The sequence below is a fragment of the Watersipora subatra genome, chromosome 2 (genome assembly GCF_963576615.1).
Source record: "Watersipora subatra chromosome 2, tzWatSuba1.1, whole genome shotgun sequence".
NCBI lineage: Eukaryota > Metazoa > Bryozoa > Gymnolaemata > Cheilostomatida > Watersiporidae > Watersipora > Watersipora subatra.
In genome coordinates, this window is record NC_088709.1 from 57,458,303 (window position 1) to 57,602,481 (window position 144,179).

The following is a 144,179-nucleotide window of genomic DNA, read 5'->3' on the forward strand; positions in this document are numbered from 1 at the left end:
TCACTTACTGTTGGTTTCAGTAGTGATTTGTTTAGTATTGTAAAATATTGTGAAGTATTGTATTGCTAGGTTTTTGATTTTCAAATGTAAACAAGTAATGGTCTCCGATAAGTTTAGAAAAATAATTTCTAAACCTTTGTTTGAAAACCCAAAAACGGCGTTTAAATACTTTCAAGACAAACTTTTTATAAGATAAAAATCACTATGACATCATGCATCAAGGTTGACATTACTAAAATCACTTACTCCTGTTTAACTTTCATGTTAGCAGATGTCTGATGTGCAACAATAACTGCTATTGCTACAGCGAGCGTTACACAACCAGTCAAGAACAGAGCAACTCCCAATATGATGATCACAGAAGAGGTTGTACCTACCTACAAAAATGCTTAGATATTACACATTCAAGTTTCAATTTCTTGCATAAATTACAAATGCAATAAATGCAATAATTCAAAATGCAATAAATGCAAATGCAATAAATGCATTAATTCAAAATGCAAACGCAATAATTCAAAATGCAATAAATGCAAATGCTATAAATGCAATAAATTCAATAAATTCAAATGCAATAAATGTGATAATTCAAATTACTATAAATAAAAAGGCAATAAAAGCAATAATTCAAAATGCAATAGAGGCGAATGCAATAAATGCAATAATTCAAAATGTAATAAATGCAAATGCGTTGTGGAACCTTATTACTATAGTAGATCTATGTCATACAATTCTATTTCATTTTAATGTTGGCATCGTGAGGAACTTTTTGGCATAGAATGGTGTAAAACCCTATAGCAAATATCTAATGCAAACAAGCCCTGATAAAAATCATCAAAATTTGATATACGTACTGTACATATTAAAAATTAGTAGCAAAATATTAGGTTAACCTTAGTAAGTATAGTTACCTACAGTAACATTAGTATGTTTCAGAATTATGAGCTTCAGTGAAGTATAGCATCATAGTGTAATATGCACAGTACGAATCATGGAGAGTTCTTATTTTAAAGCAGATGTGTAACATAGGTGTCAAATGTAATTTGAATGAATTTTGCTTACTGAACACATACATGTACTTCAAGCTAAGTTTTGTATGTAACAGGCAAACTTGGAAAACTCAAACTTCACGGACCGAGCTAAGGTGTTCGAGTTATCAGAGTGTTCAAGTTATCATAGCACCGTCACAAGTCCAGGTATTTATTAGTAGATAAATGCACATATACAAACTATATATAAATCAAAAAGCATAGATTGCTTGCTGCAAATTAAATGGTTTCTAATGTAAAGTTTTAAAAAACTTTGTCAGAAAGTATAGAGATTTTTATATTTCTTGAGATGTGTTTGTCGTTTTAGGTAATATGACTACCAGGATGTTTTCAAATTAAAATTGGTGAAACTCGGTCGCTGTTGAAATGCTAAGTAGAAAAGACATTTTTTTCTTTTCAGCATTTTAACCAAGATCAATTTTGCTGATTTTACTTCAAGTTTATCCGAAGGTTACCTCGATTTCATTTGCTTTTGAAAGGCCATCGCTAAGCGGATGCTGGGTAAAATTTAATTTTTTGTAAACTTTTAAAAAATTCCTTTATGAAAATTTTTTGCTGATGATAGTAGTAACGAGGCCTAAGGACTACTAAAAGTTGAGGTTTATCTCTATGGATTGGAATAAAGTGATATTCTAAAGTGATAACTACCATCTCGGTAGCCGTTTGGCACAAAAATGTTCGAGGTAACGAAGTTGAAGTCGAGTTATTTAAACCAATTTATGATTGCGTGGGAATGGACCAAACAAATCTGTTTGAGTTAACCATGTGTTTGAGCTATTTGATGGTGAGTTATCCGAGTTTTACTGTATTTCATAAAACTTCAACTTTGTCATTGGTAGAATGTTATCACTTATCTATTTCTGGTTTTATTGTCAAAATAATTAGTAACGAATAATGTCGACCTAAGTGAGATCTACCACAGTATGTCTTTCATTTGCCATTAGAGAGATTTTGGCAAATAGCATATCAGCATATTTGTTATTCCGATTTGCAATCAGCACACTGACGGCTAAATTCAAACATTGCGAGGAATTTTTAGTGGATTTCGTATGGCGAAAAACGTTTTATATAGATGGGGCAAAAATCAGCATCTGTTCTACATTGCAAGAGACATAATCGTTCAACAGGGTCATCATAATTTGAAGGCGCACTGTATTTTTATTGTTGCTAAAAATGGTAATAAAATATATCACGCATTCTGAGTTTTGAAGCTCGCTGATAGTTGTCTAGTTACAACTGAAGTCTGAATAAAAATAATCTAGTCATTAGTGAAAAAATAAAAGCTTCAAAATAAAAATTTTATAATCTTTTTATATACTTCGTAGAAATTCACCAATTCCTCACATCTCTGATTTATTGAAAGATTCTTGGGACCTGTTTTTTAAATTGTGGAAATCTTATATTTTTATGTTAAAACTGACAAGTCATTGGACATATTTTTTTACTCGGTTCCATTATCTGAACGCAAACAATGATTGTTCGTAACAACATCAATCAATTAACAAACTAATTTAGAAATAAATTTGGTGAGATTACATAAAAAGCCAGTTTGTAAGGCTTTTCATCTTTATTAATAACACAAAATTAACACTTTAAATAAGAATCACAGCTATAGAAATTGAGTAACAACCCCTTTGATTAATTTCTATCATTTTTTTGTAATTTACATTTGCAGTCAATTGAATGTCAATTTCAATTTTTCTACTTCATAACCAGGAGAAACAACATATTTTGCCAAACAATCTTCTCTTTACCAAAATAAGCCAAACATTTGTAGTATTTGTATTGATTCCTACATTAAAATTTGAGCAAATGAAAAACTATTATCACTTTTGAGTTTATTTTTGTATTCATCATGTAATTAGTTCTACTGTGTGTTGAACACAGACTTTGAATTAAGAAACAACTAAATTTATACTCAAAAGGTAAAGATTTGCCATCATTCACTCACTTCGACAACTTCTAGGGTGACACTTTCATTCCCTTTCATTTGTGAAGGCTGGCTGGTTGTTGTTGTGCCCTACAGCATTAAAATATGAGGCATTATCATAAACGTACATGTACATTAAGGAATGAATAATAAATTTCGATATTTATTTAATACAAATAACTCTTTGGTCAAGTTTAATTTCATTTACTTTAAATAACACTAAAATTAAATTAATATTAAAATACTTAGGATCTAAAGGTTCATTTCTAATTATGGTTTAAATTTTTACCAAGACTAAGAAAGGAATAAAAAACACATCCTTGTGTTTTTTTAATTATATATGACTGACCACTTTTGGTCAACTTTAGAAGAACTTGCTGTCATCATGCGCTATATTTTTAATAATAACTACATCATGAGATTATAAGCACAAAAAAACATGTATTTGCTTGTACTGTTCAACCTGATTACAGGCACTCTGTTGTTTCAACCATTGGAACTTGATATTGCAATAACTGCGTTTCAACATATAAATAAAGTGGAATGTTTTAATTGTGAATCACTAAATGAGAATCTATCCAAAATATTTTTCATAAAAACTGTCAGGATTAACGTGTTCTTCAAAAATCTTTCAATATTTTTACAGTATCCATGCAACCAATATGTTACTGAAAGAATACTATCACATGAGTATTTAGTATCAAACTCACTAATAGAGCTGTGATTGTGCGGGGGTCCACGAAAGAAGCAGACACTGGGTTAGACCAGTTGGCATAGTTGTTGCTAGAGTCATAGGTCCTGACCCGAAAATAGTAGGTGCTGATGTTAGCTGACTCCGGTAACCCAAAAATGTCTGGAGTCAGGGCATCTGAATAAATAAATATAAAGTCTGGACACAATTTGTTGAGACCTCAAGCATCTAAAATGAAGCATTCAACCATTTGAGCTCTCAAACAGTTTTAAAGGCTCCTGAATATTTTTCAAATTTATTATTAATGTATTATTATTAAGTAGTAACTGTTTGAGCAATCTTTGCTCATTGTTTCAATTACTTTCATCATGAGTTCACCATGCATATCTGCATAAATATATTTTAATAGTGTTTGTGTTTTTTTACATCCTGTGATGTACAGCCTTGGCTTACACCAATTGATATCTTTGAAAATTAAGATTTCAGCTTTCATCAGTAGGCCGCATTTTATTTGCTTGCTAACATTCTATTGATTTAACATAGATTATCCTGATTCCTAACCATATCCTGGTAGTCCAGTTCCTATTACTAGTCCTATACCTTCTACATAACTACTACACACAATACATGATATTGTGAATGTTGCTGCCCCACCCCTTCTCTTCTCTACAATTAACCAAACCACTTGGGTAAACTGGCTTGGTATATAGTTCACAAATATGCATTGTCAATGGTACGCAAACAGTTGAGTGGCTCTTAACAAGACTGCCAGGTGCCCTCTTTCCTTGGCTCATCCAAGCTCCTTCTAAATGATTGTAGCTGTTAAGCTCCACCCCTTCTTCAAGCTCGGCAAATTGTGGGTATGTGAAATGGCTTTAGTCTTGGTGGCCCGACCAACATTAACCATGCCGATGTTAGCTGTGATAATTGTAGTTGTACCCGATTACTTAATCTTGATTGGCTGAGTGTGCTTGCAGCTGGTTAGCAAATTTTTGGTATGCTGACTGATTGTCAGTGAGCTTAGCTTAGCTCTTCCTGGCTTCCGCCACAGTACAGCGTTGATTACTACTTTACAACATTTTGTTCCGTGTGCAAGATTTTAGTAGTTGCATGTATAGAACATTTAGCTATAGCGTTTGCGCCAATGACTATTATAAGGCGGGTAATTGTGATAATTTTCTTAAGATTCATGCTAGTTTATTAGCATTTACAGTTGGTTTGATTGTCGCGATGTTTTAATCTGACTGTCCTATTAACAAAAATACCACAAGAATTCGTTAAAACAATAGAGTATATTCAATTTTTTTGGAAAATTTGATAAAAAGCTGTAGCAAAACTTTTGAATGCAGGTAAAATAGTCTATCTTTTCAATTTTTACATGAATAAATTAAGTTGGGCATTATTTGATTGCTCATAAGAAATCAATGAATCTTTAGGTGCCACAAAAATTTGTGTTCACTTTTGGCTTTAAAAAAACATTGCACGTTATTGGAGCATTCTACACAAGTTTCTTTTTGCAATATATCCTCTTTACCTCTTGTGACTAATGTTTTTGTTTCTAATAAAATTTTAAGTCACATAACTTTATAACCAGCAGCAACAGATCTTATCCACAGTACTGTTAGTCCAAATGTTATACATGCTATCTCTGAGTAAGCAAAATTTTGCACAACATTGTGCATTAGTAGCATTTGAGTATACATAGCAAACTATTCAAGTCAAAAACAGTCTGATTGATACAAATTGGTAAATAAACCAATGAACAAGCACCTCACTTTTAAATCAGTTAACTAATAAGGAAATTAAATTTTTAGAAGGTTATTTTTCCTTGTTAGGATTTAGCATTTTAAATTTCTATCACAAATTTTTCGATCTTTGAAATGGAAAAAATAATGCTATTTGTAACAGAAATAGTCATGATAAACATTAATAGACAAACTTCACAAAATTTGGTTTTTCTTTGCAGTTTTTAAACCCATTTAGTTATTATTTATTTTTATATTCAATGCCGTACTTTCTTTTTGTTTTCTTATTCAAACTTTTGCAACATATTGTGAAATGTGAAACATCAGTTCTTTCCAACAAATTGCGCAAAACAGTGTGAATCTTGCTGACAAACTTACCAGCTCTGATCTGAGTATCAAGATAAGTTCCCGCTTTTACTAAGAATGTAGAAACATCACTTAGAATGGCATCAGACCTCAGGTCAAACATATCAGATATTGAAAAACTGGTTCCAACTTTAAACTCATAGCCAGACACTGCAACATATTAGAGTCTTGTTAGCTCGACAGAAACATAAAACTAAAATATTTGATCCTGGGAGTATCTGTTATAGAGTCATCACATGTTGCAATCCACATGAACTATATTTTACATATTTTGTGACAAATTCTGCTAATGCTGATATCCTGTATTATTCTGAATAGCTAGTCTATTATCCTGTCATTATTCAGTAGAGTTTTTACTATTTGGTGTTAAGTTGTTATTGAGTCAGTCAAACACACACTTACACATCCTGAACTATCACCTTTCCTACATATTACAATGACTAATAGATACTGCAAGAAACTCGAAAGAATTATTTTTACATTTATGATGGTAATACCTCTTCAGAAATTTTTATGCTGCAGCTTGAGCCTTTCAACAAACGAACTTAAATGATTTTTGACTAAAATCAATCAATTTTTCTTTGATGCCAAAACAAGTTTCAGCTTGATGAGTTTTTATAAAAGTTTTTGCTAACAACAAAATGCAGTTATTATATACACTTTGATTGTAGAGAAAAATAAAAATAACAACATAAACAATTTAAGTTCAGAGCTAAAATTTTGTTTATATGATAAAACTTTCTAAAATAGGCTGTAAATTTGAGATCAAACAAATAAATTGCAGTTTCACAAAAACTTCAGGGATAAAGACTTTTTAGATATAATATTTTTAATTTTAAAATGTAATGCATGGTTTGATATGATCTTTTGTAAAAAACTCTCATTTAAAGCTACCTAAAATTAAGATCTAAATTAATATAGAATAAATTTTGATTATTAGGAGGGGAGAAGAGAGTTCAACTGTTGTGACCGTACTCAACATTATTATGACCTAAGTTATTATTTCTGCCAAACAATTTTATAGTTGTTTTCAACAATGTTAAATTTTCCACCTTCTAAAAGCAATGGCAAGCTTATAACAAGCTGTTGAGAAAATTTTGAAAAAGCATGGTCTTCACAAAAAATTAATTTTCAGTTTTGCTTCACCTTACGTTTTAAACTCTATAATACTTTCAACATAGCATCCAACCAATCATTTGACTAAAAATCAGAAGATGTGTTATCTCCTCAGAAGTCAGCATACACTTTTAATGCACAAAGTTTTTTTTTATGTAAATTATTTATTAACCAAGGCAAAAGATTTTCATAATTATACTCAAGTTAAAGTTTCGATTTGGCAAAAAGTTCTTATTAAAACTTAAAGGAAATGAAAAGTATTTCTTTTAAAATTGAGTGTTTCAACATGTCATGCATAGTAAAAAATTGCATTGGTAAAATATGTTTTATTATAATCTTTGATGTCACAGTCTTGATTAAATAGGTTGTTTTAAATTTCCGACCTTGACCAATGTCAAGGTCTTCTCCAGGAGCAGTCCATCCGAGTGTGAACAGACCAAGTTCTTTGGAAGTTTGCAGAACAATAAGGTCAGTGATAGTCTCAGGAGGTGTATGGTCAGGCAATGGTACCCAGCCGTCAATCACAATAACACCACCTAAAACAGATAGGTTTTAAGTATTAACCATAGAGTAAATATTTTTTGTATATTTTATTTAAAACAATAATCACTTAAAATAGATTTTAATTTCTTTTATACTTTTTGACTCACCAAGTATAGTATCATAGTATCAAGCTTTTTAGAAAAAAAGAATTCTAAAAGTGCAGCATAGTTTTGCTTGCTGCACAAAGTGATTTAGGTTGCTCATCGTCTTTAATTTATATTGTTTATCTACAGATGGTTTCAACTTTCTGATATACTGGTAATTTTGTGCAAATTTGTTTATTTTTAAGCAGTAGCAATATTAGTTTTTGCAGCTTAAGGAATTCGATGTTGAGAGCCTACTCTAATGGTATTTAATGTTGCAACTTTTTTGCCATAACGCTTTTGAGTTTTGAATACATCCTTGAGACACACACAAATATTTTTTTCTATTTTTTCTAAGTTTTTGACTATTTGACTATTTTGACTATTCTAAACTTGCAAGGTTTATTGGTTTTATTTCATTTTTTTAATAAATCATTGTATTTGTCGTGGGGAAAATGGAGAAAAACAAAAAATCTAAAATTTTTAAAATGGTTCGAAAATTTTCTAAATTGTTTGTTCAGACTGTAACTAATAATTGTTCTTTTATGTCCAATTCTTTACCAATCATTTTTATAAATTATTTAACCTTGAAAATAATTTACATTCTTGTTTCAAATTTCTCTGAAAGAAAGTTTATAAAATGTAAATGCATTACAATACTTCTTTCTGCAAGTGTTAGTTAAAGTAAAAAGTAGCATAATTAATGATCTTTCTTAAATTCATTACCAAATTTTTTTGTTTTTCACTGCATCAGAAGACCTGTTAGTGCTTCTAAATAAACAGCTATACAGCTGTACTAAAAATCAACAAGACCAAGATAGTCTTTAGACTGTTTTTCAAACAGGCTAAAAATTGCAAGTGTAAAATTAGCCAGCATGCCAGGGTTTGGTGATAGTTCTCTTATTTTAATAGCTTGCTGCTATGATAACCAACTTCCTGCCTTATAACAAATGAGTTTTGTGAATGCTAAATTTTTTCATTTGATAATTTTACATTTAATCAATAGACTAATTGCAAATTTGTGACTTAATAAAAGTTACATATAACCATATGCAATAAGTTTATGGATGAGCCAAAAATTAAATGAAAGCTTATCAAGTTCCCATTATACAAAAGATTTTCTTTTCTAAGATATGTAAAAAGAATTGGGAAGAACTTTGAGTTTTTCTGCTTTACTTTTATTTAACAGTGTTTGTTCTGCATCAAGTTATAGAAGAGCTCTTTGAAAAACATCAAAAAGGTTAAATAATTTAACCGGAGACATATATGCTTGTTGACTTCATTGTCCTCAAAAGAAAACAAAACTAGAAACAAAAATAAGCTTTTGTTTTACCCTAAAGTAATTTATCTTTACATATTTTGTCTATGAGTCAAGTTGATAACAAGTTATGCATTATATCATTTTGGAATTTGGTTAAATTGCCTAAAGGTAATGTTTAACAACAAAATTTTAATTATAACAATTCTAATAGCACCATGTAATTGGTAGTTGTTTAACAAACCTTGTTTTTGACAAACGTATTCATTCCAGTCTGTCATTTGTTGAAGTAGAAGAGAAGTGAGTAATTGATCTTTGAGTCACAAAAGACCTAGTGCTCAATAATGCAATAAAACTACATTTAAAATTTTTCTTGCCCTAAACCTAATAGAAATCTAAAGATTTTATTGCAAAAGAGAATTCTGGCTCTCTAATTTTACATGATACATCAAAAGCCCTATACCTGTTACAGATCTTGTGACATTGCCCAGACTGTCACAATTTGAACATCTTTTTCTTCGCTTTCCTACAACTTCTGGCCTGGGTATGATGCCTTCTCCAGAAATGCTTAGCTGCAAAGGATAATAAGGCCGATACTTGTGATGTTCTATAAAGAACAGTTTCAAAATACAAAAACCAGCAAAACCCATTGTTGTAGAAACCAAAGATGATACATTTTATGACTGTACTGCCTCACAATTTTACCGGGTTTGCAACACCCGGTAACCTAGCTAACTCAGGTACACTAGTTACATGTGAAATGCATTGGCAGATGAGGTGACACAATAAACAATTTTTTGCCAAATAGTTTGAATTCTCTAGGTTACAAAAACGGGATTAAATTCTTACTTTTAATCCATAAAATTTTTCTCCTGGAACTCCGCTAATCTGGTGAGCACCAAGATGTCCAGTATAGAACCCATCATTTGGTATCGAATCCGAACCTAGAATGTGTCATAAAAACTCATCAATTATAGTAAGCTGAAATTCAGTGACTTATGCAATAATCTAAATCTAATCTAATCTAAATTTTAAACTTGTCCTTTTTGCGGCTTCAAGTCAAAAATGTAACACAAACTTGATTTTAAATCTTTTCAAGTCTATTTACTCAGTGCATAAAACATAGCAAATCCAATAAACTAGATAAGCAGCTTGGTTATGCAAACTTTGATTTCTGGCTGGAGCAATAAACTTGAATTATCACTTCAACTTATAATACTTTTTATTAGAAATAGAATTATATAAATTACTCATTTATGATTTTCAGTCAGGTAGGCGATTGTAGACAAATCTAAAGTTTAGGAAATCATTAAACACATTAAGTCAATTTTTCGTTAATACGTAGAATATAAAAACATTATTGTACTCTTTTTAAATTGATCAACAACCTTGGAAGCTAGAAAACAATACCTGTTCCATCATCATTATGAGGTATATAGATCAAGGTGCCATTTGGATCTTCTAAGATTCCCAGTACGGTCAACTGTAAAACTGGAGAAAATTCTTGAAAAAGTCCGGCGTAAGTTACGAGCTAAAATAAAATTAAAATTCGAATAATACAATCAATACAATAATACATTATGTCTCCCCTTTGATGTTTAGCTGAAAATGATTATATGGTAACTTTTTTCAAATTTCAGCAAGCCTGTAACATGTTACGCGCTGGCTAAAACTGTATTGTCATAAAATAAGTTGTATATTCTACATTGCCAACCAAAAACTAGGATAAAAAATCAATCTTTTTGGGAACAACTACATTTGCCTAAAAACCAAAACAGTTCTTACCAAACTCTTGAAGTTGGCTGCCAAAGTTGACCTACCTCAGTTGTTGCACTAAATTGAATGTTTCTACTATTCATTTTGTTGCTGACTTCAATACTTGGAACACCAGGAATGGAGGAAGAAGTCACAGTGACTATTACTGATGCAGGAGCAGTTAGATTAGCTTTAGTGATGATATAGTCTATGAACCCCACCTGAAATTATCAATTTTAGCATATCATTAGCATCTCCAACTAAAAAAAGTAAAATTTTATGTTAAAACTGATAAAGTATTAAATTTTTAGACTTTTTTGAGAACAGGAATAAATGAGCTCTTCAAAATGTTATTTTACTCTGGCTAGTATTTAGCAGTTTATTAAGCTGGTCTGTTTATCAACCTTTTTAGTTGGTTTTCTTTCTGTTATTGTTTTTTATATTATAAAAATACTTTTTACTTATTTATGCGAGCACGTGCGCACATTTAATGCTATTGCAACAGTAAAAAGCTTCATTAAGACAATAAATTTGCTTCAGTTATTTTATAGCCAATCTGATTATTAAAGAACTGTGATACACTGTATGTGAAAATTACTATTTTGGTCACGTTTACATTTGTTAATGCTCCATTTTTCACCGTAAAAATATTTTGAGTATTTTTTGTTTTGATATGAGTGTCACATGCTTTGACAGAAGAAACAAACATCAACACCCAAAACAAATGATGAACTATTTGATTACGTTTATAGATATATTCTTATTTCTGTCAAGTAATTGCTTTTTGAATAATGCCATAATTGTGTGGCTGCTAAAATTTATTGCTTTCAATTTTATTTCTATTTTAGTATTTTTAGTCAAGTTTTACTTATTGGTCTTTATTTTTGATTTGTCAAATTTTTTATTGGCTTATTAAAAAGCTCTTAAAAGGGTTGTATTTATTGTAATCTTAGTTTATACATCTACTGCACAATTATTAAACAAATTACAAACATATACATTACTACAAAGCCAAAAGCAACACATTTCTATTCGTGTACATAATCCGTGCTCATAGACCCTAACCAAAAACTCTCTAAAATACGCTTTTCTCTTTTTACTTTACTTCCCTTCATTTTCTTGGTAATCTTTTTATTAAAATTGCTGAAAGCAAGAAAATTTCATAAAAGCCCTTATATTTTATTAGTAAAAACTGTTTAAGGCTCTTCACCATAACTCCACAGACTTACTGAAATCACAAATCACAAATCAAAATTAACATACATGTACATGGTTTGCATTACTCCAATTGGACTCCATGAACCCCTATTATAGTATTTTATATCTTACTTACAATGTCACTCTCAACTAGGATGGTGATAGTTCTCAGGTTGACATTGTCTGTCACAAATGTTTTTAGATTTCCTAGTAATTCCACACTCACATCCAAGTCATATTGAAATGAAATCTTGCTGTTGCGTCCAATTGTCCGGTCAAAGTATGCTCTGCCTTGATGTGTTGACTTTCCCAATGGTATCACTATTTGCTCATTTGTTATCTGAAGGTATACATCAAAGTGAGTAATTGTTGTTTTGTTATTTTCCAGTTTGAACGTAAAACTTCTATGCAAGAAGTTATAATCTTTAGCGTTTTAAAAAACATGCTTTTCATTGACATTGACTTGCTCAACTTGAAGCCTTATGCTGTTGCCACACAGATTCTTGTTACAATGTTATTAAAATTTTGTTACCTGAAAAAATCACATAGTTTTCGGTAACTTAGGTATGCATTACTGCCAGGCTTTAAGAGCAATGCTGCTGTTGGAGTTGCGCTCTCCTCTTGTTATCAACGCATAACAAGCGCCTAATGGATTGACCAGTAAAATTGCGATGCTTCATGTAATGAAAGAAAACATAATTACTACATAGTTTGTGTGGTATTCTTTTTGAAAACAATAGCCAACTTTTGCAAATTTTTAACAATGTGAAATGTAAAAATGTAAATTTTCACAAAAACTTTGGTATGAGTTTTGCAAACTTAATGACATGACATCACTTTTAATACATATGATGCAATTCTAATGCTCATTAAACTAAAAAAAAAGGTTCATCAATATTATAGTACAACTATGCAAAAGTGAACTGTCCTGCTCCATAATTATACTGAAGCAAACAATGACAAAATGTTTTTTTTGACTTAAACATCAGTTAAATAAGCCTGTCTATTGAGTTCTTACAACTTGATGGCAGCAAATCAATCTCAAGTAAAGATACAACTCTCAAAGCACAAGTATTGGGCAATGAACACAATTTGCTATATTTGGGTTTAGCAGCCATGAAAGTAAAAAAATTTCAAAAAAATTTACGTGAAAATGTCTAAAGAAATTCAAACAAACCAAAAACCGTCAAAACCTTTAACTTTTTACCAAAAAATTATTAATCTGCCAAAATACTGACTGTCTGAAAAATGTAGCCAGTAAGCAAGAGCTTTGAAAAATAATAAATCCAAGAGTGCAACTGAAATTTGGCAACTATGCTAAACATAAGTACCATGAAAAGTACTGTGGTACTACGAAGATACTAAATATAGATAAACTTCTTCAAAACCTTTATAGATTTCCTCAGAAAATACTGTGGTTTTTCTATCATTTTTGATTGTTTTTGATAGTTAAGGTAATATGACTGCAAGGATGTTTTCATATTAAAAATAATAAAAATTGATTATATTGAAGCATTTTGGAAAAAAATAAGTGCAAGATAATGTCATCAAACGTTATCGTTGCGATAGATGACATCAGCTGGGGTGTTCAAGCTATACAATTATGAGTTTTTATTCGGTCACCCTATGTTCTACACTAGAAGTCATAAACGTTTTTTGTTGACTTAAACAGTTTAATTGCTATTGAATTTTATAAATGCTAATATTGACTCATTCTGGCAACCATATCACGTCAAATGTAAAAAAAATGCAAATGATGCCAAATAAGTATAGTTTTCAACAAAATATTACATAACTATTGTGTAAATTCATTTCCAAAGGCATAGCTAACAAAAATATACCAATAACAATGTAGTGCACAATTCTAAAAATCAACAGCTCTTTTATCAGCTACTATATTTGCTATTCTTGTTATTTGTTACTAGCTATTATTATAAACTAAACATTTCCGGACTAAAAATTGATTAATATAGTCACCAGAGTTTCTTTGTGCTCAGAATCACAAGACCTCATTGCAGTTGCCTCATAGAACGCCAAAAGACCTGTTTTTCCTTTACCATCACTAGCCAGGTATTCAAGGCCTCCTGTTAACTCAGTACCGTTAGAAAGAAATCCTCCTTGACTGGAAAGTAACAAGATTTCTTAGCACAATTCTTAAAACTAGTTATTCACAGGTTGGTTAGAAAAAAAGTTGCAAACCAAAACCTTTTAAAAATAAATTCTAAAGCATATATTGTGTTATAGGATTGGAAGGTACGAAGTAAGAGTTGAAAAGTTCATGTGATGCTCATTTGTGTTCAATAAAAGTTAAAATAGCATCAAAAAAATGTTCCAAAATAAAAGCAAACATAATTAATTAAGCAAACACAAATTGGTTTGATTATCAGAAGACTATTTTCAATTTAAAAACATGTAATTCAAAATCCCATAAAACTAAGTGAAGACATTGCAGCATAAAAATTTCCACAATCTAGCAAATGCTTCAAATATTGAAAAAAAATTTAGGATAGGTCTTCATAAACATTCTAAATGCCAAGCTCATTTTTAATTTCATTTTAAAGTCATTACAGCTTTTATCAGTTTTGCTGACTGTGATAAGAAAATCATTGGCCTTTATGTTAGTTAGTTAGTTAGTTAGTAATGTTAAACCAGTACTTTGATCAATAAAGTACACTCACCTTGAAAATATTAAAATTAACTTTGTTAAAAGAAGAGCTCACAACTGCTAGAATTGAATGTGGAATGCAGAGCTTAAACTCACTCAGTGACTGGAAATATGTGAGTAAACTGATTGAATTACTAAATGAGTATTGCAGAAATATAAACCTTAAAGATGGTCGGTTTCTCATCTGCTTTTAGTAGCACTAGTTACGGTAATGTTCTTCAAATCAGGTAAACGGTTTTAACTCATTTGCGACAGACGAAACTTTATGCGATCTACTTAAAATACCACTCATTTCTCTGAAAAATGCTATAATTCAACTTACTACTACAAGAAACTGAATTGAGATAGGTTTTCCATTCTACTTTGAAACTAACTAGCCAAGTCTTCCCTTTCCGATGGTACAAAATTTAGATAAAAATTTTATATTACTTACATGTACACGGGTTTCTCAAAGAAGGTAGTTTTAGAAAATTTCTGAATTTAAAAACCTACACTTGCTGAAACAAAATTAGAATTTCATAATAAAATGTTGAAAATAAAGGTAGTGTAGCTAAAATTATTGTTTGGCTGCATACAATACACTCTTATAAATAAAATGTTTATGAATAAAAGTTAGTCATAAATTTAAAAGTCATGAAACTCTAATTTTGGACTTTTCTTCGCGAGTATCATTCTTCAAACCAAAACATAGCTAATCTGCATGCTAACATAACCCAAATAAACTGTCATAAACAAGTTTCAAATAATAAAAATATGTTCAATAACTCTGTTCTTAGCTTTTCAGACGCCATATACAGCTTTAAGAATTAATATGATCCTATTGAAAGTGAATGATAATTTTAGTCTGACTATGGCTGACTGCCTAAAAAGTACATTTTTATTTGAGCATGACGATTTAATGTGTCAGAATTAAATAAAAAAGAAGACTTTGAAACGCTAAAAATTAAGTTTTAATTTGATTTATGCAGTCTTTCAATGTCTTACCACTTCTGAATCTGCATATTTATGTTTGGAGTGGGAAATAATTGATTACAAACGATGAAAGTTAAAGTCCCAGTGATGATTTCCGGTTTACGAAAACGTCGTTAGCGGTTTAGTATTTTGGTTATAACTTTTGCCAGAGATATTATTGAGGCATATTGGTAGAATTTTCTGATTGGCCAAAACTTGTTTTTCAAACTAATAAAAATTTTCTTCTATAACTTAAAAATAACTCTAGTTGTAATGGGTAAATTTCCAGAGCAAGATAATTCGTGTTGGTAGAGTAGTCACAATATATTTCGCGAGTTCAATCGTTGTTGGTTGCAAATGAATTAAGAAAAAATAGAATTTGTAAAATGGTTTTATGTGTACATTAGGGTCCACATCATTAAACTAACAGCTTTTCAGGTGTTTCAGTAGCTTTATTACTTCTATAGTTTTTGTACGAGCAAAACACATACTGTCATGCACACTTATATATATATATATATATATATATTCATACATATATAAATCTCAAAGTTTTGTCGTTTGCACATGTGAAGTTAGGCATGTCCAGCTATAGCTTTTACAATATTTAAGTTAAAATCTCACCTCAAACTGAATTTAAACTCACAAGGATTGCCACTGCAAGTTTGTAATCTAATTGACTAACCGCGAGTCTACAATGGCTCTCACGATTCATAGCTCTCACTTTATGCTGTATACACCCTTTTTACTAATTTCAAACGCTAAATGACGTTTTAATAGAAACTCTATGAACACTATGAACATGATGCTTTTTCTTGTTTTTTGTGAAATTTTATTACCGGTTTTTTCGTAGAGTTCAATTGTTAAATGGGTCAAGGTTAGTACTTTTCACCTGGACAATTTTATTATCATAAGTAGGAGTAGCCTCTAAATTATCTTTACGTTTGGTCAGACAAAGTCTGGCAATAACTAATTTTTACATTTACACCAGTGTACAAATGTACCAGTGTACCAGTCGAGAGGTACCTTGTTGTATTGTATTATTGTTGTTCTATTGTATCATTATTGTTGTTGTAATTATTGTTGTACTCAAAGTTTTAATGGATAGCTCCTGATGGAACAGTAAATATTTTAATACAAACACACGCACGCACGCTTCTATGCGATATTTGTTATTTTTAGTTCAAAATATTCAGAACCTTGATTTTGTTTTCTCACAGGTATTTATTGTATCATTACCAAACCATCCTTTATTGTAATTGTAGCAAATAAAACCTAATTTAGCTGTTACTTGATAATTGTTTCATGTTCACATTTAAACACTTCAATAGCTGTTTTATTTTATCTACAAAATTTATTATTTGAATTTATTTGACCTGCACAACAAATTTTCCTCATGGTATAGAAGCTGGAAAGTTACAGCTGTTTGACAAAGTTTGAAAACCTTTAAATATGTTTTTTTTTAAATTTATCTCAACTGCACCAAACACCTTTCTCATGATATAAGGTTTGAAAGTTAGAAAGGTAACGATTGTTATACCGTGAATAAAAATAATTTGTTGGGCAAAGATTTTTATTACCCAGACAGCGCTAGGCATTTACCTAGTGCACAAATACATACAAATTATACATTTGTATATACCGAAATATAAATATTTAATAATACATATACATAATAACAAAATGTATTAAGATGAATATGAATATATATATACAAATGAACATAATTATAATTTATATTTTACCTTTAATATATATACATATGTTTAAAATATGTATAAAGTCATACCATATCATAACGTAAGTTATAACATGTATGTATAACATGTGCATAACAAACATTATATCTATATATTATATATAATATATAAATGCAGATATTATTATTATAAAACATATATACTTATGCATAATAAATATACACAAATAATATATATTAAATAACATACATCGATAATATTGATATAAAATATATTATTATTGATTAATGATAATTGTATAATATAATTAGCATATTATTTAGTTATACATTCATAACATATATAATGAACACAATTATATATTGATAATATTTTGTGTAAATTGTATACATTATTGTTAGTATACTTAATTATATTTATTTATAGTATATATAATACATAATATATATGCATATGTATAATATATATATAATTTAAATTATATAATATATGTCACTTTGTTTGCAGTGATTTCATTTCAAAAATAATGGTTTTTAAAATTATGTCATTCAAAATTATTTCACAAAAAACCACCACAAAAAACTTTCACCGGTTGGGCAGTTGAATAACTGTTTCATATACGTTTAGTATTTTGAAATACATTTTTCAGGCAAGAGAGCAAATATTAGTAGGAAGATTGTTAAGGCAGCTATCATTGATGCTTACAAATTAATTGGTAAAATCTGTATACAATTTATTTTGAACGCAAAATTAAAAAGAGTTGAAAACCTGTTAACTGTTCTGCAAAAATGTGGACACAAACTGAGAATAATTCTGCAGTAAGGCTTTAAATTCACTTTAAACTTAGTTAAATTTCTGGTCTAAGACTCATAGGCGCATTGCTATAACATATTTTTGAATTTATATTGAGTAATTGTTTCAGCTGAGCCATATATCAATTGTAGGAGCATCAAAGTTCTTAAAGTTACTAGATTTATGTTCTTGCTTACTCAAACAGAACTGTATCGATAATAATTCCCTCACTGACAGCCCTTTCGACAGAGTCCCCAACCTCTCCTTGTCCATCGCTGTGAAGAAGAATGCGTGTACCTTTGAGGTCACCTCCTGTGTAGTCACTAAGTATCTAAAATATAATCACAGCTTAAAGTGTGAGAGAATATTAGAAAGTGTTGAAGATCTATTAAAAGTTCTTCCACCATCTTTTTATTTTTGAAGTTTTCATGAACAAGCAAGAAAAAGTTGCACAATGAAAACATTCGAATATTAAAATAAGTGGATGTTTGGAAAAGTTTGTTATTGCATCACTCATTGTCATCTAAAAATGAACTTACGCAAAATTTTTAGGTTTCATCCGGAAATTTAGTTATTCTTTAATACTTTGCAATTGCTTTTAAAGTTTGAGATGATCTGACTGCCAAGATGTTTGAATAATAAAATCAACATAACTAAATTGGTATTAAAACGCTCAGAGAAAATATGCAGAAAATTATGTCACTAGCTGCTATAGTAGTTATTATAGTTAACATCAGCAACTGAGTTGATGTTAGCGTGTTATGCGCCATTATTCTGTCAGTCTATTTACAACTACAGGTTTAATAATTTTGGTTTGCTCAATGTGGGCATTTTCACGGTGATCAAATTTCATCGATTTTATTCTTTGAGAGATCCAGGCAATTAAATCGCCACAAGCATCGACAGCAAATGCAAATGATAGAAAATTGTCAACACTTTCTAATAAAATTAACTCCATTTTCTTGCATTATGATCGTCAATATTTTTTAAACTCAGGAGTTAGACAGCTGGAAACAACCAATCGAATAAAATATGCAAGTAGTTAGTTTGAATTATTAGCTATACAAAACTAGCAATCAGTGTTTTAGCAAAAGGTTTTGTTGTGATCAAAATTCCTCGAATTACGCTATAAAAACCCTTTGATATAATAGGTTTTTTGTTTCGACTAGTAAATACCCAAATCTTTTTTTAAAAAGACTACAGCCATTTATGCTGACACGATATAATGCTGTAATTTAATCAACAAATCAACAAGACTTAATTAAGAATATAAGACTAAATTAGAACTTGTTTTAAAATAAAACATAGTTTTACTTTGGTAACTGTGATTAGCTGTTTACATTTAAGTCAGTCGTTCTCAGAAACTAACTGTACATACAATAAAAAAAAACTTGAGAAGACTTATGATATGGTATTTTACATAATTATGAAGTTCTAGCAATGGGCTCTCAAATAACACTCCAGTTTTCCTTATGACAAGTACATACGGTTAATCACCAAGGATGCTTTTGGTACAATTGTAATAATCCTTTAGGGCCAACTATTAGGTGTCTCAATGTCTATTCATAGGATAACGTTTTTAATCAATTGATAGAATGACAGCTGGTGCCTTATAAACTTCTAATGTGATGCTGAAAGTAGTTTATCTATGCTATTAATTTGTAGACAGAGTTTGATATTTTCTACAAAATATACATTCTATTTACATGTGGGTAGGCATTTATGTAGGCATAAACAAGTTTTTATATGAAAATGACTCTTTTTCATGTATTTCATACCAAATTAAAAAAAAAACACTAACAAAACGTTGCAAATAACCTAAAAATAACAGGCAAACTAGTGTTTTAAAAATTCACTCAACAATATTTTTTGCTATTTGTTTGACAGGTTTAAATTTATCAGAAAATAAAGAATCTAATGCTGAAGTTTTGGTTAACAAAAAAACACTGACAAATCTTTCAAAAATAGCTTAATATTTAAATGACCCTCAAAAACTTATTCACATTTAAAACAATTATAGACAGCAAAATAATTGTGAAGATATGTTGCTGAGCATAAAAAACCAATATTATTAAAGATATGAAGATCTCATCATATTCAAACATTTTCTTTGTCTTTTGTTTTATTTTTCATTTTGTTTTAGTTGAAGAAAATTGTTAAATAGCGTCAAGAAAGGTAAATTAGAATGGTGTATTAATGTTTTGAAATGCTGCATCTTAACTTGAAAGCATAAAATCTTTTTATTTTTGTTGATTTGCTAGTTGTTGATTGGCCAAATGTCATCAGCGCTTCACAAGAATAGACAAACAATTTTTTTTTATTAAATAATGCATTTTACAGGTATTAATTATCATACAGTGTATGTGCTGTAAACCAACTAACAAAAACATAACTCTTGACAATAATGATTTTTAAGTTCTATTACTAATCCTTTTGAAAAGATCTTAGAGAGCAACATATATAAAATTAGATAAAGACAAATTTTAATTTGAGAAAGAGTCAATGCATATTAGTTCATCATGATTAGAGAATAATTGCTTACTTGGTGGCATTTAGTCAAACCAGCACCAATGTTAGTTCTGCCTCTGGCTGTTGTAGGAACCTTTGTAATTAAACTTGCCCTCACAGACTCACTGGTAAGTTCTGTTATGTCAGCGTTTAGAATCTCAGTGTTGTTGAAGGACACAATTCCTACTGCTGAGCCATTCCTCATATAACTCATAATGTAGAGCTGGACAGCCTCAGACATCACAACTATCCTGTTGTTATCCTGATCACAAATGGACTCAGATTATGGTTACGATAAAGACATGGGTGAATTTTAGATGTGTTTTTGCGTATATAAGCTGCAGTCATTCTCTTAGATAACTAATTTGTAAGTTTTTAAAAATTACATTATCATTAATTATCACAACAAGATTTTGCCACAAAGAGCCCTCATTAAGCAAAATTACTTATCAGTTGAAAAGGAGTTCACACAGAACTGTCGTAGATTTTACCAGAAAGTCATGGTATTTTTTATCATTTGCAATTGTTTTTGTTTGAGGCTATCTGACTGCCAGGATGTTTCAAGAACAAAATTGACCAAGCTTGGTTGTCGTTGAAATGGTCGAAAGTAAAATATGAGCAAAATGATGTAATTTTTAATCATTGATACAATTAAAATTGGCTTTTGTTTTCGAATTGTAGCATTATACGTGTTTATTCTGTCTGTCTCTTTGCAACTATAGACGTCATAACCACGCTTTTGCTTGATCTGAACATTTCAATCACCATCGAGTTTGATAAAATATTTATTTTTGAACATCCTGACACTCAGATTACCTCAAACATCAAAAAATTGCATATCATAGAAAACAAGCAAGATTTTCTGGTAAAATCTACAAAAATTTTGTGCAAGTTTTTTTGACAGATAAAATTGGACAAGTTTTATGATTAATTATTCTGCCCGTTTTATTATAATAAAGTAGGTACAAAAAATAATGAAGATAGATTGACAGCTGCGTCACCAATCTAAATAACTATCAAAAAATGCTAATCATACGAATAGTAGTGATACAAATGATAATGTTGTAATAAGAGTAATAACACTAACTAAACTACTAATATTTACCTTATTAAGAGCTGTCCCATCTTTTCATTTATCTGTCTAATGTTATGCTAAGAGCCTTAGCAAAAATGATTGTTTTCTCCTATAATTCAACTCAGATACTCAATTTTTCAGGCCAGTGCACTAACTACTATACCACTTGCATTTTAGACTGCAAATTTTTTCATATGATTCTGAATTAACAATCTGCCATAAAATATGTAGAAACTAAAATATGTTGCTTAAATTAGCTTCTACGTACACTATTTCAAACTCAACAATTTACTTCAGATTGAGGCATTCATTTTATTATAGAGAGAACTTATTTACATATTGACAATCGATACTAAGCTAAGTGATAGAGAAAACCGTAAGCAGGTTCCTTCACATGACAGTTGCTTTTGAATTATATCAATTTTACGTTTGAGTCATTTTACAACCCATTTTACCATTCTATTAATAGTTTTATATAAAACTATTATATGCAATTATAAAATAAATTTAGATGAAGTCAAGAATAAAATTAATAATTCCTAAAGCTGCTTTTGAAAAAAAAAACTATTAGAGAACACCAAAAACTTTAACGAGCTTGTACCGCTTAGGGTTTGGACTACCGAATGTCACACTTCTTATATTATTATAGGTTTAAGGTTTTAGATAGCAGAGAATTATGCTGACCAGTATAAAACAAATGTTAGTGTTTTATTATATCTACGGTATAACTGTGTAAAACCACACAGTTCAACTTCAGCTGAAATCTGCTATTTTGTGTGTCAGATTGATACGGCTGGTCGTTCACTGTGTTTTGTATACTGTTGAAGCTAATTTTAAAATACATATTTGATCAATTTAGGTTGTTTACATGAAATGTTAAGTTTCAATAGTTAGCCAGTTCCTATGTTACACATAACGAGAAAGTTTTCTTAAGTAACTAAATTGGACTTTTGATGACATGCTGTCTTATTAATATTAGTAGACTGTACATAACCGATCTGCATTTTACTATTGAAACTCAAAAAAAAAAGAAAATAGTTAAGCAGAAAGTTTGATGTTTTGACTCAAGTAGACAAAGAGCAAAATTTCCATTGTAATTTCTGTAAAGGAAAAATTATTATATTGATAACTGCTTACTATTTGCAAAACAATAAATGATTTTGTTTGCATTTGATCATGATTTAATTGTTTTCCCAATATTTTTATACTAACCACGTAAAATGCACTAAAGTATTTGATCGATCTGTAAAGGCAAATAAGTGAGTCTAAAAGTTGAACTTTGGGAGTTACCTGGAGTTACCTGGAGTTCAACTGGAGTTACCACTCCAGTTGAACACTAAAATTGTTGAAATTTTTTCACTTTTTATGTAATGTTGAAACAAAAGCTGATAAAAAATTGTCGATCTGAAAGAATCATAATCTGAAGTGTTCTGCCAGGATAATTTACAACTATTTGTAGCACCCAAAAATCTCTGTCATAATTTTTAGCAAATTTAAATAGCTAGAGTTATAGATGTAAATTTGAAAAATGTTGAAAAATTAGCTTCGTTTACGTAAAAATCTAGACACCAAGTATACTGTAGCAAAGACTTTTGTGGCTGTTGAGGCCTCTGTAGGCTATGCATACTAATTGTTTTAGAATGCATATGTATGCATACTATACATATGTACGAATACGTACACACATACGCATACATATGCATATGTACGAATACGTACGCATATATAAATTTCAGTGTTTCTTTTTTGATCTTTTGTTAAACCCTGTGTCCAGTCATAGCATTTAAAATCTATCATTGAAAAGTATGCATGGCCCTGATTTTGATCTTGTGTTTCTAGATCTAGATGAGGCTACCCTAACGATAAAGCTACAGAAAGACATGGATTAAATGAATCATTTACTATTTGCCTAATGGATTCATTAGGCAAATAAAAATTACAAATATTTTAAATAATTATGCTTAAAGCTTTTGCTCGGGGTTAATAACTAGCTCTGTTGACCACTACGTACAACAATTGTTAAGCTGGTCCATATGCGATCTTTGTTTTAGTAAGGATTTTAGTGAAGATCTGGCTCTCCAGGCAATTTAATTGATTTCATGAGGCAATTATTTTATTACGCTGGACATTTGGCTAGTATCTGTGCAACGTCGGGCATTTGAATAGTATTTATATATATGTATTTTGTCAGTTTAATATTTTGTTGGCAGTTTATAAAATAACTTAGCCCGGTTAAACTATTGTTTTCGCGCAACTTGCCAGAATCTGTAACAGCTGCTTTATGTTTTTTAACAAACAAACCAACGATATGCCAAGATTTGTTAGTTTAAAAATTGAATAACTTTAATTCTTTCTCTTTCATAGATTTAATAACCGAGGCATTAAAAATGAAACCAATTCAACTTACTCTCATACTTCTTGAGACATCTAAACACAGACATACAACATCTTGCTGACAAGCTCTACTGGCTGACTTCACTTGTGCCACACGAAATGTAGGCTCTGTTGAGAACTCGAGGGATCTGTTTTGTCCATAGTCAGTAACTGTAGTATTCATAATGAACAATGTAACAGCAACATAACATACAGATGTTCTACATGTAACATTTTGTATTAACTGTTCACCGAATATTGTCCATAGCTACAGCTTTGAGAGTTTTTGGTTTAAAATTGATTTGATGTCAGTAACTAAAGCATGTAATAGTTAACGTGACCTATAACCTAGGTCACAGTAACTGCTATAACTTATTACTGTGATCAACAAACTCTAGGATTTTAGTAAGTTGTAACTATGGTTTAACCCCTTCCTGTAAAGCATAATTTTTTAACTTTTTTCTGTTACTTCCACAGACTTACTTTTTTGTTTATCTAACTAGCTGGTTCAAATTAATTAAATATTAATTTTAACTCAATAGAAATGATCTGCAGTAACCTTTGTTCTTCAATTATTTTTGAACTAAATCGAAAAGTTGTAAACTTCAGCACTTTTGCTTGTTGTCCGCCTAAACTTTAATGTAAAGATTTACAGGTAGGTGAAAAATATTTTGTTACCCAAAATAACACTTTTTTCTGTTGAAGCAATAAACAAACATTGTGAAAGTTGTTTACTAATTCAATTATTCAGTAAATTTAAAAGTTCTATCACAGCTCCTTATGCTTACAAATTTGAATAAAGTTTAAATATTCTGTGGTAGACCACCATTTTATAATCAGCACACACTGAGGCTTATGAATAAAAACAACACTAATTATATCTGCTGAGCACTCTTTTGATCATGAAGTGATTAATAAAACTAAATACAATAGAAAGTTTGGTTAATAAGATAATTACCAATTACATGTATTTATGCTGCAGAAGAATAGTTTTTATACCAAATTTGCAATCGAAGCGTAAGATCATTAAATACCGCTGATTTTGCATTTTGCTATCAAAGTGGGAAATTACTGAATACCGCTAAGGATCGCGATGGTGTTTGATAGTGTTTATTGTATTACAAAGATATCTGCATGTGCGTACATATATGAAGTGGTTGATGCAACAAAATGCTGTGACCCTTATGTGTTAAAATAATTTATCTACAAATGGTGAGTACATACTTTGAATCTTTAAAATATGGGTTGACATCCATGAGCTATTTTTGAAAAAATCATGAAGATTAACATACATATCTACATTACAAGTTTTTGCAACAAAACTAGTTTTGCCTGCTACTGTTGGCTTTGTCATAAAATATTCACAAAGTTAGTTATGATCAAGGAAACAAAATTTTCATTATTCAAATACATGTACTTATGATTGAGAACTAAACTTTTGTTTTATTCAAATTTTCAGATGTTACTTTGCCGGAGTCAAATGCCAGCTTTGCTGAAGTTGTGATGGGAGCCAGCAAAGTTCAATTCTGGCTCACTTGAATGTTAAAAGATTTTCCAAACACAGGTAGCTAAAATAGTTTTCAAGTTGTTGTATTTGAATGTAGAATATTTTAAAACCAACATCAACTCAAAAAGAATTTACCAAAGTCATCGAGACTTAGCATCACTTCCCAAGAACTCTTACTCTGACACAGTTTATTCTGTAAGTTTGTAGAGAGAAGGTTGTGGGCAGTTTTACCATCTTTAGAGCAAAATTCGACAGCCTGAAAATAAAAGTACAAGAAAATTGAAACTATTTTTATGATAGAGAAAAAATATTTATTATTCTTAGTTTATAGGCTTGTGTTAGCATAACAAAAAATTGAATGTTTTGCATTTTATAAACTTCTGCAAATACGTGACATCATCTCAAAACACACGGAAATCAGCCTTTGACTAGTGTAAATTATTGATGAAAATATTTTTATATACCGAATATAAACCCTTTTAAATAAGATTTTTTATATACATGTATTCTAAAACTATATACTTTAAGTTTTAACTATATTTAATATATTTACAAACATTTTAATACAGTCAAAGTAGCTTTTAACGTAGTATCATTCTGACATGTAATAGGCACAACGGCTAAAAAAATGAATTATGGGGACAAAAACATAATAAGCTACATATTGGTAGGTAAAATTTCACCTCTTACATAGCCATACATAAACAATTGGAACTCAGACAGCATTACCTGCTGTATAATGAGTCAAATACTAACACAGAGGATAACCATGCTTTATAACACAACGCACAGACAAATCAAGTACACCCATTTGGCCTTTTTCACGATTTTTATATTTAAAGTGTTTCACAAATTTCATATTTTTATAAAAACTCTGTTTTATTTAGGTTTTTTTCTAAGTGCTGTAGCTTCTTTTAATCAACCTAATGGTTAAGTTTGAACAAGCAGAATAAAGCTTGACAGTAAAAGCGATTTTATCAGAATCTGTTGCTCCTTTAGAATGCAACAAAATTCAGAGCTTTCCATGGTTTACCAACATTATTATTACGATTGTACTAGAGACTAACTTTATAGTAAATCTATTTTAAATAATAATTGTTTTTCTAAAACATGAATTATTAGGTATTTGTTGTAGCTATATGTTGGAATTAATTTTACCTACAACTATTGAGTTTTTAAATCGTGCCATCAAAATTATCTTAAAAACAGATCGGATTTGTGAAGAAATCCGGCTACATGTATATCATCAACTTCTCTTGCAATTCATTAGATCCTTTTCATGTGCTACATAAAACTTCAAAGATGCCTTTTTTGTTGTATAGTTACATTATGTATCTGATATTTATTGTCAAAGCTTTGATTTTCGCTTGGCATAAATCTTTATGGGTATGTTCTGCATGTAGACTCACACAATTTAGGGTAGTAGAAGACTACACCAAAATTATCTCTCCTTAAAATTCTAAAATAAACTTTGTTTACAGTAAGTTCTATGTTTTTTTTTTAACAATTTTATAAGTTGTGAACTTAGAGAATATGCATTAGTACATTTAACTTTAATGCTTTTGATATATAACTAAACTTTCTCAAATGTACAAGCAAATTACAAAGATAAGAAAAACTAGCCTTGATCAGTTAGTCAAAACTGATGAGGATAGTAAATTGAGGTAAATGTAGTACCCTTAACCGTTTACTGGTATAAATTTACATCTTAGATACTCAAATTCGTAATATCAATAGAATGGCTTTGAATGTTCTTTCAATAGAAATGGAGAGAATATGACATCGGGAGTACAGCTCACTATATTGTAATAACGCTAGCTGTGAACACAAACAGATGTTTTCATGGCATGTTAACTCGAATGCACTACTTTCTTATCAATTCTGGCAATACTAATGAAACATATCTTATTGATTAGAGTTAAGTCAATGTCTGACAAAGCTGGTTTAATATTAATTTGAGAACAAGCAGGACTATTTTATTAAATTTTCATTGTTGATGTCTTTGCTGTTCAGAACCTTCATAGAAACTTACTTATTGATGAGTTTTTTTGTTACATACATTTAGACAACAGCTAGTTATCCAACTCTACAGCATTAAACAGGAACTCTACAAAAAAGCCTGAGACAACATTGTTATCATGGACGCAGTTTTAAACAAGTCTATTTTAGGTTTAAGTTTTTACAGTTTTTACAATTTTTAAGTTTTACACAAGAATTTCAGATAGTATAGTTTGGTGAGCAAGTGTTTACTGTGAGAATATGGCTACAAACACATTATTATGGCTCCAAATATCATGGACGCAGTTTTAAACAAGTCTATTTTAGGTTTAAGTTTTTACAGTTTTTACAATTTTTAAGTTTTACACAAGAATTTCAGATAGTATAGTTTGGTGAGCAAGTGTTTACTGTGAGAATATGGCTACAAACACATTATTATGGCTCCAAATAGCTCCCTAAAACATGTTTTCTTAAGGTTGAAGTTGAAATGTTCTTTTATTTGTTGAGTAGTATTAGATAACAAGTGGGAATTAGCTCTAAAATAGGCCCATTCAAATCAGCACCTGTCATAGTGAGTATTTACATGAGTTATGGTTTAACTAGGTTTAGCTGCTCAATTAAAGTGCCAATACATTTTATCCTTTATAAGGACGGCCTCACACGTGTCTCTAAGTTTCATTGAGTTATTCAAAAGAACAAAACTTTTTCTTCAACACCTTCAATCCATGCATCTTATAATTTACTACGGCTTGAATAACAGTGCTTAATCACTCCAAAACTTTTTTCTAAAATTAGGTTTTTACTAAGCCAAATAGATTTATTTTTATCTACTTAACAAAATTTTTTTTGCTGCTGCATTTATTTTATTTAAATCAAAAAGCAAAAAACCCAACCTTCACTGCAATATAAGCCATGTCTGTTTAGCTGTTCGGCTGTTCAAAGCCATTGCAAGCGCATTATAAAAATGCATCAGGCTGGACATGAAACTGAGAAAGCAGTTGGACATGTGGCTTTTGAGAATTATTATGTGCATACTTATTATGATTCAAAATCTTTTGAGGCGTATGGGAATGCTAACATACTAGTAACTTTAAAACAGGGAAACTTCCTTACCTCATCAAAGTACTCGTATGCCAAAAGTGAAGCTGCGCCAGGAATTTCAGTGGGCACAGCTTTACATGATTCCTGAGGTGGTGGAATCTTTGTTATGACACAGGCTGAATCAAATTTAAAAGAAGTTCCTTCAATACATCTAAAACATTATAAGCTAAAGTTATAATGATTTAACTGATTTTTCCTCTGTTTGACAAAATCAGATAAAAATTTACATACATGTACCTTAAACACTAATAACCAGGTTCTGGAAGTCTTCTTTACCAAATATGCATGAACTTATCATTTTTCTTATTATTGCAAATTTTCTTGCTCAATTAGTAGATTCACCTTTATGTGGTTATATTCAACTTAATAAAACATCAAATTTCTTGCAAAAAACAAATTATCTAAAAACACTCTTTTAGTTTTCATTAATTAATTAGATCAAGGATGTGTTGCAACTGACTCTAACTTAAGAAGTACCTGAATAATTGAAGGCTCCAACAAAATAACACTTTAAACTAATGTTTAAAGCAAAAAGCTGTATTTGACATTATAGGAAAGAAGTAATAATTTTAATAACAGTGATGAGTAAACAAACTATAAAAGCTACCAAACAAATAGGTTCAGTTTATTAGACTTCAAAATTAATTATTTAGTTTTTAATATGGTAAAACTAACGGAGATTCAAAACAAGAGCAAAATTATAAACAAACTTTACAGGTTTACGCTGAAACCCCTTCTCTGTGTGTTACTGCATGTTTACTATGAAAAACATTTTTGAACTTCCTGAGGGCAACTGGAAACTGGTTCGCCAGCAGAAATTTTATTTCAATATTATTACCCAACAATAATATTTAATCCACTATTAAAAAATTTATAAAGCATCCTTACAACAAAACGAAACATCTTTGATACCAATGAAATGAATATACACATATTATAATTAAACAAATAGCTCTTAAGCCAATTATATTAGAATGATATGATTGTGTATACATTTATTTATATAATATGTTATATGTTACTGCCAACGAAACGTGAAGTTTTGCTTAAGTTTATTTAAAACTGAGATAGTCAACAAGAAAAAAATTTTATGACACAAAAGTTTTATTAGAAAATATTTCAAGTTTAAATACGCAAACAATCAGCATATTACAATACTCTATCTGACAAAACAAACACGTTTGTCATTAAAAAAAGATAACGCTCATTTTTGCTAGTGTGTCATAAGTTGGCTGTAAGCAGAACAAGTTATAAATAGTACAAGTACGTCGGGATTCCCCTACACTGTAATAAAATTTCATGAGTAATCAGTGCGCGCATAATTATTCTATAGGGTAGCATAGAAGCAGAATGGGACAGCGGTTTGTAAAATGAAACATCAGATTTCAATTCTTTTGCGAGGCAATTTTTCTTCCTAGCACTTTTAGTTTTGAACAGATGAAAGAACTAATGAACTGTGCTCCTATCATCACAAAAAATAGTTTAATTGCATTTAAACCATTGTTGCCAAAAAAGTGAAAAGATAGAAATATTTTAGTTAATATCTATTTATAGCATTTTAGTACTTTTTTCCTGTTCATTTTGGTTATGCTAAAAACATAGTAAGAAAACTTGATGTTTCTCACAACTAGAGATTATCAACCAGTCGACAGGCTGGAAGTGAACTAAATTCAACACAATTGAACAAGTTTGATGATTATTTATTTTTGCTTATTTATAACTGTTTGACCTCTTCACTCAATCATCTCACAAATCTCATGAATTTTATACTTATTTTTATTCTCTATAAACTAGATCTAGTTTGGTTAGTGCAAATCTTTTGTGTATCAGACTAAAGTTTGTTGTAAATATAAAATAATAAAATGAGATTGCTCACAAAAATGTTTAAAATCTGAAGTTTACAGGCTCTTCAACAAATCGTTGATTTATTACAAATTTCAACTGAAATAAGATTTGAACTTGTTTAAATGTAGATTTTGCTAATCATAGCCAGGCTTTAAAAGACATATCAGTTCGGCTTCAAATACAATTTTAATAAAAATTCATTTGCAGATAGGTTATAACCAAAGGTGATTTAAAAAAATTCTTGAGTTTGTTTATTGAAAGTTGTGTAACCTTCTAAATAAAAACTATTAAGCATTTGTTAGCAAAAACCTATAAAGTTATAGATTTTGGTTAATTATTTTACGGCTTTTGGGAGTGACCGATTACATGTATAAAAATCCAACAAGCTATATTGTGTTTATTTGCTACTGCATATAAGGGAATAGAATAGTCCAGAAATCAACCGTCGTATACTTTTAGTAGTTTTCATGGTAGGGTTTTTGCTTTTTATGACAGCCTGGAAAACGCGCCATGTTTTATTGTAGCTTTGTAATTAATGACAATAGACCATATAATTATGTTACCTGAAATGTGCTCCAAAATGCAATCAATAAGCAAAAGAGAAGTAACACACTCTCAGTCTTACCCTTGCATCCAGAGATTTCCATCTTGTAGATATAATAAAGGTGTTTGTGTGTCAGTCACAGGAATGTTTTCATCAAACAGACCCCATTTAAGTTTTGCAAACTCTTTGACGATTCTCTTTTCTGAAATAGATGCACGTTAGGTCAATCACTGTTCTTGAACCTTTGACATTTCAGTTTTAATTAAAGGCAAACGCAAACAAGCTATATTCTTGCAAAAACATACCTTCAACAACAGCTGATAGGAAACATACAAGTTAATTTAATTTAAATGTTTCCTATTTGAAATTAACAGCAACTTTGCATTAAATGCTTGGTCATTTCAAAAATTATCAAAATTGTTTAGCATAGTGTAGATAATTGAAATGAACCAGATATGTATGAGTTGTCGTTGTTGCTTGTTCAGTTTCTTAGAAACTTGAATATATTCATAAAAATTAAAAATCATTTTATTTTTCTTTCATCTTTCACCTGGTCTGTGTATCTTCCCATTATCCACATTTAAATTTTGTGTTAGATATTCTGGTGTGAAGTGGATAAAGTCTCCCTCTTGTCCGCAACTTCCAGGCTGCCGAGTGTAAGGCTCATTTCCATAAGCAAGATTCGGTCTTGCTACAACCACTCTGGCTCTAGCCATTGTCTCCTTTTCCTTGGGCTAGTAATCAAGTAACCATTGAATCAAATGTTTAATATAATTGAATGTAATTGTCATTGCACACTGATTTGCTTGAAAAAGGGAGATAAATGTTGTTTATCGTAAGTAGCTGCCTGGGAAAGAGATATAAAAATATATCTGACTTGGAATTTGTTTTTTGTTATTAATCTTTAACAATAATATTCAACTGAAATAAAATATTAAATATAAATCGAGTTTAGTCAAACAGAAGTAGCAAATATTTTTTAAAATTATTATTTAACAAGTTTAAATTTCACTTAAATTTGTAGGCTGTAATGAGCCAAATCTTTTTCAAAAAAAGCTCAAAAATATTCACATGGTTTGAGAGTTTTTTTAATTATTAGCAGAGTTTCTTTTACCATTTTATCTGTTTAGGATTTATCAAAGGCCTATTAAAATATATATATTCCTTTCTCCAAGTGAACTATTTTTCAAGTGCATGGTAAGTTGTTTTATTATAATTATAGGCTAAAACTCAGCAACTAGCTTTTGGGTTTAAAAAAAAAGCTAGATATATTACTTATGAACTTCAGTGCACTGAGAGTTGTCTGCCCAGAAATAGGAAAAATGACAACTCTTATTCACTACTTTCTTCCAGAACTGATACCTATGCTGACTAGTTCTTTTATGAATTTGACATTTTTGTCCACAGTTTATTTGTTTGATGTATATTTTTTGGAAATCAAAACTAGCAAAAATGCACAGTGTCCTTGTAATTGCGATCAGCTTTGCTCGTTGGATAAACTGTTAAATTATAGTGAAAAACTCTAAAAACTTTAAAATTCAATAATTGGATTAGCCATGTATTGAGACCTCATGTTTTTACTCTCAAATAAGTTTTAGCTAGCTTCATTTAATGTTAGAATTTTTTGTTCATGCATATAGAAAATAACAGCGTCTGAATTTAGCTTTAGCTTCAAAAAATGGCACATAATCCAGTTTAAAGCTCTATTGAAAATGCCATGTAAAACAAAATTAATTTATTTAACATATCATTTTGGTGCAAACTAGAGCCATTTTTACAGAGTTGAGAGTTTTTCTCAAGACATAACTAAATGACAACTCAACCATTTTCAAAAGACCAAAGCTTACACTGCATAGCTTTTATGTGCTTGTTCTCTTAATTTTTTTTACTTTTGGGTTTAACCATTTATGGGTTAGTGCGCGCTGATTTTTCAAATTTTATTACTAATCTTCCTACATTTGCATTAGAGTAAGTTATTGTGTTTTGCATGTGTTATTTACAGGTAAAATACTTTTCTTATTTATTGTCATAGAAGCCAATTATTGAAATTATTTTACATTAGTTACTTTACTTACTGGTTAAACTAAAGTATTTACTAAATCAAAAACTTAAAACATCTCCTTACTATTTAAAGTACTACTCAAACCATTGGTAAATGCTTAGAGTTGCATGAATGGTAACTTTTGAACAACTTTTTTGAATCTAGTAAAAAATGACAGAATTAAACAAGTTATCCATCATATTGAACGGACAACACAAAACGCAATTTGAATGAATTAAAAAGAAAGCACCAGCAGACGTATTTAAGATCGGGCCATAAAAAGAATCATTCATGCATTACATAGTTGTTAGAGTTTTGTATTGTTTGTCTTATCTGATCATCACTGTTAAGTATTCTTTTATTAGGCATGTGAGATGTTTATTCTAAAGAACTATTCAAGTAAGCAAGAGATAAAATATTTTTACAAGGTTTAACATCGAGTTAACAGGTGTCAAGTAAATAAGAATGAGTAATACCTTAATTGTTCTTAGTAGTAGTCTTTTTATATATGATTAAACTACTTTCATAATGGTTTCTACAGATTGCGATTTGACACAAATTCATGTGCTAGAATCAATGGTTCTAGATTTACGCTCAACCATTCAACCAAATTTGGCTCCTTACAAAAACATAGTATTTGGACCAGCCTAATTATAAAGTATGATGTTTCATTTACTACTTAACTGAAAACATAAAAACTAAAAAGGCACAAGGCTATTTTCAATAACTTTATTTGCTATTCAATGTAAATATTTTACACAGAATTCTGTTGTAACACTCACTATATATCATAAAACTTATCTGTATGTATAAATCTAAAAGTTTGTGTGTATGTGTGTATCTGTGTGTTTCGGTTCGTCCAGCTAAAGCTATTAAAATTTAGGAATGAAATATCCTGTCATGAAACAGGAAAATATCTTACCAATTAAGAAACGCTAAATGCATTGAATTCTGAGGCGATATTTGTTGATTTGTGGGTGAAAATACGCATACTGCTCCGCGCGGCACAATGCCATTTTATGCTTGCTCTCATGGCTCTTATTGTAAGTACGCAAAGTACTAGCTTACTCACATTAGCTATTGGCAATGTGGCAGACTAATGGCAAGTGGTAGGCAACTACATTACCTTGCAAATGTTTGTAAGCTGATTTTCAATACTCGTGCAATGCCAGCAAATTGGCTAGTTTATATGTAAACTTAACTTACGCAGAAGTTTTCGCACATTTTCTTTTAGAGAAGTGTCGCATTACAGTTGAACTAATGTAGCTTAACCATCGCAATAAATTGACTGGCCATCACTTTTTGAACTTTTTTTTAAACGTTATGAAGAGATAAAAAACAATGACTAAAATTAACAGTGCTTACCTCTGACCACGCGCTGTTAGGTTTCCAGGTCTCTGGAACTAGTATAGTCAAACTTTTGAAGTAGTGTCGGTTGTGGGTGGCTGCGAGCAGGATATTTGAAGCTTCCGTAAAATAGTCCTTTAATCACGTAATAAACGGTAATGTTATATTGTTATATAACTGCAACTATGTCATAATTGCAGTTACATGTATATGTTATCAACTGCAAATTATGTTTGAAGCTCTTGCAAGCATAATTTAAGTTTTATCAGAAGTTTATCACAACTTACAAGCAGCTCATTAAAGTGAAAGAATTCACAACCATTGCAATGGTCAGCTTTTCTAAATATGCAGGACCATCTTTAGTATTCATTTCAATATCATAAACTTTATTTATCTCATAAATCTTTCAATTTTAATATTTTAAATTACACTAAGCCTTAACCAAAAACAAACTTTGTAATGAAAATATAACAAAAATTTGTAACTTATGTTTGTATAGATGCAATCAAAGTTTTACTTTAAACTTAGAATCTATCGATGCTATACTTTCTTGACTTCAATTAATTCAACATGATAGAATTAAAGTGCAAAATATAAATTGTTTCTGATAATATTTATGTCATTCCAATAATAATGCTACAGACCTGCTATAATATTTTTGGTACTTCAAATGCTCCGTAAAAAAAGTGGACAAAAAACCTGCTATATGTAGTTTTTTGAACTGTGTTGGTTGCATGTTTAAAGATGAATTCACACAAATTTTTATAGATTTTGTTAAAAAATCTTCGGTGATTTTTATTATTTAAGATTTTTTTAAAGGTTTGCAGTAATCTTAATGCCAGAATGTTTCAAAATTATTATCGATAAAAAACTTTATCACAGATAAAAAGTTTTGCACAAACCAAATTGCATTTATGATAGGTATAGTAGCAAATAACTAGAAAAATAGATATATGTAACCCGGCAACCTAAATGCAACAGCCAATATGAACTATAGCAACGATTGCAACTAATGACGTCATTCGGCGTGTATTTTTCCTTCTACCATTTCAGTTGCAATGCAATTTGTTAATTATAATCTTAAAATACTTTGACTGCCAGACTAACCCAAACATTAAAAACAATTGCTATTAATGCAAAAATTCTATCGCTTTGTGACAAAACCTGCAGAAAATCTGCCCAAGTTCATCTGTAGAAAAGACAGCAAAGTTATCACACTGACATTAGAGACTACCAGTGCAACTACCTGCAGTTTGTAGATAATATTCATGTTTTCAGGAACATTGTCATCAATAGCAACCAGGATGTCAGTGTAGCCTCCATCAGGGCTCAAGTTGATATTTTGCCTGTCATTGCCAATGTTTGATGAAGCTGTCATAGCAACCATCAAGGAAGCAATGATAAATTTCACCGCTCTCATCAACATTGTATGCTAATGCTGTTACTTCAAGTTGAAAATGGCTCTCTACAAAGCGCAACACCATCATGATTTACAACTAGAAATTGAAAAAAAACCCATTCTTATAGTTTGATTTTTAAACAGTATGCTTTGGCTGTTTTTGCAAAAGGTGGCAGAACCAAAATCCCAGCAGCCCGGTGCGCCATGAGAGATCAACATGTGTAAACAGTATGTGCACAATTATTCCATAATGCTGAAAGGTGGTTGAGGGGCCTAATTGCTAGCATACCTGGCTTCTAAGACAAACATGCAAGTTTCATTCTCGTGCATCACCTTTTTCCCTCTAAACCTCTAAACATGGTTTTGGACCAAAAGATAAAGATATGAACAAATAAATAGACAAGGTTCGTATTACAATAGTAATAATAATAACAACAATAATAATAATAGAGTTTGTATTACAATAAAGGTTATTATTGGTTTTGGTGATCTTTTGAAAATAAAGCAATATTTATATCTGAATTGTTTTTACTTTTAGTTTTTATAGGTAAATGGTTACTTTAATTTTTTTAACATGTTCTGATTTCAAACCAATTTCTTTCACTTTATTATTTGCTCAAGTTTATCATCTAACTTGCGCATAAAATTTTCAATAATTAAAAAAATTTGAATATTTCTCAAGTTTCCCTTTGATTTACAATGATAAACCGGTGGATGCCATTTCATCATAAATAGATTATCAAATCAGTGAATCACATCTCAACTCTTCCTTAGAAAAACTTTTTTCATAAAAAAATTACATGATTTATCGGCATGATTTATCATTAATTTACGACGCTTGTTAGTTTGTCTTTTTGCTTGAGTTTACTAATATGTGAAAGCAAAAATATTTTAGCATGATTTTATGCCTATTATTTGCATAAGATGCAACTCACTGCTGATGCCAAGGCAACTTTCTTACTTTGTTTTTATGGAATTTTACTTTTACCAAACTACCAAAAATTTAAATGCAACTTATTGAAAGCCCTATACTTTAATAATTAATTAATTAATTAATTAATTAATTAATTAATAATTAATTAATAAATGTTAGAGTGCTGATATTTCTAGTTTAAATAATGTTTATGTTTTAACTGTGAGATATAAAATACAACATGCAATGTCTTTTTTAGTATGCCATGTTTTATGTTGACTTTTTCCAGATAATTTATGCAGCTAGTTGATGCTATTTCTCTAAAAGTTCAACTTTTGAAACTTTTCATCGCGACAATGTTGTATTAGATTTTAATTTAGTAAAACACTTCTTAACATTGAAATGCATCACTGAAGATTATAGTTGCTCAGTAACACAATGCAATCGCTGCAGAATGCTATTAATATTAAGCTACTTTATTGGTTAAATTTAACAATGGAGAATAATTTGTTCAAATGATCATTACAACATTTTCTAGAGAGCTAATTGGGTTTGCTTCCGTATTAGAGAAACGGCTAAAGGCGTTAAACGAGTTTCGCTATTCACAAATCTTTATTAAATGTTTCATGCTTGCGAATGATGCACATTAAATATTGTGCAAGCCATTCCATTTTAAATATTTTCTCACTAGAATTATATTTATTTCGATTTGAGCAGTTTCAAAAATGCTAATATTCTGAATGCTGCTAGACTTGACAAGACTGCATTGCTACTTATTGATCTATAGTGTCAATAACTAATGACTGCATTGCTACTTATTGATCTATAGTGTCAATAACTAATGACTGCATTGCTACTTATTGATCTATAGTGTCAATAACTAATGACGCAGTCATATATTTCACTAAAGCACTGGCTTTAAATGTGCATCATGCAAAAGTTTATTGAAAAACTTAATTACACGGTAATATAACCTGTGCACAACTCTGAATACACAACATGCGCGGCATGGAAACACAGTGTAGAAACAATTTTCGTGGTATGTTTCATTTTGGCTCATGCCTCTAATAAATCACACTCATGAAAAAAATAAATATTTTACTTGCTCTCTTAAGGCTGTATATTACATTCTTTTAGCAAAGAGAACTTAGAGTTAGTAGGCTTTTGTCAAAATTCACGGAAAGCCAATTTGATTTTCAAGTTAGAGTTAGAAATAGCTAGTTCTTTTTCAGTAAATGCAAGGTAGTAAAAACAATGTATTTAAAGAGCGATGTTAGTAATAATAATATTCTATTCTTTGTAAGTTACTGCAAACAATGTGCGTAGTAACAATGTCTCAAAAAGCTAATCTGTTGAAAATCATGGTTTATCATATGGCATTTTGAAGCTTCCGTAAATGAGTTATTGACTAGAAAGCTGCAAAATGCTTTTTTCCCTAAGCTCTTTTATCCGTGATCACTTTTTATGAAGTTCATTTGAAATATCATACTGTATTTTTTGAAATAGCGAGTAGATTTACTTAAAAACTGTTTTTGCTATTATCCATGCACTTCTTCAAATAAAAGTTTATAACTTTTTTGTTTGAAAAGCTTATTATCATTGTACCAAGTCTAAAAACTTTGCGATTGGCTATTTTACATTTGGTTTTACAGGCCGGCTTACACTATGTTGCCATATGTTGGCATCATCCTTTTGGCAATTATTAGTAAACCAATGATGTAAACTGACTGTGTAAGCCGATGGCATGTTTTCGGTAACAGATACTTCAAAAAAGCTTACTATTGTCAAATCTTTCTGATAATTTGTCAGACAATCACAACAGCCTGCACAATTTGAACAAATGTGGTAATTGTGAATGACGGAGACTGAGTTTTTGATCTTTATTTTTCAATGACAGCTGCTGCTGAACTGGTATTTAGTAATTTTTATGATGACATTGTGTTATGACAACGCCATGCTGCGAACATGTAGACTATGTAAATGTGAATGAGTTTATGATAGAATGAACATTGGTATCACAAAGTGTCACAGAGTTATGGTCTGATCAATAAGACCATGCAGCAATATAATGTAAACCAGCCTTTAGCACTAAAATCGCTATAGAATGAAGTAGACTCATTTTAAAAGTTTAGAATGACTCCATTGTGCGGTCTTCTTTTATTTGTTTTGTAAACAAATTTTGTATTACAGTAGAGCCTCCTGTAACATAAATTTTCAATAAGGTAAATACTACTTCAAGTGACAAACCCATGCAAAGGTTATGCTTCATATTACATAAGACAATCTAAATAACGTGAAGCGACAAGTCATGCAAGTCTTAAATTTGATTTGAATAACAAAACATTATTAGTTCGTTTGAAAACTTAATTTAAAAACATAAAAAGCATTGAAAAGTTAATTCTTGCCACACTTTGGAGACAAAAACATGTGAAATGGCATATCTATTACATTTCCTGGTACCCCGATATTTTAGAATGCTGCGAGACATTATCAGGTGTACCGATAAAGGAAAGAAAGTAGCTGCGCAATTATTTAAAACTACTTAAAGGTGGTTGATTAGTGCTGAAACGTTGGCTTACTAACCAGAATGTTTTGAATTAGTCTCATTGAAATCAATATTTCATCATAAACTCTCTTACTGAAATTAGAAAAATGAATGAATAGTTAGCCGCCGCCCTTCCAATGGTAAAAATATATATACTTTTTCAATTATTTTAGAAACATTCCTAACTTTTTATATTTTGCCAACTAAAAACTAATGGTTAATCACAGCCGTCACAAAAATGTGGTAGTTTGGAATCCCTTTATTTTGACAAAGTGCCCAACTCCACTTGGTCAGTGTTTTGACACGTGCTGCTATCATGTGAAATAAAAGGCCAATCAAAGGCTTAATATAAAATGTTTCGTACCACTAATTTATGACAAAAACTTTGAGTAGCACCGAAAAGACCTTATCAAATACAGATGCTTGCTACTTTACAGTTTCAATGCAGTTTGGTCTAATCATCTAGTCATAATCTGATCATGTGACCCATACTCTTTGCCAAATCTCGCAGAGGGATTTTGGCAGAGAGTAAGGGTTTCTGCAATTTCTGCAGAACAAGTTTTGCAGCATTTTTTGATTATCACAAAATGCTGTGATAATCAAAAGAATTTGAGGTGATCAACAGGCTCGTCATGTTTATCAGAGGATGATATGCACTCCTTCGAGCTGAGTTAAAAAAATTAAACCCATTTTTACAGTAGATTTGGAGATATCAGTTCTCGTAGTGACAGCATTACAATGATGATGAAGTAGATGTGTAAGGAGAATCGACTTTGTTTTATTGAATGCGTTAAATATATTTGCAAACATATTTCAACAAATGAGCTTGCATGAAAGTGTAAACAGAAGCCATCATGTTTAACTACGTTTCAATTGAGCTGTATTGGAAATGAGTTTCAACCTACGGCCTTTTGTGATAGCTGCGGTTAGCTGTTCGTTTATAAGCTTTTAGGAGCTTGCAATTGCATTTTCTCATAAATTTCAGCTACAAAACAGCAGAGTAATACTTGGTAAATCTTTTGATACCAAACAACTAGAATTTGACTTTTGTTACAAGTAAACCGCTAACATAAAGTTACTGTAATCCTTGACACTAAACCAATGAAGAGGAATAAAAAAGCTGAAAAAAATAGTTTGACAAACCAATAATATTGCAGTTACTTAATACTCACACATTTACTGTGCAGTAATGAGATTAAAAATTTAGGTTTACTCTGTTTTCTATATAGAAAGCAAGATGACAAAATGGAAACAATCATGACATGGATTAGACCGATTACAAGTATTATTTGTTTGCATAACAAAAAATCCCCAAATCACTAACATTTTCGAACTTGAGTATTTTTTTATGGGAGCGCCTACTGTAGTTCAATGCAACTATTTTCCCAGTTGGAATTTTAAATTTTGGACCTACTTTAACAAGGCAATAACCAATAAACGCCTTTAAAGCTCATTAGCGAAATGATGTAAATTGGTTAACAAAGCTGTTTTTTGCTTGCTGTTCTTCAATTAAATAATATACTGAGAGCCTATTCTACCCTTAAGTTGATGGCAAAGCTGCTCTAAGTGGCGTGCTTATGCAAAAGCTTAGAGAAAAGTTTTAGGAAATTATGTCTCTCTATATGCAAAAAGCAGTTAAATACTAATTTAACATACATTTTCTTAATCTAGAGTACACGATTGCAATGTATAAAGCTAAATAGTAAGTCTAATACTGCTTCTGACCTTCAAATAGTTGCGATTAGTTTGGTTAGATTCTCACAGAAAACCTCAAATAAGCAACTGCATTGAATTATTTTGAACTACTTTTATTCTATTGTTTTGACAGTTAAAAATCCAGATGTAGTAGAAGCTGTTTTTCACAATGAGTAGCTTTTACGATGCATGCAACTTGGGCCCTCACTGTTTGCAACAGGCTAATGAGCTATACCCAGGCCAAAATAACTATTACATAGACGCTGATGAATAGGCACACACTCACACCCGTGAACCAGACGCTTTCTTCTACAAATATTATTGAAATACTTTCAAGTAACTTAAAAGGGTATCTGATAAAAGTCTCGCAGCCCCATGAATAGGCTGATTGTGCATTACAAAACTACTAATTCCTCAAACTAGGGCACTACCACCCAAAGACTAATCGGGCATTGAATTGGTCCTTTTGTTATTTAATGTTTATGATCTCAATCCAACCCTTTTCATTCAATGTGCGCGAGTGTTTATGTTGGATAAAAATATGCTGTACACTCGCCTTAAGTTTCCCACACACGACAATTGTAAACACCATGTCCTAAACTTGGTCTGTTAGAAATATAAAACTTTTACTAGTTGCTTTGACATTTCGTGTGCCTATTATCTAGCACATTTGGTTAGAGGTAGTTTTGGTCTATCTGCTATAATACCAGTTTAAATTGAGATATCAATACTGCTTCATGCATTTGCTTATACATGTACTGTGTTTTCACTTATTCAGCCATTATCACTTTTTGGCATTTTTTGAAATAAAAATCAAATTTTGTGATCTATGACCTTATTTTATTTACTGACTATTACTTTATTGCCAATAAAGTAATATGTAGATATGACTTTGTGCAACCAATATTTCTATAGTTTATGAAAAGGTTTTCAAGTTTTAACTAGAATAATAACTATAATTTTTAGTTGTTTACATTTTTGAACTTCCCGTTGAATTCAGATATAAATCTAGCACAGGATAAACCATAATTTCTGCTAAACTCGAAAACATTTAAATGTATAAATATGGTTCACAGAAAGTATAAGCTAACTTTGCTTATTAAAAAATACATGTAGATATGCTATACCATTTTCTAAATTTTTCCCAAAACAATGGTGTATAGCGTCTATGGTCAAAATATTTAGCATACTAGATCACTTCTGTGCTAGTGATGATAACATTTTAGCTATTTACATTATCCTCATTTGAAGCTCCATAATATTTTAAAGCATTTCATTAAACTGGCTTTTAACTTGCAGAATTTAATTTGAAGTTAGAAGAAGAACTTAAAAGCAAGCCTAGAAACAAAACTAAAATACATGTAACACGGAAAAGAGCTCGATGTAAGTTTTTTGAAACATTTTGATATTGTTTGTTAATTTCTGTGTACTAGCTTATGCTTGTGTATTAGCAAAATATAATGACGACTACAACACCAACTACAGTCACTAATTAATGGATAAATATCGGCGATTCCTTTCCAAGTTTTGACACTTTATTGAAGTAAGGTAAAGGCATAATTTGCCTTATTTAGTGCTCTCATGACTTTGTGTACACATGTATACTTGGTGGGCCATGCACCATGAGAGATCATAATGAGCAAGCGGTATATATAATTAATTCAGGAAGTAGCACATAGCTGGGTGGTATAAGAGTAATGCATGGTGCTCATGAATCTGACTCCCTACGTTCAATTCCTGAGTGCGGTAATTGTTTTTCCAATGCTCTTACATGAACTATGACTTCAAAAAGATGAGCTAAAGAGCCTTCCTCTTATTATAGTATAGACTGTTATTTTCTATTTCACTAGTAAACCAACAAGGTCATTGGTAGCTGACTGCAATGTTGCATCTTTTTTTCCAAAGCATACCGTTATCCCTTTTGTTTGCAGTTGATTGAATAGGTGTTAGTGAAGCATTCATGCTTTGCTTTAGGCTTTGGTTGCTCCCATACGTGTGCAACGGTTTGAGTAGAAGTTTAACATGTTTGGGGAACCAAAATAATGTAGGTACTACTCTTTACAATAGAGGTAATACTTATCAATGTTATAAGCAGGTAGTATAACATTACAATAAAGCTGGCTTTGAGTTCATTACACAGCCTAATTATTTATAAAGACTTTGGCCAGAATCTGTAATAGGTCATTATTAACCCTCAGGTTTAACTTGCTGAAGCTTGTTTGAGAAAACTTGCATTTTCTCCTTTCTTTTTAGTTGCAAAACTAGACTAGTTAAAGTATGGCTAATTTCATTTATCACTTCTTCCCAACAAACGATCCTACATTGCACAAACAGCCAGGAGAGATTCAAACAAAGTTTCATGATTGTATGTCTTTATTTTCAACCCTGTTCAATATGGATGCATTGAAACAATGCAACACAAAAGTATTTATTAAAAAACTTAACTGAAAAGTGTATAAATGGTAGAATTTTTGTCAACAAATTAAAATTATACAGTGTGTATTTTAATGCTTTTGCGATGTTGACTAAAGGCCAAATCAAAGCAAAAGCAATATATTAATTGCTAGGCGGCTCAGTCTTGTTTGCGTTCTATAAAAGTTACTTCACTATTCAAAAGATCCTTCTTTTGAACAGCACAGTTGGCTACTACTTTTGTTTCCATATTACCTTCAATTTAAGTTAGCCTTTCTCTTGCTGAATACAGTTCCAAACACTCAAATACCCTTGATAAAGATTAATAGTTATTGACACCTACTGACAAGTTAATAAAGACAGGCTGAATTATGATTGCGGTTTAACCTGTAAACTTATTGGCATTTATAATACAGACGAAGCTTGAGGCAAGCGCTAGTAATCCGTGCTAAGAATATTAGACAAACTTTATATTTATGTTTGCAGATTTCCATAATTATTTAACTGATTGTCAAGAACTCAATTCAAAAGGAAATCTATAAGGTGAACCAAAACAAGCAGTTTGATTCATGATGAATGCCCAGCTATTTAAAATAAATGCACTCTTTTATTATACGAGAATAATAAAAGACTGCAATAATAATAATAATAATAATAATACGAGACTGTCTGCCACAGTTGAAGAAAAAAATAGCTTCTGACAAAATATGAACTGATGACTTTGGCAAGGTAGACAGACCTAAACTCTCACCATCATCATTTGACCATTGATGATTAATTGTGCACTTAATTGTTACATCTGATCATTTTTCATGGTGCACTGAACTGCCTGTTAGGTATAAAGATATACACTAAGAGCTAAGCAAATCCTTTGCTGTTGAATTAGTGTTATTACAACTTCCCCAATACACTTCTTATGTAGCCCACAATAAACAATAGTGTAGGAGAGAAATATACAGTGCCTGGTTTTTATACTTCAAATGTTTATTTGCTGCCAGCTGGCCTCAGTTCTGTAAATTGGGCTTCCAAATCTCCAGTCGCTTTTGTGTTAGAAGATAACAAACCAAGATAACACTGTTTGTTAACTTACAACGAAAGTGCAGAAGATGATGAGTACGGATAATTTTTGAACAGCTATAGATAAAATACTTTGGTAACTATCGACTATACAATACAGTAATGAATGCTAATGAAACCTTGTCTCTCTTTGTATTCACCTAACTATCCTTCAAGGCAATCGTGAACAAGCTCGAATTCCACTTTGCAGGTAAACTTTGTGTTAGTCCTATTCAATATTGCGCTTGAACCGAGACTACCATGTGCAAACAAACACTTGCTTGTGTTTGTTTTATCTATTGCTGATCTATTGCATCGAGTCAATAATTGCATCAATGAGTAACAATGATATGTGTTGGAAATCTAGCAAATGTGTTTCACTTTTTTCCTGCTTCTTATACAACATGGCGCAGATAGATGTGCGCATCCACTACGGTACAGGAAAACTGCATATTTGCGTACAAATGCTGCATAGTACAAAATTTTGTATTTCACGGATATATACATGTATGTAGCATAAGCAGAGCTATCATTCCACTTTTATTCAGAATTTCTCTTAACTTATAAATAAGTGTAAATTTGGTATGGTCACAATTAAATTAAAATTCATTTATTTCAATAATAACTTAGCCAATAACTTCTCATTTCATTTTAATGCAATTCACGTAACAAATATCTTATCCAAGGTTATCCGGACCATGTGCATTTGACTTTACATATAAAGCATTTAAAAATAATATTAAGCTGCTAAGTCTGTTTATATCCTGTTGGCTCTTATGAAACCTCAATCTAATTTGTTGTACAATGAGAATAGACTAATTAATTGATGGTATAGGTTACAAATTCACTAAACTGCTTAAAGATGAAGATCATAAATGAAGGTCATATTACGCTACATTAATTATACATGTTTACGGCATGTCCTAGTTGCATAACCTGAAATACAACACAAGATGCTTGCAATGAATCAAACGTTAAGTGTGGTTTAATATGCATGTATGATAGAAAGAATGCTACTGATTAGGATACCGGCTTTCAATTGAAGAACACCTTATGTTACATATATCACGCTTGCATACTGTTGTCACGGTAGAGCATATAATTTAACAGTGATAGTGCCTTGAGCAATTACTCACATCAACTATGATGCTACATGTAGGAGCGCAAACAATACTGAATGCACTATTTAGCAGTGCTAGGGTTAATCATACGCCCAAAAGACCAGTCTTTCAAAGATTGATCGACACAAAGATGACTTCTGTCTAACAGATGAGGAAGGTTCTAAAAAGAATGTTTGAGCCTACCTTAAACCAGGTGTGGGAAAAGCTTATCAGAAGTATTCGAGCAAACAGCATCTCATCGAACAGCAATAGACGACCTTGTAGTAAGCTCTGCGAATGTTTTTCTTAGGTGCTATTGAGCTCTTTTCATATGCTTCAAATAACTCTGACAATAGACTCGGAGACGGAATTATTTGCCCAATTGTTAATGACCAAAAGGCTATCACCTCAAGCATGTCGATACTGAGTAACATTCATATGCCTTCTGCATGGATTTGTTTTGGTAATTGATGTCTAGGGTAATTTCTAAATGCAGTCTACTAATTCAGTTTACCTCTACATTCATTTTATGTAATCTGTGGTTGCACTTGCATTTGAACTTTTTGCATAGATAAAATTTGGGTGTTTGTTTTTATGCTTCATAGGCTCATATCGATCAACTACTATTACTTTGTTCTGGCAAAAATGACTTTGCAAATAATTGTGGTGATTCCTACATATATTATTCTGTCAGACGTATTTTCTATAGAAATTTGTTACTCAGTCATAAAGAAATAGGTAGAATAAATTGAAGTGTCCATGTTTACTTAAGCCAAACATATGCGAAAGATACTAAGAAATGAACCTTGCGCCATTTCTGACTAACAGCAGTTTTTAAAAAGTTAAGCGGTGAACTCATAAATATGCCCTTCCGACTACATGTATTTGCAGCTCAGACAAGAAGCTAACACAAAAAGATGATTGCAATAAAAACCACAACCCGAACTAAAACATGTTTCAAGTGCAATAAATCATCAAAATAAAACAAAGCATACAGTAAGCATCCAAATCATTTAGATTTATTTAAAAACTGCACCTACTGTTCAGTAATAGTTTTACTGCAAACTTGGTAGAGTGGAAGTAAATTAAGCAACAAAAGCAAAAGACTGACAGCTTGCTTGAATCAATTTCGAATCTGAATTGTTTGACTTTTCAGAAAAAATTAGAAGCAGCTTGTATAGGCGAAAAGTTAATGACTTAATATTTTGCTGTAAAAAATGGCTGGAATTGACTTTACATCTAGTTTTCCAGAGAAGATAACTCTTGATCAGCACAAGGTTCAGTCTGACTGAGCACAAGTGCTCAGTCAAAGTTAGTAGATTATTTAGTATATACAAGTATACACAGGGAATGCACCATTTTGTCAACAATTGTTCTTTCGGTCGCCATATGTGTTTCCATAGTTTTGTTTGATTTTCCGACATTTGTGGTTAAATCACGCTTTATTGTTATTGTATCTATGTGGTCAATGTATCTGGTTTTGAAGTCTATAGAGCAAAGGCCTATATTGCGAAATATTTTCAGTCTATGCAAAACCTTTTTAATTTTTCACTAGACTGACAAGAATAATTTGTCTTAGTTAATAACATATTTAAACTACCTGTTTAAACCAGATATAAATCTTACCCAAACATAAGCCATAATTTCACCGTAAAGTAATGAAGTTGCTGTGGCTTATGTTGTTTAAGATAGTCTTGTAGATTATATTTTTCTAAAATCGGCTCCTGAAGCAAGCAGCTAATTGCTCTTTGCATGGTGATGTTTTTATTGCTTTCATGTCTTCCCATGTTCACACTTTGCATACATGAATAACAATGCTTCAACTTGCTTCTGTTAAGTAAGTCATGAAGTGGTTAGTGAAAAATGTTTTTTTGACTATACAAAACCGCTTTAAAAATAAATTTGTTAAGGAATTCGTGCACAAGGATAGGGAGCGGAGAAAGGAGGAAGAAAGGGAGAGGGCTGTGCGTTGTAATATTTTGCTGTCCATATGGCTTTTAGTTTAGTATTTGTTACAATTGTATAAGAGTTATTAGTTATAATAGTCAGCTATTGTTAGAACTCTGTGGTATGGTATGAGTTGACTTAAACGTTATCAATTAGACTACATTTGAACTTATATTAACATCACACTGAGCTTTTTAATGGTTGGTCTAGTTAAAAATTGAACAATTACCATTATATAGTTTTATAATTAGTTCCCGCTACCAAAGTCTTGTATGTTTGACCAAATGCAGCTCAGAATAGAGTTTTTGGTTAAAAAAAGTAACGGCTTAATTTAGTTTGTTAATGTCCAATCTTATGGTGCAATATAATTCTGACACGCTTGAACCTAACTGTACATAACTGTTATAGTAGATTATTAGGAGAATTATAAAAGGCACGAGTCTTTTTTTTAAACTTGTCAACTTGATTTGAATTATGCAATTAAAAGATTTGTTTAATTTACTTTATTAGTTATCATTTTAAAATTTACTGAATTGATTGTCAACTGATTATTAACTGTTTTTGTCACAGGTTTTACAGTGTGTTACAACCAATAAAGAATACATTGGAAATTCTAACTGTCTCCATTTGTAATTGTCCTCACTCTAATTAGTAAAAAAGATTTCTGCGGTTTTTTAAAACTGCGCTCTCTATTTATAATTGGTGCAAGTATGTGACTTTGATTGAAGGTGTATTTTTGTAATTTTAGTAACATGATTTGTCGATTAGCTGCCAAATAGTTTATTGATTTTTCATTTATTCATAGCCGTTTTGCTCAGTCTTTTTATTTTCTTTCAAAATCTTAGTTCAAAGAAACGTTGTTGATTAAAGTGTTAGCTTCGTGTGATAATATATAGGTGCTGTGTTCCCTGAAATTAAACATATGTTTCTACCAGAAAACTTGTGGCATGCATACTAAAATAAAACAAATGGCGTTTTTGATCTTTAAAAAAGTGCAAGTAAAATAGCAATTAAGTGCTTTAAGCGGAAAACAGTCTAAAAGTATAAAATGATTATTGTACAAATTTAGGTTTAGAAAAATCCTCCTTTTTGGTAGAATCCGATCAAATTTAACTTGTTTGTGACATCTTAATTCAGTTCAATATTCAACAGTTTACCAACAAATGACTGTGTATTAGCAAATTTTTTGCAGGTAGCTGTTTTTCTACTAGTTAGACATTTCTGCTAAAAGAGAATGAATTATGAAATGATATTACTGAAACAATATTAAGAAAAAACTCTGAATGAAACGGAATACCAAATAAAGGATGACACTGGCTGTGGTACTTCTGGTGTTGAAACTGAGAATAACATAAAAAGGTCTTAACTTCTCCATGAGGCAGGGTTTTCACACAAATTTTTACAGAATCAAAGATACAGCTTTGCTTTGTACCACAATTAAAAGCTGGCTAAATGTTTGTCCTTTGTGTAAGCTTTAAAGATAGATACTTTTTTGTAGCAGCAATTTGACTCGCAGAGCTAAATTACGGCATCACAATAATGTTGTGCTAAGTATTTTAAATAGCTATAATATCCATAAAACAAAATTATATTGTTCATGAAAATGTTTAGATTCATTTTAGTGTTATAACTTAATAATAGGTTCAAAATTTTCGCTTTTCACTTTACAATGCAATGAGGGTATTGAAAACTTTTTTAGAGTCGGCAATGACGTTTAAGTAAATTAAATTCATCTTTTTGTTTTACTAAAACATGTGGTCTAGCCCCTTTAACATTTTCCTGTTTTTGGCTTTGAGTAATATTATGTTTGCTTTTCAATTTATTTTCTATTTATTTTGTATTTGGTCCAATTTCGCAGTAGCCAAGGTTTAAATGTTATTGTTAGTTGCGCTTCGACTGCTTTATTTTTAATAGTGAAAGCTGTAATCAATTCTAACGATTGAATTAGTTTGTTTCAGACTACTTGTGTTTGCGTTTCAGCACATGTTAAGTCTTTTGCGTGAATATACGATTCAGAAAACAGTTGTTTGGTATCATTTTTTATTCCAAATGGCATAAAATTTTGCTAGTATCATGAACAACCCTCAAAACTTTAGTAGAGTTTTCTCCACAATCAGGAAAGCATCAAACGCACTTACTACAGATTAGGCCGTATTTAAAATTAGGCCAATTGCAAGCCGGGCATATAAAACAAGAAGCTGGTTTTTTCAGGCTTGAAATATTTTTAAATATTTTAGTATGGAATAACAGAAAAGTATTTGGAGCCATTTTTGCAAACAGCTATGAAGCAGTCATGAAGCAGTCGAGGAGCAGCAGTGAATCTGCCGTAGAGCCACCATGGAGCTGTCGTAGTTCAAGGATTAATACATTGACTTATGGTAATTTTGAGCAACAAAAAGACTGTTGGTAATGCTAAGAATTAGATCAATGCTTCATTAGTTTAAAATCTGTAGAATCTTTTAAAAAATAACCCCATGCTCTCACGGGGATATCAGATGACCATCAATTGGTAAACATTTTAAATATTTTCCAATTTTCAGTCACTACACTCTACTACTACAAAAATCTAATGAGAAGCGTAGTGGATATCATAAGATTATCCAAAAGTTATTTACTAATGTTAAGTAAACTTATTACTAAAAATACCAATTACTTTTAGTAATAAGCTCTCTTATAACTTGTTTATGAAAATAATAGGTTATTACAAAAAAGAACTAACATTCAGCATCTATCACAGTTCGAAATTATCTATAGTCATTTTAGCACATGACCAAATTTGGTTTTAAGTGTTTTTAACTAATAATTTTGCGCGCACCTAAAACCTTCAAATACATGTACATTTTAGTTGATAGCGATATGGGGAAGCAACTGCTTTGGTTCTTCCCAATTGCTACAACTTGAAGATAGTATTATAAATTTTTCAAACTGAATGTCTTAGTTTTTACCGAATTTGAGCTGACAGACTGTTTGCCAGTTCAGTTTATTAATTAGGTTGAATGGTGCTTTGAAACGCGATTTAACATTAATGACCAATTTTAATTCAAACTAATGAATACCCATCTCGTGAGCATTTAAATATACTATAGTTTTATTGCACAAGCTATGCACTGATTGATACTGCAATTCTGGTTTGTGTGGGTCTGGAGACGCCATTCCTGCAAGACCTTTGCAAGACCCCATTATAGCTATGATAATTATTCACATGATAAGTCTCCAATTGATAATTATCCCCATGATAATTATTCACAACTTTAATAAGACTGTGTTGTAGCAATGATAATTAAATCTATAAACAGTTTCAAAAATAGGAAGCTTTCAGCTAAAGCAAGTTTCAAGCAAGCTGGCTACCGTCCCATGTTGCACTTTGTAGTCTGTGCGAGTATATGTAGATATAAATGTATGGGTGAATATATATGTATGTTCGGGAGTACAATTATATGTAAATGTATATGTTGTTGAAACCATTTGGTAGTTCAATAAATTTTAGTCACTCTATAACTTGTTTTAATTTTGCTCCATTTCAAGTAGAGAACTTGAAGTCTTGAAGAGAAGAGAACTTGAAGAGAACATGAAGTCACCACAATCAGACTAACTTTATATGTAAACGTCTATATAAATGTCTATGTAAATATATATGTATACTAGCTGTGCTACCCGGCGTTGCCCCGGGTAATGGAAAAGTCTTTGGACCAAAATTGATATGTATTTGCCATATAACAACATATGCCATTCGGACTGTCAAACTACATATCATGAGAAAAGTGTTTTGTCTTATAAACAATGAGAAGTAGTGAAAGTTGCTCGCTATTAGCCAGTTTAATAATGTGAGTGAACAGATTCTCGTGACTTTATGCTATGACCCGCGTCATACTCAAAGCAGTTAGGTATTGGCTCTCATATAATGACTTATATTGGCAAGCTGGCAATTTGATTTCTGTAGTCTAGTGGTTAAGGTGTCGGACTGGTGATCAGCAGGGTTCGCGATCAAAACCTCTTTGGTTCGGAATATTTATTCCAAGATTTTAAGATCTATAGCCGTACAATCAATCCTACAAACCTACATATGACAAACTTTGATAAATATATATATAGGTGCACATCTAAATTTAAATGTATAAGTAAAGGTAAATTTAGATAAAAATTTATATGTAGATGTAAAAATATAATTATATGTGGTTGTTGTTTGTGGGTCCAGTTATAGCAATAAAGTTTGATAAACAGTGTATCCTCACATTAATACCACTTATAAAGTGGTATGAATAACATGGCTTGTCCAGTGGTATGAGAGTGGTCATTTTAATTCCACCCATGCAGTGGTATTAAGTAGCACCACTCGTGGTGTGATATTAGCTAATACCACAGCATGAGTGGTAGGAAATTACTATTTGCCTTAAGGACAAATATTATATAATTATAATATATAGTTATTTTACATTATAATATATCACTATAATATTATTGGTATTTCTGTTTTGTAAACTTTCTAACACTCACCCTCATTTTGTGTAAAATATGTGTTACCATGAAATGACAAGCCTATTAAGTTGCTATAGCCATTGAATATCCACAGTGACTGCCAAGCCAGTACAGGATTTGGTTTAGGGTTTAATTGCTACCTCACCAGAAGTGGTACTAAATTAATACCACTGCTTGAGCAGTTTTAAACAATGCTATAATAATGTTGCCGCATTCTAGATATTTTGTAGTAAATAATCAAAATAAATACATGTATCTTTGTAAGAGTGGTGCTAATAAAATCACATCATGAGTGATACTAATAATACCTGCAAATAAGTGGTGTTAGTGGTGCCATCTAAACCACTCATTTAGAGATACTAAGATGCGGGATGACCTCTTGATAAAAGAAGAATGTGCTTAGCAGAGTGTTTCAACTCAGGATATCCAAATCTCAGACAAAACTGCTAAACCACTTGGCCATGCGGCTAGATGTACACTGCTATACTCCAGAATAATTGTGCACATCAGCTATTCAAATTTTTATATTGCTTGTATAAGTTAAGCTTCTGAATTTACTGAAGTACCATATATTTTATGCACTACATTAATCTAAAATCAAACTGCTGCATTCATGGAAATTTGATTTATGATTCAAATAACGTGATCGTAAACGATTTATCCAAACATGTACTCAGCATTTTTCAAAACTGTTTTTCTCTAAACGCATGATAAATGGAATAACTGCCATACAGATGGCATTTCTACTCAAGAGTTTTCAGCAATTTGTTTTTACTTCTAATATTCGCTTGCATAGTTCAAATGAAACAAAGAAAATGAATGCTTGGTTGATATACATATTCATATATTATAGCAGAGTCAACACTGATAGTATAGCCAGAGCATATGAGTCAAAGCATTTATGACAGCTATGGTGATAGACATTGTTGTCCGCATTAGTCTCCCTCCAAAGTTATTATCAAACGCTATACTCCATTGTGATACAATGTTATTTTGGTAGCATAGCTGGTTAAAACGCAAATGTCAAGCAAAAATAAAATTTTATAATTATTTATTATGTTGAACCAATTATCTGTTTTTAGTTATTTGTGATAAAATTAAAATAAATGTTCTCCTTCTAAAACCACCATCAGTTTCATGGTGTTCGAAGAGTTTGCCACACTGTAATGGATAGCATCTGTTTACATTTCTTTCTCAGGATCTTTTTGGAGGTACCTTGTTCCTATGACTGTTTCTTTGATGACAAGTTCTCTGGAAAGTTGGAAGATAAATATTCAAACAGCTTGATTATCAGCTAAGAAACAAAAAGTTCTTTGAATGTTCTTTTAGTTAATAATTAACTTGTACAATTTATATATGTAACTTCCAACAACTAAAGCTATTGGTTTGAGCAAGTAAAATATATACAATTTTAGCTGATGGCACTTTTAGAGACAAGTAAACGACATCAAAAAATAAATTAACTTCCTAAATAAAACTTCTTGTTTTAAAAGCTAGACTTTAAATACATGTACTTGGTTATGGCAGACCTTTGATTAGCACATGGTTTTACACTCATGCTGCTACAAAAGCGGTTTGAAGTTTGTAAAAGCCAGAGTGCAGGTTGCATAAAAACTGCATTATTTAGTTGACTTTAGAGTTTTTTGAGGTTTGAAACCTCAAAACTATTGCATAATCATGCACTCAAAACTTTCTTTATCTATTAAAGAAATATTTTAATTGTATACATACAGAATCCTTTACCTAAAATGATTATTGAAGTATTCCTTTCACAGTCTCAACTAAAGAAACAAGAGACTACCGTTTTAATCGATACATGTCTTTTGACAGTTTACATTCTACCTGCACTGCTAAAAGCTTTTAATTAGGTTCATTGGAATTGCTTTTTGAACACTGCATTCTGCGTTTTAATGACTACTTGCCAGAAATAAATAAACTAAGATCATCTAGTTGCAAACTTTTTTAAAACTAAAACTCAGCAAAAAGAGTTTCTGCAGGCAAGCAAAAGCTAGTGAGCCTTGCCTTACTGGCTAATACATTGTAAAGTCAGCTCTTCATGGTCATGAGCAGCCGTTATGGCAATTCAGTTCAAGATGAGCTACAATTTCACTTCTTACGCTTGACTGCAAACACTGCATTTCTATAGGTGCAATCCCATATATGTCATATCTATGCAAAAACAGATTACTTCTATCCCCCAAAATAATTCACGCTAGTTCTGATTAGCAATTAACAGAAAAAAAACTCAAGTATGAATTAATGGAATAGGTGTACCCAACTAGAACAAATGCTTCAACGCCCAAAACTGCATTGAATTGGCAACTAATGCTATGCAGGCAATATTAAAAACTTGGGCACGAATGATTGAATTATAGCAACGCAATAGTGTAAGCTAGGTCATCTTATGCCGAAGGTAGGGACTTACTAAAAGGTGAGTAGGAACTTTCCACTAAATCTCTAATAGTGAGTGGATAAATCAAGCAAAAACTAACCAAAATCATTTGCTTTCTAGTCAATACTTGAGTCATCAAAGTAATCAAACATTTTTATAATTATGCAAATAAAACTTTAAAAAATATTCTTTCCGATTCAACCTTGTTAAGATGCAAGCAATTTGAACTGGTAAACCAAGACTCTTTAATTCGTTCATGGTAAAAATTCTTCAACAAATATCGACATAATTGTCAAAATAATTGCTTCAAATATTAATACATTTTTCTACCTTTGAGTTTGCATTTCATAAAATTTTTCATATCAAATTTTTTGGATTGAATTTTAAAAGACTTATTAGTAATAATTTTTGACATGATTTTTATTGCTCGAACTTAGTACCCTTTCATGATTGAAAAACACTATATCTTTAAATTAACACAGCAGAGTTACATCGTTAAACGGCAAAAAGTTTGATGGCGAAAAATCAAATAACAAATTCATCTTAATGTAAATATCAATGATGAGAATTTCTACAAACTTACTTTTTAGTTGTTTTTATAAGAGCACAATAGTTTTTGTTGGTAGATTTTACTGACTTATGTTGATCAATTACATGCAAATTTGTATGCATTTTTTTACATGAAAAAAGGGCCCGGGTTCTGAGCGCTGGAAAATGACAGTTGCTACATTTTAGAGGCTTCAAGTTAAAAAGCAATTGTGATGAAAACTTATTACTAACAACAATTAAAATTTCCACAGACTCATATAATCTTCGAAAAGAGTAGAAAACTGTATTTTAAGAATATTTTCAACACTTGTCAACGCATTTAATTCTTACCTTCCAATAGATTCCTTTTTACCAGATCTTCGGTGTACAAGAATAATTGCCACAGTGACAGCAGCAATTACCAAACCAGCGATGACAACAGAAACTCCCAAAATTAAAAGCATAATTGGAGAAGTAAAGACCTACAAAAAAATTGACAACTTTCTTCAAAGATAATTTAAAGCACTTCTAGAAAATGGTTATTGTCATTATTATGAGTGATAATTAGAATGTGTAACAATCGGCACATTCTATATATAGCCTTGTGTGACTAAAAAACTATAGTTAATAATCAAAAGAGCAGAACAGTAAAAAACCTTGTAGAAAACGTGGTGTCAAATTAAAGTGAATAAATACAGTGTATAAATAAAGAGATTGAAAATAAAGATAGGACATAAGTAAAATTAGTTAAAATTTTTTTTAGTCACCATAACTCTATTTGGCAAAATACTTATCATAATCTATCATACCCAAAATGAAAACTTGTGAATTTGCTAAATATAAATCTACAAAAATCAAGTGAATGGAATGAAAGTCAGAAAATTCAAAATTGTCTGTTTAGAAAAGCAGCTTTGGTTTGATTCAACTATGTGAATCTCTGAAAAGCATATTCATCCTTCAATTAGCATGTAAACTGAGTAGTCTAATTATTGCCAACAACCTATTAAAATTCATGTAATGTTTTGTTAGTCCTTGATTAATTGTTATTCATTTAATCTAATTTTTTAATAGTTTATATATTACATATAAGTTACTAATTCTATGTATACCTATCTCAAATTTGGTCATTAGTCTATCCAGATATCACTATTGAAATCTAGGGATGAATAATGGCTCTATACTGGATTTGAACTCAGAAAGATTGCAACTGCCAGTTAGTAAACTTGTGCATCTAGCCACAAGGCTACGGAGTTTGTACTACTCTTGTTGCTATTACTATATGGTGAATACCTTTTTTTGCTATTTTAATCACTGAATTATTCATCAATATAGAGCACCCTTATGTTAGGTTGTTGCTGTTATAGGATTTTTTGCTCTACTGCATAGAGTATGTTGATTTTCTGTCTTTTCCGTTTACAAACAAATTAATTTTTTATTTTCTCTCGCCATATGATATCAAGCAAAAATTTTCCCAAACTTAAAATTTGGAAGCTTGTATATTAATCACGATGAAATACTAAAACTACCGCTATGCTATTTACCAAAATCTCTTCCGAAACACATGAAAGAAATATGTGAGGATTGCTATTTCAGTTAATCATTTTTTTAAGTTGCAGTAAAATGAGTTCAAAGCTGATAAGTAATAAAACTTTAGCCAAAAAAAAGTAGAAGTTTAGTTTAGCAGAATACTTACTCAAACCTAGTTTTAGGTATGTTTATAGTAAGCTAAAATTATTTAAGTTAAATTTGACATTCATTTATGTCTTACTTGAAAGTTAGTACTCCCTATGGCATGTAATATGGGTTGTACATCGCAATGTTACAATTTGTTTGCAGATCATAAAAACTAAATACAACAAAGTTACTGGATGTAACTATAGTTACTAAGGTTAATGTATTGCTATATTACTAATTTTTAATATGTACAGTACCAAGATGAAATTTTGATAATTTTTACCAGAGGATGTTTGTATTAGACGATATAAACCATTTTATAAAAACTTGTGCTTTTCGATGCAAACACTGAAATGAATCCAAATTATATAGCTGTACACTAAAAAATCTTTCAGTGTAATCATAGCAAAAAATACTTTATTTAGCTATTATTTGCTAATTATTTCACATTGAATTTTAAACACCTTTTAAAGTTGTGTTATTTTTCTCTTGAGTAATTTCAACAAAAACCATTTCTCATGACATGAAGTTTAAAAGTTAGAATGATAACTGACTTTTTTTATATGTAAAAGAAAAAATAAACTTTTCGTAAAATGACTGTTTTTCATTATCCAAGAATGTCGAACATACAGATAGTATGCATATATGTATGATGTAATATAAAAATTACAAATAAGTTAGTTAATCACTACATATTTGTTTCAAACATCATATCAGGCGTTAACTTCAGAAAGCTTTCTGAAGTAATCCCCAAATGAGGGCAGACCTACATGTATGTTTGTTTAAAGCATATCTGGCGTAATTAAAAACAGATGACCCTTTTTTGTGTTACCTTATACTATAATTAACTCTGAACACGGTATATAGAGTGTTTTAGTATTATCCTTAATGAAACTAACATTATTACCACATGGGTATTTTTTGTTTAAAAAATGGATGTTCTCAGGTTTCAGCTACTGCCAGTCTAAAAAACTAATCTTTCCGCTCAAGCTGCCTGATACAAAGATAGACTGTCTTAACGATAGATAAGAGTTATGTAAAAGGTATTTATCAATTGAAATAATAATTTTTCTTCATAGTTTGTTTACCAAACTAAGAAATTTTAGTAAAATATGCAGGATACATATGTACAAATGTAAACATACAATAAAAATATATGTACATAATATCATTTTTATAGATATTAATGTCATAGACAATAATAACTGAAAACTTCATATTTTATATTACAGAGTATACAGGACCTATGGTATCAAAGCATAATAAAATGTTAATTTGTAATGTTGTTTCTGTATTACTCTAGTTATGCTATCGCAAGCATAAATGAAGCAGGACCAGCTATTTCAAGGGCTTACCTCTGCGACTTCGGTTACATCGGTTTCGTTTCTAGAGCTCGTAGAAGCGTAAAACATTGTGCTGCTGTTTTGATTTGCATAAACAGTAGACAAGCTGCTTTGAAGCCCTTGACCTGTAAACATGCTGGTAGAAGTTTCTTCCTATAATACATATAAATTTTCCTGTGACGCATATTTGAGATTTAATTTGCACTACATACTTTGCAAAATTCAATGAGTAGTGTATTTAGGCCTACAATCTTCAGCAACAAAATAGAATAGTTTAGCTATCCGATGGAAATTATGAATAGAAATTAGAGCAAATAAGTGGTAATTTTAGCGTATGAAAAGTTTTACTTACAATTAAACCAGCAAAGGAGTTAGGAGTTAAAAAAGAAGCAGATACAGGATTTGACCACTTGGCGTAGTTGTCATTGGAATCATATGCTTTTATTCTGAAGTAGTATGTGCTGATGTTTTCTGTTTTAGGAAGTCCAAACATGTCTGGAGTCAGTTTACCTAAAAATATAAATGATCACAATCACATCTTCAGCAGTTAGTTCTGCTTGGTACTTTTTGCTTTTACTAAGCGCAATTGTATTTTAATGAAAGTTGTATTAACTCAAAATGATTCACCGACCGAATAATTGGCGCAATATCTTGCCTGTTTTGATTTCTTAAACTATAAAATCAAAAGTTGGCTACGATCAACAAATGAAATTGTAACAACACATTATTTGAACTCTCGCAAATACAAGAAAACTGCTTTAGCTCAAAACAAAAGGCTACTAGCTATTCAATTATTTTAATTATGGAAAATGAAACTGTTCTATGCCATCAAGTTTTATTTAAATATTCTTGAAACTGAGATCTTTCACTTTAAATATAGATACTAAAAGAGCTGATAGGCCAAATAGCTATTTTTATGCATGTTATTTAGTATAGCTTTTGTGCATTTTTGTAAATTACACCCTCATTGCCTGAGGATAATTAATTATGATGAGCTGATCATTTATGTGTAATGATAAATCAAACATTTTACCTCAACCTCTTCGAATTGCACAAAGTTGTGTTTGAACTGGTCAGATCTAAAAAAGATAATGATTTGTGAGTTTCTAGCCCGCAGTTCCTAACTCGGTTTGAAAACTGTGTAGCTGTGTTGGCGATTACCATATATGTTATCAGTAGTACCATGGACGTAATGGATTTATTTAATAGAACTATAACTGTTTTGTAGCTAGACTAATATTTGCTAAAAAGTCAAGTTCCACCATGTATTTAATAAAAATAATAACTGTTTTGTAGCTAGGCTAATAATTGCTGAAAAGTCAGGTTCAAATTTGTATTGTAATTAGAAGACAAAGTAAAACTGTTTCGTGGGCAAGCCAAAACCTGCTGTAGTCATATAAAATAACCGTTTTGCAATGTAGTACATACGTAATAGTTTGTAATAATACTATCGATGCACAAGCTCTATTCAAAAATATACTAAAAACCATTTACAACAACAGCCTACTACAACTACTCAGTGCAACTAGCATTAGCAGTTTTGTAGTTGCGTAGAAACGGTCTTATTAACGCGCAGTTATATTGTAGGCGCCGAAATCAATTCACGTGTACATTCCGCAACTGATTTAGGAATTGCGGCTAGAAACTTACAAATCGTTATCTTTTTTAGATCTGACCGTTTGAACTAGTGCCTTTCTATCTGACAACTTGTCTGTTTGACTAATTCAGAAAAAACACCAAGCTTTCACTAAGTTGAGAATCAATGAGCTAGCTTGGAAGTTTTGCTAATTCAGATATTTTGTAATGTTGACATGTATAATATGTGCACTCATAACAAAAAAGCACTGCGTGTGATAGCAGTTTTAAAAAAGTATATAACCACCCTGTATGATAATATCAAAGATGAGGCGATTTTTTGCATCTATGTACTGAATGTTATTTAAAGAAATATTTTACAATTGATACTTTTGCACCTAGATATCAATTATACTTTTAGAGCAGCTTGATTTTTGTATGATCCAGATCTAATACCTACAAAAAAAATGGTTTGAGTGTAATTAATAAATTTTTTTATTGATGATGAGGAAAAGGACGATGCTCTTTAAAAAATTGACCTTGCCACTGGCATCATTCTTGTCTAGTAAACATTGCGGAGGTTTTTTTTTCTGCAACAAGTCATTAAAAACACGCGATCTCTACTTAAAGCGAGCAAAAATATATTTTCCTTGATCTGCCAAGAATGGTCAAAACACTTGTTTTTATTCTCAGTCAATTAATAGTATTCTAGGATTTCCTCATTTACGCTCCATAATAGTTTTAGAGTTTTTAAAAAGAGTCAATGTTAATTAATAAGGTACTCAAAGTAACTGTGTAGCTCAACAGCAACACTTGATTACTCACTAGCATTGATCACTAGCTGGAGTTGTCTTCCGCTTTCCACAAGCAAAGTAGAAACAGGGGTTAGAATGACGTCCTCGTCTATGCTAACCAAAGCATTGGCAGACAAATTAGTTCCTACTCCAAAGTTATATCCAGATGCTGAAATAAAAAATAAAACCACAATTCAGAGTTTTAATATATTGCTTTATACCATTTCCTGGCTCTATCAATTAAACTAAATGAAAGTTTGCTATTCAAACAAAAAACATCTCAAATAAAAATACTGCTAACATGCATCGAGGTTCCAAGTAAAATGTTAGCAAATCTTAGCTACTAATTAATGGCTAAATATTCGAAGTAAAACAAAAATAATTCGAACAATTTTATTTCAATATTTCCATTCCTTTATCAACGTTTGAGCTGTTTAATCAAACAATAACTTGCTTGCATGGCATGATAACCTCACTAAAAGAGTATTGAGTAGACTGTGAAGATTATTGCACCAAACCTCATTTTGGTTTGCTTCATTATATCTGCGTAACCGTAAGAGCAAATGTACCAAAATCTGCTTTTATAGAGGAACATACGCTTGTACTGTATTTTACCAAAAAATTTATAGATAAATATATATCCATATTTTTTTCAAGATATCTGTACAGTTAATCTAAGATTAGTATGGTGTCGTAAAGACTTTTTCAGACTTCTTTGTAGAGGATGTTTAATATTTTACAACATATGAAATATCTTATTTTTATAGATAACTTTGGTATTTACGGTAAAATATTAATAAACCGAGTAAAACAAATATTCATCAGAATTTTTTTTTGTCAGCAAAGGCTAATCCACCTGGTTAGTACGCTGTTTCTCTGACACAAGCCTCAATTTTAATAATTTTTGTCATATCATGGTTTACCTTGACCAAGATTAAGGTCTTCTCCTGGAGCCGTCCAACCCAAAACAAATACACCAGTTTCTTCAGAAGCTTCCAGTACTGATAGATCTGTAATTCTATCAGGAGGAGTTGTGTCAGGTACAAGAGACCAGTTTCTTATCACTATAACTCCACCTAAAATCCAACATCTTTTAATAAAAAAACAAAAGAAAAAATAGTCAAACAAGAAAGTGGTCCAACATTTTTAAAGCGTGAAACTGTATTACCTAAAACTTTGATGTGAAAAGTTTTTTGTTTTTCTTGCCATCTATAGAAATACCAGCTAATCTTGAAATATGGTGCTGAAGAACTGAACTGCTTGTTTAAAAAGTAATCTTCGATATTCCTGCAGTGTTTTCATCATTAAGTACCATTTATTACTTTTGTTTTACCACACATCAAGTGTTTACCATTTTTCTAAGCATTTGCCTATTCAAAAGAATTAGCAGATAACAGACATTTAAAATTAACCAAAAACAATGTGGCAGTCTTTTAATGGTTTTTATGTCTTGTGAATAGCAGCCAATTCTAAAAGCGCCTCATTGCTTTACAAATATTTCTAAATTAATTGCTTTAACTTGCGAGTTTACTATTTTGCTACCAGCCCAGCATTAAATACACCGACCTGGCACTGAATAAGTGTTTCTGAAAAATACGTGTGGCCTGCCAGGGCAGACTATATATCAGAAGCCCAACAAGCATAGGTCGATAGAGCACGAATAAACTTTGGTATGTGCAAACATTTGCTTCACACACAGTTTATGCAAATAAATATATATATATATATATATATATATATATGTATATATATATATATACTAGCTGTACTCCCCGGTGTTCCCCAAGTAATAAAAAGTCCTTGAATAAAAAATTAAATGTTTTTTAACATATAACAACATTTGCCATTCAAATTTTCAAACTATGTATCATGATAAAAGTGTTTTGTGTAGGTGAAATAAATTAAGAGAGAAAATAAAAACCTTTCTAAAGTTTTCAAACTTTGTCAAGAAACTGTAACTTTAAAACCTCATATCATGAGGAAAAGGGTTTGTGCGGGTCAAACAAATAAAAGAATAAATAAAACCATTATAAAATGGTTTGAATTTAAATGTGAAATAGTAAGTAATAGCAAAATGAAGGATGTTTTGCTACAATTACATTAAAGAAGACTTGGTTACGATACAATTAGTACAAACTGCAAACACAAAATAAAAGTTCGTAATATGTTGAATTGATATTAACAATTTTTGCATAGAAGCGTGTGTATATAAAAAAGGTTACTGTTCCAACAGAAGCTATTCATCAATACTTTGAGAAAGCTGATACTGGTATCTCTCAATACTGGTACAAATGTAAAAATGAGATATCGTACTGCCTCTGTCTGACCGAATGAAGAGAGAATGTTGAGTCTCTTTTTGCGAAGATAATACAATTTTCCGCTTGCAAATAATTGGCCTTTTCTACAATATAGCAATTGAATCTTACAAAAAGCCGGAAATAAAAGTTAAAAAAAGTTACCACAATGAATAACGTTGAACTCACCATGGCGAGCAACGTACATTTTAATGATGTATATAATCAGTACACAAGTTGCCAATTTTTTGGTTCGAGATAAATTATTTTTAATAACACCGGGCGGAATAAATTAGCTTTAAGAAAAAAATGTAGAAGCATCGTGTTGCATATACTTCGGTCCAAATTAGGCTAACAAAATTAGCCTTTGCATGCGCTATAGTGCATGTGATAATGACCTAGTTTAGTAGACAATAAATTAGTAGAGAACTAAATGTAGGTGTGAAATAAATAGCAAATATGTAAACTACGAAACATATGATTTGATAATGATAAAATTAGTTCAAAATGCAAAAACCAAATAAAAATGGTTATAACCAAATGAAAAGCAGTACAACAGCCGTCAAATATTTAGTTAGGGAGAAATGTTTGTTGAAATAGTTTGGCGGAAAGCATCGTGTTATAGGGGCATAGTAACCTGTAAGCACTATGTATCAATAAATACATCATTTAACTAAAATTTTCTCATTAATTTTATCTGATTGCAAAAATCTTTTTACCCTAATGGATAACGCTGAACTTGCTATGGTGAGCAACGTATATACTTTAATAATGTATATTATCGGTACACAAATCGCCAAATTGTAAGTTCGAGATAAATTATTGTTGATATCCTGGAGCAGAACAAATGAACCCTAACGAAAAAAGACAAAGAAGCATCGTGTTGCATAAAACTAGTCTTAACACATTTCAAAACTGGAGCATTGTAACGCCTGCTCGCAATGCTAAAATAATTAGCCTTTGTGTGTGTTTGGGAGTATATGATAATATCTTCACTCATGACACACTATTTGGCTCAGTGGTAGGTTGCCTGGATTTTATACTTGTGGTACCAATCTCCATGAGTTAAAGTCCATCCAATTGCGGACTTTTAATTCCAAGATTTTAATAGCTATTATAGCTGGGCGTTTGCAACAATGACAAACTTTGAGAAATATGTCTATATTTCTATTTACGGCTATATGTATAAAGATAAATATAGCCATTTATACTTTAAGCGGTTTGATTTATTGTTGAGCCGAAAAAAGTCGCAGCAGGTTTTTTACAAAACTAGGTAATTTTGGAGTATAAAAAAATTAAAAATCTTTAAAGATTAAATTATTACAGTTTTTAGGCGGCTTAAAATTGAACATCAACCACAAAGTTTACGTGTAATAAAAATTGCAAGGGTTGAGGGAGATTAGTTTAGAGCTGTTTGCTTTTTCGATATTTTGTTTTGTTCTCTGATGTTATTGTGGTTATTGTCATGGCTAAAGCCGAGCTAAGCAGGATGGCTGATGCCAAGGCAATCAATGCCCCGTATTGGTTGAGCCTTGCCTCGGCAGATGACACGGTCCTCGGTAGCACTTCCTGTCAACCAACGGTCGGCTACCGAGTCAGCCTTACTACCGATAGGCAAAGCCAAGCCACATTCAAAAGCTAACTAGGATATCACTAAAGCGACGGAGAGAAGACCACATGGAGGTTTCTCACTGTGCAGGTACTTATATGTTTATTGCATATTTGACTTTACTCTTACTGAGCAAGTGAAAGATCTCGGGCAGATTCTTTGCATTGGTATGAGTTAGTTAATAAATAATTTTTAAACTAATGGAGTTGAAATATGCTTAGCAGAAAAGTTCAAGTGGCATGTCCTTTTGTCTAATTAGTCATCAGATATATCAAATGTGCTTTAACATGAGCAGAGTAAACTTGACAAAACATTATTACCAGCAATTAAGAAGGGTTGATCGTTGCATTAATTTAATGAAATTCTGTTAGAACAATGTTCTAGCAGCTTACAATCAATCTGAAATCAATTTACATGATATGTGGTTAAAAGCTTTTCACTAGTTTTCACTCCAGTCAAGTTTGACATAAAAACGACATAAATTCAAAAAACTTTTGCCGCTGCTTTATTGCCTTAATGATGGTTGAATGTGTTTCAGAAATAGAACTATAGCTTGCTGTAATTTATAACTGCGCAAAGGGCCATTCAAAATTTTTTTAAGTCAAGTAAACTTTGCTAAAATAAAGGCTGTCAATTACAAAAGATAAGCAAACAGTCACAGCTGTAAATTAAAAAAGGCATCAATTTACTGAAAAAAAAATTCAACAGTCACACAAATGATATTTTGCCAATTTTTACAAAAATGTTAAAGCGGATATACTATAAAATACAGATTTGTAAAAAAATCTTTGTCACTTTTTCCAAATTATCACTATTTGCTTGACCATTCACAGATCCTGGTATCGTTTTACAATGGTTTTGTTTCGCATACAGTAGCTACTACAGAAAAGAATATATAAAAAATTAGTTAAAATACAAAAGAACTATCAATACTAAGCAATTTAGCAACTTATCAATTTAAAAACTAACTGGAAATTTCATAAATGTTTATTTTTCAGTTCTTTTTAGTTTTAACTTGAAAGCAATTATTTCTCAGCAACGTTTTGATCCAATTTTTAAGGCGTCATACTGTTATCTTAAAAATAAATTTTTAGTGACAAAATAGCTATTCAGATTTATTAGCTTGTGAAAGACTTTTACAAATTTTGCTGCTTTTATTGTTTATTACAAAAACTCCTTACCTGTTAAAAATCTTGTGACGTTGCCAAGACTAGCGCATTGTAAACATCTTTTTTTCCTCCTTACCAAACTATCTTGCCCAGGTAAGATGCCTTCTCCAGATATTTCAATCTACCAATAAGCAGTATATTTTGAAAAAAGTTACTATAAATGAAACCATGATGCAGCAGTCTGAGTCCCTTATCTCTTTGTCTTCACAAATAAATTCAACAATTCGAGGACAATATTTGCTTTAAAATTAATCTAACAATGATTCTAATCTCTATTTAGTGACTCATTTTAAAATGAAACTGGTAATTCAAACAAACACTATAATAAATTGCTTGCATATTCAAGCTTTCTCAAAAAAAACCACTTTAAAGCTACTATTTGTTGATTGCTTTCTCTTTGATAGAGCTACTCTGAGTAGTTATGCGGTTTGATCGAAGCCAAAAGTGTATTAGGTCCATGTGGAGGTACCTGGGAGGTACCTCCACATGGACCTAATACACTTTTGGTAAATTTAAAAATTTACCAAAAGTGTATTAGGTCCATGTAGTAAATTTACACACTAATTGAATCACTTTAATAAAATTTGGTTTTATAACTTTTTATTTTATTCAAAGCAAGTTTGTTAAAAAATGTTCACAAGGATTTTAATTTTAAACAAATTTTAAAGACTCGATTACTGTTAATCCGTAGTATCCTCTGTCTGAACCACTCTGCATCTTGTGGGCGCCAAGGTATCCAGTATAGAGACCGTCATTTCCAATTGAATCCTTTCCTGTCATTATCATAAAGATCTAGTTGTTTAACCCAGACAATAAACATGTGGATATTTGTATATCACATAACGCTAGCTAACACAAATAACAAACAAGGTTGCCCTATTTTAATACACTCTGATATAACTGAGACATTTTAACTTGGTTGTATTTTCACAACATATTTCAATTTCAATTTGTGGCCAAATTTATTTGCAAGGTGTTTAGTTGGTTGATGTAGCCTTTCATTTTGTTGAATGTACATTTTTTGGCATAGGCCTACTTGCATCTTTCTAGAATAAATTTGCAACTTTTCAAAAACCAAAGTAAAGTAGACTTACCAGTTATATCTTTTTATTTAAACATTAAAGTTTGAAATAAAGTTACCAAATAGAATGCACACACTTTCTTATTTTGTCAAGTGAAAGCCTAAAATGTGTGTTTTATAACATATGCAGTGCGTAGATAAAAAAAATTTACCTCTTCCATCATCTGTATGCATTATACTTGTGAGACGACCGGAAGGGTCTTCAAAGAGCATTCTTATGTCAAGCTTTAGAACAGGAGAGAAGCCTTGAAACACACCTATGTAGGATATGAGCTAAAATAGAAAGTCTTTGGTAAGTAACACTTTGGTTACGCATGCGAGAGAATCAGGACAAAATATTCTGAGTTGGCAATCAAACAGATAGTTGTGACGGCAGAGCATCGTGACCAAGGCTAGCAGGATTATCTACACAAGAGACATTACAGCCAAGCCGAGTGTAAGTACTAGGACAGAAACTTTAGGTACATATCAGTCAACTTGATGTGCTGAGTCACAACAAAGAATGATCACAGTGAAAAATAAGCAGAACGTGAAGCCTATTGCACCAACAAGATAATAGTAGGAACACTCAACCAAGGCGCAAGCCAGCCAAGCTTGCACAGTCTCTCTGCAGGAATGTTCACTGTATATTGCCTTGACTTCATGTATACTTAAATACAGAGAGCATATACATGTATGTATTCTTGTGCTTAATACACTTGATGTATTTACATTTGCATTCTTGCAGAGAGTAAAGGGAAACAGCTTATTCCTCTATGTAGTGGCATTTAGAGTTATTTTACTTTGTAGGAAAATTATACAAAAATTAAGCTTTGAGCGTTCGTTCAAATTGGGACTTGAAGAAAATTAATCGACAGCATAGATCAATTAAAATTTAGCTGGTCTATAGTTGAACAAGCAGTAATCTAGTCAATTTCTAGTATTATCTTTTACCATGAATCAGATTTTTCTTATGTTGGTGTTTTATGAGACTGATTCTCATGAATCAGACAGTTTCAATTTATTGACCTGTTAGAGATGAAATGGAGCATTTGCGTGTAAAATTAGATCAAAATCAGATAGAAAAATGAAAATCCTATAGTGTTTACAATGGCTCACAGACAAACAGTTTAACAAAAAATGTGCAAACCATATGGCACATTGACACACAGACACACACAGACGCACACAGATGCGCACAGACACACACAGACACACACAGACACACACCCTCACACATACACGCACACACACACACACACACACACACACACACACACGCACGCACGCACGCGCGCGCGCACGCACGCACACACACACACTCGTCCACAATGCAACACGCTGGACAACGCTGCACCGCTGACCCACTCACATATATAATACCCACGCATTCATTCACCAACAAACCTCTATAGCTCCACGACAACACAAACACACAACTACATTACAAAATATCTAGCCGACCACACACTCACAAACCTAAAACAGTGTGCACACACTTACACACCTACACAAATACACACCTACACACCTACACACTTACATTCCTACACACTTACACACCTACACACCTACACACCTAAACACCTACATACCTACACACCTACACACCTACACACCTACACAACTACACACCTACACACCTAAACAACTACACACCTACACACCTACACACCTACACACCTACACACCTACACACCTACACACCAATACACCTATACACCTACACACCTACACACCTACACACCTACACACTTACACACCTACACACCCACATACATACACACACTTACACACCCACACACAGAAACAAACCCACACACTTATTTGCGCACCAGCTCATTTGGTCACACACTCTTGCGGTCATCCGCACACATAAGCACACATACATACACACCGACAATCACCATCAAACACATCCACATAACTACGCATGCCTGCACAGACTTACACACACTCTCCCACACATGCACACACCCCCACACTAACCCACCAACACACTCACACACATACACAAACACCCACGTACACAAACGCGAGCGCGCACACACACAGACACACACACCCACGCACGCACTCACGCACATGTGTTATAATATATATAATATATATATATATGTACATGTATACATGTATATACACATAAATATATAAATATAATTATAAAAAGTATCTATAAAAGTTTTATATATTATATAGTTATATATATATATATACACAAAGTGAATGCTGCAGAGTTCGTTACAGAGTGTTCAATAATAAATCAGAGCTAAATTATAAATATAAATGTATATATATATGTATATAGACAGATATATATTTATATATTTATATATTTATGTATATATATGTACATGCGCAATGAGCATGGCAACTCAAGTTGTTTGAGCCTGTTTTTAGCAAGGCCTCCTATCAGAGGCTTCCTATTTTCCAGAAGCCTTATATAAAAGATATACCGTATAACCTCTAATTGAACCCCTTCTCTATTTGACCGCCACTATATGAGAAAAGGGTTAAAAAATAAGGCGCTATTCTCTATTTGAACACCACCTCCATTTGACCACCACTTTAACTATAGTTGATCTTTATGAACTTATAACATTAGGTGATCAATAGAAAAGTGTCCATAAAATCATGTTAATAATGAACTGTTTACATTAATAACAATCAATTCTGTCATTTACCAATTATAAAGCTTTTCACTCTTTTTTTAATTTTTAAATCACACCATACAAATAAACAATAATGGTCTCAAGCCAATTATGGTAGTTCTTTGTTTAATGCAATCTTTTTGCTTCGGAGTAGCCTACATATATCAAAAATGGTTTAAATTTTAGATGGTAGATGAAATTTGAAAGCAACGCCATAGAAATAATTACTAACTGTCTCAGGCTAATAGCACTTCTTTGGTTAACGTGGTCGTGATAATTCAAAGTACATGTACTCGTTTAGAAAGTGATTTATATTTTTGATGGTAGATGACCTTTCAAAGCAACGTCATAGAAATAGTTGCTAACTTTCTTCGGCTAATAGTAGTTCCTTGTTTAACCGAGTCCTAATAATTTGATGAGAACACATATAAAAATGGGTTGCAAGTTTTTGCTAAAGGTTAAATTTTGCGAGCTAACTTGTAATTGTGGCATTTATGCTAAATGCGGCGCGTAAAAGTTTTGCTCGGGCAAAAAATTCTTTAGACGCTGAATTCAACTAATTCAGCAATGCAGAAAAATAGTTGAAGCCAGAAAACATTGTGGAAAGTATTTGGCAACTAAAAGATGTTATTTCATCCAAAGCAACAATCAGAATGCAGCTACCCAAGCAAACATTAGAAATTTTTTTGTTTCCAAAACGTTCAATTTTGTTTTCTGCGTGTAGTATATGTATAGTTCATTCATGTCACTTGTTCATGAATACCTATTTGTATCAGTTGAAAGATTATAAAGATATGCTCTATAAATACGCAGCTCTATAGCATGTCATTTAAATGTAATATAATCCTTGGGGCCATTTTACGCGACTTAAAATGGATTGAAGCTCATAACTCCACTTCTAATGCACATAAAAAGTTAGTTTTGGCTGTAACTTGTTGCAAACATACCAATGAGTGCAATGGGCTTTTATGCAACATTGTTAAATGTAGATAAACTGTAAAATAAAAACATGTCTTTAATTTTAGAATAAAATAAAAATTGAAAATACCATTAAATTGCAAAGAAAGACACAGGCTATAATATCACCACAGGTCAACTGCAAGCAATAAATATGAACTGGTAGAGATATTTCTCGGTTCCTCAATACATATTTATAAAAAGATCTTTAGAAAGTTGAAAGTATGTTCGCAGAATTATTGAATCAAAAAGGTTTAATACTGCTCCACTGAAAAAAAATAGCAAAATATAGGCAACATTCACTTTATGTGTGATAGAGATAAATTTATCCTCCAAAAATTCTGACGAACCACTTGAAAAATACACCGCCGGCCTCTATTTGACTGTTGTCTCCAATTGACCGCCATTATTTAGCAAGGGTTAAAAAATAGAGCGCTATGGCGTTAAACTAATGATTTTACGGTCGTTTGTCTACTTCAAACTTAATTGTTCAGAAATTCACACTAACCTCTGTTGATGGGTTAAACTCAAAGCTTCTAGAGTTTACTCTGCTGCTGAACTCAATAGCTTCAATCCCAGGGAAAGGTAATGCACTTATAACAGTGATAATTGATGTGCTAACGCTCTGATCATGCTTTGTAATTGTGTAGGTAATAGCCTGGTCCTAAAATATGGTTACTGTTGCAATAAAAAACATATATTACCTGAGAAGGAATGTTCATTTCTCTTAGAGATTATCATGTTAGATTTAATTATTTGGTTTTCATTTTTAAACAAAGAGCTTGCTTCTGTTATTATCATCACAGTTTCTGCAATAATACTGCAATATTTGCAAAATAGTTGCCAATAGAGCTTGGATTAGCTAAAATATGTTATTTAAAGTTGACCAAATTTGTTTGTTTAGCGCACCTACACTGAACTGCGTTGTGCTTACAAAAATTAAAAAGCTGTACGCTACACTTACCTCATTATAACATGTAATGACAATACATTGTTTTTTAATTATGGTTGTAATGCAACATCTAAAGAACACTAATAATAAAAAGTATAGAAATTTAGGTTATTTACAGTTGATGTTCTGAGAAATACATCAGGTAAATTAGTGCCGCAAAAAATGTTAAATAAACTATGTACTGTAAACAGAGGTTTGTTAGATTTGAAAACAGTCCAATGAGTCTTTTTGTTTTCAAGTAGAATTTTTGATACTGATTTCAGAATTAAGTTAAATTGTGCTATAAAAGTATGTTAGTTTCTAGTAGCCCAGCACATTTAACCAATCAGATGTTTAACAAATGAGACATTGTAACATTTTATGGTAACTTACTATTTCATCTTTGATTACAATGACTGTGAAATTTAACTCTTCCTTTTTAGATACCTCTGTAGATAAGTTGTCAGACACAAGAACACTAATTTGGTTGTCATAAATAAAGACCATTTTAGTATTCAGTCCAATTGTTTTGTCAAAGTAGGCTTCTCCTCTGTAGGTGGCAATTCCTGCTGGTATGGTTACTGACTCTCTTTTCACCTAAAAATAGTTTACAAAGGGGATTTTTGTGTCATTAGCAGTTTGAATTTGTATTTTACTCATTGTATGTTGTCATAAAATAATCTTAACCATGCAAAGCACAAAAGGGTAATTAAATGTGTGAAAAACTTTCTCTGCTGGCTTTGATTTGTATATAGGATAGGAAAAAAATGTTCAATTTTTCTAAATTCTAGATTTTTAATGACTTTTTAAAGTATGTCAATTTCATCACTTTATAATAAAGAGATTCGATTTAAACTATTTTAATCATATATTGAAAATCTTAGCAAAAATGTAACAAGCAATATATAGTAACTATCAGATCACAATTAAACAAATTGCTCAAATATAATTATTCAAAAAGTTACAAATTATTGTCAAAGTCGCACATGGAACCGTTTGAAGCAGTTTTGTTCTTTGTTTAGACATAAACGAAACCTCAAATTTTTCACACCGAATGTTGCTTCGCACTTTAGTACACTGGTTGCACTGTTTTCTTTTTTCAGTCATTATAGGACAGTGATGATAGCTGTCCTGCTTTATGGCTTTGCAAAGTGCTTTGTTGGCACGCTTGCGCAAAGTTGCTACAGCTGGCTCATCATCGGTGGCACCTCCAATAGCTTTGATAAGGCTGCTGGTGATAATTGACAAACAACTCTGCCTGCCCATAACATATTTTGTTGGTATTGCCAGTAATCGGCAATCACGGCGGTAGAGTAGCCAGGCATTGACAATAGCACCAGTTACAAAATTCCAGAATATGTATGTGTACCACCTCCATGATCTTATGAGAAGTCAGTCTTTCCAAAAAAAGTCAAGCTAATCCATACCTCATATTTTATTATTTTAGTTTTTGATGATTGCTAGTATTGATACAGACACAGGTTCTTTTTTCTTCTCAGCGCATTGCTTCAGTAAGTGGCTCAATACCAGTCATGGTAGAAAGCATACAAACAGCCCAGTGGTCAAAAAAGTGTCCTGACACTATGTTGTGAGTATAGATATTTGAGGCTCATATGTGGTTTAGTTCAAAAAATGAATTTAGAAAATAAACTAGTTGGTGGCCTTTCACTATGACTAGTAAAACATTATTATAACATTTCTAAAAAAATCCTGTTCACAACTCCATAAAAATGATGATTCACTGAGACACACTGTGCGATTTATAATTCACAAATATACTGAGATGAATAACTGTGTTGTTCATGTATTTGCCACCAATCCGCTGGCAATAATGCAAAAACTGAATGTCCTGTTTGTGTAATTCTATAATTTTTTAAATTCTACTAACCTTGCAACTTTCCAAAATTTGGCACATATCAAGCTATTTTACACCATGCATACCATACAGTGTGAAGCCATGTGGGAATCAACAAGAAACCACAATTAACCACCAACCAATCAAACTTCTTGGCTTTTGTGGTAAAGGTATACACACTGGGCTTTATGGGATAATAAAGAATTAACAAATTGCTGATATGAAAGCCATTTATGATTTCAACAAGTTTGATGTGTTAAATTTAACACAAGGGTTATACTCGATATATACATGATATGTAGACATCTTAAATTGTAGAAACTGTCATGACTTGAGAGATACATGTAAGTATTTTTGTTTAATATTTTGATGATAAAACGAAAAAAACTCTCACCACAGCTTCTCTGCTTTCAGCCTGGCAAAATCTGGAAGTAGTGTTTATATAGAAGTCTAACAGATGAACTTGTCCAAGTGTATCACTTGATAGAAATCCCATTCCACTGTTATTAGGGTATCCTTCAGCTAGTAAACCTCCTTGTCTAAACGACACAAATTTTAAACTTTATTATTTACAAACTGAAAAATATATAATATTCAATAAAAACATATATATATATCCCCATATAATGTATATAATATACTACATTACTGTTGCTTCTGAATCTGTGGCTCTTCTGGTCTGCTATAGCAATGGAGTCTTAGCAATGCAATAACACCATTGTACTATATTAAAACTCACAACATTCAAATCACAAGTATATTATCGAGCGTGCGTAACCACGCGCCATTCTTATTACACATATTGTTCTTATTGTATACAGTATATTCTTTTGGTGGTTGCACACAATTATTGTGTGTGTTTTTAGTGTTTATTTACAGTGTGCCTTCAAATTACAATGGCCCTGTTATAAGATATTTTGCCATAATATACAGAACATGATGTTTTTTCCGTCCTATGCAACATCTCAACATCTTAATATCCTCATAAAAGCACAAAGTTTTTTGACTTTTCTCTACCACATGATACCAACAAATTTTTTTTTTCAAAACAAGTTATGCCAGTCAGTGTACTGATAACAACAAAATAACGAAAGTGACAGTCTGTTACTTGCTGAATTGCCTCACATAACACCCAAAAGAGATATATAATGCTGGCTATCTCAGTTCAGTGCTATTTGTTATAAGTTACGGTAAAAACGATTTCAAAAACAGACAAGTGAAAAAATTTAGCCTATGAAAAAGTTGAAGTTTAGTTTGGTAAAATACCTACTAAAACAAAGCTTTCAGAATGTGTTTAGTAAGCTAAATTAACTTATGTTAAATTTGATGTTTATGTTGTATGTCTGTCTCAAAGGTTAGAACTCTTCATGGTATGTAATGTAAGTAGTACTTTGTACATAGTTACATTTACTTGCAGATCCTAACAACTAAATACACTAAAGGGACAGTGGGTAACTATATTTACTAAGGTTGATAAATTGTTTTGTTAACAATCTTTGATATGTACTGTATGTGTATAAAATCTTGATGATTTTTTGCAGGGGGTGTTTGCATTAGATAATTACTGTGGATTTATATACCACTCTATACAATATTTTTGCCTTACGATGCCAAAACTTTAAAAATGATAACTATGAAATAAAATGATATTATTGTACTTCAAACAATTCTCATTGTATTCGTAACAGAACAGACTTTATTTAGCAATAACTGGCCGATTATTTTGCATTTACATTTAACCACCTTAACAGTAACTTAATTTTTCCTCTTAATTTATTTAAACACAACACTTCTGATAATGCGAAGTTTTCAAGTTGCAGTGTTTTCAAGAAGTTACAAAACCTTTACAGCTGTTTTAATTTTTTTCTAACTTATGTCAAAGTAACACCTTTTTTTGACATGAAATTTATTAATTACAGGTGCTTGAAAAAAGTTTAAAAACTTTTACATTTGTTGAACTTTTCCTTTTAATTTACCTAATTTACAAAACACTTTTCATAATATAAAGTTGTAAAGTTAGAATGGTAACTATTATTATATGTTAAGTAAAGACCGATTTTTTGTGCTAAGACTTTTTTATCACCCGAGTAATTAAGGTCATTCAAATAGTATATATCTATACATATGTAAGTATATATATATATACATATGTAAGTATATATATATATATATATATATATATTTATATATATATATAATTACTACTAGAGTTTACTATATTATAAGCTAATACTGTAAAACAATACTAAAATTAAATAGCTCTACAAGTAGTTTGAGCAAGCGGTACAGGTACCAACAGGTAGAAGCCTGATGATTGACAGAGCAGGTCAAGAACGTAAAATTTGCTGCAAAGATAAGTAAAACTATTTTATATAACCAATGTATATACATAAGTATACATATACAGATATATATTTATGCACATATATATACATAAAGTTTATGAAACACAACAGGTTAAAGTCATTACTACTAATAGTTTTATGCAATTGCATTGTAATCTTCAGGTAGATTCTATATATATATATATATATATATATATATGTATATATATATACATGCATATATATACATATATATACATGCATATATATACATATATATATATATATATATACATATATAGATACATGTATATATATATATATATACATACAATGTATATATATATGCATACAATGTATATATATATACATATATATATACATATACATATATATATATATACATATATATATATATATATATTTATCAAATAGAATGTCAGTTCAAAACTTTTCTAACATAGTGCTCAATTACTAAATGCAAGATCTAAAATATAGCGAAGTGAGAGTTGACTAAAAAAACTTTATTACTATTAGTTTCATATACATAGTAAAATGTACAATCCTCAGATAAAACTCATTCAATGGTGACAAGCAGGTAAGATGTACCTTGAACAATCCCGCTATAAGATTAAAACATAATTACATCTCAGCCATGTTGTTAAGTGTATAGCTAGGTTATATTACTGGATAATAAGAATTTTCTACCGTGGTGGCATGTAGAAATGAGTTCTTGTCTTTTATTTAGACTGGCCTTCTTTGAATGCATAATTATATAATAGTTTTCTAACAAACATAGTCTGCATATTTCTGAGGTGTTGTCATATGCTTTCGCTTGCTTTACTGCATTCCATTTGATGGTATACCCTGTGTTGCTCCTTTTAAGCTCCCAAATATAATTACTGAGTGTTGTTGCGTCTTTTTTGTCGTTGTTGAATGATGCCTTGTGATCCGTGAATCTAGCCATATCTACTATATAAACGGCAATCGTTGTCTATCTGTGTATCTGTCTGTCCGCCTTATAGAGCGGTCTTTTCTTTTATCGTCGTACAAATTTCGGTCGTACGAAGCGAACTGAATTAATATGTGTAGTAACGGTAAATAAATTATAGAGCGGTCTTTCTTTTTTCATTCGGTCGAACGAAGCCAACCGAATTAATATGAGTACTAATTATCGTAATTTCGTAATATGGACTATTAGCCGCTACTTTTCTCTGACGATTTGAGCCAAGCGGCTTATATAAAGGTGTGGCGATTCTGTTGTTTTTCGTTCACCACTCGGGCGCATTAACCAAAACCCCTGGTTAGCACGCTTTTTAAACGACAAAATTTCCGCCGTGTTAAAAAGCACCTTTCCTGAGTTCTGCGGCCTATACAAAGGTGTCTATACAGCTATACAAATGTGCTATTCATTAAATAAAATAAATTAACGAGTAGTTATTTACATGCAATTATTATTTACTCCCAATGTGTACCGAGAAGGTCACGTAAACGTTTGTTTCTTGGAGCCACTGGAAAAACGCATTTCTCACCTACTAAATTTCCACATCAAAAAGGTAAGTGTTTCTTATACGATGTTGTATTGTCTATGAATTGCCACGTCTCCACTACTTAATAACGTTGGATATGCCGCTGTTCGTGATAGTGGGTCATGTTCATTTCCTTCAGCAGCCGTGTTACTAATTTTTTCCAGCTACGAGTAGGCCTACTGTAACTTACTATTACAGAACTTTCACGAGTACTCCGAGGGTTGCGATACGCTATTGTAAAAAGAAAGAGAGCAGCTGCTATCGACTTACTGTCACCCTGCATCAGCCATGACCAGCTATACGTCGCCTGCTCAAAAGTAGGCACACGCCGAAAACTGTTTCTTCATACGCCCGACAGAAAAACCAAAAATGTTGTCTATCCGCAAGTGTTGCGTTGAACTAAGGGAGAGAGAGAGGGGGAGAGAGAGGGAGAGAGGGAGAGAAAGGGAGAGAGAGGAGGGGGGAGAAAGGGAGAGAGAGGGAGAGGGGGGAGAGAGGGAGAGGGGGGAGAGGGAGAGAGAGGGAGAGAAGGAGAGAGAGAGGGAGAGCGAGGAGGAGAGGGGGAGAGAGAGAGAGGGAGAGAGAGGGAGAGAAAGAGGGAGAAGAGAGAGGGAAAGAGAGAGGGGAGAGAGGGAGAGGGGAGAGAGGGAGAGAGAGGGGAGAGAGGGGAGAGACGGAGAGAGGGAAAGAGAGGAAAGAGGGAGAGATGGAGAGAGGGAGATGTAACTGCATATTTGGAGTTGTTTTACAGTATGAAAGCCAACTCTCAATAAATCTTATGCTGCACGTGAATCTGTTACTGTAGGCGGGTAATGCAGCTAGTCTACTATATAAACGGCAATCGTTGTCTATCTGTGTATCTGTCTGTCCGCTTTATAGAGTACCGTACTTTTTCGACTATTAGCCGCTTCTAGGTATCTAGGGCACGTTAACGGGATTCTCCGGTTACTACACGCCTCTACTATACATAACCTATTCATAGTTTTACACAGACACGTCATATCTGGTTAGCGCGCCTCTTTACGGCGCCCAACGACATTGGCGCGTTCGGACAGCAAAATTGCGGCCGTGTGGAATAGCACCGTTCTGAGTTCGGCAGCCTATACAGCTATACAAATGTACTAATCATTAAATAAAATAAATTAATGAATAGTAATTTACATGCGATTAATATTTACTGCCAACGTGTAATGAGAAAGTCACACGAACGTTGATTTCTTGCGGTCACGGGAAAACGCAGTTCTCACCTACTACATTTCTACATAAAAAAGGTAGGTATTTCTTAATCAATGTTGTATTGTATATGAATTGCCACACTTCCACTGCATAAACCTTTCACTTGCGTCCGTGTACAATTTTAGCTATCGCCCTGCTGACAGCCATTTTGCCGATATTGCTTAATATCTATACAATATTTTTTCAATTTCAAACTCCATCCATACTGTTTGTTTTGGTTATATATTTCATTTTGCCAACATCTTAACAAGCACTGCTATACAAAAAATCGTTGTATCTATATTTTGTGCATTTTAATTATCTGTCATGTGTCATCAACATAAGTAGTTATTTGTTTTTTAACTCGGACGCATTTGATGAACTCTCACAAAAAATCTTCGTTTTTAAGTTAGAAATTCTCCAACGAAGATTTAAAATTAAATTTTAGGCTAATTTTATAGAGAAATCTTTGGACAACACTGTCACTACTATAAAAGTCTTAAAGACCGTTGGTTATGTTATTAACGAATAATAAAATTCAGTTACTAGCAATTGCTGGTAAAATTGTAAAATGTGTCTACGGCAGTCGACCATAGAAAACGCATAAATGAGTCTACTTCAGTGAAAGGGTTGGAAACGTTGGATTGTCCACTGTTTGTGATAGTAAACATGTTCACTTCAGTCTGAGTTACTTTTATTCTTTTCCAGCTATGAGTACTACAGTTACTACAGAACTTGCACGGGTACTGCTACTGCGTTTTACCTACTAAATTTTTACATCGAAAAGGTTAGTATTGTTGTATGTTATTGCTATTTACTATGTTATTGCTATTACTGCTATTGCTATTTTAATTATATGTGTAATCACAAAAATCTGAATCAGCTATGTCATCAACATAAGTAATTGTTTTCTAACTCAATGGCATTTTCAAAACTTACACAAAAATGGTTGTTTTTAACCACTTCGGGTACAATTGCATAATCCAATTTCGCGTTCAGGTACAATTAAATCATGATGCTCTAAAGATTATGACATGGGTCAACAAAAGTCATTTTAACCGTAGAACCACTCACATTTTTACATAGAACACCTATACTTTTGGAAAGCAAAGAAAATTCTGTATCTGATCGTATTATCTTTATTTCAAAAATTAAAAATAATAAATATTGAAAGTAGCATGAAATAGCGGTTTTATTAAAATTTGTGTTCTACGAACATTTTTGACTAATAAGGGTAGCATGAAAATGTATAAAACTATATATAATAACAAACAATTAGAACATACTGTGTATACAATGCAATCTACAGTCTCTTCCATAGCTGTTAACTTATCTTCGTCACCACTCTACTGGAAGTCTGCCATTTCTATCGCTCAATTGAAACCTATAGCATCAACTATACTAACTACTACGCATTGTTACTAACTGATCGAGATGTTGAACTTTGAACCCAAATTACTCGAAATTCTTTCATTTGACCATAGCTGTTTGACCATTCGATGTCTGCAAACATGTCTGAAAGTCATGCTTAGCTTTGTAGATAGAGTGTAACTGTAAGCAGGCTCTAAATATAGATGGATGAGTAATGCAACTACGCAAAGCCTAAAACTGGCTAATGAACTTGAGAAGAATATACTCGAAGCCGCTATAGCGGTGCATGCACCCGAAGTGGTTAAGTTGGAAATTCTCAAACAAAGATTTAAAATTAAATTTTAGGCTAATTTTATAGAGAAATCTTTGGACAACACTGTCACTTCATACAAGTTTTAAAAATCGTTGGTTATGTTATCAACGAATAATAAAATTCAGGTACTAGCCATTGCTGGGAAAGTCGCAAAAATGTGTCTATGGCGGTCGACCATAGAAAACGCATGAGGGAGTCTACTTCAGTGAAAGGGTTGAAAATGTTGGATTTGCCACTGTTTGTGATAATAAACATGTTCATTTCCTTCCGCAGCTGAGTTACTTTTACTTTTTTTCCAGCTACGAGAACTACAGAAACTACAGAACTTGCACGGGCACTCCGAGCCTGGCGATAGGCAGCGGTGAGAAGAAAGCGAGCAGCGTATATTACAAAAAACACACCATCTCATTAGATGTTAGAAATGCTTGAAGCAGTACAATGCCTTCCAAAAAGCCTATTGCCCAAACGCAAAAACAGATTGATTCCCGTAGAGAGAGATCGAATTTGCGAAGCAGCAGCAAGACGAGCAGAAACTGCAGAGCAAACGCAGCTACGCCTACAACGAAACGGAACTGCTGCTGCAGCTGCTAGAAGAGCAGAAACTGAGAGCAGGCCAGAATAGATTCTGCAGCCGCTAGAAGTGCAGAGACTACTAGACCGACCCCAGCAGTAACTCAAACGGCTCAGAGCAGCCGCTACATCGGCCAGCCGTGCAGAAACCTCCGAGCGGATGCAGCGGCGACAAGAACATGATGCACTAGCTACAACAGCTGCTCACCGAGCTGAATTTTCGGAGCGGATGAAACGGCGACAACAGCGAGATGCACTAACTACAGCAGCTGCTACCAGGCGTCGTGTATGGATAGAAAACTTCGCGCTTGACTACAGTCATGCAACACAGTATAGGGTTGAATTTTTTTTATGGGACGAATGTCCAAAAATGCTCAGGATGTAACGCCTTACGTTGAAAAGGCGAGAGGCCATATATGTAATTTATATAGTAGATTTTATTGATAATAAATTTTATCAACAACCACATTACTGCTGCACAGTTTGCATATTATACCATGTCAAAACACAGGCTATAGACGAAGAACTGGTGAGTCATGATTAGTGTTTCAAGCATGCAGAAGTCTCAATTCAATAAAAGCTGGCGATATCTAAGCAGTGCAACAGCAAAATATTTTCTAGAATTTCTTAAAATATGTAAAACTTTTCCATACTGCCAGTTTGAACAGCGTCAGTTTGCCTAGCAATGTCAATTTCATTATCAGTTCTGTGTACAAAATTAGGACAATGCCGATTTGAGTAGTTCGAGACTGATGCATTGTAGACTAGCTGTAAAACACATTGCATATCTCCAATGGGCTATCCAACATTATTGACATGTACAACTGCATATGTGTATGCAGTCAGATCAGCACAAAAATTTCAGTAGATTGCATATTTGGAGTTGTTTTACGGTATGAAAGACAACTCTCAATAAAACTATTGCTTTACGTAAATTTGTTCCCGAACACGGGTAATGCAGCTAGTATATATATATATATATATATATATATATATAACATATATTGGGCTGTGTGAAACCACTTTCAAGGCTAGATTCACGAATCACAAGGCATCATTCAACAACGACAAAAAAAGACACGCAAAAATGCTCAGTAATTATATTTGAGAGCTTAAAAGGAGCAACACAGGGTATACCATCAAATGTAATGCAGTAAAGCAAGCGAAAGCATATGACAACACCTCAGAAATATGCAGACTATGTTTGTTAGAAAACTATTATATAATTATGCATCCAGATAAGGCCAGTCTAAACAAAAGACAAGAACTCATTTCTACATGCCGCCACAGTAGAAAATTCTTATTATCCAGTAATATAACCTAGCTATACACTTAAAAACATGGCTGTCATATAATTATGTTTTAAATCTTATAGTGGGGTTGTTCAAGGTACATCTTACCTGCTTGTCACTAGTAAATGAGTTTTATCTGAGGATTGTACATTTTACTATGTATATGAAACTAATAGTAATAAAGCTTTTTTAGTCAACTCTCACTTCCCTATATATATTTATATATATTATATACATTATTATCATAGATTAGATTATATATGTACATATATAGAATCTACCAGAAGGTTGCAATGCAATTGCATGAAACTATTAGTAATAATACATATATATATATATATATATATATATATATATAAATTGTTTCCTCACCCCGGATACCCCGTATGGGTGGTAAATTCTGCTCTAACTCGGGTCTCCTACCAGAGACCTGGGAGTTTGAGCACTCGTCTCAAGATCTTAGCTGTTCCCAATAGCGCACTTTTCTGCAACTCACCTGAGTTGATTGTTGTTGGTATTTGGGCAAGCCACATTTTATGCGCCGGTGTTATTGCGCCCAGTGCCCCAATCACTACTGGGATTACGGTTGTTTTTACATTCCAGCATTTTTCAATTTCTTCTCCAAGAGGGAGATATTTTTCTACCTTTTCTTTTTCTTTGCTGGCTATATTGTAGTCATTGGGTACTGCTATATCTATTATAGTAGCCCTCTTGTTCTCCTTGTCTACCACCACTATATCTGGTTGGTTTGCTAGGACATGCTTGTCAGTTTGGATGTAGAAGTCCCAGAGGATCTTAGCGCGGTCATTTTCATTGACCTTACCAGGAGCTTCCCACCAGTGTTGTGGTTTATTAAGGCCATACTCATCACATAGACTTCTATACACAATACCTGCGACATGATTATGCCGCTCAGTGTATGCGTTCCCTGCTAGCTGTCTGCATCCACTGATGATGTGTTGGATGGTCTCAGGTGCATCTTTGCACAGTCTGCATCTAGGATCGTCTCTAGTGTGATAGATTCTCGTTTGGAGTTGCCTTGTTGGGAGCACTTGCTCCTGGGCTGCCATGATTAGCGACTCTGTATTGGCCGTTAGGTTTCCTTTGTTCAGCCACATATATGTCTGGTGAAGATCGCCAACCTTAGATATTTGTTGGTGGTAAGCACCATGAAGAGGTTTCGTATGCCAGTCAATTTCCTCATCATCAGGGCGTAGGTCCGTTGTGAGAGCAGCCGATTGAAATTCAGCTAGCAAATTATCTGAGATGGCCATGGAGGCTGCATATGCTTTGATGCTTTGCTCCTCCTCTTTCACTGTCTGCTGTACACTTTTGAGTCCCCTACCGCCATCTTTCCTATCAAGATACAATCTAATAGTATCAGATTTTGGGTGGAGTGCCCCGTGCATGGTCAGCAGTTTACGAGTTGCTATATCTGTTTCTTTGATGGCTTCCTCAGACCACTTTATTATGCCTGCTGGATATCTTATTACTGGCAGTGCGTAGGTATTTATTGCCATGATTTGGTTTTTGGCATTGAGGTGGCTCCGTAAGACCTGCCGAAGGCGTTTCTTGTATTCGGTAATGGCTTTGTGACGTACCTCGGCTTCGTGGTTGATGTTGCTTTGCATAATCCCCAAGTACTTGTACCCTTCTTCTATATCTTTGATGGTACCATTTGGCATTCTTAGGCCATCTGTGAGCATAGAATGGCCTTTCTTAAGAATTAGCCTTCCACATTTCTCAATACCGAAGGTCATTCCGATGTCCTTGCTGTATACCTGAGTGAGGTGTATTAGCGAATCAATGTCCCTTTCTTTGTTAGCGTACAGCTTGATGTCATCCATGTAGAAGAGGTGGTTTATCTTGGTGCCACTCTTAAACTGGTACCCATATTGAGTCTCCTCCAGCATATTGCTTAGAGGGTTTAGGCATATGCAGAAGAGCAGCGGTGATAAGGAGTCACCTTGATAGATGCCTCGCTTAATTTGTACACTCGCCAGCTTTTTGCCATTAGCCTCCAGTTCCGTCTTCCATTTGGTCATTGACATCTTGATGAATGCCACAAGAGCAGGGTGAACATTGTACATACTGAGGCACTCAAGTATCCAACTATGGGGAATTGAGTCATAGGCCTTTCTGTAGTCAATCCAAGCCATGGCAAGATTGGTTTGCCTTCTCCTGCTGTCTTGACAGACCGTTCGATCCACCAGTAACTGATGTTTAGCTCCTCGGGTGTTGCGCCCAATTCCTTTCTAAGCACTGGTCATATAGTGACTCATGTGCTCTTCCAGTTTGTCTGCAACTATTCCTGAGAGCAGTTTCCAAGTGGTGGGCCAGCACGTTATTGGTCGATAGTTTTTGGGAATCGGCCCCTGCTTTGGATCTTTTATCAGAAGCACAGTTCGTCCTTTGGTCAGCCATTCTGGATGGTCACCTTGTTCTATTAGGTATTCCATCTGCTTAGCCATTCTAGTGTGAAGTGATGTCAACTTCTTTAACCAGAAGGCTTGAATCATGTCATCGCCAGGTGCTGCCCAGTTCTTCATACGCTGCACTCTGCACTTGATGTCTTCTTTGCTGATGGTGAGTCCTTGCTGAGCCACAGTGTGTTGATGGTTCTCTTTAAGCCTCTTCAGCCAATTTGCAGTGGTGTTATGAGTGGTCTCTTTCTCCCAGATGTCCTTCCAGAACTTTGAAGTGCTAGATCGGGGAGGCTCAGACATTGGCCTCTGCAGTTCACCTTTGAACTGGGAATACACTCTAGATGGATTATTGATGAACAGTTTGTTCATTCTCTTGTTATCTCGCTCTTTGGTGTACCGCTTCAGTCGTGCCGAGAGTGCTACTAGCCGCTGTTTGGCAGATTCTAGAGCTTCTATTGTGGCTTCCCTTTTTGGACGCTCCAAACTGTGGTTAGATCTCTCACTGAGCCTACTAACTTTCTTGCGCAAGTCCTTGATCTTATTTTGTAGCCTCAGCTGCCAGGATGGAATGGCTTGAAGCCTTGTTGGCATTGGCTTAATATCCATCTCCTCCAAGATGACGGTTGCTGTACTGTAGATTAAGGCATTAGTTTCACTGATTGATCCAGTTGAGATCGACTCCAGTGCCATGTTAATGTCTACTAACAGCTTCTTAGGTATGGCCTTGCTAACTCTTCGTAGTGGTACCCTGCTACCATAATCATTAGCAGCTGACATCTTGTAGATGATATTTTCAGCAAGCTCTTTCACCCTTGGGTCAAGGTCCAAATGCATGTCCTCTTCAGCCCATGAGTCAACACATGATTGTGTATCCATGACAGTGTGTGTTGATATGCATTCCTCGTTGGTTGAGGTTACTTGGGTGAACTTTTCCCTAATTTCATCTACCTCAAGTTGTGATATGAGGTGCCGCTTGATTATGTTACTCCTCTGAGCTACAAGTTGCTTAGCGGTTAGTGGCAATTCAGGGCGCATGTTTATCCACAGTTGACGCATCCTTCCCATGTAGCCCCCACTTTTGAGGTTCACTCATAAAGTAGCACTGCATGAGGTCCGTGTTATCAGTCCGAGTCCATTTCATCCGTTTTGAACCAGTAGCCCATTTTTCACTGCCTTGTCCTGGTTCAGCTACAGGCAGCGCGGACCTTGTTTGACCGGGCGACGTCCGAGCCGGCATGGCTTTGGTTATTGCACTCATCATAGAGGTTGTAGACGTTATACAAGCAAAGGTCTTGTCTAAGGACAACCAGAAAAGTGCAGTTGTTGGGGTTTGAACCGAGGACCTAATGACCTGCGCTATCTGTCCTGTATTGCATATGTATATATATATATATATATATATATATATATATATTTATATATATATATATATATATATATATATATATATATATAGAACTATATTTCCCAACTAGGAGGCTTCTATCAATATATAATCCATGTTAGGAGGCTCTGAAAAATTAGGAGGCGTCCAGGGAGCCTCCTAATTCTAGCAGTGTTTGTAGTGCTTAACAACCCTATAGAAGTATTTTAAACATGATTCCCATAATCGCCTTATATATCTATATTCATATATATGGAAAAGAGGAGACAACTCCAACAAAAATGTGTAATTTTCTATCAATAAATTATAAACCCTAGGAGGCTCTTATATATGGAACTAGGAGGCATATATCAAATTTAAAACATTCTTACTTTTAACTGTTTTGGTATCGTTTCAGTTAATAGCACAATCTATTTAAAAACATATTGCAATAAGTTTATGACTAAGCATCAGCAAATACAAAGAATTAGCAGCTATGTCGGATACAGTCAGTTTTGCTAATATTCATGATAGCTTTATTAGATTTGAGAAATAAAGTTGTATATTAACAAACTACAATACATTACAATTTATTTGCTGACCCTCTTTATAGTTTTCAAGACTGCCATTTAAGCACTCCCTTTTTTTGCAAGGTTTCTCATTGATCTGCTCTTTTTTGTGAAAATTCACAATAATTGCACATTATGGTTTCAACTGATGTTTAAGCATGGCTGTAGTAAAAGTTTAAATAAGTCTATAATCAGTACAATTCATATTTTCGATGCCGTTGCATCCAGCCACAAAATAAATCTTTTTTTGAAACTTTGCATCTAAACGCAATACCTGAGAGATGGTTTTTTAGTCGAAGAATTGATTTTTTAAATTTATTGAAGTAAAGTGGCAAAAGTATAACCACAGTATATAACAGCTAGAGAGATGTGGCTGTTATAATGTTGCTGTGGCTGTTAGGACTATTAGTTCTTCACCCATGTAGTCTACTAGAGCTTGGTAGCAGCAGAATGACTACATGTAAGGGAGCAAGTCACATTCGGTAAGTTGTTCATGCTATTTTAGTCAATTTACAGTTTATTTACTTGAAACATACAGTTGTAGAAAAGCAGTATAAATTTTATTTAATATTGAAATAGGACTAGCGTGAAAAAAGTATGTTTCAATTATTATAATTTTTAAGGAATGTAGCACAGAACACGTTTGATATATTTTTTACATCCGTTTATGTCATCCAACTGCTGATATTGTTCTGCATAGAAAAGTCAAGAAAGGTCAGCATTATATTACCAAAAAGGAAAAAATCAAAACTTTTTGTAAAGTCCTAATTTTTGACTTTATTAATGTTACACGAATGTTCAGTTTTGTAACATCAACACAGACACGCCAGCTGACAATTAATAGTTATTTTAGTGAATCAGTTAATTCTCCAACTTTAATCTATTTTCAGTTATTATTATTATAATTTTTGATGTTTTTTATAATGATAAGTAACGTTATTAATTTGGTTCTACCAACAGTCAAAACTGTTATTAGAATAACATGATCATAAAGTAATCGTATTATTGTTATCATGAATAGTGAGAGTTTGCGTATTTCAGTTATGATTTTGTAAGTAATAGTAGTACATGCATAGGCATAAGCAAGTAAGTGGGTATATGCAGCCTCTGAATTTTGACACTTTTAGTATTTAGTTTGAATCTTGTGTAGTAATTGTGTAGTAATTAAGAGCTTAGCTGTTTTATAGAGCTTCAGTAGTAGGAGACAGACATTCAAGTTTGCCAAAAAAAACCTAACCAGTGAACTAAAATGTGTATTTTGCATTCATTTTGGTTTGTATATCTGTTTATGCTACTTGAATTATCTTTTCATTTTTGTAGAAACTTGGTAAGCATTATTGCCAAGATGGCATATTTATCAGATGGCAGAGAGTATTAGACAAAGTTGGATGTTCTTTTCTAGAAAAGGTATGTTGCTAATTACACGTTGGTTTGCATAAAAAATATGTCAAAATAATCAAGGTTTCATCTACCGAAATTTATAATATTTTTTAACATATACATAATTATAGATTACAAACTATAAAACATTATATCAGTAAGGTTGTATTTTGAAATGTAGTAAAGTTTGACGTTTTGGCAAAGTCACTATGATAAGCAAAACTTTAAATTCACCAACACAAAATATACTGTACAAAGTTTTACTGTAACTAGCAAATGTATACCTGACGTAAGAATGTAACAGCATGCCCAAAAGTAGTTTTTCTTTGTATAGTTGCAAATAATCAATGACGCTTTAGTTATAGATAACTGCTGGATGAGAAGCATTGATGGCCCACACCAAAGACTGATTTGCAGACATCAAATTAAAGGTATGCGATATTGCAATAAGTTGCTGTAAAATAGCACATTATACATGCGAGCCAAAAATTAGTGTAATAATTTGATATAGCCATAGCTTCAGTAAGAAAAGTTGTTAATTTTTACAGGCATTGTATTATTTAAACGCTTACATAAACCATTATGCCACTTTTGTGTTCTATTCATCTATTATTGGCAGATTACATAATATAAATAGCGCAAACCAATCAAAGGAATGTAGCATAGCAAAGAGATTTAGTATTGCTCTTCTTAGTCTTTATGAGTCATGGTTGCAATTGCTGAGCAATTGCATAATTATATAAAATGAATAGTTTTCCATGGTTACTCATTACCACTTTTAGTTACTCAGTCAACACTGAGAGTAATTATCAGATTTGAGATATCATGTTTAGAGGCAGGAGATTGACAAATATTTTGTTGGTTTTTACTCTTACCCTGCCGTATGCGAATTTATGCTAAATCTATCAGCAACTGCCGTATGCATATTTTTGCGAATTTTCCAACAATTGCGTGGTCACCTAATTTTATTATCCATTAAAAACATAACGGATGATTTTAAAACTTTGATGGTATTGTCAGTGTGGTTCGAATATTTCTCTAATAGATTAGTCTAAGATAACCAAGCAGTTTCAAATTTTTTTTTGAGAATTTCCAAAATAAAAATGGACATTTTTTGTGTAAGTTTTGTTAAGTATCGCGCAAGTCAGAAAACATATAATTACTTACATGTATGTTGATGACACTATAGTCAATTCAAATTCAGATTTTTGTGATTACACAGATAATTAAATTAGCAGCAGTGACTCTGATGATAGTGAAAATAATGGTTTTTTTAAGTGTAAGGGACATTGTAGAGCATCGTTTTAGCTTCGAAGCGATTGTAGCTTCACATAGCTTTAGCAATGCACAAAGTGAAGGTACATTGATTTTTGCATAGCACTATATGTTAACATTTTAGCAAAATAAAATATATTACAAAAAGTTTATAGATAAACTTTGAAGTTGAAACAAAATAGTATACATGCTTCATGTACATATCATGAAGCTAAATTGGCAATTTTCGGTGAAATGGCTGGCGGTAGGCCGGTAGCTTAGTTTGTACATGGGTGGCAGTAAAAGGGTAAAGCTATAAAAGAATTAGAGATACAAGTGTATGTATTTCCTTTGGAATTATTTAGTGAACTTTGATGATTCAAGACAATGAGTTTGGCGAATGATATATATATATAAGATGCTGCTTAAGTTGCGCAATTCAACTCATGGCTTTTAATTATTACCTCGAAATGTTGAAAACACGCGATAGGAAGGGCCAGAACACTACTAAAACTCATAGTTACTCAAACCTGAAATACAGTAGGTTTTATACAAATTGCTGTACAATAACAAAACTGCAAAACTATTGGTTAAAATATAAATAGCAATATATATTATTATTTTTGGCCTTCGGTATCGGGCAGCATGTATGCAGTTTGTTTGCTGATGTTAACAAAAGTTTTACTAATAAGCTACATAATTTGCTCAATTATTTGGGTCAACTTTAAAATTTAAAACAAATGTAGTGTTAGCACTTTTAGAATATACTACAAACAACGCAGAGGAACTTTTTGTGGCATATGACTTGAATTTAAAAGTTCTCTGCAAATGCAACTTGTATTTGGCCATTTTAATACTTTAAAATGTCAAAGGGAGCTCATAATGAAAGCAACTTTAATATAATTTCAAGATGCTCAAAGCGGTACGGATGTTATGTTGACAAACATTAAAAGGTCACTCTGTACTATGGCTAGTAAGTATTTACATGTATTTAGATTTTGCATTGATGCTTTCAATTAGGTAGTGTATGAAATCTATTTACATTAGCTAAATTACCAGCATGTGCAATACCCAGCTTTGTTTCCTATCCATCCCAAACATTTTGCCAATGCTTATAATAATTCATTGCTCTTTTCAAATCTCATTTCTGAACCAAAGGTAGTTCTAGCAGTATAAGAACATATACTTCTCTTCCTATGGGTCTACTCACTTTTCTGTAGCAGCAAAGGCCATTGTTTTTAAAAGGTCTGTAAGAATTGTATTACTTATTTTGACTTCCATTGGTGCTCGTAGCAAATATAATTTCAGTACAATTTGCATCAATAAAGTTATTATTACTTGTTTGTAAAGTATTTGGAGCAAAACAATATTTTATGTGCACAGCAAACATTTTTGCTGCAAGCTTACCAAAACAAAATAAAACGTTTATTTTTATGTTACATTTTAGTTAAACATCATGTTCTATTCAGTTATTGCTGTCAGTACTATGCAGTTATTGCTGTCAATGTTCTTTGTGCATTCTTGGCACACTTTTATGTTAAACTTCCAATGCATTAAACACTTTAGAAATAAAGTGTCCAAACAAGGATGCATAACATGAGATTTGTCACTGGCTTGTTTTGACCTATATCTAGCACTCTTTAGCCAAAGGTGTCTAGCTTTACTAAAATATTTGGTAGTGAAATTGTACATAAATTCATTGCCTGCATACACATCAATCATGATGCCTATGCTCTTATTATGTGTGTTCTACTATTGCCTGCTTAGCTAATTCACTTTCTACTTCTCAATAGCCTCAGCCTCCGAATGAAAGCTATTGTTGTTATTCCTATTCTTTGTAACTTTATAATGAAGGAGGTTGTGGTTGGGCAGCTCATTTGCTTTTCACTCTATTAGAAATATTGCAGCACAAGTATAACTGCAGTAATAAAATCTTCACAGAATTGCATAATGTGGTCTTATTCTCCAAGGTCTTCTCACTAGCAGAAATGACCTATGTACTTATGCAATTGTGGTTTGTGCTTAAAGTGACTCATTCTCCTAATGTGGCATGGCTTGCTATCTTCTTGCATGCTAGTCAATTGATTAAATAGATTGTAAGAAACAAGCCAACCTCTCATTCCTACACAACCTAAAGACTTATCACATAAGTTCAACCTTCTAGCGAGATTGTAGCCGCTAAACATTTTGCTTTTTTCACGCGTCTAGCCATTTAGGGTTTTGCAGCAGCAGAAGAACAGACTAATCATGTCACAATTGGTATATTTGTTTGTCACAATTTTTTTATATTACTTTTGCCAATTTTGTCATTGAATTAATTGTACCATATTATGGTGAAAAGGCATCATGAAAAAGTATTTTACTTCGCCTCAATACAAATGCGAAAGGTTAGACCGGTAGTGGCCATTTTTGACCTTTAGGGCGAGCCACTTTAAATACTATATCTAAGCAACTTACTCATGTCATCAAATTGCGACGGCAAACAACAATGCATAGGTTTTCGCAGCTAATTTGGATTTGGATTTTACTGCTTTAATTGCAAGATCGTAATATTGTCAAGTTAAAAAGGTCAAGAAACCCCAACTTTATAATGCTAAAAGAATGAAATTATTACTAATTTTCATAAAATGATAACTTTGTAATTATACACAAGGGTAGCTTTGTGAGATTAACCGACACACATTAAAATAGTTATGGTAACATATAGCACAGTAGCCAGCAATTGATGAATATCTGTGACTCTGTCGATGCTCCTAACTTTTGTAACTTTTTAAAAAGCATTAAAATAATTATGGATGCTTTTTATTCTGATTAGTAGTGTTAGCTGATTGATAGCACCAAACAGGCAGAATTATTAGTAGCCTATACTATACGGCCCTGAGCAAGCAAAACGCTGTATCTTGATATTTGTAAATTGTTCAGCACAAGCACAAACGCATTTTGGTCAAGCCTGGCATCAGTATTAGCAGTATTTTAGTTGTTTTTTTATTTATTATGGTGAAATATCCAACAATCTTTACTGAATTTTTTTTTCGTGAAACTTTAAAATCAATGGAGTTATTTCACTTAGGGCATTTTGTTTGCTTAAATTGACAATTTACTAAGCTGGCACTAGGCAATCAAAACGCCCTACCACTGCAGATAGGGCCTTTTGATTGCTTAATTGGACTGGTTTCTCATTGTTAGTTTGCCACAAGACCATTTGCCATGACTGGATTATCAAAGGATTACAAGTTTAAATTCTGATATTAACCCGCAATTAGTCAACAAAATGATATATGTTGCAATTCCTATTACTCATTCAGTCAACACATGGATAAAAACCCTGTAATAGCCATATTTAGCTCAAAAGTTAAGAGATGATCAAAGATCTAGGTATCCTTCAAACCAGATGTCATGAAATGAAAGGAATAAGTAAAATAGTAGTTTAAAAAAGATCAAACGCTTTTATTAAAAATAATTTAAAGCAAACAACTGAGTGCAATAATGTCAGTATTTTAAAAAAGCAAAACCTTCCAATGGACATGTAATTAAAACAAATTTTTCATCAAATCTCTGAGTCGGATCTTTAAATCGAGACTTTTGTCACTTAGATATCGTCTTGTCATAATAAATATATTATGATAAAAAATTTAGCAATAAGATTGAGCACTCAGAAGTGCACTAGCTTGTATGAGCTGCCTTGAAACAACCAAATATATATGCTTCAGTTTCGCTTCCCTTTGTTTATATACTCTTTGATTACATAATGCTGCTCATAATGTCCAACTTTGTGTATGTTCAGGCCAATCAAAACGCTGTATCTGCAGATAGAGCGCTTTGATTGCCACTTTATGTGTGGTAAATGTGGATAGGGCGTTTTTGCACATTGTGAAAAGTGCTATTTCTGGTGGTCTCAGATATATGAAATTTCGAGACATCTTAGATCTCAACCTAAATTACATTTAAGCACAAAAAAGTGAATTTTGAAAAACTTTTCAGATAGGGAGTTTTGCTTGCTTAGGGCAGTATAAAGTTATGATAATGTATTATTTTCATTGTAATTAACAAGTTGATGCATTTTAGTCGTAATTTGATACGGATTTAAACTAGAGGCTGAGTCATAAGTAAGTGACTGGAGTAAATGAAATCCTTTAAATTGTTGAAGCTTTAAAACCTATGTTTCAATTTTGTAGAAGAATATCGCATGAGATAAAATATTACAGCTTCATAGAATTTTAGTAATGGGAGGTAGGGACACGGGTTTGCTGAAAAACCTAAAAACAACAGGCATCTTTTGCATCACTTTTTAATCTGCATAACATCTGTTTGGGCTATTAAAATTGTTTTGCTTATTTTGGTAGAAACCTGGTCACCGCATCCAAGCACTATATCCACCAGATGGAAAATGGTACGAAGCACAGCTGGACGCTTTCTTGAAGGGGGTATGTTGCTGATTAACGGTTAGTTTCCACAAGAGCGTGCCACATTAATAAAAGTTTTATTTCAAAAAATTTATAAGAAATAATATTACTATAAAATCTATGTTTGAATGCCATGGCACTGCATTTTTTAATCCTTCCAATTATAGTGGCAAAAATTGTCGATTGTGCTTCATAATATATGTTCAATCTTTATTAGCTTCAACTCTATCTAAAACCTTTTTGTTATAGATTTTATTTTTCCAACACGTTAAAAAATAGTACTATTCAAAAAACTTAATGCATTCCTACTTTGTGCATTGCTAATGCTAGGTGAAGCTACAATCCCTTCGAATCTCAAAAAACAATGCTCTACCATGTTCCTTACTCTTACAAAAACTATTACTTTGACCACCATTGGAGTCACTATTGGAGCTGCTACTTTAATTATATGTGTAATCACTAAAATCTTAATCCGTCAGTCATCAACAATCATCAATAATGTTACCAACATAAGTAATTATCTGTTTTCAATTCTGGATGTACTTGCGAAAGCTATAATAGCACTAAATATTTCGAAAATCAGAAAGAACAAATGTTTCTTTTTATGTTGAAAAGTCCTAAACAAAAATTTAAAATTGCTTCGTGAGTTTAGGGTAATTTTACAGGGAAACTTTTGGACAACACTGTCAATACCATAAAAAGTCTTAAAGACTGTTAGTTATGTTGTCAACGAATAATAAAATTAAGTTACTACGCAATTGCCAGGAAATTCGCAACATGCACATATGCCGGTCGTCCATTGATTTCGCCTAAATGCGCATGCAGCGGTGAAAGGGTTAATAAAATATTATGTAATCTCTAATTGAATCCCCATTCATTTAAACGCCCCTCTACTAGACCTGTACTATAATAGATGACGGTTAAAGATAGAACGCCGCCGTTCAAGTGAACGTTACTTCTTTTGAAAAAACACATAAAAAACTATATAACACACAAACTAAGCTGTGATTCAGTGATAACAGATACACTGGGCGTTGAGCTTGCAAAATGCCATTGTTAACTGCTTATTCTAATGCTGTAGCATGTGCAAGAAATTTTAGCCTCAAATAGTAGAACAGATTTCATCATATTTGCTAAACTGTTTTTTCATATATGCCGAACTATCAAGGCCGCTTAAACAATAAAATTATTATCAGCCTGATAGAGTTATTAATTATTTCCACGGTGCTGCTTTCAAAGCTTTAACGAAAACACTGTAAAGCTTAGAAGTTAGAAAACTCGCTTCAATATGCATTGACAAAAGTATTAATTGCTATTGTTGTAACTGAGTCATTGTTAGTAAAAATTTGTCAACATTTTTCTATCCATCTTGTCCAAAATCGGATCCAAAGATCAAAGAATGTTGAAGTCGCAGTCAGCTGGATGTGGTTGTCAATTAAAGGGTGACACTCTAGTTTTCAACACTTCTAGAATAGCACTCGAATGAACATGGCCTTCAAATTAAGATTCTACCTTATGTCAATTTAGCTGTATTTCAGAATATACATTGGTTAAGTATTATATTACTAAATGAGAAATGACACTAACGAGCATTAATGTCCTTATTGTTCACTTGTATCTTAGAAACCATCAATTCTGTTTTGACTTGCAGCACGTAAACCAGCTTATTTAATATTTGAATGGAGCTGAGCAATGATATGTGATTCATCAAAGCCATAGCTTATCAGATTTTTATAAATGATAATTCACATTATTTACTATTTCAGTCAGCAGAAAACGGTAAAGTGCAGAGGAAATAGCAGAATTTGACAAGTACTGGACTGAAAAATCAGGCAAACTGCCAACAAGATCAGTGTTGGATGCTAAACACTCAACGCTGCCTAACAGAAGTGTTACAGTGATTCGGGCTCGAGCCAACAACTTGCTAAAGAAGGCTGCGAGAAAAAATGCCAGCTGAATTTTTTATGTTGTTGAACCTTCTTATTATCATTGCGTTGTATTTGTCAATAAATGTGCTCTTTTTGAAGACTAAAAGAGACCAACTCCGCAGTAATGCACTTGTATAGTTATTTTGTATCAAGCAGTCTTAGCTATTATTTTATGTACAGAAAATGTGCATAAAACAATGACTATGATAGATAATACAATACCGACAATAGATATTATCTGTTGTACTGCACTGTACACTATGATGTATTATTCAAGAAACAAGCTTTAAGATAAATTATAATAATTCTTTTAAAGAAAAACTAAATATAAGGAAATACGCCGCAGCAGCCAGTCTACTGACAACTTACTGTCAAACCGACAAGCCCAAAAAATTACTTAGAACGCTGTGCTTGACTAAAAACAATCAGAAATTCACTACACAATGAGAAATATATCTTTTTGGGTCACTTTCCAAATTTAAGTGAATGTGTCTGAGTAGAATGTTCTATCAATTTCTTGACATTTCAGGGCATTATTATTACTGGTAAAATGTGAATAATAGCACTCAGTATTACTATTGATCAATAAAACCACCCAAAGTCAAGAGATCTAAAGTTAGAAAAAATTTGGTACTGTGCTGGGTCCAGCCCGACTGATCATTGCTAACAATAAATTGCAGTAAGAAAGAAGTTTTGAAAAGCGAAAATGCCCTCAAGATAGAATGTTATTGTATTTTTATTGGCTCTCTATGTGACATTAAGTTTTTCCCTGGGTTCTACATAGGCACAATGGGCTTGTTTGGAATCTACCCAATTTATGGTGCTGTGGTATTGCGCAGGTTTTGCAACCTGACACTCCATTCCCGAGTGGGGAAATGTTTTTACTTAACGTTCTAAGAGTGGCTTAAGATGAATAGAAAGACATTGCTGTTATTGTATGTTAGATTGAGTAACTAAGTATGTTGTGCAAGTAATTCATATTATTACTGTAGATAATATGCACAGCAAGCAAAAATGTGTGTGTTTCATTTTAGCAATCGCAGTAACTGAGTTGCGTCCATGCATTGTTACCAACTAATTTTTTTTAAGTTTTTGTATGCAGTGCAGCAGCTATATGTGACTGAATAAGAAACTATAACATAGACCATATTTACAAATATTGAGTTACATTATTCGTTTATATTAGTGAGCAGAAAGTTATGCAGCCTAAAAGAAAATTGAGAGTTCAAAAAGCCATGATCGGAAGATTGAGGCAAACTACCAAAAATGCCAGAGCTGTATACTGTTAAAAGAAATTGGTGTTTGAAAATTATAATGATGACTTATGCCCGAGCCCACAACTTACTCAAGAAGCTGCAAAATTAAACTGGCAGCAGGGTCTTCTTGTTGTTGAGGCTTTTGTAATATCGCATTAAACTTGACGTCTGAATAAATTTACTCCGTTTGGTGACTAAACAACGACCATTCTATGGTACTTGACTAGTTGAATTTTTTAGTATCAAGCATGGTGGCTGTTGTTGTTTTAAATACAAATTTATTGATTCCTACGTTAAAGTTTAACATACTATACAATATGTAGGTTCTAACAACAATTATTTTTGTTTTATACAGATTGTTGTTTTATTGTACAGATTATAGCAGACTCTTAGTTAATCTATAAGTGATAGCAACATCCCAAATTATATGTAAGCCATGGTACCTCTGCATTGATATGTAAGTTATAGCAACCTCCTAAATGATATATAAATAACAGCAGCTTCCTAATTACTATATAATTCATTGCAGCCTCCTAACTGATATATAAATAGTAGCTACCAACTATATAAAATTCAAATTATAGTAAACTCTTATGTGATCTATAAGTCATAGCAGCATCCTAAATTCTATGTAACTCATAGCAACCTCTGCAATGATATGTAAGTTATCGCAACCTCCTAAATAATGTAAAAATAGCAGCAGCCTCCTAATTTATATATAATTCGTTGCAGCCTACTAAATGATATATAGATAATATCTATCAACTATGGAAAATCAAATTATAGCAAGGTCTTAGGTGATCTATAAGTGATAGCAACATCCTAAATTATATGTAACCCATAGCAGCCTCTGCAATGATATGTAAGTTATAGCAACCTCCTAATTGATATATGAATAGCAGCAGCCTCCTAATTAATATATAATTCATAGCAGCCTCTTAACTGATATATAAATAGTAGCTACCAACTATATGAAATTCAAATTGTAGTAAACTCTTATGTGATCTATAAGTCATAGCAACATCCTAAATTCTATGTAACTCATAGCAACCTCTGCAATGATATGTAAGATATAGCAACCTCCTAAATGATATATAAATATCAGCAGCCTCCTAATTAATATATAATTCATAGCAGCCTCTTAACTGATATATAAATAGTACTGTAGCTACCAACTATATGAAATTCAAATTATAGCAGACTCTTAGTTGATCTATAGGTGATAGCAACATCCCAAATTATGTGTAACACATGGCACCTCTGCAATGATATGTGAATTATAGCAACCTCTTAAATGATATACAAATAGCACCAGCTTTCTAAGTAATATATAATTCATTGCAGCCTCCTAACTGATATATAAATAGTAGCTACCAACTATATGAAATTCAAATTGTAGTAAACTCTTATGTGATCTATAAGTCATAGCAACATCCTAAATTCTATGTAACTCATAGCAACCTCTGCAATGATATGTAAGATATAGCAACCTCCTAAATGATATATAAATATCAGCAGCCTCCTAATTAATGTATAATCCATAGCAGCCTCCTAACTGATATATAAATAATAGCTATCAACTATGGAAAATTCAAATTATAGCAAGGTCTTAGGTGATCTATAAGTGACAGCATCATCCTAAATCATATGTAACTCATACCAGCCTCTGCAATGATATGTAAGTTATAGCAACCTCCTAAATTATATATAAATAGCAGCAGCCTCCTAATTAATATATAATTTATAGCAGCCTACTAACTGATATATAAATAACTGCTATCAACTATGGAAAATTCAAATTATAGCAAGGTCTTAGGTGATCTATAAGTCATAGCAACATCCTAAATTCTATGTAACCCATAGCAACCTCTGCAATAATATGTAAGTTATAGCAACCTCCTAAATGATATATAAATAGCAGCAGCCTCCTAATTAATATATAATTCATAGCAGCCCACTAACTGATATATAAATAATTGCTATCAACTATGGAAAATTCAAATTATAGCAAGGTCTTAGGTGATCTATAAGTGATAACAACATCCTAAATTATATGTAACTCATAGCAGCCTCTGCAATGATATGTAAGTTCTAGCAACCTCCTAAACAATATATAAATATCAGCAGCCTCCTAATTAATATATATTTCATAGCAGCCTCCTAACTGATATATAAATAATAGCTATAAACTATGAAAATTCAAATTATAGCAAGGTCTTAGGGGATCTATAAGTGATAGCATCATCCTAAATTATATGTAAATTATAGCAGCCTCTGCAATGATATGTAAGTTATAGCAACCTCCTAAATGATATATAAATATCAGCAGCCTCCTAATTAATATATAATCCATTGCACCTTCCTAACTGATATATAAATAATAGCTATCAACTATGGAAAATTCAAATTATAGCAAGGTCTTAGGTGATCTACAAGTGATAGCAACATCCTAAATTATATGTAACCCATAGCAGCCTCTGCAATGATATGTAAGTTATAGCAACCTCCTAAATGATATATAAATATCAGCAGCCTCCTAATTAATATATAATCCATAGCAGCCTCCTAACTGATATATAAATAATAGCTATCAACTATGGAAAATTCAAATTATAGCAAGGTCTTAGGTGATCTATAAGTGATAGCAACATCCTAAATTATATGTAACTCATAGCAGCCTCTGCAATGATATGTAAGTTATAGCAACCTCCTAAATGATATATAAATATCAGCTGCCTCCTAATTAATATATAATCCATAGCAGCCTCCTAACTGATATATAGATAATTGCTACCAACTATGTGAAATTCAAATTATATCAATTTCTCAAATGATCTATAAGTTATAGCAACATACATTATTATATGTAAATCAGAGCAGCTTCTAAAAGAAACAAGTTATAGCAAACTCCTAAATGATATATAAATATCAGCAGCCTCCTAATTAATATATAATCCATAGCAGCCTCCTAACTGATATATAAATAATAGCTATCAACTATGGAAAATTCAAATTATAGCAAGGTCTTAGGTGATCTATAAGTGATAGCAACATCCTAAATTATATGTAACTCATAGCAGCCTCTGCAATGATATGTAAGTTATAGCAACCTCCTAAATGATATATAAATATCAGCTGCCTCCTAATTAATATATAATCCATAGCAGCCTCCTAACTGATATATAGATAATTGCTACCAACTATGTGAAATTCAAATTATATCAATTTCTCAAATGATCTATAAGTTATAGCAACATACTTTATTATATGTAAATCAGAGCAGCTTCTAAAAGAAACAAGTTATAGCAAACTCCTAAATGATATAAGTTACGGCATCTTACTAAAGGGTATGTAAGCTATGCCAAGCTATGTAATGTTTCCATTGTAACTATTACATAAGTTACAATGGTAACATTCTAATTTTTTGTGTAATTTGTAGCAATCTGCTACTGGTAATCATTATTTTTGCTTACTCATTGAGGTATGAATTATTTTACCTTCAAATTGAGATGTAATTTACAACAACCATCTAGACATTCTCCAAGTTTTGACAGTTTTTCTAGTATGCATATATACAAAGTATGATAAGGCGATGAATATATATTGTATGATACCATATTCTCCTAAAATTTCCATAAAAATATATAATAATTAGGAGGTGAATAAATATATATATATATCTACAATGTAGATAAATTAGACCATATAGGAGGCTTACCCATATATATTTGCGTTAACTCCTAATCCCTTATATTCCGCAACCTCCTAACTGGTATATATTTATTCAACTCCTAACTCGGAAATATGGGTATATATATATATATATATATATATATTACTAATAGTATATAGTACTATACTACTATATATATACAATGTATACATATATATTTATATATTTGGCAATTATGTATCTACATGAATTTATAAATATACCTGTACCAACTGTGTTCTGGGACTAAAATTTCTCTGTCAGCACTCTATACGAATGAGCCATTTATACCGCTGACATGTGTTTTTAAATCCTTTTTAAAATGTGCTGCAAACATAACTAGTAGGGTTTTGAAATTGTTGCTCGTGCCGGTTTTACTCACCCAAACAGCACCGTATCAACTCGGATTCCGGCATTGATTGCTTTTGCAATAGAAGTGTTGATTAAGTCTTTCTCGATGTTTCCTTCTCCGTCACTGTGAAGAAGGATACTTGCAGAGTCAAGATTCCCCTTAGTATATTTTGTAAGAATCTGACAAATATAATTGAGATGATGCAAAAGACAGTACTGAAAAGTTCAGATACTGTTTTACTCCAATTTAAAAATACATAAAACAAGGATAATCTCAATATAACATTTTTTGCAATTTATTCAATTCAGCACATTTTGTCTGTTTAATATCATGAGTTTTGTTTTTGCTTGAGCTTTTTCAAAGGCCTTACGAAGTACGTTTTAAGTAGTTATCAGCAAACTTTTCCATCTTAGTTTTGAATCTTTAATACACTTTAATTGTTTTGCAGCAAATGGTAAGTTTAAAAATTAGTTAAATATCTAGCTAGTTTAAACATACTAATTTCAGACTTTCAAACTGACACTCCTACCTTTTGAGCAAACGAATCGTCTTCCAAATTTACAAGCGAGTAGTGGTAATCAGAATACAGTGATTGTTTTGTGACATAAAAACAATCAGATATATGCGCAAGGCAGCTTTAATATAGATTCGTTATTACTATTGTTTACTTTTAATTACAGCAACTAATTTTTCCATTCAATAGTCTTCAAAAATTGATAAAATAGAAATAATATTTAAGTTTAACTGGATGAAAAAAGTGTAAGAACTAGAGGGTTAGCTGTGCCAGTGTGGTTAGTCAGTTTACAGTTCGCAAACCTTACATATATAAAATTGAGATTGTAACAAAACTGCTTCAGTTGGCTAAATCTATAATTTACTAAATATTATTCACTCGATTAAAGCCACTGTAATTTAGGTGAACTTATACTAACAGTTTGATAGTAGCTATTTAGCTCAGAAGTTAAAATTTTGCGAGACTTAAAATTCGACACCGATGTTAATAATTACTTGGTTGTTGTGTGCTTTTAGAGTACTATTATAATAATGAGAACTTTGCTTGATGTCTATAACTGTTGATTTTAAGTTGGGTAATGATTTACAGTTTTACACGGTCATTACAAACAGAGATTGCATGGGAATGTCAGTGTGTTCTAAATACTTAAGCACAGCATAAAATTCCAACTTCTGCGACTCAATTTTTTGTGTTAAAAAAAGCAAACAATTTGCAGCTGTTAAAAATCTAGCAATAAATAACATAATTATACATATTTTAGTAAATTTACTATGTCATTAATTGCAAGCTTAAAGCTGATGCTAAAAAGCTTATATGCATGTTTCGTAATCATACCAAAAAACTCTTCCTTAACACAATTAGGAGAATGAGATTATGTGCTTAGACAAAATGCATTGATGTTAATGAGATTTGGAGACTGTTGAATTAATATCAGTAAATTTAATTTTATCTATTTTTTCAGAAGCATCTGCAAAGTTTGATGTTTCAGCTGTTTAAATTGGTATTGAAAAGCTTTATTTTTCTGCCAGCACCTGCTATTGAGCGATCTCACTATAATTATTCCACTACAATGATCAGCTTTACCAAATGACAATTCAGGCAGAACTAAATAGTTTAATGCTCATTAGGTTACATTAAATTTGTTTTACTATCATTTAACATGTTCAATAAATATAAATTATAGTTAATATGAATGAAACTAACTTAAATCTTTTTAAACATCACAGGCTCAGCTTTATGACGTTTGAGACTCCCAATTTCTCTTTCACATGACTAGCGTATTAACACAAAAATATATTTTCTATGTTTTGACATCATTAAAAATAAAGAAACCTTTTAATACCTGCACTCCTTTTTTGGTGATTACTAAATCTGCTCTCACGCTGTCAAGAACTACTCTATTACGTATTTGTGAGCAGTAACTCATTTTAAAGCCCCCGACAGAAAATGGTATAAAAAACTGTATATTAGGGAAATATAGTTAAAATTTTCCTAAATTATTTGTTTTTTATTTTCGCAACTGGTAAGAACAGTCACCAAAACAATGTAGTTGTATTTAAAAAAAAGAATTAATTTGACAGCTTCAATCACAGTTTACAAGTAATAGTTTATTAATGGTAAAATTATGCTTGTAATGCAGTCACTTTCGCTAGCTACACTAAGAGGTGAAATAGTTTTATAACCATATGTTGATGTGCTGTTTGAATTATCAAAATATAGAACTATAATCAAACATTTAATAGTTTTACAATCTTGTTTGAGAATGTGATTTTTTTAAAATTAACCAACTTGAGAAAGTCATCGACAAACCAATATATTTGAGTTTATTGTAAAATCGTAATAAACTTGTGACCAACTATCTGTCAGCAAAACAGCAGGTAATTTTAACTTAATGAAAAGGAACATAAAATTTTTGACTTTTTTTAACATTGATAATAAATCCTGTGGCTTTAAAATTTTAAAGCCTAATCAACAAATTACGTTGAAATGTTCAATTATGTCAAATGTAGCATTTTAACTTGAGGGATCTTAAACTATATAAATATCAAAAAATTATAATTTCAGATAAAAAATTCAAAATGAAAATAAATAAGATATAGTTGTACACTTAGACACGCATCTCTAAATTTCCCAAGTTTAACAATAACAAATGTTTGCTAGATGGCTTTCCTTAATTTAAAACTGCTTGAAAAATTACCGTATAAGCTAAGATATATAAGCTTTATATAAGGAAATGGAAAACCTAGTTGTAATTTTTTAGGTCTTCCCGGTAAAAAATTTTTTGAAAGCAAGTTACATGTGAACATTAATTGTAAATATCATAGGTTTTTCTGTTTTATTGAAGCAAAAATTTACATTTTTCATTTGTATGGGTCGGTCTAAAGATACCAAAGTTTATGAAACAATCAGAATAAACCATCACATTTTGTATCCATACTTTACGGATAATTACCAAATGCAAGGCATAAATGATGACCTTCCAGCAAAACTAGTACATACTTTTTGACATGTGCTTATTCCAGCAGCAATATTGGTATCACCATCGGCTCTTGTAGGTACCTTTGAAATCAGACCTTCTCTTTCAGACTGGCTTGTAATTAGGGTCATGTTAGCATCAATCATTGCAGTGTCATTGAATGAGACAATTCCAACAGCAGATCCATCTCTTATGTAAGTCATTAAGTACAACTTGACTGCTTGTGACATGACGGCTATTCTTTTTGCTCTCTAAAGTAAATTTATGATCACATGGAGTTTGTTATAGTTTGTTTTCATAATGCGTACTCTTAAGTAGTTTTTACTATAATTAGTGCATTGTCTTTCTGTCGGTATGTTCGAAGCAATGTTCAAAGCATTAGAAAAAAAAACTTATAAAGCACAGGGTTTGAACCTACAGACTTCAGTTATCAGACCTACACATCAACCACTCTACCACAAGGCTGCATTAACATCTTTTAAAACATTCATGGGCATACTGATCACTTAATTCAATTTCTCATTGCAAATGGAACTCGTTAGCTTGAATCACATCTTCTTTCAACGTACAGCCAAAGTTAACAGCATAAATTTCTGCTATTTTAAATTTAAATTTTTGTTCAAAAGTTTTCTATTGTGCTCCTGTTTATGAACGCTGAATATAAGTAAATAGATGTCATGTAAATAATTATGTTTGCACACATTATACTGTAACCTTGCTAGTAGCTTTCCATAAGCTTTTAATAGAATCTTTAAAAGGCACTTTTTTATAATTGCAAAGCTTCGATAGCTCACTTCAACTCACTGAAACAGAATTTGACTCAGTATCTTAAGAGCTATTGCTCTTTGTTAAAATAAAAATAAAAATTTTATTTTCTAGTTAACTAAAACGATCAAGATAAAGAATCAAGTCAACCACTTTATATTTCACATCATAAGATCGGATAAAGAAAATTTATTTACTGTCAACAAAATATGCATATCAAATGCGAGGATACAAAGACTTTTTATTTGAAACTTTTTTTGGCTCCACATGTATTAAATAACCAGTCTACTTGAGAATACCAAGTATAAAATCTAATTCCATAATTTACCTATAAAGAACCTGCAACAGTATTAAGCACGGGAAGTTACATTAATTTGCCAACAATAGGTTATGCTTAACCAAAATGTGGTCCTGTATGGCCTTTATTTGCTATGTCTGAACTTGTTTAGCCAATTGGTAAAAATATTTGATCTGAATTACTGATGCAAATAAAAAATTGCCTAGTTAAGTCTTTGGTTCAAAACTTTTATGCACACGTAGTCTAGTTTAATTGTTTTTTTTTGGGAAACCTACACTCCATAAGTTGGTTATTTTTGAGAGTTACTTACAGTCATGCTGCCGGAAATATCTATGCAGAGACAAACCACATCCTGACGGCATGTAAGATTTACTTTTAATATGTCTTGTACTACATTAATTATAGGAACAGAGGAAAATTCTGGCTCTCGAGTGTGGTTAATTGAAGACTCTGAAATAAAACAAATTAAAATTATGGTGGAGGCACTGAAACTACATGTGTGTATGTTGCCAAAATGTTATATAATTTGATAATTTATTCTCATCTCATAAATTTTATTACTGTTATAAAAAGCAGCAATAAAACTTTTAGAACCAATAATTTAAATTTAAAGACTATGTTTTAGAATTTGGAATTTGTGAAACTTAAGAAAAAGGTTTTTCTCCTAGAACTTACATTCTTCAAGACTAATTCTCAGACAAATAATATTAAGTCATAATAAATAGACATTGCTGCATAATAAAATGAAAAAAAGCTAAAATTTCCACCATAAATTAAGTTATGGTAAGCAAATAATTTCTTTATGAATATTTGGCTAATATGGGGCTTGAAAAAATGAAATTCAGCTCATCAACATGAGAGTCAATGCATTGAAGCTAGTTAACCATCTTCAAAATTTACAAAATAATTGTGCTGATCAAAAAATAAAAGTTGCTTTGTGGCAGAAGAAACAAACAGTTAGATTGCCAATGGCCACTTATAGTAAAGACTATATTACAACCAGTTTAATTGTAGTTATTGTTCTCTTTATTCATAAGCCTTTGTAATCAATAAGCGGGGAAATTTTTTGTATGTTAAACTTGAAGGAACATTTTGTCCTCACTGAATCAATCACAAATTCAAAGTAATTCTCTTTATGTGAAATCAGCTGAATTTAAAATTGGTTTATGACACATGTATGTCGGCAATAGAAGGCAGCTAGCAATAAACCAAGCTCACATCTGCATATTATTCGAATAGGCTATGATGCACCAAATTCTTGGACAACTTGAGTTGGACCATATAACTAGAGACTTAAATAGGTTTCAAAGAAAAATTACACGACTTAATTACACATCAGTGGAAACTAACTCAAGAATGAAGATCAAAAAATGATAAAGAAACATTTTCTTGGAGGATTACGGAATCGCAACTTTGATCTTCTTGTACTGATTGATGATCGGAAGTTTTTGGCAATAGAAAGCCAATGATCAGACATTATATACATGTAGATGTAAAAGGACGTTTCAGTTATTTGGTTTAAAAAATTCTTCCATTGTAATTTGGAACAAATTTTTTTTATTCTATATACTCTAACCCTCACAAATTGCCTAAACATAACTCTATACTACAGAAGACAACCAACACCTTCATATGTTGAGCCTGCGGTAAATTAATTTAGTTTCAGATTCTACTAAACTCCGCATACCACCCGACACAAAAAAGCATTGTCACAAGGTTGAGCTTGCTAAACGCATATGTAAACTAAAAGAACGACGGTTAGAGTAATAATTACGAGTCTTCATTCATTAAACAAAATTATATTTAACACAACTGAAGCAATTTTTTACTATGCATTTATTAAACCTACAATAACGACTAGTGTCCCTTTACAGCATGATAACAAAAGCTGCCTTAAAAGTTTCAATGGGGTTATGTAATGTAGCAGCCTAAAATATTTTAGTTTGGGTTTGAAATTAAAATTTTTATTTTGTAATCTATTACTAGTGTTTGTTCAGTATGCTTGTTTATTTATTGTGCAAGGATTTTTTCAGAAGCATGGCTTAATATGAAAAAAATTTTTATTTCTAAAAGTTGTACAAACACTAAATTTATTATAGCTCTAATCCAAACATAAAACATTTTTTTGCAGGTGTTCAGTCTATTTTGTTGTAGACCGTACTTGAAATAAACCTTTTTTGTAAATATAAAAATAAGAATTACTGAAATCATCCAGAGTATTCATGACAGCCCAAGCACTTTTGTGTTCGCAATTCTTATTCTGATTGTTTGTAGGTAAGATGTTGTGTCCAGATTCCTCGCCGTTCATGGTGCAGAAGCCGATTACCTAAAATATTAAAGGTTAGTTAAACTTTTGGTGCAAATTTTGGATACAGATAGAAACAAATATAGATATTTTTTCAATAGCTATGTAAAAACACATATTAAAAGTTTATCTTTTGCTACAAAATAATTAAAATACTTTATCCTACATTACTTACATGATACTCAAAAAAGACTAAAATTTGCGAGCAACAAAGTTTCTTTAATTTAAGTTTTAGCCAACTAAATGAAGAACTTTTTAAAGATAATATTTTAAATTTTAACTTTAGGTAGCATGAGTGTAAATTTGTATAGATCTACAAACTCTCATACAGTCTGTAGCAAAATCAACAGCAAATGAAACTTTCTAATACATTATAAACTACATCTAGCTTTGTGGTAAATATAAGCTTTTAGAGTCAAGGGTAGAAAGTTTCACTTCAGCATGCTTCACTAAATAGTGTTAGAATAGGAATGTAAAATATACAAGCCGGTGTTATAGCAAACACCTTGTAAACATTTAAAATAGGTTTTTCCAGTAAATAGATAAATCAAATCTAGAAGAAATTATAGCATAAAACATACCAGTTTGTATAAATTGGCTCATTTCTTTCTATATATGTGGGCAAAGGTATAAATACTTTTAGTTTATTATAAACATGTTTTCAAACTCACAAATATCAAACACCCATCTTTATTAGCAATTTAGTCTCTTTAATTTGTGCCTTTTAAGAATTCTTTATGTTCACAAAGATTTCAGCCTTGTTATGAATTTTATGGAAGCTTCTAATCTATGAGTACGAAAAACAATCACGGCGTAAATTTTTTTTCAAGTTTAGCTAAAAATCTGTTTATTTATTATTATTATTATAAAATGAATGATATATATAATATATGCATTACTATATATAAAAAATTTTGTGTATAATATTATATATAAATATTATATTAAATATATATTATAGCAAATATTTTATAATATATATATAAAATGTATAATATTTAGTCTTGTATATATAATATATATTATGTATTGTATAATATTTTATTTAAATGTAATACATTGTAAGGAGTTTAAATATTGTATATATTGGATTATTGTAACCTAATATTTTAGTTTTAAATATTTTAAAACTAAGCGTTCAAATATTTTAAGCAGTGAACTACATGAAGTTAAAAAATAAATGTACGCAAAGACTTAAAAAACCTGTATAATTTGAGTTACTAAATAGGAGCAAGATAAATTTTTTAGCACATTTTATGTCAGTTTATTGGTTAATGAATTTTTGACCAAACCAAGTTTCAAAGCAGCAGCTGAAACTAAACACAAATTGAGCACTACTTATATTGAGCTAAGATATAAGGAAGCTGTTACGCAAGTTTGTTTAACATTTGCTTACCTCATCAAGAAACTCATAAGATAATAGTGAGGCATTTCCATCAATTTTCTTTGGAATAACTTTACATGGTTTATAAAAAGCAGTACTGTTATATACTCTACAACCTTCAGAATTCCATTCAATTTCTTTGACACATCTAAAATGTTCAGATAATTAGATGCAGGTTGTAGTGTTTCTTAGAATTAAATGTCTCAAAACTGTTTAACTCATTAGAACTAAAGGGAATGACAACTATGATAGAGAACGAAAGAAAACAAGATTAAAAGTAACAGTGTTGCATGTTGCATATTATTTTTAACAGCTTAATTTACAAGCCACTTATTCTAAGTCATATTAGCTTAAACATAGTTGATTGCATTTAGAAAAAATCATTAAAGACCTGAACATTCAACTGGTTTCCACATTGGCCAAATATTGGAAAAATTGTAAAAAGGGACTGAGCTTGAGAAAAAAATTTACGTTTACAAGCCAGCAATATTTCTATAACAATATTGGCTATTTGGTTAAAATGTTTCCAAGATTGTCAAGTTTAAATAATTTTTTCAATAGTGTATTGGAACAACGAAGCATTATGGAATTATTTATAGCCAGTACAGTTTTACAAGTCATCAAAGAAAAGTCAAGCTAGTAAACATTATTTTCTAATAATTAATACATAGTCAGTACTTAAAAAAAAATTCAATTGAGCTAACTTGTCATCAGATTCAGTGAATACTGTTCATTTACAAAGCCTAGCAGTATCTTTTCTCAAAATATCTTTTCTAGCCAGTTACTCTTCAAGTAAGTTGAGTTTTGTTGTCTGAAAAAAGTATGTTAATTTTCAAGTAATGATAGACCTTCTCATTAAACAGAAAAATAATATTGGATTAATTTACCACTCTATAGCAAAAATTGTTCAACAAAGTAGACTCACTATAATACACGTGACAGATTCCAAAACGTGGCTACTAAGGAAACATTGAAACTGACTTAAAGGTCATTTTGTTTGTTGCTTTTTAAAAAATAAAGATTATAAGAGGTAATCTGACATGAGAATATATGCTAAAATATCAATGTTTACCCTATAAGTCGAAGTTCATCGCCCACCGAATAGAACCAAGAAGATGTGTTGTCATTGGCCGGAATATTTTCATCGAACAAGCCCCACTTCAATTTTGCAAACTCTTTGACAATCTTCTTTGCTATAATGAATGACACACAGCCAATATAAATGTTATATCTTATTATAACAAAGATTAACAATTGTAGAAACCGCTAAGAGCAGTCTTAGCATTAATGTATCAACAATGTATGCAAAAATTCCACTACTGGGAAACCAAGTTTTCGTTTAACCAAATTGCTAATATAAAAAGATATCCTACTAAAACAGAAAAAGACTATCCTATTTTGCTTAGATAACTTTTAAGTTACATATTATTATATTTAAACAAGATAAATATTTTTATTATGTTTTAATATTTTAGCAACATATATTTTATTTTAATTGTTTAAATATTTAGATTATTAGCAACAACTATTTAATTTTTTATATTTATGGCCATATGGCAACCTTTATTTGAGTATTAAACTATAGAAATAATTGTTTATTGGCCTCTATCACTGAATAAAAGTAAGAATAAATGGCTATACATAGTGATATGACTATATGGCTATACGGCTATATGCTATATGACTACATCGCTAAATCACTAGATGGTTACAATCTTATATGGCTATAGATATAGCAAATTTCAATTTTAGCTTGCTTACTACTGAAGCTGTGAAAGGCTTAATGGTATTGATAATTAATGATAATAATATTGATAATTAATGCTGATTAATGTTGCTTAGATTTTTACATCAACATCTTTGGAGTATCATCAAATATCTTTTAACGATGCTAAACTTTCTAATAAATGGGCAAACAATAACTTTCCTTTGAAATCATAAAAGTTTTGCTTTATTAATTCACACTCATAATAGCTAATATAACTATAATTTATTGTCAAACCTAATTTTGGACAATAAATTATAAACTGATTTTCAAATATTTCTATCGGAAAGTTTTTGATTATTGAAAAACTATCAAAGTTATCCCAAATAAGTTTAATGAAAAAATTCAGCGTGATTACCAGACCTCCACAGTTTTTAGGGCCAAATTTCAAAAATCTTAAAGATGGAAATAAAATGGCATGACTATATAACCATGCAACCCTTAAACAAATAGCTTTTAAAAGCGTAATAAAATAATTGTTGCTAAGAATCTTAGCAACAACATGTGCAGTGTGTGGTTGGCTGTTGATAGGGTGTTAAGCATGTGAACTAAAACATAAAAATTGCTGCTGTTAAAACATTAGTATGCATATTATTTGTAAACACTTGCAGTGTCAGCAGACAAGTATGCAAACAAATAAAATAGAAAATGTATTGTTAAAAAGTTGGGTACCAAAAAAAGTTAGTGATAGGTAACAGTAATAACCTTCAACAGAGGTTTATCTTAGTTTGAACTAAGTTAGATTTATTTAATGTTCGTTTTTTAAATTCATCAGCTTTTGAAATATAACACTGTCTACTACACTATCGCAGTAAGTAGAAATTTTTGGACATTATTGTGTTGCGACTCAACTTGAAACAACAAAGTTTTTTTTAAAGCCAAGTTGACTAAAGTTGATGAAATATATTTACATTCAGACTATTAATTTTTTTAAATTGATATTTTTTAAAGCTTTAAGTTTAAGTATAATATATTTACTTAACATTAGATATTGTAAGACAAATCACGGTAGCTTAAAGCATCCAGCTCAGAGGCCATGGTGACAATAACAATCATGTTATAGACTCAACTAGGAAATTTTCATAATATTAAAATCAAGTATTTGAATTCAGCAGTTGCTAATAAAACCAGACCATCCATGTAAACTTGCAAAAATTTGAACAATCCTGTTTCAAAGATGAATTTGCACAAAATCTTAGTAAATTTTTTCGGATAGGATTAGCATTTTTCGGTAATTTGTGATTGTTTTTGAGGTTTGAGACAATCTGACTGTCAGTATTTTTAAAATTAAAATAAAAAAACTGATACCAGTTAAAACACTCATAAAAAGTATTTGTGCAAAGATGTCACTAGTCTCTAGCATTAGTATATTTGCTATTGCGTTCAAATTGTAGCGTCACACCCTTATGTTCTGTTAGTCTCATTGCAACTATAGATGACATAATAATAATTTTGTTTGATCTAAGCATTTAAACATGATAAATTTTGTTGTTTTCAATTTAGAAACGTTAAGGCAGTTCAATCACATCAAACATTAAAGGTAACCTTGAATGAAAAAATACCGATACTCTCTGATAAAACGACAGAAACTTTTGTGCATGTTCATCCTTGAGAGTGAATTCAGTCTCCTGTTTTTTAGGTATAGTCAATTACCTGGCTTATATGTTCGATCATCAATTGACTTCTTGACAAGGTACTCTGGAGTGAAATGAATAAAGTCTCCTTCTTGCCCACAACCTCCGGGTTGACGAGTGTAAGGCTCATCTCCATAGGCAGAGTTAGGCCCTGCGATCAAAACTCTAGCTCTCCCACTGATTTCTCCTGACCTTGCCTGACATTATCATACAGATATTTTTTTATCTTGCTGGACACTTCCCAATAAAGCGATGATTCAGTTAAGGCTTACAACATATATAAAGAGTCACAAGCAGCCATAAAAGGCAGAGATTCCTAGCAGTCTCTTACATGTTGCTCATTGTACACGCTCGCTTTGAATTGCTTGTATGCTTGTATAAATATCAAATACGTATCTTTTATTGATCAGCACTTAATGGTTTTGATTCTTGGTGAGCATTAAAGGAAACACATAAATTTTCTAAACACTCACAATCAGCAGTTGAATTGTGAATCCCGACTACATAAGCAACAGAGAGCCTACGGATGCTCTAACCTAGTTTATCCTAGTGATAGAAAAAGAGCGCTGCTTAAATCAAAGCTATCCTAGTAGTAGAAAGAGGGGAGTGCCAAAAAAAGTGCTCTAAAAAGAGAACCCATTCTGATCACAGAAAGCCTTAGCTTCCCAAAAGGCAGCTAAGGCTCTCTGGGGTTAATCCTCAAGCTGTGATCCATCAATGATTTTTCTGTGATCAATCAATGATCAATCTCTGTCCTCCATATTTTCACAGAGGGTAGCTTTCTTTAAAGGGTCAGCAAGGCACTTGGCAAAGCTGCTGACATGCTACCAGCGCATGCTCAGCACCAACACCAAAAATGGGTACAAACTTTTGAGGTGGATCACTCTATTTCCTTGAAAGAAGGGACCTGATCATTTTCACAGTTTTCGAGTTGATTTGGACCAGAGAAGAAAGTGGATGCAAAACAAAAAATCTAAGACTTGCTCAACAAAGAACTCATCAAGCCAGTTAGAAGTGTTTGAAACTCTTTAGTGAAAATTGTTTAAAAGAAAAACAGAAAGTGGCATTTCTGTGTCAACTATTGTCGGCTGAATGCCGCCGTCGAGTAGAACGCCTTGCCCCTTTTTCAGATCAACGACAGTCTTGAGGCCATTTTCAACAACAAGTTTTTCAGCGCACTAGACCTAAGTATTTGTTATTTGACAAGTGCTGCTGGGCACTGATTCACAAGAAAAGTCAGCGTTTGGTATCTGCTCTAGCCTGTGGAAATGGAAAGTCCTGCCCTCAGAACTTACCTCCATGCTGTCCATCTTTTAGAGGCGGATAGAGCCTGTACTACACAACTTGTATCCAAAGACTTTCTTTGCTTTATCTAGATGACATAATTGTCATAACCTGTGGTTTTGATACCTGCCTACACCGACCAAAGAAAGTATTCCAATAAGTGGAGAAAGGGGAACAAAAGTTAAAACTATATAGGTGTGAGTGCCTTCAGTCATAAGAATGTGATTTTAGCTAACTGGTTGGCGCTAAAGGGATAGTAACTGACCAGGAAAAAATGAGCACGGTCTAGGAATGGCTGACATTTAAAGGACTCAGGCAGCTGTAAGGTTTTTTTGGCCTAATAGGATCCTACTGACAGTGTATTCAGAGCTTCACTACCACAGCTCTGCTTCTACACTGAATGAACAAAAAAAGGTATGTGAGATGAAGAGAAGCTGATTACTTTCAAAATGATAAAGAAGCACGTGTGGTTGACACTCATGCTGGGCTAAAAAAACTCTAGCCATTTGTACATTAAGAGCACAAATGCTAACCGCGGTGAAGTAGTCGCATTGCTGTTATAAATACAGGAATGGATTAAGATGGCCATCATTTTGTCCAGTAAGACCTTGACACTTGCAGACAGAAGTTACTACCTCACCAGAAAAGCGGTTGACTGTGGTCAAGGCTGTGAAGCACTTCTGGCTTTACCTCTGCAGACAACAGTTCCTTCTTTGCACTGATCATGCTTTTCTCCAATTGCTGTGCAGGAGGAAGGAACCTTCAAATCAAGTAGCTAGGTAGCTAAATCTTCTAGCTGAGTTTGTACTGAAACTCAGCTAAAATATTTAGCCACCTAGCTACTTGATTTGAAGGTTCCTTCCTCCTGCACAGCAATTGGAGAAAAGCATGATAAACCTTTTGGTTTATCTTTCTGCTAAACCCATTGGGGTTCTTGTGGCGTAGTCTGGCTATGTGTTCTGAAGCACATAGCCAGACTGCGCTATAAAAACCCCAATGGGTTTAGCAAAAAGACCTGTAATGACTGCTGGCAATGTGAGCTCATCAAGCTGAGAGATGACGACTCGACTAGGATAGAGTTCGCAACGAAAGCCAGACCTTTTTTGGGTAAACTAGTGGAAAGCACAACAGTTATGTCAAGGGTTGCCAAGACTGTTTGAAAAGTCATCAGCTATATAGTCTAGCCTGCTGCTAACACGGCAGCCAGAGAGAGTTGACACAGGACACGCCAAGGCCACCCTGAGACTCTGTGACATAGCTCAAGTAAAGGCCCAAGGTGTCGCCAACAAGGAACTGGCCTGAATGCATGGAAATAGCAAATTACTGGTATTCAACATATACCAAACCATCGTTTGAGCAGACGAACTGACAACAATCAGCTAAAGCTGAGAGATCACAAATTTAGGCAGCTACACAGGATACTAACCACTTTTCCAGCTGCAATGAAATGAAGCATTGAATGATTGGACATCACGTGATGACCAACCCTGATGGTGTGTCATATGCCTACTGGCCATCAGGAGACAACAATTTGGCAAACAAACATCCTTGCTCACTCTCGGGTGAATGAAACGTTCAGCCAAATCCGACTGATCTGGTACTGACTAAAAATGACAGCAACGGTGAGAATGCTAATCAAGAGTTGCGAGGTTTGCTAAGCTATGAAGCACAAAGGCACAAAAATGGCTAGCTGCAAACATAGGTTATACACAAGACACATTTGGCAGAAAGTGGTCATGAACTTGGTGAAACTGATTCCGGCACCACCAAGAGCATACAATTAAATCCAAGTATTGACAGATCATTTTACCAAATGAGAGGATGCTTTGGCCTGTCCTGAAGCTACTGCTCCTGTGTTGGTTGGTGCCGTAAATGAGTCAACATTCTGTTATATGGTCCTGCCGCAACAGATATACACTAACCACAAGGCAAAATTCGATGGTCAGCTAATTACTTAGCAAATTCTGGCTAGCTAGTATCAATTATGTCAGCTCTGGGCAAGTGGAAAATATTCACTTCAATACCTACATGTACTACCCCCAAGCCAACAGTATAGAAGAGCGCTACAACCAAGCACTCGGTTGCAGCTTCTAAGCACTTCTGCTGACCCAAGGCCAGAAGGAATAATTTATGTTGCTCTTCAACTGATGGGAGTGTATCGAGGCACACCTCAATTGGCGACAGAGAAGACAGCCAATTTACTGATGCTCGCTAAGATTTAGACCTGCAAAACCAGCTGAAATTTCCCCCATCGCCCATGGAGGCCCAGCCCATGCATGAGTACATGGTGGAGACACTGAAAAGGCAGGAGGAAGTGCAATCAGCACTCAAGGAACAGCAAGTAGCCATCTGAAAAAAAGATGAAGAAGAAACTTCCACTATAGCCCTGATAGACTGGGCTTGGCTGTACAGAGAAAGCTAGAGACAAAGTTTATGGAGGTTTACCAGGTTCTTAAAGCTTAGTCGAAAAATACTTGCCCAATGGAACATTAAGGGAGATGCTCCTTACAAAGGAAAAGCCAACTTAATACAGAGCTAAAGCAGAATTAACCTTTTCACTGCCATTCATGTAAAAATTGATTTCTGGCCTACTGCCAGCCTTTTAATTGAAGTTGCCGATTTTTCTCAAACATTTTTTTCAATTTCAAATACAATTGAGAACGTTGTTCTGAGATATTTTATGTTTTCCACATGTGAAAAACCAGAGCTAAGCAAAAAATTAGATGTATTTTTATATTGTACATTGCTGAAGCTGTATGAAGCTACTATCACTATGAAGTTATAACAGTCCTTTACAATGTTCCTTACTCTTTAAAAACTATTATTTTCACCTTCAGCAAAGGCTATACTGTCGCTTTAATTTTCTAAGTATTTAAATGTAGGTAATTAATTCAAAATCTGAATCAGCTATAATGTCACCAACAAAAGTTGTTTTTTTCTCTTACAAGAGGTGGTTGAAGAAGCCATGTTACAACTAAAAAGTTTAACACTAAAAAAAAGTTGGTTTGACTTGCAGTTTCTTTATAAAAGATTATAATTTGCTGTGCAAATATTGGCTAAAAGTTATTTTAAAAATATATTTGGACAACACTTAGAATGTTTTAGAAAAACTAATAATCATTAAGTATGTGGTCACAAGTCTCAATATCTCGTGACTACACAACCACTAAAAATTTCGCAAAAAAGTGTCTTTGGCAGTTGCTCACAGATTTTGCATAAACTTGCGTAGGGTAATGAAATAGTTAAGGCAATCCACGATAGCTCAGCTACAATATAGCATTGCAGAAGTTCTAAAAAGAAAATGGCCCGAGGCATAGCCAGAAAACAAGAAGCTCAAGCCAAGTAAGAAACCGAGCTGGAATTAGCCAAACCGAAAGCCGAGGTTACTAAACCCGGAGTTCAGCAAAGAGCTCGATGCTCTACCGAACTAACTTTGTAGTCAATTAAAGGAATGACGCATCAATATCTCAGGAGAACCAGTTTGATTGTGAGTCCAGAACCAACAACACCTAGTGTCATTCAGCGCTGCCTCAGCCAGCTCAGAATATTTGGTGACCAGACCGATAAGGATAGTGGGTGGGATAACTCCTAGTTTCCTATTGGAGGTGAGGGAAGACGGAAACTTAAAAAAATTATATGCTTTTAATTTATTGCATTTGCAAAACAATGATTACAATAAAAAGCACTTAGCTAAACCTTCTCATTCCTTATTTTATCTTGCAAGTTATTTTTAACAAAACGTGCCAACGCGTACATGAAAACAAGTTTTTTCTAAGCTTGCATTGAATAAGAATATTTTACATTATAAGCGAAGTTCAGCTTTGATTGAATAATTCTATAGTATAGAACATTTTGCTTATACTGAGAATGTTTAATGAGTCAGTTCAGTCTAGTTATACTTCCTTTGTCAACATTTTTTGCATAATTAAACTAACATCATAAAAAACTGTGCACCTAAGCTTAGGTGCTGTGTACATAGCAAAATATCTATAAATAGGTGTAATATCTTGGTGCAAGCAATTTAATCTTTGGTATCCTTTCAGTATTGTTTTGTAGTGCAAGTGTTCTGAATAACCTTTGTTACTCCGTTTATATAATGACACTGCACACATTTCAATCTCATTAAACCAACATATCATGAGTCGCCTTTTTGATCCTTTACATTTTGGCACTCAATTGGCAACAATGTGGCAGCTAAATTGCATCAGTCCAATATAGTTTTACTATATTCTTACTATGCACATTTTGCCCTGCACTAAAATTGTCTAATAGCCGTTTTGCGTTCAGTTTTTGAACAATAGCTGATAGCAGTTTCCGTTGAACTGCATAAACAAACACAATCATGCATTAAAAGCCGTACGTGCGCACTCAGTTTTTGCTTATAAAACTATTCAGCTGCCCAAAGAAAATGTTACAGCATTGATCTTTTGTGAGTCATTGAGTTAACAACTTCCTTAAGCAAATTTGTGGGAATATTTTCCAAGTTACCAAATTGTTCGTTATCCAAAGCTACGGCTTCTGTTTTTAAGGTTGCAATGTTTCATTGATTAACAATTCATTGTTAAACTTTCTCTTTCTAAATGATCGACTTTTTCTTGAAAGCCCCACTTTACAATAAATAACTAAACACAGCTAATGTCTGTTTAAACTGTTTGCAAGTTTCAGATAATGCGAAGGTATTGATTGTGACAGTAGAAGCTAGTTATTGTGAGATAGTTAATTGCAAAACTGAGTCATTTTTTACAATTCATAAAAACAATTTATTTAAATGTAAGTATAATTAACACACAGCTTTTTTACCAAAAAAGTTAGTTGCTGGTTTGGAATGTTTTAACATAACTATGCTCAGAAATAAATAAAGCAGCAATCGATTTAAACTAACACTAACTCTATCGTATTTAGACAGGTTTGTGATTGCAGAGAACAAAGACAAGGGCCAGCTGCTTAGCCAACCCCGGGACCAATGCCATAGCCAAGCCAACTACTGATGCAGCAGGAGACTCAACCATAGGTGACTCAACTCGACTTACCAAGAGGACCATACAAAAAGAGTGAGAGTAGCAGACAGAGATCTGATGAACTGATACTATCAAGGACCAGAGACTAGTGCGAAAGCATACCTACAATGTGAGAAAACAAGAGTGCAAGAGACATATATAGCTGGCAGTCACTAACTTGTTGTTCTGTTATACGCGCACAGACTAATCACATGTACATAAATATATATATATATATTTATTTAGGTACATATATATATATATATATATGTACATAAATAAATATATATATATATATATATTTATGTACATGTGATTAGTCTGTGCGCGTATAACAGAACAACAAGTTAGTGACTGCCAGCTATATATGTCTCTTGCACTCTTGTTTTCTCATATTGTAGGTATGCTTTCGCACTAGTCTATATATATATATATATATATATATATATATATATATATATATATATATATATAGAGACATTCATGAAATATATATTTGTCTTATTGCTTACATTCAGTGTCTTCAATTTTGTACAGCGGTAAAGGAAACCATCAGTTGCTTTACACTGGTGACAGCGATGAGATTACAGATATTGGCGCTAAACAATGTGGCAGCCATCCGGATGCTCAAGCAGAGGTTATCTTAGTGAAAGCAAGGAGAGAGTACTAAGGACAGAGTACCCCGAGGTGAGACATGCTTGATCATGTCGAGCCGAACTGCTTGGGGGAAACACCACTTCCAACTAACTGGCAAGCTCTAGCATGGATAGCCTTAAAATCGAGACGTATCTTATTCCAGCAAGCTGTAAGTGCCAAAGGGCAACACCACAATTAACTGATTAGTGAGCTCTTCAATGGGCAGCTTTAAGATAAACATGACACGCTCAGAATGTGGACAGAGATACCAATTGACACCCTAAGGTACTCAAAAAGATGATGTTAGTGCTCTGAGCCTTAGTCTCATATAGCCAGTGCAAATCACTACAGTACTCAAGCGCAAGAGTCATCAAGTAGCCTACTTTATTAGCCGATTTCAAGAGATGGCCTCTGAATATGGCTGGACTGATGGTACCAACTTGCTCAATCTCCAAAAGACTCTGCAAGACGAGGCAGAGCACTTTAGACAAGTCAACTGTTGAGAAGCCATCTTTGAGATGCTTCAAGCCAAGCTTGGCCTCACCCTTAGGCAAGCTTGAAGTAAGCTGAGCACCGTTAAAGGAGCTGCGGTCACCACTCTCCAAGAACATGTCTGCCAGATTCTGTCTGACAGGTCTGCCAAGTAGAGCACCTGGTTCGTGTGGCTGACAAAGACTTGCCCGTGCCCTATAATGTGTATGTGGCCAATGAGCTGTTCTGCAGCACCATGAATCTTGCATGACTGCTGGAAGTGCTGTCTCCCATGTTGACCAATGCAGTCTGAGCCGAGACGAACTACGCTCAGGTCAAGCTGGAGAGCCGTTAATCAGCAAAGCTCAAATCCATCGACAATGGTTCACAAAGCAAACTGCAGTGGTCTAGGGCTACACTGTCAGTTAGCTGGCACTGCTTGTGCAGCTACTGACACAGAACCTGTGGCTGCATCAAGAGAAAAAAATCTCTACAGTTCTGGACGTGGGAGACAAGGGTACATCCGTGGCTGCTTCAACAAATTGCCTCAATAGTAATATTTGGCAAACGACTGCAATAGTGAGAGCGACTTGTTGGTTGCATAAAAACCTAAAACCGTTTTTTCCTGACAAAAAGGAGATCCGCCAGTGCTGTTGAAAGCCTGCCTTTGAGGCAGGGCCGACATGACGCTAGTCAGAGATCTGTTGCAAAAAAGAGCTTTAGCCTAAAAGAACCCAAGGAGTAATGGAGGGCAAAGACAAAACAGGTCTGTACCCATCATGCTGGCTGAGGTGACAGTGAAGAAGACTGAACATATACAATAAAATTAAGAATATGTCTGTATAAAAAGGTCGATGTTTTGATGGATGATACCGATACTTTTTGCAACTAGCACAAACAAAAAAAAATGAGATATTAGACTGTTTTTGTCCGATACTTTGTCTGACTGGATGGAGAAAGAATGTAGCAGAAATTCATATTCCAGATATGAACATATATCTATTCATAATTTCATATTTTCATAACTCATATTTCTAATTGTATGTAGATAATACATTTTATCTAGATGATTCAATTTATCTAAATAAAACAATTTATCTAGATAATACAGTTATTCAAGTAAAAATTAATTAGCTTTTACAGATTTTCCAGAACTAGAAATAAAAGCAAAATGGCACATTTGAAAATAGCACATCTAAACACTACAAATTAAGAGAATCAGTAATGGGTAAGGACAAAAATAAGCTTTTAAAAAGTATCTAACAATAACAAATGCAAATTGTTATATTAATTAATAATGAAAAGTGCATACTTGGGGTGAACAAGTGCAATAAGGATATCATTTATATGGTAAAGGGTTAACGATGATTACAATTCTTTAGATTAGTAGCTAGGCGCGGTTGTTTTTAGGCTGGTGGTTTCAATTTTACAAGTTTAGTTCTTCTGCACAATGAATTTTGCATGATCAGATTTTAATCAGTATAGCTGAATACACATCTGACACACAATAGACTTTCAAATTTATACATATACTAAGTGAAGGCCCGGCGTTGCCTGGATAATAAAAGTCTTTGCGCAAAAAATTGATTTTTATTTAGCATATAACAACAGTTACCATTTTAACTTTCAAATGTAATATCACGAGGAAAATGTTTTGTGCAGGTCAAATGAATAAAAAACACAATAAAACAACTAAAAAAGTGTTTAAATGTAAATGTGTAATAATTAGCATGTAATAGCTAAAGTAAGTCTGTTTTGCTACGAATACAATAAAATATGATTTGGTAATGATATTATAATACAAACTGAGCACAAAAAATAAAAAACCTGAATATGCAGGATTCATAATAACAATTTGTTGCATAAAAGTGTGTGTATATATAAAAAAAGGTTGCTGTTTCTGCAAAACATATCCATAAAAAACTGTAAATACTGGTACGATACTGGTACAAATGTGAAAATGAGATGTCATACTGTTTTTGACTGATCAAGTGGAGAGATAATGCCGAGGCTATTTCTGACGAAGATAATACAATTTTCAACGTTAAAGTTGTTGGCCTTTACCAATGTAGTAAGTGAACCAAAAGACCAGAAATAGAATTTCACAAAAAGATAAAAAAGTATTTTGTTTCATAGGGTTACTAATATTAATAGAGTTTCAATTATTACGACATTTAGCGTGTGAAATCGGGACAAATGATTATACACTATAAAGTAAGGGTTTTAAATTGCAAGTGCCTAGATTGACTGGTGGTTTGACAATTGAATTGCAAACCTGCTGTTGCAGTAAAGGTGCATTCAAAACAAGTAGGATTTGAGATTTTAATTCCAAGATTTTAATAGCTATAGTTGAACAGACAGATAGGCTATCTAAATAGACAGTTGCAAAACCTTTAGAAATATATCTGTACTAACTGGTGTTGCCCGAGTAATAAAAAAGTCTTTGGACAAAAATCTTTTTTATATAACATACTGTATACAACATTTACCATAACAACTTTTAAACTTCATATCATGAAAGAAGTGTTTTGTTGAAACAAATTAGGAAGAAAAATAAAACTGTAAATGTGCTTAAATGTAAATGTGAAATAATTAGCAAGTAATGGCTAAATATATTTTGTTTAGCTATGATTACAATGAAAAACTATTTAATAAATAAGGTAATAAAAAGTCTCTTTTATTTCAAAATAATTATAATTTGGTATAATTAAGAATAATTCATTTTTATTTAACATTTAACAAAATTTGCTCTCTAACTTTCAAACTTCATATCCTGAAAAGTGTTTGGGGTAACTGAAATAAATGAAAAGAGAAAAGAAAAAAACTGTAAAGGTTTTCAAACTTTTTCAAACAACTTTAACTTTAAAGCTTCATATCATGAGAAAAAGGTTTTTTGCAGGACCACTAAGTTAAAAATAAATAAAACAACTGTAAAGGTTTTCAAACCACTTTAAATATAAGATTTCGTAACATTCAGCTGTGAGCTGTGTGTAAGAAGGTTGTACGAAAACCGCCTAGTTCCAGATCCGAAGTAATTTTTCCCACTAAAATAAAACTATGTGAATTATGTAACCCATTCCAGCCCAAAAAATACTTTGGGAAAGTATTTTTTGAACATTTTACACCATAAGCTGTACTGTATACTGCATACTAAAAATAGAAACGGGTAGATATAGATCGTGTTTCATTTTAATAAAAAGTTTTCTATTTATGATGATGGAAATAGAAAACAAAAGTAAACATTTTGTACATTCGGCTCTTAAAACATCAAAAACATTAAAGGTTGAGATACAATACTAAAACGCAAAAATTGATAGCAAAAAAGCAAAAAAATGCAACAGATCAGTTACATCAAAGATTGTAGGAAAAGAAAAATATAAACAGCAATGGCACGTTTACTTCACATCTTTTAGGGAGCTTTTTGGTCATCTCGAGCTTCGAGATGACCAAATCTCAAGATCTTTGGTGAAAAACCTAAGGCTAAAATAATTAGCACGCGCATGGATTATGGGGTATGTGATAGCGCAACTCATCACTATATCGTGGTGGCTCAGTAGTAGAGCATACTCATATGAACCTTGTCGATGCATTCGTAAAGAGTTCAAATCCATGAAAAAACTGAAGTTTAATATCCAGATTTTAAGATTTACAGCTGGAGGGTCAGACATACTTTCACATTTGTATGTATATACATGTATATATATATATATATATATTTATATATATATATGTATTTTAATAGTTACATATATATATATATATATAACAATTAAAAATAACTTGCTTTGGTAAGCACAGTTGACAAAACCAAAATAAAAAAGTAAATCACACATAAAAAAGTTTCAAGTTACAATTGTTTTATCAGTCAAAAAATTGTTTAGAAAAAAGTTGATCATGAAACCTGAAAGAAATCACCTGTAAATTTTGAGTGTCTAAAAAGTTATACAGAGTGAGAGACTGAAATACATATACTGAATAAAATAACTTTCATCAAACCAACTCTGAATCAGTATTTGTTTGAAGGTGGCATTTTAATTAAGGCAGATAGTAGTTTCAATGTTGATATCAACATTTCAGCCTTTTTTAATGTGCATACTTCATTTTGGATGAGAGTTAGCATTTTGTCATTTCTGCTAAGGATTTTGCTGATAAATTTTGTAACAAAGCAGAATACAAAATTACTATAACTTTAAATTTACACCTGATTGTTTACTATAAAACTGAAGCAATAAAACTTAACCAAAAAAGTCAATAAAAGAAAATGTTGCTAGTTTACCTGAGACCACAAGCTGTTATGGCTCCATGTTCCTGGTACCACAATGGTCAAATTCTTAAAGTAGAGACGTTGCCGTGTTGCATGAAGTAAAACCTTGGAGGCATTAGTGAAGTATTCCTGTAATTTCATAATTAGCTAATTTCATTACTTTAAAAATAGTGTGTTTGTCTTTCATTTTACTACTCTCTAATCTCTTATTGATCTTGAATAATGTAAAATGTTGATATAGTTTGTACGTAAAACACAAACTTTATGACTGTGAAAGTTTCATAAAACAGTTTAACAAGAAACACTTAATTGCCAATAATAAAACAATTGGGACTAGCCTTGTAGGTTTATAAGCCCTCGATAAACCCTCCTGATTTCACTTTCCACTAACGCTCAACACTTTTTCTGGAACTTTGCTGTACTATCAAAACTTTGTATACCATCTAATCAGCAGTATTGTGCTTGTTTCTAGTTTTCCAGGCTACTTGCGAAAATGCCACAAAGTATGTGCTTATCAGGCAAGTGGTTAGTAAAGACATGCATCGGAACAAGCAACTAGAGCATAAGATATTTTTTATTGCTTTTGCTCGATACATTAGATGAGAGCTTGCTAGAAGTTAAATTAATTTCCTTTTTTATTGAACAAATCATGTTTGTTATATGGCAATTGGTTAGTGCCACATGCTGTTTGCAAATACCAAGTATTAATAAAATTGTCAGAATTCTCTAATTTGGTCATAAGAGGGAAACGCTTTCAAACACCTTGATACATGTAGCTTCATACTGAGCAGAGGTTAGGGGTCCAAATCAGAGTGCCTTACCTACTATCCATACAAACTTTTCCTCCTGAAGCTGAACCTTATAAGCAGCTTAATTTAACAAGTATTTATCTGTGTTATGTTTTATAAGCTCATATCTTGTAAAATCTCAAAGGTTAACAAGGTTATCAGCAAGCCAATGGTATATCACATGCATATAGGTGAAAAGTTATAGACTCTAAATTCTGTAGAAATTTCTGACTATACCCCCTCAGTACTATGTAAGATGTTTACAAAACATGTAAATATGAGGAAACTTTGAATCTAACACAGATTGAGACTCCACTCTGACAATAAACTTGAAAGTCAAAATTTTAAGTTTAAAAATTAAACCTGAATACATAGCTTATATTTATACTTCATTAAAATATTTCTCTGTTATTAAATGCAAACCTTTATTCTTGTCTAAATATATTTATTAAAATGATGAAAGATACACATACTCTGATTTTTAATCTAAATGTTATATTTGAGTGTAAAATGGCTAAAACTTGGATTTGTATACTAAACCTCTGAAATCACAAACTAAACTACTAAATAATAAAACTATTTTGTTTGATTCTTGCACAAAACCTTGTAATCTAACTTATAAATTTATACATTCAAAAACCAAGCATCTGGTTTTTAAGACTGAATTTTTGCACACACTTTGCTTTGTTAGAAGGTTTCTTGGAATATATTAAGATTTTAAAACTATGCAAAAACACCTTGGTAATGTTAAATTAAGGACACATTTTGGTGACAATTTGTGACAAAGAGACAATTTTCGGTTATATACATTAGATGTTGCTAACTCTAAAATTAACAGAATGTCGCGATAGCTCAAAAAACAACATTTAACTTCACAAGCATTTATCAACTTGATGGTATTTTAAAATAGTTCAATTAAAGGCGGAAAAATGTTTTCTTAAAATTGACTAGAAATAGGCAGCAATAGAAAGTTATTAGTAGAATAAATAGCAATTATTAGAAATTCAGATAGCGTTGAGTAAAACACTATTAAACAAATACTAATTTTGTACATACCTTCAGCTTATGAATGATTTCCGGATTTTCTGGTACATCTGCATCTATCGCTACAAGAATGTTGGTATAGCCTCCATCATGACTCAAGAAGATGTTTTGTCTGTCCCCACCAATATTGGAAAAGGTCACAGGAATAAACATCCAGCAGATCATGTAGACATTTAAACTCTGTCGCAGAAGTGCCATCATGTTTGCTTTCAGACTCTATGCAAATAAATTTCTTGTAACTTTAGCATACTGTAGAGAGAAAAACCTATTCCTTATAATGGTAATGTTGTTTGCATGTGGTGAGTATCAATATACCTTCAAAAATATTGGGATCAGGTTTGGCGAACATTAGTCAAACAAAGCTGCATGTAAAGCCAAAAAAATTTGTTTCAACTTTAGTTGACCTGTTCCAAAAATAATCATCACCTTGATCAAATACTACATATGGTGCACAGAACACATGTTGCCATTTTTTCCATCTTGTACACACCTTGCAAACCACCTAGTGTAAACGAATGTTTACTTTTTTAGTACTCACATTATTGATTCCTGACCGCAGGTTTCTAGCTAATAAATAGTTTATGTGTGTAACGATGGCTTCACAATGTATGATGAAAAGCTAGAAAAATTGTGTTATACATTTTTCTTTATGATGCAATACTGTACCAACAGATTTCTTCATCAAATACTATGAAATAAATGTCAAATATTTATATGTCGATCTTGCATAGAAAAATATTTTTTATTTTATGAATGTATATTTAGTTTTTGCATAAGTGTATTTTGGATCTTGTAAAACATTTTTTATTAACTTAGAAAAACTAACACGCTTTTAACTTGGTTCCAGAGTATAATCAATTGTATTTATTTTTCTGAAATGTAGCCAAAAAAATGCTAGTTTATTTTCAAAGCCAGCCATTCTAATCAAAATCTTACAACACATAATCTGCAATATTTTCAAAAAACTTCGAAATATAAAAATTTGAAAAACTATTTAACAATTGGGTTATAATCATTCTGCTTAAAAGCCAGTGAAGGCTTAGTCTAGTTTGGTTTATAATCAGAATAATTGATTTTGATAGCTTAGTAGACTACTCTAGTTAATGGCTGAAATTTGATATCAGACATAGGTTGGTATTATAATATATGATTAATGCATGCGTATTATTTTTGGCAGCTGCCTAATCTTAGGGGCAACACTGAAACGTAACAATGTTTTGAGTTTAATATAGAGCGAATGTAGTGCTAGTCATTAAGATGCAGTTTATCAACTATGCGTGAGCCTTAATTCGCTTTTATAACGTTTTCTCTGTATTATACAGGTTGAGTGTGTGAGTCGCAATTGATTTTTATACCAATTGACCGTATTAGCATCTTGAACAAGTGCTGAGATAAATTATGATTTAATTCATTTACCTGACAATAAATGTATCTTAACAGAGTTAGTGTGTATATTATTTATCAAAAATTGCACCTTTAAAAAAGCAACAAATTTGTTGCAGAGTTTTGTACCACAGATATCTGATTTTTAAAAAGAACACGCTAATATACCTCTAATCACATCTGAGAGAAGCTCATCAGCAGCGTTAGCCAAGTAGCCAGGTCAGCTCACTGAACTGCAATGAGAAATATTTGGCTATCGAGTTTTTTATATAGATTAATTTTTTAAGGCCTGGTAGAGCTCTCCTCTAAGGACGTCAAAACAACTCTCACAATAAGATGAGCTCAATGATTTGCTCAATTGTTAACTGGCAGAAGGTTATTAGCTCAGGCATGTTGATACAGATCAACAATTTGTTGCCCATTGAATGAACCACTTTTGTTAATCAGTATCTAGTTACAAAATACCATCTATTCATTCACATTATATTCACATTTGACGTACGTATTCTGTGTGCTTGTTTTGCTCTTCAATAGCAAGCATAAAATTTGGGTGTTTGTTATAGCACATCTTTTACACCTGCTTTCCTAAAATCATTGCCAGATGTTAGAAAAGCTATTCACCAGTAGTGGTTATAACTGCTCAAATAAAATGGTTTTTAAAGGGTTTGCATGCTTTACCAAGTTTTTATGTAGCCTAGCAAGCAAAAGACTTCACTGAATTATTTTGCTTACTCAAACCAGAACATTATAACTGAAACTAGGATATTTGTTATTACTCCTTTTTGCTTTCGGACCTATAACTGTTTTTAAAAACTTTATGGGTAAGTTCTTAAAAAAATTTTTCATTTACATAACAGAGTAGTACCTTTTGAAACCTAACTACCTAACATGTTTTAACACAAACGCATGATGGAAACTAAAAGAAAAAGATGACAGTAATAATCCAACATACAGTGACAGTAACTAATACATACGTCAAGTGCAAGGGACTATATATGGTATAGAAAGCTTCCAATCAGCGTTAAAATTAATTTGATCTTGCTAAAAATCATATTTATTGTTTTAAAATTTTTTTTTAATTTGGAGGCTGTTGTAAGGTAGGCAACAAGTAAGCAGCAAAAGTACTAGCAGGTTGTTTGAATCATTGTCTTAAAAAACTATTAACATTGTAAAAAAGGGTTTTAAAAGTTTTAATGTTTGTGAAGAAACTTTTGATAATCTTTCCTATACATGTAAAAAAAGTTTTAGCAGCAATTGAGAAATTAAAATGCTTTGTATGCTGTAAGAACAAACAAGTATGCATGTATATGTCTTTTTTATGTTTCTCTTTTAGACTTACTGTATGCCTTATTGCTGAAAATGCTCTAAAAGTCTGTCAATACTGATATTTGTGGTGTTTAGATTTGTCTGCCCTGAAGTACTATATTGGCTGTATATTTTTATAGTACAAATCATGATAAGCTTAAAGCATAATAATTGCTTGTGACATCACCAAATTTGTGATAACAGTTAGTTACCAAATGCACATCAGGTTCCTAACAACATAAACTGACTACACTAGATGTTGTTTAATTTGTGCTTGAGTGTACATGAGCATTCTGGCAAGTTACATAACAACAGACATTGCAGAGTAGATGTAATATGGTGACTATATATAGCCACACTGTTATATATTAGATTATATTGAAAAGTCAAGTACATTCTTTGCATCATTGGTTTTAATGTCCCTAAATTAAAGTAATTTTTATGCTCCAAATTGCATTATTCTTGCTTGAGATATAAAAAATGCAAACCTTTTTGGTTGCATCTGCCTCATGAAAAAAAAACTAAAAATATATGGTAGAGCTTTTACTGGCCACTCAGGAAATCCTACACAAAGCTTCCAATTTGAAAAAAAGTAAACAACTTATTGCTGGTGTCAAAACTGGTATGATAGAGCAGAATCTTGAAGGAAATAAATGCCTTTTTTATCTACAGCATACAACTGACAGGAGATTCAGCTGAAATTGCAGTATTCTATTACAAGCTCAGAAAGCAAAATTGTTGAAAGTTTCTCTCATTTTGCTTGCAGCAGTGGGAAGCGGTAAAAAGAAATGACCCTAAACCACTCTTCAGAAAGTAAGTAGGGTGCAGCAAAAATTAACTTATTTATACAAACCAGTGGCTATCTGATGAAATAAATTCCTGCAATCAAGGCATTCTCGGATGCAAAGTCAGAAAGCTGCTTTCTTAGCGAGCACTACATCAACAAATAATGAGCCTGAAATCAATTCATTGTTCCTATTTTATTAATAGTTCTTCTACTTCCCAGTTCATAGCAGTAAATTGGTCAGTATTTGAACCTTTCCTTTAGCCTTGTGTGCTCCTAAAACAATTTTTATTCCTTACGCTAGTATTTGTTTTGCTTATACATGTATGTCATTATTCCACTATGATAAAAATAGTTTAGACTGAAAAATGTGTTGGTTGGAAAAATCTTACGGTAATTAGTCCATGGTTGTTTGTTTTTCAGTTTGTTCAAAGTTGAGTTTACAAGTAATGAAAAAGATTGCTTGCAGCAGAATTCAAACTCTAGCAATTCGTGTCAGGTAAACAACACTCTACTAACTGCACCGGTTAATTGCATCTGTGATTTCAATATACTTAGTCAACTATGTAATTACGTAATTAATGATGTATACATGGTATGTATATGCATATGTCTATTAATAGATATGCGTGTATATATAAATAATCTCATGACCAAACAGAGCGAAGCGATTGGTCATGAGATTATGACCAAATTATATGTAAATATATATTTATAAAAAAATTGTTTCCTCACCCCGGATACTCCGTATGGGTGGTAAATTCTGCTCTAACTCAGGTCTCCTACCAGAGACCTGGGAGTTAGAGCACTCGCCTCAAGATCTTAGCTGTTCCCAATAGCGCAGTTTTCTGCAACTCACCTGAGTTGATTGCTGTTGGTATTTGGGCAAGCCACGTTTTATTCGTCGGTGTTATTGCACCCAGTGCCCAATGACTACTGGGATTACAGTTGTTCTTACATTCCAGCATCTTTCAATCTCTTCTCCAATAGGGAGATATTTCTCTACCTTATCTTTTTCTTTGCTGGCTATATTGTAGTCATTGGGTACTGCTATATCTATTATAGTAGCATTCTTGTTCTCCTTGTCTACCACCACTATATCTGGTTGGTTTGCCAGGACATGCTTGTCAGTTCGGATGTAGAAGTCCCAGAGGATCTTAGCGCGGTCATTTTCATTGACCTTATCAGGAGCTTCCCACCAGTGTTGTATATATATATATATATATATAAATATATATATATATATATATATATATATATATATATATATGTATATCCATATATATCTATAGCTATATTTGAACCTTTGTATAGTACAGATTTTCATTGGTATGTCTAGTTACTTGATAAATTATTGTTGCTTTAGTAGATCAAAGGGATATTTGACAAATTTAGTTTATTTTTTTAGGCCAATTTTTGAAAAAAATAAGTTCTGGTATACATGAGCAATATGGTAATAAATGACTATAGGTCAAGTATTCAGTAGCTACTAACAGGATCAGTGTCATTCATTATAGGGTTAATGGTTCTATTTCTGAATACAATATAAAATTATTATTTGCGATATTCCGTTTCATATTTGAAGTTGCATTTTTTCTAGCTGACTGTAGATTTTATTAGCTTCTTTAAATAGCTCATAGGTGACCTGGCATTTAACATCACTTTAAACTCACTCAGGTTTTTTCCTATAAAATAACCAAGACTTTCACATATACAGATTAAATCAATTTTTGATTGACCTGAGTTTACACGTTATGATAAACTTTGACTAATCACTAATTTTGTTCTAAGCAATTACAGCCAAACATTTTGATGAGGTCAATTTCATGACAATATTGGAAATGATTCTAGGCAGTTTTAAGTTGACCCACATCTGTGCTTGACTTTGCTCGTGGCAACTATTAGGTGGTTGCTTATTGTACTGAGCAGATTGTTGATTTTGAGTAAATTAGATTGATTTGAGCATTGTATTTGCTTCAATGTCATTACTAGCATGACAAAGTTTGCCCTCAGTAACCCCTACTAAAGCACGCCAGTTAACCAGGAAGTTAGGTGAATAGACCTAATAAGGCTTAAACATTGTTGACTAAAGTTTTGATTTCAATAAGCAATTCATAGCCGACCAAACTTCAGCTATTAGAATATCAAGTAAACTTTTTAAATGGTTACAGCTCATTAAACAAAGAAAATTTTTCTCCATTTTAGCAAACTTATCAAATTTTCTTTTTTGTTTTAGTAAAAGTTAAAACAAATATTTTGTCAGCATCATGATTTTAGCCTGCTTTACAAATTTTCATAAAATTACAACGTTATTATTTGTTTATGGAATTATCTTACCTTACCCCGATGTTTAAAAAGAGATGATGGTTTGTCTCTAATCAAAGCAAAATATCATTTTGTCAAAAGGTTTGCAGTTTGCTATTTAGACATAAATAAAGTTTGATCTACAAACAAAAACCATTTCCAAAAACAGGGGTCATTTTAGTGGCTGCTGATGTGTCTTCAGTTTAGTTTTTAAAAATAAAAACAGTAGACTCGCAGAAAAAAAGGCAAAGGGCTGCAAATCTCAAAAATATAATACAACAGAAGTCAACAAAATCCTAACACTCAAAAACCAAACATGAATATGAAAATAGTACGTGATGTGAGAGTTCTTAATGACTACCACAACAGCGAAGCAATAAAAAGCCAAATTCTTTTAATGGCCAATATTGATATTGCTTTTTTTAAGAAAACTCTAGACTTTTTGAATTTTAAACAATGAAATTCTGTAAAATGCTTCAACTTGCTTCAATTAGCATAAATATTTTTCATAGCAAAGCTGTTTGTAAAGAGTTATACATACACAATTTGATCTTCAAAAGGTTTATTTAGCTACAGCTTAGTGGATAGTGATACAAAAGCTAGGATAGATAAAAGCATTACAGCATGACGTTCTCTGGTACCCTATAGCTTAATTGTGAGATTGATAAGACAAGCAGGTAAATGAATATCGTATATCTCTAAATTACCAAGACATAATTTGACTCATATTTTGTACAAACATGGCTGAAAGATGCAAAAAGGTAAGTTAGACTTGTTATATTGTGTTGGCTGCAATTTTATATAGCACTATCTTTATACCGATAGGTTTTCTTTATTCTGTAGTTTATGAATTAAAAAAGAGTAATTTTTTGACTGCCTGTTGATTAAAAAGTTATATTAGTTATCGCAATTTGAAAATCGCAATTAAAAAAAGTAAAAGACATGGTAAATTTTGTTTTTAACAGTATTATTTAATAAAGCAAATAAGTTAAGGCAAGTAAGGCTGAAAGCTGTACTGCCTTTATTATATGAAAAGCTTGCTTTTTTAAAATGTGCAAACAGGCAGATTCTGAGGTACAGTTAGTCAGCAGATTTTTCAATTCAGCATCATTTTCTTCAGTGAATCTTCTGGTGAACATTAAAAGCTCATTGACTCGTACTGAATTGAAGGTGAATCACTGATACCACATGTTTGATTACAAACAAGTTGAGTACCAGAGTTTTGCTTTGAAATGTCACTTTAAGCAATAAAAGCTGATTAAATAGATATGGTTTCAACTACCAAAATACCTTGTCAAAAAATTTACCAATTTTTTTCAGAAGCTGATCATAACTGATCATTTTTTCAGAACTGATCATAGGTTAGGTTTGCTAAGTGACAGCTTGCTAGAAAAGTGGCTAGTTGGCTGCATAATCTATTGCACAGCGTTGCAGCTTAAAGGTTGACTTGCAACAAAATTCATATTACATTTGTTTCATATGAAAAGATTCATCATACTTTACTTTACTGTGTTGCAGGTGCAAAATAAGTGAAAATTTGATTACGAGCTCCTAAAAGCTCGAAAATGCAAAGATAATTGCAACCATCACAAAAACGCCGTAGGTTGGAGTCCCTGTCTAACACGGCTTGAATGAGATGTAGTTGAACTTGATGTGCTTCTGTTTACACTTTCATGTAATCTTATTTTTCAAAATATTTTCAAAAATAAACTTCAGGCATTCAATAAAATCATGACTATCATCGTTATGCATCTATTTCATCATCATTGTAATGCTGTCACTTTGAGTGCCAATATCTCAAAACTGACCTAAAAGGTAGTTTAATTTTTTAACCTCAGCTCGAAAGAGTGCGTATCATCCTTTGATAAACACGAGAATCTTGTTGTTCATTTGTGACAATCGAAAAACGTTGCAGAGATTGTTCGCGCCATTTGGCACGTAATATGGGTCACACGATCAGATTACGACTAGATGATTAGAGCAAACTGAAATAAAACTGTGAAATAGCGAGCATGTATATTTGATATGGGTATTCCAGTAGAGCCCAAAGTGTTTGTCATAAACTAATGCTAAAATATGATTTATATTAAGCTTTTTATTGGCTATTCAATACACGCAATAGCATCACAGTTCAAAACAATAACCACGTCGAATTGAGTACGTCATCAAATCAAAGGCATTCCAATCTATGGCGTTTTCATGATGGTTGTGATTAGCTGTTCGTTTTCGAGCTTTTAAGATCATGCAATCTCATTTCCACATATTTTGCACCTACAAGACAGGAGAGTGGTGAATTTCTTCATACCAAATGACCGTTATGTAAATTTTGTTTCAATTCAACATTTAGGTTTTGCAGACTAGCTGGGGTACATAGCAGCACTCATGAACTCCCTAGATATGTGTGTATATATAGATAATCAGATATATATATATATATATATATATATATATACATTTAGATATACATGTAGATATATAACTATATTTGTACTTTTATATAGTAGGATTGTCATTGGTATGTCTAGTTACTTGATAAATTATGGTTGCTTTAATAAATCCAAACAATATTTGACAAATATAATTTATTTTTTAAGCCCTATTTTTTTTAAATAAATAACTTATAAAATAAATGAGCAATAAGATAAAAAAATCACTATAGACCAAGTTTTTAGTAGCTACTAACAGGACCAGTGACATGCATTATAGGTTTAATGGTTCAGCTTCTGAATACCAGTAAAAAATTTTATTCAAGATATTCCATTACATATTTAAAGTAGAATTTTTTTCTAACCCACTACAGATTTTATTAGCTTCTTTGAATAGTCCATAGATGACCAGCGAGTTAAAGTGAGTGATGAGTGAGTTTAAAGTGATTTAGCATCACTTTAAACTCACTCAAGTTGTTTTTTTTATAAAATTAACCAAGACTTTCACATATAAAGACCGAATCAATTTTTGATTGATCTAGTTTGCATTTTATGATAAACTTTGACTAATCACTAACTTTTTCAAAACAATTACAGCCAAACATTTTGATGAGGAAAATTTCATGACTTTATTAGAAATGATTCTAGGCAGCTTTAAGTTGACCAACATCTGAGCTTGACTTTGCTCATGACAACTATTGGGTGCTTGCAATATTGTCCTGAGCACAATGTTGTTTTTGAATAAATCAGGTTGGTTTGAGCATTGTATTTGTTTCTATGTCAGTACTAGCATGACAAACTTTGCACTCAGTAACTCTTACTAAAGTACGTCAGTTAACCAGGAAGTTAGTTGAATAGATCTAATAAGGCTTAAACCTTATTGACAAGCATTTTGATTTCAATAATCAATTCACAACCGGCCAAACTTCAGCTATTAGAATATCAAGTAAACTTTTTAAATGGTTACAGTTCATTAAACAAATAAACATTTTTTCCATCTTAGCAAACTTAGCAAATTTGCTTTCTTGTTTTAGTAAAAGTTAAAACAAATATTTTGTTAGCATCGTGGTTTTTAGCCTGCTTTACAACTTTCCATAAAATTACAACGTTAATATTTGTTTAGGGAGTTATCTTACCTTACTCCAATGTTTAAAAAGAGATCATGGTTTGTCTCTAACCAAAGCAAAAATATCATTTAGTCAAAAGGTTGTCGGTTTGCTATCTAAACATAAATAAAGTTTGATCTATAAACAAAAACCACTTCCAAAAGCAGGGGTCATTTTAGTGGCTGCTGATGTGTCTTCAATGTAGTTTTTAAAAATAAAACAGTAGACTCGCAGAAAAAGAGGCAAAGTTCTGCAAATCTCAAAAATATGATACAACAGAAGTCAACAAAATCCTAACACTCAAAAATCAAACATGAATATGAAAATAGTACGCGATGTTAGAGTTCTTAATGACCACCACAACAGCGAAGCAGTAAAAAGCCAAATTCTTTTAATGGCCAATATTGATATTGCTTTTTCAAAGAAAACTCTAGATTTTTTGAATTTTAAACACAGACGTTTTGTAAAATGCTTCAACTTGCTTCAATTAGCATACATATTTTTCATGGCAAAACTGTTTGTAAAGAGTTCTACATACACAATTTAATCTTCAATAAGTTTATTTAGCTACAGCTTAGTGGATAGTGATACAAAGGCTAGGATAGATAAAAGCATTACAGCATGACGTTCTCTTGTAGCCTATAGCTTAAGTGTAAGATTGATTAGGCAAGCAGGTAAATAAGTATCGTCTATCTCTAAATTACCAGGGCAAAAATTAACTCATATTTTGTACAAACATGGCTGAAAATTGCAAAAAGGTAAGTTAGATTTGTTATACTGTGTTGGCTGCCATTTTATATAGTATTATCTAGCTACCGATAGGTTTTCCCTATTCTGTAGTTTATGAATTAAAAAAGAGTGATTTTTTGACTGCCTGTTGATTAAAAAGTTCTATTAGTTATCGCAATTAGAAAATTGCAAATAAAAAAAGTAAAAGACATGGTAAATATTTCTTTCAACAATATTATTTAATAACGAAATTAAGTAAAGGCAAGTAATGCTGAAAGCTGTACTGCCTTTATTATATGAAAAGCTTGCTTTTTTAAAACATGCAAAAAGTCAGCTTCTGAGGTACAGTTAGTCAGCAGATTTTTCAATTCAGCATCATTTTTTTCAGTGAATCTTCTGGTAAACATTAAAAGCTCATTGACTCGTACTAAATTGAAGGTGAATCACTGATACCACATGTTTGATTACAAACAAGTTGAGTACCAGAGTTTTGCTTTGAAATGTCACTTTAAGCAATAAAAGCTGATTAAATATATATGGTTTTAACTATCGAAATATCTTGTCAAAAAATTTACCCATTTTTTTCAGAAGCATAATTATAATTTGAGACATAAATCACACAGAGCTATAGTTTTAATGACTATGCCTAAGTTAATGTGCCTATGAAGTGATCATAGGTTAGGTTTGCTAGGTGACAGCTTGTCTTTAAAGTGGCTAGTTGGCTGCACAATCTATTGCACAGCTTTGCAGCTTAAAGGTTGACTTGCAACAAAATTCTTATTACATTTGTTTTATATCAAAATATTCATCATACTTTACTCTGCTGTGTTGCAGGTGCAAAATAAGTGAAAATTTGATTACGAGCTGCTAAAATCTTGAAAATGAAAAGATAATTGCAACCATCACAAAAAACGCCGTAGGTTGTAGTCCCTGTCTAACATGGCTCAAATGAGATGTAGTTAAACTTGATGTGCTTCTGTTTACACTTTCATGCAATCTCATTTGTCAAAATATTTTCAAAAATATACTTCAGGCATTCAATAAAATCATGACTATCATTGTTATGCATCTGTTTCATCATCATTGTAATGCTGTCAATTTGAGTACCAATATCTCAAAACCTGACCTAAAAGTTAGTTTAATTTTTTAACCTCAGCTTGAAAGAGTGCGTATCATCCTCTGATAAACACGAGAAGCTTGTTGTTCGTTTGTAACAATCGAAAAACGTTGCAGAGATTGTTCACCCCATTTGGCACTTAATATCGGTCACGCGATCAGATCATGACTAGATGATTAGACCAAACTGGGATAAAACTGTGAAGTAGCGAGCATTTATATTTGATAAAGGCATTCCAGTAGAACCCAAAGTGTTTTTCATAAACTAATGCTAAGATATGATTTATATTGAGCTTTTTATTGGCTCATCAATACACGTGATAGCATCACCGCTCAAAACAATAACCATGTCGAATTGAGTACGTCATCAAAATAAAGGCATTCCATTCTATGGCGTTTTCATGATGGCTGTGAATAGCTGTTCACTTTTGAGCTTTTAAGATCTTGTAATCTCATTTCCACATATTTTGCTCATACAACACAGGAAAGTGGTACATGGTAAACTTTTTTATACCAAATGACTGTTATGTAAATTTGGTTGCAAGTCAACACTTAGGTTTTGCAGACTAGCTGGGGTACATAGCAGTACTCATGAACTAAGAGCAAAAAGTTATTTTTAGTGTAAGTATCATTAGGCTCCTACAAGCTGATTGCTTGAAGAAATTTTCAGGCCTTTAAAACTCTTACATGCTTTTGATCACAACATCATTGAGCCTGGTCAATATGCATGTTCATGTATATCACGAACAAGGAACTTGCAGGACTTTTTCACTCTATGATTGGCTTTTCAATTTGTTGAGAGCTTACTGAGTAAGTTCAATGATTGTTAAAACTGTGTTGATTATAATGCTAATATGCGGGACGCAATGAAGCATTTGTGATTGCTCATTGTTTACTTGTTGCAAATTGATTGAGCCATACTCATGCATACTTTGAATATTATTTTATGTGTACCGGCAGCATATGCTTACAGCACTTCTTAGAAAATGATGAAAGCCTTTTATGTTCAAAATCATCGTGAGAAAAGTTACTTAGCGGTGTGTCAGCATTTCAATAGTCAGCAGCAACAGGTTTGCGGTCGCTTACACTAACAAGCAAAAAACTCATCATTACAGCTTCTTACTAATACTATCGTTTTGTTCTTTGGTGTATTTTAAAAATATACCTAATAGAAAAAGGAACTACAGGTATATTGCAGAAAGGACCTAAATAGCTACCTCACTGTTACAACAGTATTTGTCACAAGCGTGAAGGGTTCTGCTCACTGCTACAAATGACAGACTGTATTTCCGAAACTTTACCATATAAATCCAAGATAGCTGGGCAAGTCACGAAATTTGGGTCGGAGGTAACTATTGGTTATAAAATTGCGTGATTATTTTAAAGCTGATGTGCTAACATCACAATTCATCAAGATTTCAATTTTCACAAAAAAGCAAAGCATCTGAATATTTCAAACAGATGGTTACACACCGTAATCTGTCATTTCTCAGCACACTGAGCTCAGCTACGACAAAAGATTACAGAGCCATTATCTTAAGGTGCTGTCATTCCAATAATACCTAGTTATTGTTACTACTCCTTAATAACAGCTGTCAGTGTTCTTAGCAATGATTATGCCTGTCAGATCTCACAAATATTACATCATCAGATACAGCCATAAAATGCATATACATGTATGATGTTTACAGAAGCAGACAAACTTTGCAGCATATAATAACTATAACCAAAATAACATTATGGGAACTGAAAGTCAAACCAAACTTACGAGTTTGACTTCATCATATGGGTCACGGCTTTTTTAGCTTAATCATTATGATAGGGATGTAATAAAAAAAGTACTATGAGCACAATGCATGGTCGTTTAAATATGTCGATGTTTGCGAACATTAATATTTAGCTTTTTAATTTGTATTAAGGTAACTTAAGAAGCTAGTTAGAGCATTTCTTCATCTAAAAGTTTACAATTTCTTCATCTAACTGCCTTATCTGTAGTAGGTAAAATCATTACTTACTTTTCCAGGTTGAACAAATAACATTGGCATTTATCATATGCTTGTGACTATAGCAAAATGGTTGCCGTCCTTTTTGAGAGCATTTTTGTCCTATAGCGCCAAGTGATCAGCTAATAAATGTTGCTGAAAGACAACGAAAAACGTTGTTATAAAATGTTGAGAATATTTATGTAATGCTATTAAAATGGTCACCATTGCTTCTAATTGTTTGTTCAGCTTTTGCTTAACAATTGCTATTCAATGAATTGAAGAAGAAATTCATGCTTGACTATCTTGACTTATCTATAGTTGACAGGATTTTTCTATTGTGTATACATTTTTTTACTTACTAACTCACAGAATAAAAAGGGATAATTTAATTTTCATTTGAATGTCTAAAACCTAATGTCAATTTGACAGTTGATTCTTTCTTGTTGAAGTAACAAAAGTGAGTTGGGGTCAACAGTCTAAAGGAAGTACTGTGTTTCAAGCATGGCTGCTGGTAGCTGATTAGCACTTGAAAGACTTTATGTCTGAATAAATTTAATTGAGTTAATTTAAATTAAACTGAAATTTAAAGGACCCCTGCGCCATTAACAAACTGTAGTTCCCAATTAGGCGTGCTAACACCTAATCATATATGGTACTTAAGAAGAGCACAGTTAAATAGTGAGTACATGGCAACATCTGCTTTTCAACTTTTTAATCGCAAAAAAGGATTTTCTTCCCAAACAAAAAAACTGATGTGCACCAAAACAAGTATCAGTATGATTATTTCACTTCCATTTAAAGCATATGATCACATTTTACTTTTTAGTTGTTACAAATAATACATTATATTTGATAGTAGCTACAGAGATAACGTTAGCATTGTGAGAAACCTCAGCTGTTTCAATAGTAAAAACTAAAGCATGTATTTAATAAATTTAAAAAATGTGTGCAAAGTTAATATACATGTAATATATAAAAATTGTTTCCTTACCCCGGTTAACCCATATGGGTGGTAATTTATGCTCTAACTTGGGTCTCCTACCAGAGAGTCCTGGGAGTTTGAGCACTCGCCTCAAGATCTTAGCTGTTCCCAATACCACACTTATATATATATATATATATATATATATATATATATATATATATATATATATATATATATATATATATATATATATATATATATATATATAAAATTGTATCCTCACCCTGGATACCCCGTATGGGTGGTAAATTCTGCTCTAACTCGGGTCTCCTACCAGAGATCTGGGAGTTTGAGCACTCGCCTCAAGATCTTAGCTGTTCCCAATAGCGCACTTTTCTGCAACTCACCTGAGTTGATTGTTGTTGGTATTTGGGCAAGCCACATTTTATGCGCCGGTGTTATTGCGCCCAGTGCCCCAATGACTACTGGGATTACAGTTGTTCTTACATTCCAGCATATATATATATATATACACATATGACACATATATGACTACTGGGATTACAGTTGTTCTTACATTCCAGCATATATATATATATACACATACATGTATATATATATATATATATATATGTATATATATATATATATATATATATATATATATATATATATATATATATATATATATATATATATATATATATATATAACAGTAGAGATTCAGATAGCGCACTTATCGTATGTCATCTATGGTCAGTTTTTTGCTTATGCCACCATCAGGCTGTAGATGTCAACTGAAACAAAATAGTATCATTTCAAATATCCCACTCTTTCCCTTGCTTGCTGGAAACTATCATGCTTTGATTGGCCTATATTCAAAATTACAGAGAAGATAACTCTTAAAATGAAGACAGGATGAGGCAATATTTGTCCTTTTATTAAATGTTGACATGTAAGGTTTTTTAATTGCATAATATTTGTTTCTGACTGACATAAAGTTGCTCCTTTTTTAAGTTAATGTAGGATTCAGCGTGTTTTAATATAGTCCAGTTCAGTTAGAAGTCAATGTATCTGTCTTTCAGTGCACATACATGTTTATTCAGTTCTGTAGAATTTCTCTTTTAGCTATTATTTATTCTGTTTTTATGATTATGGTATCTTCTTTTAAAATCAGTTTCACCAAGTCCCTCATTGGTCTCAAAAGTGTTGTTGTCTAGTTTTGATCCTTAAATTGGTACACTACACTCTTCTGAAAGCAGTTTTGGTTACGTGGACAGTCTGATTTCGTCTCGCTGTTACATATTTTGATGTCAATTGTTGGTGATTTTGAAAACAGCTTTGTGTTATGATGTTCTATTTTGTTGTCAATATTAGGCAAAGTAGGCTAGCTCAATTTTTAGGGCATTTTTGTTAAATAGTTTATGTATGGGACTGGCCCGTTGGAAACATTTGTTGATCAAAATCAGAAGTTTTTTCCTATGTTAGGTTTTACATTTGATTTAAATGGTAGATTATACCAAGTTATGATCCATTGTCTAGCTCTCATTTTTCTTTTGTCAGCTTTGGTGGTATTTTTAAAAGTAACTGTATGGTTACATTTGCTGTTTGCAAGTGCTGTTTGATATGGTTGTTTTGCTTCATCAAAAAACTCTTTACTAAAATAAGGTCTGTTCATTTTTTCATTTATGGCAATAGGTAATTTTTTTATTTATGCCAGAAGGTGGTTGCTCAGTCAATGCACATATGAAATAGAGTTGTTAGGTTTTATGTATTGAGCTGTATGAGCCTTTGGCTAAGTCAATAGTCACATCTAAAAAGTTGAAAATTCTCATATTAATTGCTTCAATTGTTATTTTCAAATTGTTTGCTTTAATTATTTTGCAAGTTGTCTTTTTCATGTTTTTGACATTTTTAAGTGTGTCATCGCATATTGCCAGTCCCTCATGGCAATAAAGTTCAGTGTTACTTTAAACAAATTTACAGCAAACATAGTACTCAACACTGGACTGAATCATTGATAGTTTAAACTTCCTTTACTCAACAAAAAACTTCCCAACTGCTGATAACATCAAACACTTGACTAAACTGATCAAAATGACTGAGATTAATAAAAAGAATAAGATTGAGGCAATCAAGCAAGACACCACTAACAGTTATATAAATGAAACAATTTGAATTAGAACTTTGCTGCAGATTCAAAACACTACTAACAGTTTTCAGGAGATACAGAAAATGATTTAAAAGCACTAAAAATTACTAAAATCTACCAAGTAGTTCCTTAAAAACTGTACCAGACAATGTTACCAAAAAATATGAAAAACATATTGAATCCAGAGTACTGACTGACCAAAATTTGCCCGCGAACTACACCTTGATTACAGAATTGAACAGATTGCGACAGGAGATGCATTTATAACAGTGAAAGACCATAAACCCAACTTTCCCAACAACCCACTTACAGAGTTATGAACCTAACGAAAACCAAAATTGGGAAAATAAATAAAAAAATACTAGCTAGTATAACCCTTTCTGTGCGATCTAAAACAAAAGCAAAACTTCGAGACCAAAAAGCACAAACACTCCTTTATTACTTTCGGGGTTTTTCACACCTATCTATCGATAACACCAGAAATTTTACAAGAAAAGCACTAACTTTTGTTTCCAATTATGCAGAAATCAGTCATGATGAATGACATACAATACTGCACACAAAAAATTTCTACCTCAGCCATAACATTTACACCTAGACTACAAAACACTCTGCAATCTGTTCGATGTGACAATGGTTAGTTTGACTGAGCTGAGAGTTGTGGACTTGTGAGAACTTACATCTTATCTCAAACAAGAGACAAACTAAAAATCAATGTTGGACACTACCACGATGACAGGTTTGCAATTAGCAGTGGCACACCTAAGTGTTGAAAACATTAAAAAGACGATTTGCAAAATATTTATAGCAAACAATTTAAAAATAACAACTGAAGCAAATATGAAAATGAAAATTTTTTAGATGTGAATTTTGACTTAGCCAAAGGCTCATACAGTCTATGCACCCAATCTAACACATTTTTAAATGTACATAGACTGAGCAACTTTGTATAACTAAAAACTTACCACTTAACATAAATGAAAGACTGAACAGCAAACAGATTCTTAACAATTCTTCTGGCAAAAAGTTTAATGACAATGCAAAACAACCATACCAGACGGTAATGGCAAACAGCGAATATAATCATATAGTTAATTTTGAAAATAAAACTTCCGCTGACAATATGAAAAGAAAAACTAGACAAAAAATCATAATTTGGTGTAATCCACCAATTAACTCAAATGTAAAAACTAACATAGGCAAAAGATTTCTGACTTCGATCAATAAAGGCTTTCAAAAGATAATTCCCTCACGTGAATTATTTAACAAAAATTCCGTAAAATTGAGCTATTCTACATACTATCCCTATCATTAAAAACAAAACAAAATGCTATAAAAAAGCCGACTTTCAAAGCCACCAACAACTGATATCACGAAGCGCAACTGCAGAACAAAATGCAACTGTTCACTCAACCAAAAATGCCTACAGACGAGCATAGTGTACAAAGCCCAAGTGACCAGACTAGACAACCATACTTTTAAGACAGATGTAGGACTTTGTGAATCTGTTTTTAAAAACAAGATACAACAATTCTAAAACCATTATAAAAAAGAACTCAAAAAGAAATACTACAGAACTGAGTAAACATATATGGGTACTGAAAAACAGGGACATTGATTTCAAACTGGGCTGGACTATATTAAAACATGCTAAATCTTACATTAACTTACAAAAAGGAGCAATTTGTGTCACTCAGAAAAATATTACGTTATTAAAAGCCTGACATGTCAACACATAATAAAAGAACAGAAATTGCCTCATCATGTCCTTATTCTAAGAGCTATCGTCTCTGTAATTTTGATAATATGCCAATAATAAAGCGCACGACATAATTGCCATCCGCGTGACAGAGTAGGATATTTGATACACGGTCTCTCGTCTAGACGGGATGACAAACCAGGTCTGTCCTAGGCCTGGTTTTTTGTCCATACAGGTCAAGTGACCTGACCTAGTGCAATGCCCAGTGGGTTTATTGAACAGACCATCGGCTCAGCCATTGAGGACCGGACTGCTGCTAAATCGGCTTCTGCAGTTGAGGAACTAAGCCTATTGTAGAACTATGGATATAAAGAGCACAACTAAGTAAAATCAAACAGAGCATCTGAAAGTCTTATACCATGCATATGACTGTTGTATGCATTTAACTCTATTCATATATATTTGTGGAGAGGTTTATTACTTGTCTGCTGCCCTCAAGTGGTTTGGTTGTTTGTAGAGTAAAACGAAAGAGCAGGAAAAATTCTTTTTTAAATATGAACTAAATTTCTACGTAGTTCGGCAAAAATATTTGCTTACCATTCAAAATAATATACTTCATACCAACAACAAAACATGGCTGGTTTGATCAAAAGCAGCTGTATCAATCTCTGAAATGTTTCACCACATGAGGAGTAGAATGCCTAAGTTATTACTTTAATTGTTTTGTACTTCGTAATAATTTGTTTATATTATAGTGTCAGGGTATGCTAAATATATTCAGTAAATATATCAGCTCTCTATTCAACTTGATTCCTTTGATACAAATAACTGGGCCTACGAAATAGCCTATTATTTAAAAGTAGATATAAATTTTTTCTGATTACCTTTATAAATGGACTGATGCTGTCTAACCCGTTCACAAATGGTATATATTTGATCAGAATTTTAGTTTCTATTGAATATGTCAACAATACATGTATATCACTAGATCAATAGAATTGGCACAGACAGATATTAAAAAAGTTTTGATAATTTCAAAAATCCAACCACTGAAATGCAAAAACTAATACATTGTATTTAACCCAGCCTTATAGAAGTGATGCTTACGTTTTCAGTTTAACAGCAATCACAGGTCAATGTTTTTTTTAATGCTATACATCATATGCAAGATTATCATGAACACGGGCTGATAAAATTTGTTATTCATAAAAAGCTTGAGCTAGATAATCTGAGTACAAATGTTTAGTTATTAGGAAGCCGTAGTTGTGATGACAATTCTAAAGCAGAACTTGATATGAACCGATTTTCGCTAAGTAAAGTATTTCAGTAAGTCCACACCTATAAGTTTATACAAAAACTTTAGGGATTGATGATTTTGTTTTTGTTAGAAGCAGTTGCATCAATTTGCCAGTTTGGTAGTCATCATTCAGTGATAAGGTAAAAGATTTATTTTTATTATAAAGGCATACACTTCATCATTTTGTGGTTGAAGATTTGGGCATGAAATGGGAAGGAAATGTACATCATAGAAAATTAAACAGTTTTCATCATCGTTTAATATTAAGCTTATAAGATCACAAAATGACCTGAGCCTAAAAACCAAGGTTTTTTTCACAGTGCTACCCAATGGCAGCTACACAGAGTTATTAACCAATAGCGTTTAACTTGTGCAATCAAAATAAAAAAATATTTCAATAAGTGGTACCTGATTTAAAGTTGTGTGAGAAGCCTTTTTATCCCACGACCAAACAAGAGTGAAACGATTGATTGGGAGAATTATGATAAATGCACATGTGCACACAACTCCCGAAAAATTATCCGTTAACGGCCG

The 144,179-nt window shown here is 32.2% G+C and overlaps 2 protein-coding genes across 2 annotated transcripts; both read right to left on the bottom strand.

Moving 5' to 3' along the window:
- Positions 1-242: 242 nt before the first annotated feature.
- On the bottom strand, positions 243-35,564 carry LOC137388364 (calcium-activated chloride channel regulator 4-like). Its single transcript, XM_068074851.1, has 20 exons — positions 35,424-35,564; positions 34,196-34,312; positions 31,340-31,523; positions 30,871-30,991; positions 28,413-28,551; positions 25,437-25,557; positions 23,829-23,965; positions 20,381-20,608; positions 18,036-18,169; positions 13,708-13,852; positions 11,867-12,070; positions 10,599-10,754; positions 10,189-10,309; positions 9,628-9,722; positions 9,242-9,350; positions 7,278-7,430; positions 5,791-5,928; positions 3,687-3,844; positions 2,998-3,066; positions 243-377 (listed from the first exon to the last, which is right to left on the bottom strand). Exons 1-20 carry the CDS (start codon positions 35,562-35,564, stop codon positions 243-245), a joined length of 2,805 nt encoding a protein of 934 aa, XP_067930952.1.
- A 17,337-nt stretch (positions 35,565-52,901) lies between these two features.
- LOC137388365 (calcium-activated chloride channel regulator 1-like) lies at positions 52,902-112,260 on the bottom strand. Its single transcript, XM_068074852.1, has 18 exons — positions 112,246-112,260; positions 110,970-111,147; positions 108,624-108,744; positions 107,564-107,699; positions 106,065-106,188; positions 104,173-104,312; positions 102,823-103,050; positions 99,840-99,988; positions 72,947-73,091; positions 71,091-71,294; positions 70,275-70,430; positions 66,332-66,452; positions 60,950-61,102; positions 60,058-60,195; positions 58,010-58,167; positions 57,670-57,810; positions 54,992-55,122; positions 52,902-52,971 (listed from the first exon to the last, which is right to left on the bottom strand). The coding sequence occupies exons 1-18, from the start codon at positions 112,258-112,260 to the stop codon at positions 52,902-52,904; spliced, it is 2,508 nt and encodes an 835-aa protein (XP_067930953.1).
- Between the last annotated feature and the right edge of the window lie 31,919 nt (positions 112,261-144,179).

Bases quoted from the DNA above. Each gene is read 5' to 3' on its own strand.
- LOC137388364 (XM_068074851.1), bottom strand. From the start codon at position 35,564: ATGGTTGCTATGACAGCTTCATCAAACATTGGCAATGACAGGCAAAAT. The intron at 28,552-30,870 runs GTAAGACTGAGA...ATAATGTTTTAG, and splicing joins GGAAATCTCTGGATGCAAGG to ATGTATTGAAGGAACTTCTT. The intron at 9,351-9,627 runs GTAAGAATTTAA...TATCCTTTGCAG, and splicing joins AAAAATTTTATGGATTAAAA to CTAAGCATTTCTGGAGAAGG.
- LOC137388365 (XM_068074852.1), bottom strand. The intron at 66,453-70,274 runs GTTAGTGTGAAT...TTTCTATTTTAG, and splicing joins AGTTTAACCCATCAACAGAG to CTCATATCCTACATAGGTGT. The intron at 52,972-54,991 runs GTAAGAATTAAA...CCAACTTTCCAG, and splicing joins AAAAAGGAATCTATTGGAAG to AGAACTTGTCATCAAAGAAA.